General features: G+C 41.0%; 1 protein-coding gene across 2 annotated transcripts; it reads left to right on the top strand.

Annotated features, from left to right (window-relative positions):
- Window positions 1-25,218: 25,218 nt before the first annotated feature.
- Window positions 25,219-125,348, top strand: SLCO4C1 (solute carrier organic anion transporter family member 4C1). Of its 2 annotated transcripts, none has more exons than XM_039545470.1 (13): window positions 25,219-25,577; window positions 31,406-31,669; window positions 73,838-74,032; window positions 78,936-79,032; window positions 80,298-80,419; window positions 81,663-81,778; window positions 92,834-92,978; window positions 96,706-96,901; window positions 107,322-107,475; window positions 112,489-112,676; window positions 118,059-118,123; window positions 120,625-120,762; window positions 123,942-125,348. In XM_039545470.1, exons 1-13 carry the CDS (start codon window positions 25,352-25,354, stop codon window positions 124,064-124,066), a joined length of 2,031 nt encoding a protein of 676 aa, XP_039401404.1. In that variant the 5' UTR covers window positions 25,219-25,351; the 3' UTR covers window positions 124,067-125,348. The 2 variants fall into 2 exon arrangements, with proteins under 2 accessions (XP_039401404.1, XP_039401405.1); XM_039545471.1 differs by lacking the exon at window positions 123,942-125,348 and adding an exon at window positions 122,118-123,911.
- The last annotated feature ends 4,935 nt before the right edge of the window (window positions 125,349-130,283 follow it).

Here is a 130,283-nt window from a genome sequence, read left to right as displayed (position 1 = left end):
TATAACAGAGACTTGGAAAAGACACTCTGAACCCTTTCACTGAGGAGACATCTTGGGAAGCAGGGAGGTTCTCAAGAAAAATTGGATCCTGGTTCATATGAAGCCAGCCAGGTCTGCAACAGGCTCAACTTTCTGGAGAAAACCCACTTTATTAGATAGGAAAGATAAGACCCAGGTTTGCATTTTATGATTTTGTTTGGTATTGTAACCACTTGTTTCCATCATTCTCTCTTATTTCTAGGGAACTCTCTATTCTTTCTTTAATAAACTTGTTTTTCTTTTAGTCTAAGTGCTCACCAGTGCTGTGTGATTTTACAGGAGCAGTAAAACTAGTAAACTGGTGTATATTTCTCCTTTGGGGGCAGATGATCTGGGTTTTCTGTGAGCAGCCAGTGTCAGGGGCTGGATATTACAGGGGAATGATTCAATGGGACTCAGCAATTGGGTGCACCTATTATTACCCTGCAAGGCAAAGACAGGTCTGGCACAGCCCATAGGAGGGTGCTTGACTGACTAACAGGCTGATGGTGTTGTAATAAATAAATAATTTATGTGTTAGGTGTTAGGGAGCTAACACCTACTTACCACAAACAAAACACCCTTATTCTGGAGGCAGGGGATTACAAAGTACCCAATAATCATCACAGTGATAAGAAGGAACCTGGCGATATCCTGCAAGAATAACTTCACAGTACGTCTGTCTCTCAGAAAATGAGCAGTCTCTCTCAAGAGTAGCCCCATCAAACTCTGGCAGAGACATGGAATGGCAAAGGAGAAATTATACTGCAGTGGTATCTGTGGGACGCTCTTCTTTTCCCATCACAAACTGTTTTCTAGTTGCATAAGTTAAATACAAACCAATACTACAAGTAGGACAGCAGAAATGTACTGACAGAGCATGGATGTAACAGATTATGTATTACTGATGTTTAATTCTTAGATTGTGTAAAACTATTCTATTGGCCAATAATATTCATTTCTTTACTGATTACATAGTTAACATTTCCACATTTAGCTTGATTTAAATGAAGTTTTGTAGGAACACTGGCAGGATCTTGACAAGGGCCATCAGAACCAAAGGTCAGAGCAAGGTCAAACCTGAGGCTGGGAATAACAGAGGAGTTTTTAGTCAGGTTCCAGGTCAAGGATGATACCAAGGGTCAGAGTCTAAGTGAGGTTTCAGGGTCTGGGTCAGGAGGTGAAGTCCAGATTAAGCCAAGGTCAAAGCCAGGAAGTCAAGAGCAGGAATGGTCATGGAGATTCATACTGTTGTCTTGACAAATTCTGGAATGCCCCTTGGGTTTATATAGGGCAGGGAGCCAATCATGAGCCAGGAGGCTGTTTTCTGTCAGACCTCTTGAGGAGGGACTTCCCAATGGTCTATGTCCACAGCAAGTCATGGGTAGAAGTGCACAAGCTGGTTACAACTGATGCTGGGTAGCAGCTCTGTAGGCCTGGGTTTGAGACCTGCTGGCCCTTACAAACACAATATCAGCAATCTTTTAAAAGTGAACAAAGTTTAAAAAATATAAACAAATTAGCTACAATTTTATGTTTCTCCTTTTATGTTGAAATGTACAAAATATATTGAGGATACATAGAACTTTATATTTTTTATAGATAGAAAGCACCACATATACTTAATAAAATGTGTATGTTGGTTAAATATGGCTCAGTGAGACTAGGGTCATTGACAGATGACTGGAGATGACTGGATAAGAAACAAGGACAAATACACAGAGGGGCAAAGATGAAAGCATAATAAAGAGTTGGAACATGATGGTGTAGAGAAGAGGGAGCCGGTGGAGAAATTAAAAGAAGGGTGATGTGGTGAGACTGACAGGTAAGTAAGGTGATCCCGGTGACAGAATTTGGTAAGTACTGGAGGTCAGTGGGGTCAGGAGGAGGTTACAATAATTGTAATGGGAATAAAGGCCTGACTGAAAGTTTGAGTTGTAGGGTTAGAGGGATTCAGACTGATCTTGGAAGAAGAACTGAAAGGATTTGGAAACACCCCAGCTATGTTTGTCAAAGAGGAAGGAAGAAACAAAGATGACCTTCTGGTCACAGACCTGAATGACTGGGTGGATGGTGGAGTTATCACTAACCAGAAATGAGAGGAGAAGAGAGGGTTTGGGAAGGAAAGCAAGAAGTTTGATTTTGGTTGAAATGCAGGAATGGAATATTGTTTTTTAATTCTGAAGACAAAATGTTGTTTAAGGTGTAACCTGTTTGGTCCTGTAATGCTTGTTTTTACTGGGGAATAACTTTATTTTACAGTAGATTGAATTGCTTCAGACATAATCCTCCTAGCAAAAACCAAAACCAAGCTGTCTGTGATGTCAAGAAACCTTCCTTGATGAGTCATTAACTATCAAAACATTAATATTTTTCACTTTTTATTTTAATAAAAAACTCTTTAAAAGGAAGTAGCAGCTAGATGGAAGAGTTCAGATTGTGAAATGTGTGAATGTTTTTTCACTGCCTACATTGCTTCTGATTTTACATTCTATTTTCATCTTCCCCCACTCAGTTCCCATTGTAGGAGTTTATGAGTGGAAACTCCAACTTTAGCAAATGTCAGGATAGAAAGTAAGTTTTTCCTAGTTATTTGGCTCTAAGAATCGACATATTTGTTCTTCTGAACTTGTATGATATTACAAATTATAAAGGACAGGTAACATGAAACAGAGAGTTCCACCTCTATGCCAGTGGTTCAGCTCTACCTCAGGTTAGCAGTCTATGTGAAAGAGTTGATGTCTTATTTCAACCATGTACATCAATGGTCACAGCTGGCACTAGTTAATCATCTCAAAGGAGAGGCTAACGACTGAGCAGTCATGGTAACTAATTTGCCCTCTCACCTACAGAAGTGTTTTTTTGAAGTCAGGGTTGAGACATATTGGCAGCTAGCTTTCACTGATTCTACCTCTAGTGCATCTTTTCTGTGGATACAGAATACTGTTCTTTAGAGTTGTCACTGGAATCTTTTGTCAGCAATAAGTTTACTTAAAATAAGAAGGTACAGTAACTCCCCACTTAACGTCCTCTTGCTGTTTCGATCTTACGTCCCTACTCAATTACAGAACATGCTCCATTTAAAGTTGTGCAATGCTTTGCTATATCGTTGTTTGGCTGCCTGCTTTGTCCACAGCTGGGAGCCCCCCTATCAGCTCCCCTATGCCCCCACCACAGCACCTTCCTCTCCACCACCCGTCCTCCTACCCGTGGCAATCAGCTGGCTTGCAGCATTCAGGAGGGAGGGGGGAGGAGCGAGGACTTGGCATGCAGGCTCCCCCTCCCTCCCCTGCCTCCTGAATGCCACAAACCAGCTGATTGCCGTGGGCAGGAGGCAGGGGAGGGAGAGGGGCACCTGTGCGGCGAGTCCTCACTCCTCCCCCCTCCCTCCTGCCCCCTGAATGTCACAAGCCAGCTGATTGCCGCAGACAGGAGGGAGGGGGGAGGAGCGAGGATGTAGCGCACCTCCCCCTTCCCTCCCCTGCCTCCTGCCCGTGGCAATCAGCAGGGGAGGGAGAGGGGAATCTGCACGCTGTGTCCTCACTCCTCCCCCCTCCCTCCTGAACACTGCAAGCTAGCTAATTGCCGCCAGCAGGAGGAATGAGGACACGGCATGCGGAGTAAGGCGGGGGCCCCTCCCGTCCCAACTATTGTATTGTACTGTATGGGCAAAAAAAAATTTCCCTGGAACCTAATCCCCTGTCATAAACATACAGCTAAGGGTAGCATAAAATCCCTCCTTTTCCTGTAACGGGTTAAGAAGCTCAAATAACCTGGTTGGCACCTAACCAAAAGGACCAATGAGGGGAGAAGATACTTTCAAATCTGTGGGGGAAGGTTTTTGTTTTGTCTCTTCGTGTGTTCTCTCCGGGTCAATGAGGAATCAGGGCAGGGAAAATACATCTCCCAAAGCCATACCTGAACTAAGCATCTAAGATTACAAATTGTAAGTAATAGGAAGAAAATGTGTTAGATTATCTTATGTGTTAGCTTGTGAATTGTCCCTATGCTAAGAGGGAGGTTTATTCCTGTTTTTTTTGTTTTTTGTTTGTAACTTTAAAGTTTTGCCTAGAGGGGAATCCTCTGGGTTTTGAATCTGATCACCCTGTAAAATTACCTTCCATCCTGATTTTACAGAGTGCTTCTTTTACTTTTTTTTAATAATAAAGTTCTGCTTTTAAGAACCTGATTGGTTTTTAGTGTCCTAAAAACCCAAGGGCTGGCATGTGCCCACTTTCTTAACCCATTTGATTGGTATATTATTCTCAAGACTCCCCAGGAAAGAGGGTGAAGATGTTTGGGGGGATTTTGGGGGAACAGGAACTCCAAGTGATTCTTTTCCTTGAATCTTTGTCTAACTCACTTGGTGGTGGCAGAAGTACTCATTCATGGACAAGGAAGGATTTGTGCCTTGGGGAAGTTTTTAACCTAAGCTGGTAGAAACATGTGGGTCCCCACATCTGTACCCCAGAGTTCAGAGTGAGGAGGGAACCCTGACACCCCCCCATTTATGTTCATTCTTATGGGGAAATTGGATTCGCTTAACATTTCACTTAAAGTCGCATTTTTCAGGAACATAACTACAACGTTAAGTGAGGAGTTACTGTATGTGGTAGATCACATGGAAATGGTTACATTAAGCTGCTGCACTTTATTCTACTTGTTAAACTAAATTAAGGGTCAAATAAAGTTTATAGGCCAGTTTAATATATTCACAGCAATAACATCATATAATGATAAGCAGTTTCTTGTAGGTTTTAAGCACACCCTTTAAAGAACTCAGTTGATGTAGTACCTAGTTTGTGTATCATTAAGAAAACAGATGTCACAATAAACACACTTTAAAAAAATATATTTTCCAGCCTTGTGAATTTAGGAGTTGGACTTATTGTCTATGTTTTTAGAACACCATGGGACAGATAAACAGCTGATGTAAATATTATGCATTGATTGAACTATGCTGGTTTATGTCAGCTGAGTATCTGGTTCATTACCTTTAAATCTTAAAATAATTATTTTAAGTGGTTACCAATCATTAATAACTTAGTTTTAAAACAGCAGTCCAAACAGTGGTATTGAATTTTTGATATTTACTGGCTCTGTTTCTGGCTGCTATCCAAGTAGGTTCCTGTGAAGTAGCATTGGGTAAATTGGAGCACAGATATACAGCATTACCTGTAGTTTAAAGCCAAAATAAACCAGAAGATATCTCTGAGAGCAGCTGAGGAATTTAGGAGGAGGAGAAGCAAGTGACTTGCTTGGGCTCTAGAGGATTTAATGTGAGCCAAATCCAGAATAATGGGTGAAACATTAGTAAATGCTTCACAGTTTGCTGTTAGAATATTTATTCTATATTTTTGAAATTTACCTATCTTCAAAAAATATAGTATGAAAGATAGTTGTTGAAGATTTCATATTAGGGAAACTGAATTTATATTTTATAGTACCAGTACAAATGTCATTTTTATTTAATAAACCCATGATATTTTCTATAACAAAATGTATTAACATTGAAACTTATAAACACTATTAGAATTACATTACTATGAAAATAAAAATAGCACATTTCAGAGTGTTTCTGAAGAGTTACTAAAAGAACATAGATAAACAACCATAGATGAACGTAGATGTTTATAAAGTAAAAGTTATGGCATTGTGTAAAATTTTGAAGAAATTTGTCTTCAGGTGGCTGCTGTTGCTCTGCTTTACAGTAAACTGTAGTCATTTCCCAAAGCAGCTCTTAAGAGAAAAGTTGCCACCATCCTATCTGAAAACTGACTAAGACCAAGATTCTTTCTGGACCTACCAGGGGATTGAGGAGTGGCAGAATAGTGAAGAAAAGGGTGCAATGAGGCTCCCCTCACAGCACACCTGCACCTGAACCCTGACAAAATGGCCATCCTTGTGTCCCCTAGTCCACAGCTTCTCTTACAGGGCATGGAATGATGGGTCAAGGGTGAGGCCATTGCCCCTACTTTTCCTTATCTACCAGTGCAGCTTGCTAAGCAAACAAGGGAGCAAGATACTGCCTACTTAGAAAGCGGGAATGCAGCAGTCATTTGGGAGTCTATGGACTATGCTTTCAAGAGATGCGATAGAGGCCTATACCAGGAAGTACAGTTGGCTGCATCTGGGTGGGGTGCATGCAACATACTCTAAAATAGCTCCAGTAGAGGGCTGATGAAACGTTGTTGGTTATGTCTCCATGTATGCTTCCTGTGTCCAATACCAAACCAAGGACATTACACTGTATATTCTCCAGAGAAATCTGGGAAACATTGTTATTTCCCAAGGCACAATGTCTTCTGAAACTGTAACTGGACATGGCACCTCTAAGCAGGAAATCTACCAGAAAAAGACAGAGTCAGGAAAGGAGCAGAAGAGGTGTTTCTTTCCTGATAATCAGCTCCTTGAAGGAGTTTAATCTGACACTTCCTTTTCCAAAAGAGCTTCCCATATAAATTGATTTTTCTGGAGATATGCAGCACAGTCTCCTATGTAATATTGCCAGCAGTGAGAAATAAGTTAAAAAAAAATCCATCTTCTGTTACCGAGGGCTTAACATTTTACTTCTGATGGTTGAGAAGCAGAGCTACATTTTACAAATAGAGCAATTTTAATAAATTCACTATTTATACTACTGAACTACGTGTGCTACATTGACAGAGTGGTTAAGCAGAAATTGGCCACAGAGAGTTCCAAATTCCCACCCCTTACCTTGAGGTGAAGATCACTTCTATTGCCTTTGGGAAGAAAGGAATTCACCCAGAAATCATCCCAGCATCATTATCAGTAACACACACCTAGCTTTATTAGCAACAGTTACTTTGACCAGCCAACAAGCAGTGCATCCTCAGCATCACTTGCCAAACATGGCCTCCTTCCTTAATGACATGCTAAACTGTATCATACTGTTCAGGCACTAGGTGGCACTATGCGTAAAATACCTTATTTGAACTAACCTCAGCTATACCTGAGGGAGCATTAAATGATCTTATGATGAACACATCTGGTGTGTATAAGCAAACTCTGTAGCCAGTCCATATCTGGTACAGGACCATCACAACTTCCTTTGGGCTCTGACTGATCTTCATGTACAGTGTGGTGTGAGCTGAACGGGTCCACATGGTTAGGCTTTTTTCTGGGCCCGTGCCCCAAACCCAAGTGTATACTCTTGGCCTGCTATGTCACTACTGCCACACATCCTCTCTTTCTGCCCATGCCATCCCTTCTTTCCAGGAGAGCTTGTAACAGGAAGTTGGTGCTGGATTTTCTGTCATCTCTCAGCCCAACCAGAGATCGGTGGTGGTGTACAAGGCAGTTTCTCTTATTTGCTCATCGCCCTGCCAATCTGGGCTCTGGAGACAGGACCAGCTTTCATAGCACTGCTGATGATCTGTGGCATGGCTGCTCCAACATGGAAAAAGGGGTAAACAGTGAGGTGGCAAAATCTTCAGATGATACAAAACTACTCAATATAGTTAAGTCCCAGGCAGACTGCAGAGAGCTACAAAAGGATCTCTCAAAACAGGGTGACTGGGCAACAAAAAGGCAGATGAAATTCAATGTTGATAAATTCAAAGTAATGTACACTGGAAAACATAATCCTAACTATACATATAAAATAATTGGGTCTAAATTAGCTGTTACCACTCAAGAAAGAGATCTTGGAGTCATTGTGGATAGGTCTCTGAAAATATTCACTCAATGTACAGTGGCAGTCAAAAACGTTAACAGAACGTTGGGCATCATTAAGAAAGGAATATATAATAAGACAGAAAATACCATATTGTCTCTATATAAATCCATAGTACACCCAAATATTGAATACTGTGTGCAGATGCAGTTGCCCCATCTCAAAAAAAGATATATTGGAATTGGAAAAGGTTCAGAAAAGGGCAACAAAATTATTAAGGGTATGGAACAGCTGCCATATGAGGACAGATTAATAAGACTGAGACTTTTCATCTTGGAAAAGAGATGACTAAGGTGGGATATGATAGAGGTCTATAAAATCATTCCTGGTGTGGAGCAGGTAAATAAGGAAGTGTTATTTACTCTTTCTCATAACACAAGAACTAGGGGTCACCAAATGAAATTAATAGGCAGCAGGTTTAAAACAAACAAACAAACAAAAGGAAGTATTTTTTCACACAACACACAGTCAAACTACAGAATGCCTTGCCAGAGGATGTTGTGAAGGCCAAGACAATACCAGGGTTCAAAAAAGAACTAGATAAGTTCATGGAAGACAGGTCCATCAATGGCTATTATCCATGATGGACAGAAATGGTGTCCCTAGCCTCTGTTTGCCAGAAGCTGGGAATGGGCGAAAGGGGATGGATCACTTGATGATTACCTATTCTGTTCATTCCCTCTGGGGCACCTAGCGTTGGCCACTGTCAGAAGACAGGATACTAGGCTAGATGGACCTTTGGTCTGACCCTGTATGGCCATTCTTACGTTCAAAGCTGATTGAACCATAGATACTAAACTAAGCCTTTCATTATTAAGTTATGACATTGCACCTTATATGGCTTAATTCTGCAGTCCTTGATTTCAATTTGAGTTTGCCTGTATAAAAAAAAAGAATGCAGAGTAAGATGTGAAAGCACTGCATTCTTTCTCACCTGCTTTTCCTGGGCCATCTCAAAATAAGAGGAACTCAGTGGCTTAATATAATTTAATCCAGATAGATCTTCTGGTTATCTATTTTACCTGAATCTAATTACTAACTTTTTTAAAAGAAAAACTTGTTGTCACTTATTTCAAGAAGTAAGAGAGAATACATCAGTTTTGAGACAATAAATATTGTGATAAACCCAGGACAGACAGCTGCAAGGGAGGGGTAGAAATTCGTCTCAGAGGGTTAAAAGGCCCTCCTCCCTATCAACTGGGGGGTAACTACAGGTCAATCGGGTTCAGCTGAGAAGGGGTTACCAAAGTATCAATTAGAATCAGCTGAGAGGGAGCTACCTGAGGTTAATTAGGATCAGCTGATTCCAACTAAGGGCTGCCTGAGACCTTTTTAAACCCTCCCCAGGGAAGGAGGAGGGAAGCAGAGAGAGGAGCCCTGCTGTCAGTTGGTTAGGAGCAGCAGGACAATGAGCCTCACCAGGAGGAGAGGCAGTATCCTCTCCCACAAGGGAGAAAAATAGGCTAAAAAGGACTGGTGGAGAGAGGGAACGGACTTCTCCTGTGTCCCAAGGGGGACCATATTACCCAAGCCTGTTTTGCTGGGGCTAAAAGCAGCGGAGGCTGGGGAGACCGAGAAAGTGGCTTGCCACAATATATTGTTTAGAAAAACAGTTTATTAATGATTTTTTGTAACCTCATTTAATTTAGTCCATCTGCCTTCAAGTAGATAATCAAATGGAGTCTTGTAATCAGAAACAAAACACAGCAACAGAGTGTCGGGTCTGTGTTGATAGAATCTTTATAAACATAAACCAAGGTTATATAGAATCAAAAGGAATAAAAAGACTTTTTAAACCTGGGGCTCACCCTAACACTCGGAGCTTGAGTAGGAAGCCCTACCTTCCCACAGCATTTTCCTTTTCCCACCAACCCTTTCTTACAGCCCTTCCCCTGATCCCTTGTATATTAGGAAGAACAAGGGAAGCTGCAGTTAGCCCTTGTGTAATGGGGGCAACATAATGCCCTTGCACTCTGTCAAAATACAGTAGTAAATCAGTGCATTTCACTTTCTTCCTTTATCCTTGCCAACTGTATTTCTATTGTGGTCTCCCATCTCCAGGGCACAGCAATATTCACAACAGGTTACTAAGAAAGGCAGCTAGAAAAAGACCATAGAGGCCCAGTTTTTAAAAAAAACACATTTCTAATCAGACAAAATTGCTTATTAGAGATTTCCTGTTATTTTATATATCCTGACATTTGTGCTTTTAGTGCCAACATTTATCTAAATTTGTTATTTTTCTGCCTGAAATATTTTCATGGACAAAACAGCAGAACAGCCCTCTTTTCAGATTCTCATAATTTCTGATATATTAGAAATGTAATGTATTGCATGGAAATAGATTGTATTGCGATATATGTTTGCATTTTATTAATGAAATGCTTTGTGGTGTTCTTGAAAAAATTGCATGACACCAAATGTTTAAACGGATTGAACCTAAACAGTAACACAGAAATATTGGGCCAGTCCAACTCTCACTAAAGTGAATGGGAGTTGTGCCATTGATTTAGATGGGATCTGAAATAGGCCTATTCCTTTGTTTTTCCTCTCTCTGTTGTGGGAAGGAGTTAAATATGAATAGGTAAATATTTAAGCTTTAAATAGCTTCAAATTCAACATGCAAAAGATTTTAAACTAATAATTTGTTCAGAATTAAACTATTTGTGAATTATTTTGGCTCCTTTTCTGAAACCCTTATACTGAGTGGCATTTACTCATTGAGTGGGACTACTTGAGCAATGGGAGAGTAAGCATTGTAGACCTGGAACAGATTCTCAGGAATATATTTTCTTGGTCATAGTCTCATCCCTATTTCCATTCCCTTTACACTGCAGTGCAATGGCAGATGAAATCTGCAGCAGAGGGGACTTCTCAAGTGGTTTAAAGGTGGTAGAGCTAGCTCCTACACAAACCACTCCCACTCCACGCCATCCCTCCACACACATACTTTCTCCCTGCCATCAGCACAGAAGATGCATCAGGGAAGTTAAAGGGAATATGGAGGTGGAATGGAGCTCACCTTGGTAATTATCAGCTGATGTGCTTCTTTAGGTACCACAGCTAGCTGGATTAAGAGTTATTCTAATTTACCCCAGTGCTAGGGCTACAGCAGCTTGAAAATCAAAGATAGCTCTATTTGGTCAGTTTCACACCAAAATGGTTTCCAAAAATTCATTTGCTGGTGCAGTGTTGTTTAACTCTCTCCAGTAATAGGATATTGGCCCCTCCTACCATCATGGAGAATCATGGAAAATCCCAGGCCTTCACAAAGTTCAGACCTGCTCTGGGGAAACCTTCTCTGATTGGCTGCCTTCCCCATTTTCCTGCCAGCTAGGGAAGAACAGCCACTCCCATTTGTAGCAGGTGGTGGGCAGAGTTCTCTCTCTCCCCTCAAGAGCAGAGGGAGGATTTTGGGTAAGGGAGAGGGAGTATCCCATGCCATTTTCATAGAGAGGAGGAAGCAGAAAGAGCCTATCAGCTCAGAGCAGTCTGTTCCTCTATTGAAAAATGGGTCAACTCCTCTCTGTAACATCAGGTCAATGAAGGAGAAGAGTACCCCCACTAGAATTGCCCCCTCTTGCTAAGTGTGAAAGAGTGCATGGTGAAGAATTCCTGGAGTCCCACCTCACCAGGCCTGGTACAGCAGGGTGAGGAGGCCCTGAACTTACACCCCACAATCCTGGAAGAAGGATGAAGGACCTCCACAACTGCAGCAGGAGCAGAGGTGTGCTAGGAGTCAAGGGGTAGCAGTGGGACTGCAGGAGTGCAGAACTGATGCATGGATTAATGGTCAGTGTTGATATGGAGCTGGAGTGCACAAGATTAATTGGCTTGGAGCTGGGGTACGGAGTTAACATGGGGCTACTAGCATGTTTCATAGATAACTTATGTGGGTCCATGAGACAGGAAGATGTTGGTCTTTGGGGACACATCATTAATTGGCATTTTGGGAGAAACTGAGAGACCTCTGCACCATTAGGGAGCACTTTATGTATATTTTGTGTCACAAGAGGTTGGAAGGTATGGGTTTTGATTTGTGTTCTAATTTTGGAACTCCCACACACAGGGGGAATTCAAAAAGCAGAAGAGAGATCAAAAATGCTGATTTGACCTAATCACACGATTTTTAAAAATTCTTGGCATTCATAATACTGCTGGTGATATGTTAGATTATGACAGTTGACTGACAGAACTTTGCAAATGAAAATGCACTTTTTGCTGCAGATATTTGCATTGGTTCGATATAGGATTTAAATTCTGTCCTTGATGTGCATCAACCAATAGTGCCAACACCTTATTACCTTTTAAAAACGTCACTTGTAGTAGAAGCTTTAGACAGATTAGATAAAGTCATCTGGCAATATTGCTTCATCCCTATCTGCTTTGCTTTCAGATTAAGGGCCTGATCCCAAGAGATTCTGAGCATCTGCAATTTACATTGGCATCAATGTGAGGTGTGGGTGCTCAGCACTTCTCAGAGTCTGGCCTTCAATCAACTTTGTTCAAGCAAGATGTTCATGGTTGGTTTTCTAAATCCTCAGGTTTGTTAGATATACACCATGTATTTTAAGGTCATGCTACCAACTCAGCCCTTACCAGGTAGCAATATTTCTTTCTTTTCTGTACTTTATTTCACTCCCTCACAGCCTGGGTCACTCTGCATCTGACCATTTTGAATGACCAATGTCTTACTAACTAGTTGTATAACAATTCCATGGATTTAATATTGTAGTCTAAATTCATAAGAAAAAGCAGAATTGAGCCTGGGTCTGCCAAATCCCATGTGAGTGACCTAATCACTGAGCTATTGGCTATTCTGGGCTGAAAAGGTGTGTGTCTCTGCTTTTTCATGAAATGTTTTTAAAGGTTTGGGTTCTGTTCCACATCGGAACAGAACAAAATATCAAAACTGATTTTGTTGTGAAACTGAGCCAAATTGAAGGCCATTAGCTATTATTCTTGAACCACAAAACACTTTAATTTCTGAAAAATTAATACCTGGCATTTACCTTATTCTTTGTTTAGACATTTTAAATGGTGATTTTTAAGACTCAGAGACTTTAAGGCCAGAAGGAACCATCATGATCATCTAGTTTGAGTGCCTGCACATTGCAGGCCACAGAACATCACCCACCTACTCCTATAGACTATTCATTAATACATCACTTCCTTCTCATCTTTCAGAACTGTTCTTATTTCCAATCCTCTTGAATAGTTTATAATACAAAGCTTGCTGGAGACTTCCTTGTCTCTATTCCAAGATAACTAGGGTTTTGTAATCTCAGAACTCAACATTATGATTTCAACCCCTTTAAAAAGAATCTTTCTATACTTGCAGTTCATTATGGATGTTTCAGTTCTTATTTGCATTTGGTAAGTTTGTCAGCATGTATTTCTACATCTGTATACATCCTATGGGAAAGTGGTGACAATGTTTCAAAACTATATATATATTTCCAACAGGTTTATACTCCACATTTATGGAATACTTTTTAAATGCAAGAATTTGTACATTCTTGATGGTGACTAGAAATGTCTTGACTAATGTTGTAATTAGGTCTGGAAGGAAAGCAAGAATTCCAGTTTGCAAAAAAATTGCAGTTTTGATATTTGTTTTCAATCCACATCAGAACAAAATTAGAACCTTTCAAAAATTTTCATGAAATCAACCTATTTCAAAATAGCCTCTCACCTTGAAAGTGGGAGACCCAGGTTCCAGTCCCTGTTCTAAATCGGGAAGAGGGACTTGAAGCTGCATCTCCCACATCTCAGGCCCTAACTACTTTGGTATGGGCCCCTCCCTCCCTGGATTTGATGAGAAATTCCATCCTGGACCATCAAAACAAATAGATTTCCACAAAGTTTTGGTTTTGACTTGCTGGATTTTTTGGATGAAAAAATGTCAAAATATTTCCACTGTCTCTATTGTAATCTGTTTCTGTTTCCCTAATCTTCTCTGTATAGTCATCTATATATCTCTCCTGCCTGTTATCGCTTTTCAGGCCTATACTATTGGTGATATTCCTTTTTAGCCAGACCATTGAGCCCTAACCAGGATAGTTCTATTGAAAAGTATGGAACTATCTGAGCTCAGAGTCATTGTGCTCAAAGATTGTTTGTTTAAGAGTGAAAACCTGGCTCAGTAATGTCAGTGGCAGAACTGCCAATAATATCAGTAGGGCTAGGATTTCACCCTAAGCACATTCTAAGCTTTGTTTTAATTCTTTTGTCTTTTAAAATAAGTTCCTTCAATGATATTTAGTTCTGCCTTAATTAAAGTGAGGATCACTGTTCGTAATTGTACCCAAGAACCTAGGTAGCCCCCTTCACCCGCTTGTTTTTGCATATTTGGATTGTCTCATTTCAACCCTGCTCTGGGAGCACAGTATGTCCTAGACTTAAGTAAATATAATTGTACACTTTCACATTCAGGACTCTGACCAGAAGTGGATTTTGATTTTTTTCTTTTTCTTCATATATATGTGGCTTTCCAGACACATCATCTATATGCTGCAGAATTTGATTTAAATTTCTATGATGCCTTCAAAAAGTTGGATGAATGGTCTATGGAAAACTTGTGTTGCCACATTATTCCAAAGGCAGTTGAAGTTGAAATGTATAAACATTTTTGAAATTGTCACTTAATATCAGCGGCCAAATTCATGAGCTCACAGCAAGGAAGCATAAAATAACCCTGGAACATTTGCTAGTAACTTCCTCAGCCAGTCATGTTGTCTTTGCAAAGCAGAAGATTGACCTGTGGGATTTAAACTGACCTTTGCATTTCTTGCATCCCATTAGTGACAAGCGGGTTTGCCCATTTTATGAGTTGTTGTGTATCTTGGATCCCTTTCCAAGCTTCTTCGACTTATTTAGAATGATTTCTGTTCTGTTTAGTTCCTTTTCAAACTTTCCCTTAGAATGACTAGTAATTTTCCATGGGAAATATATTCTGGCTGGAATTGATTTGTCATTTCTTCTGTCTAGGGACCCAATACTGTGGAAAACCTATTCATTTAGGCTTAAATACACCCTTGTTTAGAGGGCTAGGACAAAAGCCTTCTGTCCCAGTCTTAATCTGGACACAACTCTTCCCCTGGACTCTGATCAGTCTTTGGCTTCTCCTTGTTTGCTGGGTAGCTATGTTCCCTCACAGAGAGAAAGTTGAGTCTGTTCAACATCTAGCACCGTATGGGGTTTCTCCCCAGCTCCAAAGCATGCACTGCCATGCCCAGTCTTTACAAGGAGGTTTGTTTCCTTGACTGAGGTAAGAATACAAACAACCAAACATTCTTAACTCATTCCTTAGCCTCAGGCTTCTGGGCCACCGCTCCCAGAATCTCTGGCACTACAGCTCCTAGTCTTAGTCAGCTCTGCTTCCCTTCTTGGAGCAATAGCCCCAGGGCTGCTTCCCTGAGCCCCTTGCTCCAAAGACCCACCACAGGAGCTAGTGCCACTCCTCTATAGTTATCCTTCTCCACGGCACAGCCTATGTCAGCCCCTCCCTCAACTCACATTAGCAGCTCTTTAATTGGCTGGATTGTATTCACCTGCTCTGATCCAGAAGAGCTGGGTTCAGTGTCCCACAGGGACCAATTATCCTGTGACATACTCTCCCCTCACATTTCCAGGAGAAAAAAATATATATATTTTTCCTTCTATGAGGTGCCTCTCAAGGCTACTCTCACCCCCTCTTGGTGTAAAACATAATATCATTTTCCACAAGTCCCACCCAATCACCCAATTCTCTGAGTCCTAGAGACCATAGCCAGGGTTCCCTCAAGTGCAAATTCTTGGTCCCAGTCACCTTTCATTTTATGCAGTGGGGGCCAGGGTCACACACTCAGGAGTCAGGCACAACAGGTACAGTCCCTACTTAGTCTTATTGTCATCTTCTGGACTTCAGGTTCACTGCACACCTATGCTTTTCTGTCACTGCATGCAGAGTCTCTACTTCAGTTTCAAGTTTTTGAACCATGAGGAATAAATTATCTCTTTCCTGGTCCATGAACTGGAGATCTGTGACCAGTTGTTCTTTCTGGAAACTGAGGTTCTGCAATTTGCTTTCTGCTAATTCCAGTGGTTCCATAAATTCATCAGCCCTTGGGTGGGGGAGTGGGAGTATAAAACAGGTCCACGCTATCCCTTTTGCTGCACTGGGTCCTGGTTCCAGCCCTCACCTCCTATTTGGGCCTCTGCTTGCTGGAGGGGTCCTTCCTGAGTCCCCATGCTAGTTTAACAGGTAGTTCCACCTGGGTTCCCATGGTACCCTTTTGAATTTGGGATTCTGTTTGGGTCCCCATCATATTCTGCGGGGCTTGAGATTTCATTTTGGCCTACCCAGTGTCCCGCCAAGTCGGGGACTCCATCTGGGTCTCTGTGGTATGCTGCTGAGGCTGGGACTCCATCTGGCTCTCTATGGTACCCTGTTGAGTTTTCTCTATCTGGGGCTGGGCCAATTCTTCCTGTAGGGCCAAGTATTGTTGCTTTCCCTCCCCCCCTAGTTCTCCCCTGAAACCAGGCCAACTCTTGTTCTACCATGACCAGCTGGTTGATGATTTCCCCCTGGGAAATGGTTATATTGTCCAACTCTTGTTCAACCTTCAGTCCTTGGGAAAGATTGTAATTTCCCTGTTGGCATCCCTTTGCCATCCTTACTTTGGTCTCTACCCCTCTCACGTCCTTTCCTAGTCAGTCCCAGACCATCTCTGGTTTTGGGTTGTTATTCTAGCCCCTTTTGTATGAGGGCTGAGAAACCCACCCAGTTTATGGGCCAAGGCAGACCATTGACCATCCTGACTGCAGTAGAGCTCTTTGACCCTGAACCTCCAGATCAGCTTCTGCAGTGGGTAGACTTGAGTCTTACCTTGGATACAGGAGATGTACTGGAAGATGTTAGTCCAGGCTATTTCCCTCACCTGAGCTTCCCAAATTGGAGTGCACCCACAACTTGAGTCTTACCTTGGATACAGGAGATGTACTGGAAGATGTTAGTCCAGGCTATTTCCCTCACCTGAACTTCCCGAATTGGAGTGCACCCACAACTTGAGACTACAAGAGCCTGAACTATGTTCTGCCCACCCTACTGCTTCTACCAACAACAGGACACACCCAAATTTTGGAGTTGGCCCCAACTGCCTGTTCCCACTGTAGTAACAGATTAGGTAATCACATTCCATAACTTGGCAATTCCTTTTAATATGTCTGGACTGGCCACATCAAAATTATGAAGCAAACCACAAGGCCCTTGATTGCCTTCCACCAGTATCTCCACTGAACTGCAGGACTACCCGGGACCCTTGTAGGTCCTGTGTATCCCCTGAGTTTTGGCCACTCAAGGTCTTTCCTCCTTGAGAGCTTCCCTGGGTTAAGCACTGGGGAGCTCCCCTTTGTTAAATGCACTGCCCCGGCTTCTCATGTCCTTCAGCCTCAAAGAAGTCTGCATCCAATTCCATAGCTTCTCCCACTGAGGCTGTCTAAAAGCAGATTACCTAGCTCTGCACCCCTCTGGGCAGAACCTTCAGGCACTACTCCAGGATGGCTTGATCCAGGACTTTCTCGATTGAACTGGTCTCTGAGCAGAGCCACTGCAAGGCAAAGTCACATAATTTCTGGGCCACTACCCATGCTTGGGCCTCTCACAGGAATGGTTCTACCTGAAATCTGTGTCTATATGACTCAGGAATCAGCCCTAAAAGGCCAGGGTGGTGGCCTTTACACTGGATAAGAGGTGTCTGTTCATTACTTATTTTCTGGTAAGTTGCCTGCGCCTCGCCCATCAGTAACGGTGCTATGTGAACTGTCCAAGTTGACTCCTCTCAGTCTGCTGCCTTTGCCACCCTCTCAAATGTATAGGATCATCTTCTGGTCAAATCTTCACCAGGCCTGGAGCCAACTGGCCTCCAATCTGATCACCAATCACATTACCAGGCACGGCTCAGCTCAACTGCTTCTGTATCCACTCCTGTTGTTTGGAGTGGACTTCATGCTATTTCTGTTGTGCAACAATTGGGCCTCATGATGTTTTTTGTTGATTTTCCATCAACTGGGTCTGGGTCTGGGTCTGCTGCTGGTGCTCTTGTTGGTGCTGCATAGCAGCCACCTGCTGGTGCTGTCCTGCTACTAACAGGCACATCATCTCCTCCATCCTTCCTCTTACTCTGGAAGGCCAGAATCCTACTTCTGGTACTCCATGTCACCAGCATGAGCTTCTCCCCAGCTCCTAAGGATCACTGCTATGACCAGTCTTTTGCATGGAGGTTTATTTTCTTAACAGAGGTTAATAAACAAACAAAAAGAAAACAGCTATTTAACTTGTTCCTTATCCTCAGGTGTCAGGCAACCCGTCCTAGGGTCTCCTGCTCATGGCAATTTCCCAGTCATCTTTGCTTCCTTCCTGGAGCAACAGCCCCAAGGCTGCTTCCATGAGCCCTTTGTTCAAGGAACCCACCATGGGAGCTAGCTCCACTCCAGTGTGGGCCTTTCCTCCCCAGGGCACCACCTGTCTCAGTCCTCCTCTCAACTGCCCATTAGCAGCCCTTTATAGGCCGATGTGCAGCCTAGCCCTCTTTTGTTGGCTGGATTGGGCTAGGGTGACCAGATGTCCTGATTTTTATAGGGACAGTCCTGATTTTTGGGTATTTTTCTTATATAGGCTCCTATTACCCCCCCCCCCAACCTCTGTCCCAATTTTTCACATTTGCTATCTGGTCACCCTAGATTGGGCTCACTTGCAGTGGTCCAGAGGAGCTGGGCTTAGTCTGTTCACAGGGACCAGCTACCCTGTGACAACACCTTACACACATGCTCCTCTTATTTTCTCCACATGGGGTGGTGAGCTAAGTGGCACAAGTGCAGTTGAGCCCCAACATTCTTTAAGGGCCAGGTCCTCATCTGACAGAGCCAAACAGTAAGCCTGTAAAAGTCACTAGCAAAGTTTGGACACATGTATCTAACATCTACTATAATGACATGAAGTTTTGCCACATAGAATTTTTTTTGTAATATTGATAATTATTCAGATCTGTAATATCTTAACTTCACTGTGTGAAAAATATGGATGCAGTGTCCTCTATAGAAGGCCATCAGGTTTGGCTCATTTCTGCTCCATCAGGACCTCTGTTTCCACATTGGAGGCATCTTCCTTAGGTTAACAGGATAATCCCAGTGCTTCGGCCTCCTAAACAAAGCAGAAGTCCATCCCTCCTAGTGCAAAACAAGAATCTAAACAACACAAATCCAAACCATAAATGAAACTACATGACTTTAAAAACATTATTAATGTTGCAAAGTCAATCATTCAAAAAATAAGAAATGCCCATGCAACTTTCTCTTATATCAAGCCCTTTATTTTGTGATATTGTGCATTAAGTAAGAGTGATATAAATTCATACATTCTAGGTCTCCTGCTAGGGTAATTTTCTTCACAGTTTCTTATTAAAGGTAGACTCTAGGTTAAAAACAATCTTTTTCTTTACCTACCTCATAAACAACTCCTTAAACACTAAAGACTCTTCCAAAAAATTCCCATTGTTGCTAACACTAGTTCACCTACACCAGTTTAAGCAATGTTGATAGCTGTACTGCATATGGTTTTCTCCATCTTTGACAGGTTTCTGGAAGCCAAAGTTCTCCCATACAAACAAGGGGTTTCTAACTCATTTTTTTTCACGCACATGCACCACCATGACTCAGCAAGAGCAAAAGTTATCCAAGGAACTTAAGTGGAAGCAAATGATTTTTTTGGACAGGGAGGGTAACAGTTAGTTAAAGTCAGACTTACATCATTTAGACAAATACTAGATTTGCATATATTAGGAAAGCTGGAAAACTCCTCAAAGATCCGTACAATGACAAAAAGTAAGAACTGCTGCGAATTTCATCTTATTAGTTAGCTATGGGGCAACTCTAAAAGTTAACTCTAAAAGCCTGAACGTTTTGAGTGAAAAACATATAATATGGGAATGAAGTTGCAGTTGGAACTGGTCAAACGATACATCTTCTCAAAGAAACCCAGCACAAGCACAGCAATAAATTCAGTTTTTTATATTTTATCAGAATAAATTTCCATGTACAACTAAGCATTCAACATATGACGGCTATAAATGTGAATATATGCAACGATCCAGAACATCCTGGAGCATGCTAAGGAAATAAGAAGCCAGGTAACTTGCAGGATTGGTACAGAAATCACCATATAATCTTTGCATTCTTAGATTTGGTCTACACTTAACATTTACATCAACCTAGCTGCATCATTCAGGAGTATGAAAAATTCACGCTCCTGAATGCCATAGTTAAGCTGACCTAACCGCTGGTGTAGACACAGCAAGGTTGATGGAAGCATGCTTCCATCGATCTCACTACCACCGCTTGGAGAGGTGGATTACCTACAGCAATGGAAAAATCCCTTCTGTTGGTGTAGAAAGTATCTACATGTTGGTGATACAGCTGCACAGCTACAGAGCCGTAGCTGTGCTGCTGTGATGATGATGGGCGATCACTTGTTACCGAGTATGATCATCTTCCATGGGAGTTATGGGTCCTCAGGTGGCTAATAAGGCCCATCCTTGAACCACAAGTTCTATTACAATGAGGGCAGAAGTTTTCAGGCTCAGCAGAAGGAGACAAGAAGTCTCTCCTTCCTCCTGTGCCTCTTGTCCTCTTCAGCTTGTCGGCGAGCAAGTCTAAAATGCAGGGACCATCACATAGGACTTCACTCCATTTTAAGTGATCCTGGGCAAGTGTCTCCCAAGTGTTAATGTCAATATTAATATTATTATTATTGCTTCATGATAACATGAAAGTGACTGTTCTGAGCAGCACTGGCTCCCAGAGTGAACCTTTTAAAGTACAAAAAGGCATCAAATAGGGCTGTATCATTGCTTCAACAGAAAAAAAATGTGCTGCTATAGCATTTATTGTATAGACGTGGCTTTAGTTGAACTGCTTTTCTTCTATTTTGAAATTAATTTTTTTCCAAACTCACCAAGCCAATGCTCTGCTTTGCAGGGCCCAGGTCTGTAAATTAAGAGAAACCTATTCATAGGTCCTGTAATTCTGAAGGTAGCAATTATAATATAGCCACATTCTTAGGTCCATGCATCTGTCTAATGAGGATTGGAATGCTCCAGAGCATAGAATTCTACAGCTGTTTCACAGTCAACCACTAGATGTCAGGTATCTGCAGGTGAAACAAATTACTATTGCCCTCAATCATCAGTTACTGTTTGGTCAGGCTGTGAACAGAAAGTAATAAACAAAATAATAAATACTCCCAACCTCTAGTGAAGAGGGTGAGTGTGTATCGGAGTAACTAGCACCTTCAAGAAGAAGTGAAGGTAATTAGCTCTTCTCTACAGACTTGCTTAATAGATTCACAATCTCAAAGACAAATATGCTGTTAAACTTTTTCTATAAATGAAAAACCAAGGACTATATTAAATAAATTTGGTTCTGTGTAGTTAGCATTGAACTGGCATATAGATCACAGAAAAGACCACCATACTTTACATAAATGAAAACACTGGCAGACTCAGCTGAGAAGTTAAAAGCTAAATGGGCATGGGGCTGTGCTCAAGGTCAAAGTGAGGCACATTTTGTGAGGAAGCTTGTACACCTGCTACTCATGCTGTACCTGTTCTGTGAATAAATGCAATACTTCATTTTAAGGGGTGCCAATGTGGCACCTTTTGTAAGTACTAAATTTCACACATAAAAAGCAAACTAGTAAATGTTGTGGTAGCAGGAAGCAGGGGCGGCTCTAGACATTTCGCCGCCCCGAGTATGGCGTCATGCCCAATGTTTCCTACACAAACAGGAAGAGCACAAAAATAAAAAGAAGAGAGTATTCACTACTACTATCTTGATATAGAAGGATAAACTAGAAATAATTACATTGCTCTGGTTAACCATTGAAAAAACATAACTTTTACCCCGCTGTGCATACAGAGCCAGATTCAGCACCGCTGCTTCGGATCAGCATAGCTAGCACAATTAGGTTGCAGGGCAGTGTAAGGCCCTCACCACCCTGGTGAATAGCATGGGTACAGGAGACCTCTACACTAGACATGAAGCCATCTCTGTGCATCTGGTGCAGGGATTGTTCTGAGGTGGAAGGATAGAGAAGAGAGGAGGCGTGTCTGGGTCTGTCATACCTGGTGATCCCCTGCTGCCACGAGATCCATCTGGTCCCCAGCAGGGCTTAAGAAGGGGAGGCACAAGATACCTGTCCTCAGTCTTTGCCTTAGTGCAGTTTGACTGACAGTTTTTAATTACACAATCACATACTATTTCTCAAATAATAGATTTTTTTCTAGTCTTAGATACACAGATGTAGCATCCTATAATAACTACAGACAGCATCCATTTATATGTAAAGTACACAAACCATTCTGACAACATTCTATCCATTAAGTTTAACATAAAATAAACATGAACACAATAAACTCACCTAAATTTTCAGCTAAGTTAGTTTCATAGGTTTTTAAAAAAAAGTAAATTAACATTTTTTATATTCTAAAACCCAGGAAAAACGTTTGAAAAAACAAGCAACAATTCATTCCTGTGTAGAATTCCTGGAAAACTATCCACAAGAAACTTATTACTCAAAACACAACAGAAAGTCAGTGTTACAAGCTTTGTTGTGTTTCCTCTATGAAAAATTTAAAAGTACATAAATAAATTAAAAGATTTACCAAAAATGTGAAACAATTTAAAATATAAGTAATAAAACAAAACAAACAAAAACAAAACAATGATATGAAGAACTAAGCAGAGGAAAAGAAGGAAGAGAATAATTGTGACAGGATAAGTGGAAGAATATAGGAGTAAAGAGAAGACCTGACTGACGTTACTAAGTTGTATGCAGTGCTGTTGTAGCCCTGTTGGTCCCAGGATAAGAGAAACAAAGTGTGTGAGGTAATATCACTACGTTGCCAGTACTGCAAAGCAATCCAGGCAGACCAATGTCTGCTCCCATGAGGAGTTCCATTGAAACCAATGGGACTCCCCATACATACGAGTGTAGACATGCAGTTCCAGTTGCAAGGTCAGGCAGTACTTTGGAAGAGGCAGCAGTAGCTGTGTAATATCTTGTATGAGATTCCAGGTAAAATAGAATAAATTCAGGGTATCATTTCTAGCTGATGTAACTTTTTCTATTGTAAACATTATGTGATCCAATATTTCCATTCACTGGGGGAAGAGCAGTGACAAAGGAGGATTCTTTTTAAAAGAGGTAGCACTGTTAAAAATGGCTTTGAAAGATAATTTGGAAAGGGCGTATGCACATCTCAATCCAGAAACTGAAAATGATGTAGAGAAATTTACTGAAGTAGAGATAAGATTACATAGAACATCTCTATTCACAGAGAAGCGATTTTATCATAGTGCCAAAGTATGAGATAAATATGTAGAGGAATGTTGACATTTGAAACCCAGCAGAAATTGAAAGCCTGCCTGAAAAGTGTCTTGCAGAAATCCGGTAATATCTTTTCAGGATCTTATTTTGTAGTAGATGGAGAGAGGATGAAGATGGTGTTAACAATAAATTGTGCCAAATGCTTAGTCAGCTTCAGGGCAGAGTGAGATTGAGATCAGTATTCCATTTGACTCTAGAGGGACAAGAGAGTGATATAGAGAAGTGTATTTGCTCAGTCTGACAGGATCTCATCTAAAAAGGGTAGGTGTCTTCCCCAAAATCCTACTTGCTAAAGGCCAATACAAAGTAGTAGTGTAGCTTCTCTGCAGTTGTCTTGTCTTCCTTATCTACTCCCTGTACTATCCAATAGTCAACCAGCTCTCAAGTAGTCACATAGGTTTCAGTCAGTCCAACTGAAATCAGAGGGACTATTCAGTGACTAAGGATAGCAGAATTGGGCCCTACATGATATTTAACAAACAGGCATAAATGCAGAGGGATGTTTAGCTGAGTCTGTGAAGCAGGTGAAGGCATTTACTTTCATAGTATTATACTCTGCCTTGGTCTGGTAATGGTATGGTGACATCATCCACCAACTGTCACTCTCAACTGCTATGGAACAGTTTGACTCCAACGTTCCATCTGACTTCTAAAAACAGTCCTTGCTCTAAAAAAGTATTTTCCTTCTGTTTCACAATCCACTGCTCTAGAATAGTTAGGCTGTCTTTTAAAGCAAAAATAATTATGTTCTTTTACTGCTTTGAATTGTCACAAACCTTCTCTATTTTAAATTGTCTGTCCTCTTGCTATGTGCTTCCTTGAGTTGCTAGGAATACTTGAAACTCCAGGCTCCTTGCTTAAGGGAAAGAAATCCTGGTTGAGGAGTCAGACATATGCCCTGAGACTTAACCAAGGCCTTTTCTAACACCTGCTGACTTGATTTTATTCTTTCCTATGAGTCTAAACTGTTTTGGACTCATGAAAGGGGATGGAGGATCCCTTAGGACAAATTTGTACTGCCCTGTGATGAGCACCTGCTGGTGATATTAAGTCATCCCTGGACTCCTTCCAAAGTGTTCTTGTTCAGAGGGGTAAGATGATTAACTCCTATTCTTTCTAAACAAACTAGTACTACCACTAAACACTCGAACACCCACACTAGATGCCTCCACAAAAGTTGTAATACCGCTTCCTTGTTCTGTGTCAGGAATATATTTATAGGCTTATGAGATGCAAGTATCTATCAGATCCACCACACAACCAGTCTCTGTGAGTCAACACTGGAAAAACTGTTCTCAGAAACAACATTTGGAAAATGTTTTTTGGTCAGAAATTGGATTAGTGATTCAGGATGGGTTTCATCCCATCTAAATTTCTGGGCATGAGGAAGGACAGCACCGGGAATAACTACCCTCTAGCTTTTTCTGTCAGTAGCATTTGATGTTCTGAAAGCTTTAATTCCAGCAAGAGACTTTCAGGAGGGGATTCTTTCAGGTACTTGATTTTTAAAAATGCAATGGGGTTTCTGTCTATCCACCTACAGTCTGATTTCATAGCTCTTTGCAACAATGCCAGTCGCTCACATCTACACCCGCTGGGAGTCCAGGCTAGTCCCATCTCCACCGGCTGTTTTTTTCCTGACTTCATGCACCCTGACAGGCTTAATTACGTAAACCATTATGACTCTAGTAACTAAAGGAGAACTGGGTATTGAGGCATAACCATGAATTTGCAAAACGCTTCCAGTGGCGCTGTCACTTTGCAGGTTTCTTGGGTGATGATGCCTTGGTAGGGCGAGAAGCCCCCGTGCAGAAGAGGGGCAGGGAGGTAGAAGGCAGGCCGAGAAAAGGCGGCTGTACAAAGTTTTCCTTCGAAGGCGAGAGGGCTGCTGGCGAACGGCCCGGCCTGGGGCAGGGGTAGCTCCCGAAGGCTGAGGTGCACGAGGCCCCTCCCCTGTAGCGACCGCCCGCAGCCTCCCCTCAGCCAGGGCTGTGCTGGGCAGAGCGGCAGGTGCCGGGCAGCAGCCGTAGCCGCCCCCGCTCTTCGAAAGCGCCCGAGCCGGCTCTCCCGTCGCGGGCAGGGCAGGGCGGCGCAGCGCGGCGCGGCCCCAAGGGAGGCAGCAGCCACCTACCCCGAGTATTTAGAGGGGCCGGTCCCGGGAGAGACTGCCCCTGGCCGGAGCTGGGTAGGAGCTGAGCGCGGACGGCATCGCTATGAAGCGGGAAGGCATCACGAACCTGGCTTTCGAGCCCTCCAGCCCCGACCTCCGTCTCCAGTCCAGGGTGAGCGTCAGCCGTCCCCGCCCGGCCCCCGGCCGCCCCGCGCCGGAGTGTGAGGAGGGGCCGTGCGGGTGGGGCAGCTTCACCCCTAGGGCTCTGCAGCTGTGCAACAACCCCGAGGGCTACCTGAGCGCCTACAGCCTGCTGGCCGTCTTCCAAGGTAACCCTCCCCTGAGGGGGCGATCCCTGGGGGCAGCCCTACCGTGCCCCTGGGGGGAAGGTGGAGGAGAAGGGTGGGATGAGATCATGGGCTAGGGAGGCTGTGGAGGGGACTTTGACTCTTGGGATAAGAGAGGAACCGGGGGTGTGAGCTCCAGCAGGGTTGGTGTCAGCCTAAAATGTGGCAATCTTGTGACTTCGTCAGGCTCCATGTTATGCATATTCAGGCTCCTAACTAAAGTGATCTAGATAATGCCAGATTCTCAAGTGCTTTCCCATTACCCCTCTCACCCTTTTCTTTACTTATTCTTAAACTTGTCTGAGTACCTCTCTGGTCAATCGGTTTCACACCCTTTCTTGTGCCACTTCACTACTACTTATAATATAGGGAAAATGCTCCCACCTTTTATTTGCCATGGCAAGTAAAAGGGGTACAACTTTTACTTTATATGACTTTACAAAGAAATCAAATGTTAACACAACAATAAGTGTGTGGTGGTTAGGCCATGGATAATGCGACTAGCTGTGTTCCAAGCAAGTCAGCCACTGTTTTTCATCAGATTGGTTAGTTTAGCTACAAAATTAAAGTATATTTTCAGACCCTTGTATCTGGTATTTTAACAATGGCTTAGTACTGAAAACTTCCAGCAGTCAAACCTGAGAGCCCAGTGCATCAGTGGGTGTGCAGTCATGACTGCACACAGGCCCTGATCCTGGAAACTCTTAAGCAGGTACTTACCTTTATGCATGGAAGTTATGCATATGTGTAAATTTCTGCAGAGTTGGGACCATAGTCAGGATAACTTAACTTTAAAAAAAAATTTTTTTTAAACAAATGTTTTCTAGGTGTCTAGCTGACTCCAGTAAAACAATTTTTCCTGGTGCTTGAGACCAGTAATCACTGAGTTCTAGGACTAAATCATAAAACAAAGAAATAGCTGAAAAACTTGCAACATGCAAGGTTATTTTGCTTGTAATGGTCACAATGCAGTTCTAGAGATCAAGAATCACCTTCGGGGGTGGCACCAGCCTCTTCCCAATTGGGGTGAGGAGAGAGAGCCAGGAAATTGCGGTGTGTGCGTGCAATACATCTTGTGGGCACTGGTCACCTTTACTTCTGCAATTCTCTGCCACCAGCAACAGCGCATAAGTAAGGGTGGCAATACCATACCATACCATACCACCCTTACTTCTGTATAATGTTTGACCTTTGGGCTGGGACAGATATTTTCAGTCAGTATTACATTTCCTTAAAACACATTTGTGGAATTAATGATAATTTCGCCTTGATCTTGCACAGAGCCATGCCAGGTGGCTGCCTGAATTAAGCCTCTTTCACTTCATTGGCATGCTTACCAGATTGCACCCTCCTCTGTCCACTAAAAAGAAAGCAGGAGGGGGCACTAGCCTCTTGCCCAGTATTTCAGTGGTTACAGCACTGGTTCTCAACTGGTACGCAGAGGTTTTCCAGGGGATACAGCAACTCATCTAGATATTTGCCTAGTTTTATAACAGGCTACGTGAAAAGCATTGGCAAAGTCAGTACCAACTAAAATTTCATACAGATAATGACATGTTTATACTGCTCTATATACTAAAACAGTGTTTCTCAACCCTGGGGCTCACGACTTATTTTAGACTTGTATAGTAAACATGAGAAAGTAAGCAATTTTTCAGTAATAGTGTCCTGTGACACTTTGTATTTTTACATTTGATTTTGTAAGTAGTTTTTAAGTGAGGTGAAACTTGGGGTTATGCAAGACAAATCAACCTCCTGAAAGGGGTACAATAGTGAAATAGTGTTTCCTAATATCCAACCAAGACCTCCCCCACAGAAACTTGAGACCATTGCTTCTTGTTCTGTCAACTGCCACCACTGAGAACAGCCTAGCTTCATCCTCTTTGGAACCCTCCCTTCAGGTAGTTGAATGCTGCTATCAAATTCCCATTCACTCTTCTCTTCTTCAGACTAAATAACCCCATTTCCCTCAGCCTCTCCTTGTAAGTCATGTTCCCCAGCCTCCTAATCATTTTTGTTGCCCTCTGCTGGACTCTCTCCAATTTGTCTACATCCATTCCATGGTGGGGGGGACGACCAAAACTGAACACAATACTCCAGGTCTGGCCTCACCAGTGCTGAATAGAGGGGAATAATCACTTTCCTCGATCTGCTGACAATGCTCCTACTAATATAGCCCAATATGCCGTTGGCCTTCTTGGCAACAAGGGCACACTGTTGACTCATATCCAGCTTCTCATCCACTGTAATCTCTAGGTCCTTTTCTGCAAAACTGCTGCTTAGCCAGTCAGTCCACAGCCTGTATTGGTGCATAGGATTCTTCCTTCCTAAGTGCAGGACTCTGCACTTGTCCTTGTTGAACCTCATCAGATTTCTTTTGGCCCAATCCTCCAATTTGTCTAGGTCACTCTGGACCCTATAATGCTGCTTACTTCTTGTTTTCAGTGTCACCTGAAAGTGAGAACAGGCATTTGTATAGCACTGTTGTAGCCGGCATTGCAAGATATTTGCATGCCAGATGCACTAAAAATTCATATATCCCTTGATGCTTCAATCACCATTCCAAAGGACAGGTGTCTGTGCAGATTACAGGTTCTGCTCAATAACTACCCAAAGCAGTGTGGACCGACGCATGTTCATTTTCATCATCTGAGTCAGATGCCACCAGCAGAAGATTGGTATGTGTTTTTTTTTTTGTGGTTCGGGTTCTGTAGTTTCAGCATCACTGTTGCTCTTTTAAGACTTCTGAAAGCATGCTCCATACCTCATCCCTGTCAGATTTTGGAAGGCACTTCAGATTCTTAAATCTTGGTTCAAGTGCTGTAGTTATCTTTAGAAATTTTCCATTAGTATATCTTTTCATTTTGTCAAATTTGCAGTGTAAGTGTTCTTAAAACAAACATGTGCTGGGTCAACATCCGAAACTACTATAACATGAAATATATGGCAGAATGTTGGTAAAACAGAGCAGGAAACATAGAATTCTCCCCAAGGAGTTCAGTCACAAATTTAATTAACACTTTTTCTTTAACTAACATCATCAACATGGAATCATGTCATCAGGAATGATGGCCGAAGCATGAAGGGGCATATGAACGTTTAGCAAATCTGGCACATAAATACCTTGCAATGCCAGCTACAGAAGTGCCATGTGAACGCCTGTTCTCACTTTCTGGTGATCTTGTAAATAAGAAGCAGGCAGCATTATCTCCTGTAAATGTAAATAAACTTAGTCTGTTAGTCTATAAGGTGCCACAGGATTCTTTGCTGCTTTTACAGATCCAGACTAACACGGCTACCCCTCTGATATGTAAATAAACTTGTTTCTCTTAGCGATTGGCTGAACAAGAAGTAGGACTGAGTGGATTTGTAGGCTCAAGTTTTGCATTGTTTTGTTTTGGAGTGCTGTTATGTAACAAAACTACATTTGTAAGTTGCACTTTCATGACAGATTGCACTACAGTACTTGTATGAGATGAATTGAAAAATACTATTACTTTGATCATTTTTACAGTGCAAATATTTGTAAAAAATGATATAAACTGAGCACTGTACACTTTGTATTCTGTGTTGTAATTGAAATCAATATATTTGAAAATATAGAAAACATCCAAAAGATGTAATAAATTTCAATTGGTATGCTATTGTTTAACATTGCAATTAATTTTTTTATCATGATTAATTTTTTGAGTTAATTGCATGAGTTATCTTCAATTAATTGACAGTCCTAGTAAAAAGTTAAAATAGTAATGACTAGCTTTAATAAAGTAAGTCAAAGATTAATGACTTGCAACTAACATCCTAGTTCTTTGGTGCAGTACCTCTAGTGGACCACACTGTGGACTAGCCTTCACATACTGCAGAAATGCAAGTAGTTGAAACACTGTTCTTTAGCTAATATTTACTCGAGTGCTAAGAACTCTTGGAGTAAGACCTGGGAGTTGCCAACAGTATAGTGTCTGGATCAACAGGCTGCCATCTCTGCTAAAGCAACTGTGTTGCTCCTTTTGTAAGAAGGAGCCTTTGACCATTATTTTGCCTGCAATTACATTTAGCACTAAATTATAGTTTAAACTCTCATAAATGAATTTGCTTGTTATTTTAGTCAGTGATTGAACATAGGTAACTAAACCAATGACCAGTTACAATAGGAATGTTTAACAGCTTTTTGTAATCAGTTACTGACCTACTTCACTTTTGTGGTGTACAGGTATTTAACTCTTGTGAGCCAGTTTCCCATCTTTAAAATATAAAGATGCTTACCTACTTCATATGAGTGCTCAGGGACCTAAATAGATGTTTGAAGTGCTATACATATGCCAAAAAAAAATGACAAAAGCAGAAAATCAGTTTGATATTTGCTCATTCCTTTAGGTCATTAAGGCCTCTAGTCACCACTGTGTTTGGTGTACTCCTCCTCCCCCCCAAGTAAAAAACAATCCATCATGCCAACAGTTTGTCATAGTGGCCTTGAATACTGGAATTCCTCTCCCCTCCCCCCAGTACTCCAACATATTAATTAAATAGCTTGGATATTACAGTTCATAGGGTGAGCCCTTCTCCAGGCCTTTTATGCTAGGTGTGGCAATTAAGTCGCTCTCCCTGGCCCAATACTGGGCTTTAAGGATTTCCCTCAGTGCAGGAACTATGGAGGCAAGCTGTAAGATTGACTGAGGACCCCTCAGAAGCCTTGCAGTAATGGATATGCTGGGCATGGGGCAAGCAGCAGGAAGGGTATGCTGCAGATGGTCTGAGTAGTGTTTCTGCCTATAGGGCATTCTTGAGAGGCTGCTATAACATAAGTTTGTCTATGCTTACAGCTGTGTGTAAAGTACAGACACTGCATGCCTAGCTAGTATAGTTATAAAATTGCATGTTGATGGTGAAGCACAGTTTAGGCAAGTAGAGTACAAGCACTCCTGAACCTTGTGGGTACATACTGGGTAAATACCATGGGTATATAATCACCGAAGCAGTATCTCCCCACCTATCCTGCTACAGGAGTTTTTCCCTGCCACAGGGAAAGGCTTCTGTAGCTCCTGCAGTGGGGAAAGGCTCTGGCATCTCCCTGCTGCCCAGCCATTCCCTGCTGCCTCTCCCCTGCTAGAGCCTTTCACTGACTTGTGTAGCTACACAAACAGTGTTGATTATGCCTGCTTTTCAAACAATATATGTTGTTACAAGAGGTGTGCAGTATAGATGTAGCCTTAGGACATATACCCTATATGGCTCTCCACACGCCAGAGCAGTACCTCCTCTGTTTATGCTGCTATTTTTAGCAATGTTACTGTCCTGCTGGAGCCCTTCACTGCCATGTGTAGCTTCACAACACACTGGGGATGCAGCCTGCCTTTCACTGAAACATGTAGCTACACATAACTATGCGCTGCTGCAAGCAGAGACAAGACTTTAAGCAGTCCTGAGAGTTTCTGCAGCTCCAGATCAAGAGGACACAAAGGTTCCTTGAACCTGAATCTGGATCTCCCACATCCTGGATGAGTGCCCTAACAACTAGGCTAAACACTAGATGGAGAGTAGCAAAATCTCCTCTTCACTAATAGTTTCAGGTCAATCAAAACCTTTCTGTAAGCTGTTCATCTGGAGAAAAAAAAATTGCCCAGTACTAAGGTCTGAATTAAGTTCTTTGCTGTCATCACTAAACTCTCTCTCAAAAGAGCTGAGTGACTGAATGGCAAGATTGAATTTGAACTTGCACATGATCCAGTGGTAAGATTACACAGTAGTTTTTCAAGAAAATAATACTTATTTGGTTTGTCTAATTGTCTCTCTCTTTCTCTTTTTTTTAATAGGTATTGTGGTGAATGGCCTAATAAATGTTAGTATTTCCACTATTGAAAAACGTTTTGAGCTGAACAGTTCCCTCACTGGTGTCATCTCTGCAAGCTATGACATTGCTTTTTGTGTATTGTCGCTGTTTGTATCTTTCTTTGGAGAAAGAGGGCACAAACCAAGATGGCTTGCCTTCTCATCATTTATGATAGGATTGGGATCACTTGTGTTTGCCTTGCCACACTTTGCTGGTGGAATATACCAATTTGGATCTAAACTTGAAGGTAAGCTCATATTTTAGTATTTTTGGTATTTTTCTAACAAAATGAATAGGATAACTGAATGTGCACAGAGTTGTGTTAAATAGATTCCTATGTATTTGAATATGAAAGTGCATTATCTAGATTAGGGTATCAAGTGCAGAGGAAGATGTGGGATATGTTCCCTTTTTTTGTTTTGTATCCACATAGTATTGCTTACTGAGGCTTTGGGTGTGCTTACAGTTGTACCCATCTCAGGTGTGTGTGGTTTTTTTTTTTTTGGCTTATTAAGGTTTCTAGGCAGACTCTTGGGCTCCCTACTGATATAGATCAATGCCTTCTTTATGTGCTGCAAAGTATGAGGCACGATTAAATTGCTGGTGGTATCTTCTCCATTAAGGTCCCATCTTGATGTTAAACTTCACTAACTGCTACCTTATCTCAATTTTCTGTTTTTAGTAGGGCTGTTGATTAATCACAGTTAACTTGTGCGCTTAATTTAAAAAAAATTATCACTATTAAAAAAGTAATTGCAATTAATTGCACTGTTAAACAATAGAATACCACTTGAAATGTATTAAATATTTTTGTATGTTCTTCTATATTTTCAAATGTGTTGATTTCAGTTACAACACAGAATACAAAGCCTGCACTGCTCACTTTTATATTTTTGATGATAGTATTTTTCAGTTCACCTCAGACAAGTACTATAGTGCAATCTCTTTATTGTGAAAATGCAGCTTACAAGTGTAGATTTATTTATTTTTTTGTTACATAACTGCACTCCAAAACAAAACAATGCAAAACTTGAGCCTACAAGTCCACTCACTCTTACTTTTTGTTTAGCCAGTTGCAAAGAGATACAAGTTTGTTTACATTTATGCAAGATAATGCTGCCTGCCTCTTATTTACAAGATCACCAGAAAGTGAGAACAGGCGTTCACATGGCACTTTTGGAGCTGGCATTGCAAGGTATTTATGTGCCAGATATGGAACACTTATTCGGCCTATTTGGGAGTACTTAAATTGCAATCTCTCTGAGTACTTAAATTGCAGTCTCTCTGCTCTGTTTCTTTACAGCACCTAGCACAACAGGGTCCTGGACCATGGTCAGGTCCTATGTTAATAGCACCAAAGTCTAGGAAAAATTGTCTTCTAACAAAGTATTGGAAATTGACTTCTGGCATGGGTTGTCCTTACAATGTTGAGGAGGTAAAAAGGCAAAGTGTTTGTTTTGTGCATATGTGGATTTGTAATTGGATCTATCTCTGACACTACTGCACTGGAGATGATATTGACCTTTTCTGTGTGTGACTTTATCTCTTCAGCAACTCTGCTCTTTTCTTCTAGCAGGTAATGCTGGGGAAACTTCTTTCAAAGTGTCCATCATTGTTGAAGTTCCTGTTCTGTGTATATGTGATACACTTCTGTCACCTCGTTAAATCAAGATTCTGCACTTGATGCTTTCTCAGTGCTTGCTGGAGTTACACATGACACTTGGTGTCAGAATACCTAGCACTGTGAAGTGTCAGGAAAACCTTCATGTCAGCCTAGAAACATGATATGCATTGTGGCTCTGCCATTTTTTTAATTAAAGTGAACATATCAAACAAAATGATTAAATCTTTCCAACCACCACACCCTATCATATATTCTCCATCATAAAACTGATTTGGCTGAATTCCCACTTCCTTCAATTCTTACGTCTTTTGTAGTAGGGTCTAGTGGGCTTGATGGACTATACTGTTGCTTCTTTTAAAATATGCCGTAGGCCTAATTTTTTCACTTAAAAAAATTCTATACTAAGTTACCATCTATAACTCTGTGCTGTTGTCTAGCATGTCATATCTTGCAAGGTGAAATGGCTGTAGATGCTGTGCACAGGCCATGAAGAATTTCTTAATTCAGGCTAAGCAAATGTTTTGCAAATTCTGTATTTCTATTTCATGATGCATGTGTCCTTAAAAACTCTACCTCCCCCCCCCCAGTTAGTTACAAAGGGCTGAAGTCCCCCATCATTTGCCTAGTACTCTGGAAAGACAGCTTAAGCACATCTAGGCCAATACTTATCAGGCAAAAATGTTCTGTGTAGTAACAAATGATGCTTCTTGCCTTCAAGGCTGAGCATGCTTCTGCCATAGTGTCCCCCACACTTATTGGCTTTGAGAGAGATGTGTGAAGGGACATGTGCAGACATGGCTTTACTCTAAATTATTTGACTCAGGAAAGCGAAGTACTAAGGTAAACATAACAGTGCGATTAACATCAAAGTGTGGTTATGCAAAGTTGTTGAAAAACTTTAATTGATGGTGGCATTCATCATGATTCATGGGTAAGACTAGAAGCTATTGCACATAAGGAAGAAATCTAAGACTGCAATCACACTAGCATGAAATTGTAGACCTATTTTTAAACAACTTGTATTTAGAAGATCTTGTTGCTAAAAATATAAGCACAGCACCTCTCCTCTCTGACTTGACTCTTTTTCCCATGCTACATTTCTAGTAACCCGCCTCCGTCTTTGGTGTGCCCTACTCAAAGCTAGAGAACCTAGAAAAAGAGGACCCTGAAGCCAAAAGTCAACTACCTCTGTGGGTAGATCAGCCCCATAATAGTTGTTCATCATTAGTCTGTGCACACTTACTGCTGACTTATACCATCTCCTACTGATATTCTGGAAGGGAGAAAGATAGTAGAAAAGTACTATTTATTTTTTCTTAAAATCTTTTGTTTTCCATCTTTCTAAGACTTTTTTTCCCTATGCATGCCTTGACTTGTGTGCACCAGAACTGTTGATGTCTTGATGGCCTTTTTGTTTCAAGGAAAAAATTCAGTATTTGTTTCTAATAACTCAGTTGTTATATATTTGTTTTATTAATCATTTGGAATTTTTACTATAGAGTACTGACTTTAATTTGTATATCCATACTACTGCTAATTATTCATTGGTATGTAGACAGCGGATCTGTTACAGGGTCACCAGGTTTTGAAATGCTTTTTAAACCAGTACAATCATCCACCCCCTGGTTAAGGAATTGGGATTAAAAAGTATCCAATGGCTGATATTAAGAGTGATTCTAATTTCACATGCAAGCCAGTGCTCACAGCTTGTTTGCTCAGGAAAATATCTTTTCTCAATGTACCTTGAGCATCTGAGGTTAGAATAGAGTCTGGGTTTAAGCAACATATACAAGACCTGGTTTGAGTTGACTCACTACCATAGTGCTTACATCTTGTTTAGGATTCTACTTAGGCCTCTTCTTTTCTTACTAAAAACATGAACGGAAAAGCAAACATTGATCCAAACAAACAACCCAAATTGATAAATTGGAGGGATTCCAAAGAAGTGTGACTTTAAAAACAAAGGATTGCATGCACATTTACTCAGGAAATCCAACACTTCAAGCTGAGAGAGACCAAATGTGATAGCTGTGTGTAAATTTAGGTAATATATAAAAGTGTTTGGATGCCATCTGAAACTAAAATAGAAAAGGGAAGTAGGCTAGATGTTAAAGCATTGAGTGAAATCAGTTAGACACTAACTAACTTGTCAGAAAATGCTATGATCATGTCTCAGGAAGACATCGCCAAAAACTGGTAAGAAGAAATACGGGGTTAATGTAAGAGCAATCCTGTCCTAATCAAAGGGCCAAATTTATACCCCTAGTGATGGATGTGTAATTCCATTGCCTTCGTTGGGGTTGCTAAATTATAACTAACTAGAATTTATTACAGTAGAGCCTGGAGGACCCAGCTGAGATGGGGGTATTACTGTGCAAGATATTATAATAGTTCCTGCTCCAAAGTGCTTATCATCTAATTAGAAAAGACTGAAGATATGGGAGAAATGACTTGCTAAACATCAGAGCGGGGAATGGAATCCAGTTCTCTTGCTAAACCTCTCTTGGTAAACAGACCTTTGAAACACACGGAATAGAATCTAACGCAGGGGTAGGCAACCTATGGCACGTGTGCCAAAGGTGGCACGCGAGCTGATTTTCAGTGGCACTTATACTACCTGGGTCCTGGCCACCGGTCCGGGAGGCTCTGCATTTTAATTTAATTTTAAATGAAACTTCTTAAACATTTTAAAAACCTTATTTACTTTACATACAACAATAGTTTAGTTATATATTATAGACTTGTAGAAAGAGACCTTCTAAAAATGTTAATGTATTACTGGCACGTGAAACCTTAAATTAGAGTGAATAAATGAAGACTTGGCACACCACTTTTGAAAGGTTGCTGACCCCTTATCTAGCACCTTCCCTCTCTGTTTTGTTAGCACTGCAGAGATCACAGGAGTAAAAGCAGTAAACATCCATTTTGTCAAAGCTGGTAGGATATGAGTGCATACGATCTCTTGTAATAGCTATGTTCCACTGGAAAAAATTGAATGGTTATTAAAAGTGCTTTCTGGCCCATAGCTGGGGAACTTTCCTCTGAAAGAGATGGGAAGGTCTTGATGCTCATGGTCTTTACATCTGTGCCAAGAATCGGGGGTAGCCGTGTTAGTCTGTATCCACAAAAAGAACAAGGAGTCCGGTGGCACCTTAAAGACTAACAGATTTATTTGGGCATAAGTTTTTGTGGGTAAAAAAACACATCTTCAGGTGCCACTGGACTCCTTGTTATCTTTACATCTGGGTTTTGATCAAAAATACTGCCAAAATCACTCTTTGAAAAAGGAACTACCTACAGAATAGTGGAAAGAAAGTGAGTTACTTTCATGTTCATAAATACAACATAACTGGAAATGTGGTCACTGATTTAATAATATCCATATTTGAGAAAAGGGACTAAATTTACAGTTGCTTTTCAAAGTAGAACCATACTTTAAGGAAGCCACTGCATAGTACTATTTTGTCTTTTAAAACCATTACCAGGTTGAGTGAACATTGTTAATGAATTACTTAATGCCCCTCAGAAGTTTCATTAAGTTCCTCTAAAGTTGATTAGAAATGTGGTTTGTATAAAGAGGAAACATAACTTCTTCTTTCTTGGAGCACACAGTGGTAAGAACTCTCAAAGTGAGTATTTAGCTCTGTGTCAGCATTTAACTTGGTGCTCTTCAGTATGAAGCACAAGGCTAACCACTGCGGGGGTGGGGAGGGGGAGGGAGCGTGACAAGTAGGGGCATGCTTCCCAATAATAATTAGGGGCATAGAGCTTCTCTGGCCCTGGGGTCACAGAGGCAGGGAAGGGAAACCTCCTGCTGGGGCAGGGGAGGGGAGGGGGCAGCAAGATCCTTCCCAGGTTAGGTGGGGAGGGGGGGGGGACAGTGAGCTCCATGGGGGAGGGGCCACATTTAAATTCCTGTATATGCCCCTTCTAACCACTATACTTACAGTGAATACTTACAATGTGCAGTGTGATGTGTAATTAGTTGTAAGGCCATGAATACAACTGTCTGTCAAACTGACTGATCGTTTGAGGGCCATCTTAGCTTTTATTACAGTATTTCATTAACCATACATATGTCAGATGTGATGGGTTGGGTCACAGACCCCCCCCCCCCTTGGGACTCTCAAGTGGTGTGCTGAGACTACCTCTGAGCCTGTTTTTTCTCTGTCAGTTTGGGTCTCCAGAACCCTGCATTGTTGAGCCAGACACGCAAGCCTGCTGCAACACAGACCCAGGGCCTGAACCATCCCCCTAAAGCTGCAGACTTAACTGAAAACAGCTTAGCAAGTGTTCCTGTCTCCAGCACCCATACACCTGACTCCCAATGGGATCCAAACCCCAAATAAATCCATTTTACTCTGTATAAAGCTTATACAGGGTAAACTCATAAATTGTCCGCCCTCTGTAACACTGATAGAAAAATATGCATAGCTATTTGCTCTCCCAGGTATTAATCACTTACTCTGGTTCACTAATAAATAAGTGATTTTATTAAGAATAAAAAGTAGGATTTAAGTGGTTCCAAGTAATAACCGACAGAATAAAGTAAGTCACCAAGTGAAAGAAAGCAAAAACACACACGTCTAAGCCTAACACATTAAAAAACTGAATACAGGTAAATCTCACCTTCAGAGATGTTTCACAGCCTAGACTTCTGTCTTGGCCCAATCCTTTCCCCTGGTACAGTTCTTATTAGTTCCAGGTGGTAACTAGGAGATTTCTCATAACTGCAGTCCTCTTTGTTCTGTTCCACCCCTTTTAATAGCTTTGGCACAAGGCAGGAATTCTTTGTCTCTCTCTGGGTTCCCACCCCTCCTTCTAAATGGAAATGCACCAGGTTAAAGATGGATTCCAGTTCAGGTGACATGATCACATGTCCTGTGAGACTTCATTACCCCCTCCCTGGCACACGTATACAGGAAGTCTTACAAGTAAACAGAGCCATTTACAACCAGTTGCCCTGGTTAATGGGAGCCATCAAGATTCCAAACCACCATTAACGGCCCACACTTTGCATAATTACAATGGGACCACAGTTATATTTCATATTCCTAGTTTCAGATACAAGAATGATACATTCATACAACGAGGATGACCACACTCAGTAGATTATAAACTTTGTAATGATACCTTACAAAAGACCTTTTGCATAAAGCATATTCCAGTTACATCATATCCACACTTATAAACATATTTTTTTTAAAATATGGAATGCAATGTCACATCACGTATGCATAAACAGGCTGTTGCCTTAAAGTGAGCATATTAAATGAAGCAGCAAAGAATCCTGTGGCACCTTATAGACTAACAGACGTTTTGCAGCATGAGCTGCCGTGGGTGAATACCCACTTCGGATGCATCCGAAGTGGGTATTCACCCACGAAAGGTCATGCTGCAAAACGTCTGTTAGTCTATAAGGTGCCACAGGATTCTTTGCTGCTTCTACAGAACCAGACTAACACGGCTACCCCTCTGATACATATTAAATGACTTATCTAAAACCAAAATTATTAGCTAAAAGCAGTTTGAAACATTCCTAATCCCCATGGACTCAGTAGGAGCATCTCACAATAGAATGGCTTGCGTTACAATATTGATCATGTTACATTTTTCAAAGCATGGTAGAGACACTGACTAATCCTTAAATGTCTTTGCTAAGATGTTATCCCCACTTACCATGTGGGGAATCTGATACAAGGCCAAAGAGCAAGGCAGGGACAAAGCTTGGACTAGACTATTAATTGCCCCTTGAGCTCACTAGATCATGCTGCTTTTAGAAATATAAGGGAGTGAAGAGGGAGGTCAAGGCGGGAAGATAAAGCATCTGAAAAGCTGAATTTTTAGGAGTGCTTCAGAAATCACTCAGTTAGATCTGACTTGCTGAAAAGCATGAGTACAATTTGCTTTGCAGCTATAGATACACAGCAGCAATTTTTTCCAGCAATTTGTCAGATTTCCTCAAGTGTCCTACTTGGAATAGAAAAAATAAGGTACTGGGGCAGGGAGGAACAGGTGGCATGCTGAGGTACTTTCCACCTCTTCCATAATACTTGAATGTCATTGTCACAACCATGTATACATCTACAATGACCTTACAATGGGGGCACCTGAAAGCACACAGTAGTTAAAGTTGCACACTAAAATGGGGGCAGATACTTGCTTCCCTCCCCATCTCTGTCAGTGTCAGATGACCTGTCAGTGTAAAACTTCATACAGCAACACCTGGATCCAAGTTTTACAGGCAAGTTAAATCTTCTACTTTGTACACTGCTTAACACAGATGGTCCAATGCAGAAGACTAACAAAAATGACTCCTTCAAATATGATACTGTTTTTGTAGTTACTGTGACAAATTTTCAGATTTTCGTTAGTCAATATTTACCTGAAAAAAATTGCTCTTGAAGTTGGGAGTCAGATGGGATGCACAGAAGAATAAACATGTTAACCCTTGCCTCAGTGTTCTAAAGTGTTTATTGCAGAAAAGGGGATAATGGGAATGTCTACAAGAGTTTGAGGATGCTCCAGGCTATTGCTTTGTGACAAGAAGAAATACTACTTAGCCAAAACTGACTTGAAAGAAAGGGCATCACTCTAAGGAAGCAAACTTTGTGTAATATAGGGATAACTTGCATAAGAGGAGTTTTCTGGGTATTATATGTGTGCATAGTGGAGTCATCATTCCTTGGTCAGCAAGTAGCTGTGAAATCATGTGGCAAAGTGTGCCATCCCCCTTCTAGTCTACAGCAAGGCTACTACTGCACTAATTTGCTTTATTACAAGTGCCAGAGGCTAGTGTAGTAGATACAAAAAGTTCCTACACTGCCAATGAACAATGTGAGTGTCAGTATACCACATGATGGAATTTGTTTGCTCCTTTTTAAAAACAGCTAGGAAATCACACACACAAAATGTATCTAAAGAACATTAAGGCAGAAAAGTAAAACACAAAGTTGAAAAATGCTAATATACGCTTGCTTGGGAAACCTAATTCAGTCACCTTGTGCTTAAAGGCTGTTTCATAAGGTATACACATGTGATAACACTGGGGTCCTCCCTCCCGGAACTTTTCAGTATATGGAATGAATGATGTTCACTCCTTGTTTTCTCCTGGTTCAGTGTTTGATCCCATGCCTAATTTATAGCACACTAGTCAAACCCTGCTCTGACTACAATATTAACTTCTTCATGAGGTTTTCTGGGCTCCTTCCTGTAGTACAGACTAACTTTTGTAACATCCTTGTGACATGAGGATATATTACCTCTCTTTTACAGATGGGGAAGTGAGGCTTGAGATTAAAAGCAGAAGTATCAACTAATTCTCACAGTGCCCAATTTGAAATAGCTAGCATTATATACCACTTTATATGTTCAAATCACAACTTCCATTGACTTCAGCTGCAGCTCAGCATGTCTTCAAATGAGACTGTAGGGTATCACAATAGTCACTTAACTTGAAAACGAGGAATGGACGATCTCTTCTGTTCTTCAGAGGTGCATTTATCTGCCCTACTCTTGAAACATTATTTCTTTTCCTGTACTCTAATGCCTATTCACTGAAGACCTTCCACCTTCTGCAACAAATGAGGTGGTGGTCCTTCAGCCAATAGTCTCTTTTATTACACAAGTCTGATTTATCCCTAGAGCAGGATGAGCCTGTGCACTGAATGAAGCAGGGGCTCCTGTGGTGATCATGTTATCAAAGACAATAGCATAATGCATATGGAAAAGGGAGCCAAACTAAAACTGGTCTTGCATGTCCTAACTTTTGAGTGTTTGACTTTGCAACTGTAATGATTTCTTAATGTAGCTTTTTTTGCATGTGTAATTCACATACTACCCAGAGCACATCAGTCTGATATGAAAAAAGAAAATAAAATTGATTAATTAATTTGCATTAATTAAAAGTATTCCTCATGTATGCATACCTATACAAAGACTACTGCTTATTGTGCTATAGTCCTACTTACGTTTACCCTTACAGTTTCAGAGTGATTGTAACTGCACTTTGGGTTTTAATGGACTTGTGGGGACTATGCGCACAAACACTTAGGTGCTGACATAGAATCATAGAAATGTAGGGCTGACAGGGACCTCATGAAGTCATCAAATCCAGCTCCCTGCACTGAGGCAGGACTAAGTAAACTTAGACCATCCCTTACATGCTGTTTGTCTGACCTGTTTTTAAAAACTGCCAGTGATAGGGAGTTGCACAACTTTCCCTGGACCCCTTTTCCAGATCTTAACTACCTTTTCAGTTAGAAAGTTTTTCCTAAACTCCATTGCTGCAGATTAAGCCTCTTACTTTTTGTCCCCCTATCAGCGAGGAGAACAATTGATCACAATCCTCTTTGTAACAGCACTTAATAATTAAGACCACTCTCTACCCGCAGCATTCCACTCCTCCATCCTCACAGTCCAGCAGTCTGGAGTCCCAATACCCACTGCACTCAACTCCCATCCATCTGCAGTTTGGCCCTGCTGAAGTATAGCACCCACTGCATCGTACTCCAAAGGAGAAGGTTGGGTATGATCCCTGGACATACATAAATCTGTAGCCGTCTCGGGACCCCTCCTATTCCATTCCCCCATTCCTTCCATTCCCCCCTCCCCGCTGATGAATTTTTTCATTTGACTCTCTCCTCTGGTTGTTGTTTTTCAATAAAAGAATTGTGTTTCTTTTGAAAGCAATCTTTATTCTATTAAGTGAAAGCAAAAGGAGCACTGCAAAGCAACATACCATTATGTGAAGGCCCCTTCTTGCATCATGTGCACCAGTCACTTCCTAGCATTACAAAGCACTGCAACCATGAGCCTCCTGATCCTTACGGCCTGGCACTGTGCCTCTCTAATAGCCCTGGTTTCTGGCTGTTCAAACTTAGCCTCCAGGTGCTGAGCCTCTCTGATCCAGCCCTGAGTGAAGCTTTCACCCTTCCCTTCACAAATATTATGGAGCGTACAGCACGCGGCTATAAGCATAGGAATATTATCATTGGCCACGTCCAGCTTCCCATAAAGGCATCTCCAGCAGGCTTTTAAATGGCTGAATACACACGCCACAGTCATTCTGCACTTGCTCAGCCTGTTGTTGAACCGCTCCTTGCTGTAGCCAGAAAGAGGCAGGGCAGGCCACGCAATACACAAACTATTGAAAGATGGCGCCAAATGCGGATGGAAGCACAGGGATTGTTGGGATGCGAAGCAATCCATCACGGGGTATTGGGACAGGACCCAGGATGCCCCATGACCTCTTCTGCCTTCCCGCAAGTCTTAGGGCTTGGCTACACTGGAGAGTTGCAGCGCTGGTGGAGGCTTTACAGCGCTGCAACTTAGTCACCGTCCACACTTGCAAGGCACATACAGCGCTGCATCTCCCTGGCTGCAGCGCTGGCTGTACTCCTGCTCTGCCTCGGGTATAACTATTGCAGCGCTGGTGATGCAGCGCTGGAGTGCAAGTGTAAACAGTGATTAATCTTACTACGCTGTAACTGACCTCCGGAATTTTCCCATAACTAAATTACTCTCTTTGTTTTGTTATGATGCCTCTCTTTCTTTTGTTGTGAAGTCAGGGCTCCGGGAGCTGCTTATCTAAAAAACAAACACAGCTCCTGTTTGCTGTGAATGAGGCAGGCAGGGGGATGAATGTCTACAGCTAGTGTTTGCTTGAGGAGAGAAACAGCACGGTGAGGGCGGGAGGGGGAGAAAGGGAGTCCGTCAGAGCAGCTTATTTGCATTTAAGAGTGTATGAGGGGTCTAGGAAATGGTCAGATTTTGCAAGGCAGGGAGCTGACACAGAATTTGCAAGGCAGGCTTTGCAAGGCAGGGAGCTGACACAGTGTCGGCTCCAAAAATCCACTCTCTCTCTCTCTCTCCCCCGCTCCCTGTCACACTCCACCCCCCCTCTTTTGAAAAGCACGTTGCAGCCACTTGAACTCTGGGATAGCTGCCCATAATGCACCACTCCCAACAGCGCTGCAAATGCTGCAAATGTGGCCACACTGCAGCGCTGGTAGCTGTCAGTGTGGCCACACACCAGCGCTTTCCCTACACAGCTGTACGAACACAGCTGTAACTCCCGGCGCTGCACATCTGCAAGTGTAGCCATGGCCTTAGTGGCAAAAGAGAAAGAGGTGCTCTGTGGGATAGCTGCCCAGAGTGCACCGCTCCGAATAGTGCCGCAAGTGTGAATATGCTATTGTGCAGGCAGCTGTCAGTGTGAACACACAACAGCGGGTTTCTTTCGGTGCTCTCTGAGCAGCTCTCTAACTGCGGGTGCTGTAACTTTCCCAGTGTAGATGTGCCCTAAGGGTCCCCTGTCCTGCCCCTTGGTGACTGTGAGGAGCACTCCTGTTATCACTTTACCTCTTCCTCATGGCTGCTGCAGCCCTACTGGGGTTATCAAGGGGTCAGGAGGACGGCAAAGGTCATAATAGAGTGGCAATGGTATCTTCACAGGAATATTCCCTCAATCATGCTCAATCACTACCCCCATATCCTAAAAAACAAAAAATAAACCAAAAAGAAAATGGAAATTCACTATACTGAACTCCATTACTAACAGACATATTGGAGCAAGCTTATGCTCCAATACGTAGCAAAATGCTACACCATGTTTCTGCTTCATACATACCTATTGACCCTCACTGTATCAGAAGAAGCTACAATAATCGTGGGGTTAGCTGCAGCAAGATGCAAGAGCTTGCAATGTCATCTGATGAGAGATGCAGCTTTAAATAGAAGAATTAGAGATCTCTCTGGGCTATAGCAGGCAGGAGCTCCAAGTAGATGATCACAGTGGCCTTCTTGGCTCCAAAATCCAGAAATACGAAAGGCTTTTCAAAATGCCTGTGGAGTTTTAGGCCTGCTAGAAAGCCTCTGGAAATAGCAGCCAGACATTCCACTAGGTATGTCAGGAAGATGGGAAAACACAAGTTTCATCCTCTCCTAACACTTGTATAATCTCAGTGTCCTTCAGAACTCCTCTGCACCAGCATCCACACAGTGCTATGTACCCTCTATCTGCTGGGTTGAACCACTGCCCTGGTGAGTTCTATTAGTGTGGTACCACACATCGCTGTGCAACCAAGGCTAAGTAGGGGCTAACAGAAGATGACACCCCAGAGGAAATTCTTAGGACATGGATGTTAGTACAGGAGTGGGCAAACTTTTTGGGCCAAGGGCCACTTCTGGGTGGAGAAATAGTATGCAGGGCTGGGACAGAGGGTTGGGGTGCGGGAGGGAGTGTGGTGTGTGGGAGGCGATGTGGTGTGCAGGAAGGGGCTCAGGCAAGGGATTGGGGTAGAGGAGGGGTATGGAGTGTATGAGGGGGTTCAGGGAAGGGGGTTGGGGTTCACAAGGGGGCTCAGGGCAGGGATGCAGGAAGGATGCGGACTATGGGAGGGGGTCAGGGCAGGGGGTTGGGGTGCAGGGTACATCGGGGCTCAGGGCAGGGGGTTGGGGTGCAGGAGAGGTGTGGGGTGTACAAGGAGGCTCAGGGCAGGGAGTTGGGGTGCGAGGTGTAGGCAGGGGGCTTAGAGCAGGGAGTTGGGGGGTGGGGTACAGGAGCGGTTTGGGCTGCAGCCCTCAAGAGTCTCTGGGGTGGCAGCTGCGCGCACCAGGGCCAGGGCAGGCTCCTTGCATGCCTGTCCTGTCCCCGGCCCCTTGTGGAGGGCTCTGTGTGCACTGCCCTTGCTGCGCCTCCATGTACCTCCCCTGAAGCTCCCATTGGCCACAGTTCCCCATTCCTGGGCAATGGGAGCTGTGGGGGGTCGTGCTTGGAGGCAAGGGCAATGCACGGACCCCTGTGGCCCCCCCACCCCCCTACCTGGGGGCCACAGGGACATGGTGCTGGCAGTGCCGCGGGCCGGATCCAAAGCCCTGAGGAGTCGGATCCAGCCCACGGGCCGTAGTTTGCCCACCTCTGTGTTAGTATCTAGCAACTCTTTAGCCTGTCTACTGTAGATAAAGTGGTTGTGTGTAGGTTGTGCGTAGCTAAATCCTGTTTGCTATGGCTGATGTCAATTCTACCTTTAGTCTAGTAAAGACAAGGCCTAAGAGTAGTGGATGTGTGTAGGGATTCTTGTACAATTTTCACACTGCCCTCCAATTCCTTGAGGGTACAGATGTCTCTCATGGGCTCAGGGCTTCACTCAGATAAGGCAGAGTTAAGATTTTCTGGGGATGTAGTGTGACATTATCTTAGCTCTATTTCTTAGTTTTCAGAAAATTGAATATAGGTACATTTGAGATTCTGAAGGGATACAAGACACTGACTGTCAACTTTAACTCTATGTTAATGAAGTTTTTGGGTAATGAATTGTATTTGCACTATCCCTGGATTTGGAAGATGAGGTTAGGTTCCAGTTTTTACTGAATCAGTTCCCACACCCATTTGTGGTGAGTTATTTTAACCCCAGGGGGCTCTTATTATACTACAGTAAAATATGTTCTCCATACTACGTGAGTTAGTGCTTGCAGTTAAAGGTACCTGTTCTCTCTGGGGGATGGCATTTAGCTGTCATGAGGAAGTTTATGATTAGTAAACTTTGTGTTCCATGAGCTCTGCTTGAAAGCTTTTGTGAACATTGGTCTCTTAAGGTCAATTTCCTTGTTATGCTGCAATAGTTGTCAAATAACTCTTTCCCCCATCTCAGAAAGTCCTCCCCAAATTCTGCACATGTTGTGGGGAGATAAGAGAAGAGGTGCTCATTCTTTGGGACCTTTAACCATTCCAGCTCCTGCAGTGCATGCAGGTGTTGTATAAATCGGTTTTTGATTTATTGAATTGGCCAGAGCTCTGACACAGAGGCAGGGATTTTTTGTGGCCCTAGTTGTGAAGGATGCAGTCATGTGAAGCCTCATACAAAAGAGGTGTGTGAACATGCCAAATCGAACTGTTAATGAATAACTTTCCCAGTTCCAGTGGGCTTTCAGAGAGTGAAGAAATATAATTAGTTTTGAAATTGTGTATATGCGTTTGGCGGTTACTCCATCTCCATGAAAACCTTTCACCTACTCAGTGTTTCATTTTACAGTAAGGGTTAATGAGGAAATATAGTCAGGAAAGCATTGAAGTATGCAGCCTTATGCAAAATTTTAATTAGATGTTAGCTAAAAATAGTTATCCTTTCATGGGTTTTCTAATTCTGAGAAGTAAATACAAAGCCCAAATTATCAAAAGAATTTTGTTTAGAATACACCCACAATTTTATTTGCAGAACATATATTTGTGTGAACATATCCAGTGGTTAGGTTCAAAATTATTTCAAAGTAGATCTGCTGACTCTAGTCTATAAGAAAATGGGAGAATATACCAACTGTGAAGATGGATCCCTTTAAAAAAGACCATTTTAAAAAAATAGAGACCCTTTAAAAAACCCTTAAGTGACTTGAATGAAATCTCTACATGTTTCTTCCAGAGCTACTGATTTTTGTGACTGTAACTTTCCTGAGAAACTGGCATAGGAAAGGAATGGAAAAGTGAAGACTAAACAATGAAGAGATGGCAGTGCAAAAATTAAGGGAGCATTAAAGATGATCAAACAAAAACTAAGCATATAACCTATTATCTGATATGTTATACTTTTTAAACATTTGTTAGCTTTGAAACCAACCAGAAAGAATGTAACTATGTGTCAAAACACCCACATCCATAAGATGTTATGTCTGACACATCTCTCACCCTTGAATAGGCAATATCCATTCTTACTCATATTCTTAGTCCTATCCAGACCACAACATACACTAACAGTGGGGAAACTAGAATTTCCTACCCTTGTGCTTTCAAAATACTAGTTATGCTGATGTATTTACAATGAACCAAACTTATGTGTTCAAATAAGTATAGAATGTATTTCTTTTTTTTAGTTGCTTGCATGTAAGTGTCAGAATACTATATTGTATGCATTTGCAAAATCTTATGTGTTTCATGAGGCCAATGCTGCCTCATGAAGCAAACCCATACTATGCTCCCTATCCCAAAATAAAGAACAGAGAAATTTTGAATGATGCTAGAGAAATTGTAAGGGGAGTTTTGAGAGGGAGTTCTCCAGACGAAAGAGGAGTCACTACTTGACCCTTCAACTATCCCCATATTGAGTGGTATAAGTCATCTCCGCCTCCTGTTGTGAGGTAAAATTTCTAGACACCATTAATGACTGCTTCTTGGAGCAGCTAGTCCTAGAACCCACTATGGGAGAGGCAATTCTTAGTTTAGTCCTAAGCGATACACAAGTTCTGGCCCAAGAGATAAATATAGCTGAACCACTTGGTAATAGCCGCCATAATGTACCATATATACTCGTTCATAAGCCAAATATTTTTGGTAAAAAAAGTGAAGCATCAAAGAGCAGGGGTCGGCTTATTAACGTGTCTACACCAAAATTTGATGATTTTAAGCTCTATGGAATTATTGAATTGAATATCTAATACAGTGTTTCCCACTTCCAGCAGCTCCCTTTGGCCAGTGGGAGCCACGATTGTCCAAACCTGCGGATGGGGCAGGTAAACAAACCAGGCTGGCCCACCAGGGACTTTCCCTACACAAGCGGTGTCCCAAGTTTGGGAAACACTGATTGAATACATTGTCATTTTGTTTACCTGGAGCGTCCAGAGGCATGGAGCCCCTCAGTTCCCAGTGGCCACCCACGGTTTGCTGTTCCCAGACAACGGGAGCTGCAGGAAGTGGTGGCTAGCATGTCCCTCGGCCTGCGCTGTTTCCTGCAGCTCTCATTGGCTGGGAACGGCAAAATGTCTCAACCCGCCAGCGACTTACCCTGCTAGGCTGGGAGCCAAAGTTTGCTGACCCATTTATTGATGTCAATACTGCAGCCTTTTAAAGTTGCCATGCATTTCACAAAATGCTACACCTTACAAGCCAATCAAAAAAAATACAATGAACAATAGTACTACAGCACTGGCGTCAGTATGCTACTGTGTAATTTGATCTCTTCATGCATTTCTACCAATGGACCTTGTAAATCTCAAGCCAATATGAAAATATAACACGCAGAATCGATGGAATCTCTAATAAAATTTAAATAGCCTGTTATTGCCACAGACATGCCAGTCTACAGGGCTGCTTTGAAATAAACAAAGAACAATAATAATTTGACAGTGATAAAGCAGGTGACATTCCTATATAAAGTCCTACAAAATCTATAACTATAATAATAATCTTTTTTTCTACTAGTATTTAAAATGAATGGTGAAATGAAAAGAAAACAGTCTGCTTATCATGCAGTGTTCAAACTTAAAGTTGTTGAATATGCAGAAACAATAATTGTGACGCTGCTCGTGAATTCTGTATCAATGAGAAGCAAGTAAGAGAATGGCAAAAAAATAAAACACTAAAAGATATGCCAAGAAGCAAGAAAAAATGTCCAACGAGGTGCGCTTCATTTCCTGAGTTGGAGAAAGATCTCAATAATTGGGTTGTTGAATGTTGACAAAATGGGTACATTGTCACTAGAACTGGAATTTGTCCTCATGCACTGCAACTGTAGAAAGATGACAAATACAAGTCAGTAAAGCCATCAATGTTTGTCGCATCAGTGGGTTGGTGTACGCGCTTCATGAACCGTCATGGTCTCTGTCTTCGTCAGCGAACGAAGATAGCGCAAAAGCTGCTGAGAGATTTGGAAGAAAAAATAGAATCTTTCCAAAGGTTTATTACAAAATATCAAAAGGAATATGCATTTGAGCTGTCACAAATAGGAAATATGGATGAAACACCAAAGATATTCAATCTCCCGAGCACAGAATGGTAACCAGTGTGGGTGAAAAAACAGTTTTAATGAAAACCACTGGCCATGAAAATATCCATTTTATGGTGGTTTTATCGTGTTTGGCAAATGGATCAAAGCTCCCTCCTGTCATTATTTTTAAAAGAAAAACCTTGCCTAAAAATGTGAAATTTCCTGCTGGTGTCATCGTATGTGCACATGAAAAGGGATGGATGGATGAAAGTGGGACTATTGAATGGCTGGAAAAAGTGTGGAATAAGAGATCAGGAGCACTTGTCCAAAACAAGCATAGCAGGTTTCTTGAAATGTTCGGGGCACACAAGATGGATGAGGAGAAAAATGTGACCAAAAAAAAAAAAAGAAAACTACTTTGGCTCCAATACCTGGAGGCTTAACTTCAGTTCTACAACTGCTTGATGTCTACTTGAATGAACCCTTTAAAGATAGGCTATGTAAAATGTGGTCTGAATGAATGTGCTCAGGCATGGTGAAGTTGACAGAAGGCGGGAATCTTATGAAGCCCGAAATCAATCTGGTTGCCCAGTGGGTCAAGGACGCATGGGTGTCCATTCCCTTGGAAATGATAGAAAAATCATTTTGGAAATGCTGCATCAGCAATGCACTCGACAGGTCAGAAGATGATGCCATATTTGATGATGACACGGAATCTGAATCTGAAGATGATACTGCCGACATCTATGATGCAGCTGTGTCTGAAGCCGAGTTTAATGAACTGTTTGGTGAATCAGAGACTGATTCGGACTGTAAAGGATTTTAAGACTTTTTAAAGTCTCGTATTGTTCTAAGGTACTTGTTTTAAATCTCCATTTACTGATTTTAAATATTGACTGTAATTTTGAAGGTGAATACATATTTGTTCAGTTATTATAAGAACAACAGGTTTTTTCGGTAGATTACATTAAAATAATTCTAGCAAAACTTTTGAGTGTTTCTTGTGATGCCAACTTTTAAAATATAGCAGGGGTCAGAAAACTTTGGCTCCTGGCCCATCAGGGTAAGCTGCTGGCGGGTCAGGATGTTTTGTTTACTTGGAGCATCTACAGGCACAGAGCCCCTCAGCTCCCAGTGGCCCTGGTTTGCCGTTCCCAGCCAATGGGAGCTGTGGGAAGTGGTGCTGTGCCTGTGAACGTTCCAGATAAACAAAACATCCATGCCCGCTAGCGGTTTACCCTAACAGGCTAGGAGCCAAAGTTTGCCAGCCCCTGAAATATAGGGTTGGCTTATGAAACAGTCATGCAGTTTTTGCTATTTTTACCTATCCATCTTGGGGGATCGGCTTATAAATGAACAGGCTAATTAACGAGTATATACGGTAATTAGATTTAACATCTTTGTGGTGACTGTGTGTGTATGTGGGGAAATACCAAAGGAGCCCACTACTGTAGCATTTAACTTCTAAAAAGGGGGACTACACAAAAATGAGGAAGCTAAGTAAATGGAAATTAAAAGAAACAGTCACAAGAGTGAGAAACTTGCAAACTACATGGAAACTTTTAAAAAACCCATCATAATAGAGGTACAAATTCAATGTCTGCCCCAAATAAGAAAAGTATGATGGATTCAACACACATGTGGAGAAGGGTGATCCATTTGATATAGTGTACTTGGACTTTCAGTAAGCTTTTTGACAAGTTCCTTCACCAAGGGGTCTTATGCAAAGAAAGCAGTCATGAAATAAGAGGGAAGGTTCTCTCATAGATCAGTAAGTGGTTAAAAGATAGGAAGCAAAGGGTAGGAATAAATGGTCAGTTTTCTCAGTGGAGAGAGGTAAACAGGGGGACCCTCGAGGATCTGTATTGGGATCAGTGATGTTCAACATATTCATAAACAATCTGTGAAAAGGGATAAACAAGTGGCAAAGTTTTCAGACAATACAAAATTACTCTCAAAGTCCCTTTAAGTCATATGATTCTATAATTCTACTCAAGATAGTTAAGTCCAAAGCAGACTGTGAAATATTACAAAAGGGTCTCACAAAACTAGATGACTGGGCAACAAAATGGCAAATGAAATTCAGTGTTGATAAATGCAAAGTAATGCACATTGGAAAACATAATTCCAACTGTACATGTAAAATGATGGGGTCTAAAATAGCTCCAATTACTCAAGTAATAGATCTGGGAGTCATTGTGGATAGTTCTCTGAAAACATCCGCTCAATGTTCAGCGGCAGTCAAAAAAGCTAACAGAGTTTAGGAACCATTAGGAAAGAGATAGATAATAAGACAGTAATATCATAATCACACTATATAAATCCATTGTGTGCCTACTCCTTGAATACTGCATGCAGTTCTGGTTGCCTCATCTCAAAAATATATATTGGAATTGGAAAAGGTACAGAGAAGGGCAACAAAAATGATAAGGGTATGGAACAGCTTCCATCTGAGGAGAGATTAAAAAGACTGGAACTGTTCAGCTTGGAAAAAGGATGACTAAATGGGGATATGACAGAGGTCTATATAATTATGAATGGTGTGGAGAAATTGAATAGGGAAGTGTTATTTACCACTTCACATAACACAAGAACTAAGGGTCACCCCAATGAAATTAATAGGCAGCAGGTTTAAAAACAAAAAGAAGTATTTCTTCACACAACACACAGTCAACCTGTGCAACTATAATTGGGTTAAAAAAAGAATTAGATAAGTTCATGGAAGATAGGTCCATTAGTGGCTATTAGCCAAGATGCAACCCCAGGGATGCAACGATGTTCCTAAGCCTCTGACTGCTGGAAACTGGGACTGGACAACAGGGGATGGATCACTAAGCTCTGGTCTACACTAAAGGGTTAGGTTGAATTTAGCCGCATTAGGTCGATTTTATAATGAATGTGTCTACACAAGCAACCCTGTTCCGTCGACCTAAAAGGCTCTTAAAATCGACTTCGGTACTCCTCCCGGCGAGGGGAGTAGTGCTAAAATCCACCTTACTGGGTCAAATTTGGGGTAGTGCGGAGGCAAATTGATTATGTTGGCCTCCAGGAGCTATCCCAGAATGCTCCAATGTGACCGCTCTGGACAGCACTTTCAACTCCCATGTACTAGCCAGGTACACCGGAAAAGCGCCAGGAACTTTTGAATTTCATTTCTTGTTTGGTCAGCATGGTGAGCTCAGCAGCACAGGTGACCATGCAGTCCCCCCAGAACTGCAAACGAGCTCCACCATGGAGCGAACGGGAGACACTGGATCCGATTCCTGTATGGAGAGAAGAATCTGTGCAGGCAGGAATCCAATCAAAAAGAAGAAATGCTAATATATATGCCAAAATCGCACAGGTCATGATGAACAGAGGCTACACCAGGGACACACAGCAGTGCTGCGTGAAAGTCAAGGAGCTCAGGGAAGCCTACCAAAAGACAAGGGAGGCAAATGGTCGCTCCGGGTCAGAGCCCCAGACATGCTGCTTCTGTGATCAGCTGCACGGCATTCTAGGGGAGGACCCTACCACTACCCTACCACTGTCTGTGAACACCTGCAAGGGGGGAGTCTCACACAACACAGAGGAGGATTTTGTGGATGAGGAAGAGGAGGAGGAGGAGAATGCGCAGCAGACAAGTGGTGAATCCGTTCTCCCCAGCAGTCAGGACCTTTTCATCACCCTGGAGCCAATACCCTCCCAAGGCAGGATCCCCAACTCTGAAGGCAGAGAAGGCACCTCTGGTGAGTGCACATTTGTAACTACAGTACACGGTTTAAAAGCAATAGTGTTTAATGTTTGATTTGCCATGAAGACTTGGGATGCATTCACGGCCAGTACAGCTACTGGAAAAGTCTGTGAACGTGTCTGGGGATGGAGCGGGAATCCTCCAGGGACATCTCCATGAAGCTCTCTTGGAGGTACCCTGAAAGCCTTTGCAGAAGGCTTCTGGGGAGGGCTGCCTTATTTCGTCCTCCACAGTAGGACACTTTACCACACCAAGCCAGTAGCAAGTAGTCTGGAATCATTGCAGCACAAAGCATGGCAGCGAATGGTCCTGGGTTTTAGTCGCATTCAAGCAACATTCAGTCTATATCTTTCTGTATTAGCCTCAGGAGAGTGATATCATTCATGGTCACCTGGTTGAAATAGGGGAATTCTTGGAACAATAAAAGGACGCCATTCAAGCTGGGCTGTTTGTGCTTGGCTAAAAGGGATCGTCCCTGAGAATAGCCACATAGCAGGGGGAGGGGTGAAGGGATCATCCCAAATATCCACGCGGCGGGGTATGGGGAGGTGTGTACTGCACATCAACTTGAAAACCACAGCCCCTCCTTTTAAATGGCAAACCCAACCAGCATTGCTTGCTATGGGAAAGGAGGGTGTTGCAGTTTGAAAACATTCCCACATGTTATCAAGGCATTAGAAGCCAAACCTGCATACCTTTTGGCTTACCATGGCTGCCTGGAAACCAAATTCTGTTGCCCAGCCATGTGTGATATGTTACCATACTGGCAGGCACTCAATATAAAAGGCAAAATGCGACCTTGTATCTAAAGCACATGTGCTGTCTGCTGTGAATTGCTTGATTAACTGTGAAAGAGTCTCCCTTTTGTTCTCAGAAACGTATCATCTTAAATTTTACTCTCCCTTTTTATCCCCCCACAGGTGCAAATGTTTCTATGCTCCCCTATCATCTCTGTCCCTGAGCTTATCGCAGATTAGAAGAAAAAATGCACTCACGATGACATGTTTTCCGAGCTCATGCAGTCCTCCCGCACTGATAGGGCACAGCTGAATGCATGGAGGCATTCAGTGGCAGAGTCCAGGAAAGCATTAAGTGAGCATGATGAGAAGAGGCAGGATGCAATACTGAGGCTAATGGGGGAGCAAACGAACATCCTCAGGCATCTGGTGGAGCTGCAGGAAAGACAACAAGAGCACAGACTGCCGCTGCATCCAATGTACAACCGCCTGCCCTCCTCCCCAAGTTCCATATCCTCCTCACCCAGACACCCAAGAATGCAGGTGGGGAGGCTCCAGGCATTCAGCCACTCCACTCCACAGGATGGCTCAAGCAAGAGAAGGCTGTCATTCAAACAGTTTTGATTTCTAGTGTGGCTACAATAAGCAATGTGGTCTTGTCCTTCCCTCCTCCCCTCCTCCCAGGGCCGGTGCAAGGAAGTTTCGCACCCTAGGTGAAACTGCCACCTTGCGCTCCCCTCTCCCCCCAAGCCCTGCGGCAGCTCTGCCCTGAGGCACCCCCCCGTGGCAGCTCCCCCCCTGCCCTGAGGCGCCCCCCTGCGGCAGATCCTCCCCCCACCGGGGAGCCGTCCGGCACCTCTCCACCCCAATTCACCTCTGCTCCAGAAGCCTTGCTGTCGGGAACCCCTGGGCTTGCTGCTGGCAGTGGTGCGCTGACCCAGGGGAACCCCTGGGCAGGGCCGGCTCCAGGATTTTTGCTGCCCCAAGCAGCAAAAAGAAAAAGAAAAAAAAAGCCACAATCGTGATCTGCGGCACTAATGCCACCGGTTCAGTCTTCAGCAATTTGTCGGCTGGTCCTTCACTCCCAGAAGGAGTGAGGGACCCTCTGCCGAAGGGCCGGAGGTGCCGCCCCTCTCTGTTGGCTGCCCCAAGCACCTGCTTGCTGGGCTGGTGCCTGAAGCCAGCCCTGCCCCTGGGCTGGCTGCTGGCGGCGGTGCGCTGACCCAGGGGAACCCCTGGGCTGGCTGCCGGCGGCTCAGACTCCCTCTCCCTCCCAGTGCAGCGGCCGCTGAAAGGCTTTAAAAAAAATTTGGGGTGCCGCTTTTTGGCATCCCCAAATGTTGGCGCCCTAGGCAACCGCCTAGTTGGCCTAAATGGTAGCACAGCCCTACCTCCTTCCCCACCCCACCTGGGCTACCTTATCAGTTATCTCCCTTTTTTTTAATTAATAAAGAAAGAATGGTTTCAAAACAATAGTGACTTTATTTCCTTTGCCAGCTGTGATTGAAGTGGGGAGCGTGCTTGGTTTACAGGGAATTAAAATCAACAAAGGTGGCAGGTTTGCATCAAGGAGAAACGCACACAACTGTCACACTGTAGCCTGGCCAGTCATGAAACTGGTTTTCAAAGCCTCTCTGATGCGCCAGCATACCTACCTGTGCTCTTCTAATTGCCCTGGTGTCTGGCTGCTCAAAATTGACAGCCAGGAGATTTGCCTCAACCTCCTACCCTGCCATAAACATCTCCCCCCTTACTCTCACAGATATTATGGAGCACATAGCAAGCAGCAATAAGAATGGGAATATTGGTTGCGCTGAGGTCTAATCTAGTCAGCAAACAGTGCCAGCGAGCTTTTAAACATCCAAAGGCACATTCTACCACCATTCTGCACTTGCTCAGCCTATAGTTGAACTGCTCCTTACTACTGTCCAGGCTGCCTGTATATGGCTTCATGAGCCATGGGAGAAAGGGGTAGGCTGGGTCTCCAAGGATTACTATTTGCATTTCAACATCCCCAACAGTAATTTTCTGGTCTGGGAAGAAGTCCCTTCTTGCAGCTGCTCAAACAGCCCGGAGTTCCTAAAGATGCGAGCATCATGCACCTTTCCCGGCCATCCCACGTTGATGTCAGTGAAACATCCCTTGTGATCCACCCGTGCTTGCAGCACCATTGAGAACTACCCCTTGAGGTTTATGTACTGGTTGGCAAGGTGGTTCAGTGCCAAGATAGGGATAAGCGTTCCGTCTATCCCCCCACCACAGTTAGGGAAACCCATTGCAGCAAAGCCATCCACTATGACCTGCACATTTCCCAGAGTCACTACCCTTGACAGCAGAATGTCAGTGATTGCATTGGCTACTTGAATCACAGCAGTCCCCACAGTAGATTTGCCCACTCCAAATTGATTCCTGACTGACCAGTAGCAGTCAGGCATTGCAGGCTTCCACAGGGCTATCACTACTTGCTTCTCAACTGTCAGGGCAACTCTCATGTTAATAGTCCTGCACTTCAGGGAGGGGAAAGCAACTCACAGAGTTCCAGGAAAGTGGCCTTACACATGAGAAAGTTTCGCAGCCACTGGGAATCATCCCATACCTGTAACACTAAGCGGTCCCACCAGTCTGTGCTTGTTTGCCGGGCCCAGAATCAGCGTTCCACTGTATCAACCAGCCCCACTGCCTCCATGATGTCCCAATTGTCACATCCCGTGCTTTCAGGAATGTCTGTGTCCATGTCCTCCTCACAATTGTCCTCATGCTGCCGTCTCTTAGCCAGGTTCTGTACATACTGCAGTATAATGCACGAGGTGTTTACAATGCTTGCAACAGCAGCGGTGAGCTGGGTGGGCTCCATGCTTGCTGTGCTATGACGTCTGCATGGAAAACCCAGGAAAAAAGGCACAAAATTATTGTCTGCAATTGCTTTCATGGAGGGAGGGAGGGAGGGAGGGGAGACTGACAACATGTACCCAAAACCACCCGCAACAATGTTTTTGCCCCATCAGGCATTGGGAGCTTAACCCAGAATTCCAATGGGCAGCGGAGACTGCGGGAACTGTGGGATAGCTACCACAGTGCAATGCTTCATGAGTCAATGCTAGCCACGGTAGTGAGGACGCACTCCGCCGACTTAATACGCTTAGTGGGGACATACACAATTGACTGTATAAAATTGATTTCTAAAAATTGACTTGACTTAATTTCATAGTGTAGACATACCCTAAGTAATTGCCCTGTTTTGTTCACTCCTTTTAAGCATCTGGCAGTGGCCATTGTCAGAAGACAGGACACTAGGCTAGATGGACCATTGGTCTTACCCAGTATTCTTATCTTCTTATGAGAAAATAGGATTCTATATAAAATCTTGTAAAGCAGAGGTTACTAAAATGTAATATAATATTGTGCATATCTAATTGCTGACCAAAAAAACAATCAAATCACCTGAAGCTATTTGTGTAAATGAGACTCTCAATTCTATTTTCAAATGCATTGAAATCGTATATGTAGAGTGTGAGATCCAAATAGGGTCTTAAGTATCAGAGGGGTAGCCGTGTTAGTCTGGTTCTGTAGAAGTAGCAAAGAATCCTGTGGCACCTTATAGACTAACAGACATTTTGCAGCATGAGCTTTCATGGGTGAATACCCACTTCTTCGGATGCAAGCAATGGGGTCTTAACTCTCATTCCTTTCTCCAACTGTCAGTTCTTATTAAGTGAAGCTTCTTATTCTTTGTGGTTCTGGAAAAAGCAAATGCAATCCCATGTTTCTTTACCACAAGGAGTTGGGGAGGAAAGAAGGAATAGTACATGTTTACAGTTGTCTCACAGGCTGTTCAAATATGCACCTTACAGATGAATTTTTAATGCCTGCAATCCTGTAACACCTTGGGGATGTTATTTTGGGCTTAGTAACAGGAAACATTGTCATCTAATGTTTAAAGCAAAAGAGTTGGAAGATTTGGACTCTGTTTTCAGCTTGGTCCCAGTCTTTCACTGATCTTGTGCACATAATTTGGGTCTCCATTTTCCCCTACCCCCAAAAAATGATGAGTACTCGCAACTCCAAATAAAGAGAATGGAGCAGCTGGTGCCCAGAATACCTTGGAAGAGAAAACCCTTAGTTTCTCCATCCATGGTTATTTTGACTTGCAAAACAGCGCTATTAACCACAGTATCTCACAGTAGAAATGCAAATTGTTGAGTGGTATATACAGGGTGGTATTTCCACAAGCATTTAGCATTTACCTAATTTTGTTAGTATTAAAATCAATGGGAAAATGCCTATTGACTTTAGTGGGAGCAAAGTTAGGCCAACATGGAATATTCTGGGAAAATCTCTCCCCTGTTTCCTCCCACCAGTGTATTATTCATCCTCTGAGCAAATCCCCCTGGCTGATTCCTGAAGATTCCAAAAATGTGATACCCCCCAACACAGACACACTTTCTCCCATCTTCTGCAAAAGGTGTCTCAATTTAAAAATTATTGGATTATGAAACCCGAACCACAAATTCTTCTGACCATCTAATTGTCTAGACAAATAGCCTAGTCTACCTGCTGCAGCACAGGAGGAGGCAGATGTCTGAAGCAAAAAATCAAACAAATTTTCTGTTCTTTCCAAGTCATGCTAAATAACTGCAGATTTCATATTTTGGATGCATGTTTTCTCCCTTCAAGGCTCTTCTGCCCCAGTCTGAAATCTGCCACCATAAACATATCACATCAGTCTGTTGGTGCTTCCCAACTTCTGAATTTGATATATAATTCACCATTTTATGTAAATAATCAAATGCTGACAAACTCCTCAAATAAAGTACCCCTATAGACAACTAGGCCTCTTTCTTGCCTACCTCTAACACTAAGAAAATAACATCACTGGGAGTTCTTCTGGAATTTTAGGAGGCAGGTAAATGGAGTTCATTTAAACTTTTTCCTCCCCAATCTGATACAGGATCACATCACCAGGCTTCCATTAAAAGCATTCCTTTCTCTTGCTGTAAGCTTATGTTTTATTGCTATCTTCCAGCCAAAATTAGGAACAAACTCCCTTTCAGGAATTGGAAATGGTTTTTACCTACTCTAAATTAGCCAGAAGGGATACCATGGTAGCAACAAAACATTCTCTCAGGTAGGCTGATAACATCACCATTGGGATTCTTCCTACTTCTTTAGGCTAGCAGAGTCAAAAGGTTGATGATCAGTTCAAATTCTGATCTTGATGGGAGTGCAATGAGGTCTTCAAACCACAATTTGAGGACTTCAGTAACTCAGACATAGGTTAGGGGTTTGTTACAGGAGTGGGTGGGTGAGATTCTGTGGCCTGCATTGTGCAGGAGGTCAGACTAGATGTTCATAATGGTCCCTTCTGACCTGTAACACTAAGCGGTCCCACCAGCAAATACGGTTGTATCTTAGAGCTTGGCTGTAGACAATGGATCGTGTGGTGTGTCCGGCATGGAAGCTGGAGGCATGTAAGTAAGTATAGCGGTCATGCCTCCAGCTTCCATCCCGGCCACACGACACGATCCATTGTCTACAGCCAAGCTCTAAGATACAACCGTATTTGCTCCAATCCCTCAGACAGAGATAAACACCTACAAGATGTCTATCAAGCATTCTTAAAACTACAATACCCACCTGCTGAAGTGAAAAAACAGATTGACAGAGCCAGAAGAGTACCAAGAAGCCACCTACTACAGGACAGGCCTAAAAAAGAAAATAACAGAACACCACTAGCCATCACCTATAGCCCCCAACTAAAACCTCTCCAGTGCATCATCAAAGATTTACAACCTATCCTTAAAGATGATCCTTCACTCTCACAGATCTTGGGAGACAGGCCAGTCCTCGCTTATAGACAGCCTCCCAACCTGAAGCAAATACTCACCAGCAACCGCACACCATACAACATAAACACTAACCCAGGAACCTATCCTTGCAACAAAGCCCGATGCCAGCTCTGTCCACATATCCATTCAAGTGACACCATCATAGGACCTAATCACATCAGACACGCCATCAGGGGCTCGTACACCTGCACATCTACCAACGTGATATATGCCATCATGTGCCAGCAATGCCCTTCTGCCATGTACATTGGCCAAACCGGACAGTCTCTACGCAAAAGATTAAATGGACACAAATCTGACATCAGGAATCATAACATTCAAAAACCAGTGGGAGAACACTTCAACCTCTCTAACCACTCAGTGACAGACTTGAAGGTGGCAATTTTGCAACAAAAAAACTTCAAAAACAGACTCCAAAGAGAAACTGCGGTACTCGAATTAATATGCAAACTAGATACAATTAACTGTGGCCTAGGAGACTGGGAATGGTTGGGTCATTACACTAATTGAATCTATTTCCCTATGTTAAGTTCTCCTCACACCTTCTATGGGCCATCTTAATTATCACTTCAAAAAGTTTTTTTTTTCCTCCTGCTGATGATAGCTCATCTCAATTGATTAGACTCTTCCTGTTGGTATGCATACTTCCACCTTTTCATGTTCTCTGTATGTATAAATATCTCCTGTCTGTGTGTTCCATTCTATGCATCCGAAGAAGTGAGCTGCAGCTCACGAAAGCTCATGCTAAAATAAATTTGTTAGTCTTTAAGGTGCCACAAGTACTCCTGTTCTTTTTGCAGATACAGACTAACACGGCTGCTACTCTGAAACCTCTGAGTCTAATGTATACGCTGACTTGAAATCATAAGTCAAAACATCATAACTCATAACTGTAATCCACTTCATTGCGGTATCAAGCATCATAAAGTCTAAACTAATTATCCTAAGTTGAATCAGGGTGTCAATTCAGAAATGTCATAAGTGCCGTTCGTCATAAGTTGAACATCGTAAAGTCAACGATTGCCTGTATTTTCAAGTAAAAAATTATATGTATTCTATGTAATGAGACTTTGCACAAATGTAAAAGCATGGGGGCAGCTAAAATAAAAAATGCTGCAAAATGAGAATAATCATTGTTAATACAGCTTGGATCCCTGAGAATATTCACTTCATCTCAAATCCCATGGTTTGCAATAAAGGAAGTGTGCTTATGCAGCCTTCCTGAAATTGGGCTCTTCAGCACTTGCTGAGTATGTGAAGATCTATTGTTTGGGACAAAGGGTCCAAAAATGTTTGGATTTTTCCCTATATGTGAGTATTTCAATTTTATCTGATTCAAAAATGAAAGACAGCTCTTTAATTTCAGAAAGCTGGAGATCCACTGTTCTAATAAAACACTTCTCCTCCTCCTGGTTGGTGGTGGAACATTTTGTTGGACTTCTTCAGTTTCCTTTGGTGAAGACCTGATGCAAAGCTCATTGGGGCTGAGTGTATTTCCATCAATTTCAGTGAATTTTGGATCTGAGAGCTATACAAGCCCGACGAGGCACTTCTTCAAACTTATATCCCCAGACAATGTGAGGTTTTATTTATTTAAAAAGACTTCTAATACTTACAGCAAATTTTTTATTTATTTCTTTAAATGTCTGTATATCATATTTGCATATGTATGCTGAATTAATCTTCACACTGAAATTAAATCTGGGCATATTTTAACCAACTGCAGAACACATTAGAGGACTTTTCAAGGTAATATGTTGTTACTGTAGCAAAACACAGGCTCCTCTAGTTGGCTTATAAATAATTCTTATGAATTCTTTTGCAATAGCAATAATGTTTATACTACTTATATAAAGCTAAAGAGAAATAAAATACATAATATACTTTACATGAGTAAACACTTGATACAGTTTAAGTGGAATTCTAGGAAGCAGGAAATAATCTATTTAGAAAAGTAACTAAAAAAAGAATCCAACACCCAGTCTAAAACTCCTGTTGCTAAGTTTGCAAACTACCTCAGATTTGATATTAGACAATCAGAAGTTTGAGTGCTCCTTGCCTGTGTGTTTAACAGGGGGAATATGTGTGTGTCTGAGAGAAAGAGAGTGAGAGAGCAAGAGAGAGAGAATATAAAGCTAATATGATCTATTAGATAGTCTGTCCTTCATACTTACATATTGTATATGGAAATGGATTAAAACAATTTCTTAACTCAAAGTGAAACTAAAATTATAAATTTCAGCTTTCTATAAATAGGCACAAGAAAAGAATTTCTAGATAAAATCCAGAATCTGTGACCTTGTTTAGAAGTTTTCAAACAAGTAAGCTTTAAAATGATCTAGAGTAATCGGTTTTTTTTACTGGAATAGCTGGTTTAAGTTACCTGGGTCTGAAGCATGCCCCCCCCCCCCAAAAAAAGAGGGTGGGGACGATGGGGGATAGAGCGGAAGTACCTGGAACAATGTTACAGGTATTGATAGACTAAGTTAGGAGCTCCCTCTAGTGGCTTGTCTTCTTATTATAAGTTGTTTCATTTTATAGTTAAATAGATTCCAGTGATTTGCATCATGTCATTCCCTGATTAATGTAAACATTGCAATATAAGCTATACACAAATTTAAATACAGGATTAAATATATTTCTAAAACTCCATGTCAGATGTCTCCCTTGTCATCTGAGAAATTTAAAATATTGGAATTTTAGATATAATGTATTTAATGGTCTGTTCTGGTCAGTTAGTTAAAAAATAATCACTGATGCCAATCTTCCCAATCTCTAGCCTTCCCAATTAATTATGTGTGCACTTAGTGTGATGAAGGGGTTCAACGGTGAGGGTACTAGCTAGGACCATGGGAGATGAGGGGTCAGGTTCCAGCTGTGCCACAGACTTCTTCTGTGACCATGGGCAAGTCACTTAGCCTCTTTATGCATTAGTTCTCCATCTGTAAAATGGACAATAATGCTCCCCTACTTCATTGGAGTGTTGTGATGATAGCTAAACTTAAAAAAAATTGAGATACTCAAACACTGTGGTGATAGGGGCAGTATAAGTACTTTAGAACTGTGGTTCTCAAACTTGGGCCTCTGCTTGTGCAGGGAAAGCCCCTGGTGGGCCGGGCCAGTTTGTTTACCTGCCACATCTGCAGGTTCAGCCGATCGCAGCTCCCAGTGGCCGTGGTTCGTTGCTCCAGGCCAATGGGGGCTGCAGGAACCGGCGCGGGCCGAGGGATGTACTGGCCACTGCTTCCTGCAGCCCTCATTGGCCTGTGGATGCAGCAGGTAAAGAAATTGGCCCAGCCCACCAGGGCCTTTCCCTAGTTTGAGAACCACTGCTTTAAAATGCCTATAACTGAAACTAGGAAATTCTAGGTTAGCTTTTCTTGTCTTCGTTATTAAATATGTGCATGTTGAATCAAAGAGTATAACTTCAAATGAACTAAGTTATCCATCTTCAGCATGGCCAAGTATTTAAAATAGTATTTAATTAATATTAATATTGTATGTGGCTTAAGTCAAATTTCTCAGATCTCTTCCTAGTGGACAAATGTCTTCATGCCAAAAACTACTTCCAAAACTGGCATCGAATGATTACCTTTTTAGAATACTCAACAAGGACACCAAGAACTGAAGGGGAATAGAGAATGAACTATTCTCTTGCTCCTCATCTTTTCTTACCCCAGATACTGTGTTGGCTGCAGTTTACAGCTGGGATACTTTGGAGTGGTGTATCTTTTCTATGGGGGTATGTCTACACTACGGGATTATTCCGATTTTACAGAAACCGGTATTTGGAAACAGATTGTATAAAGTCGAGTACACACGGCCACACTAAGCACATTAATTCGGCAGTGTGCGTCCATGTACCGAGGCTAGCGTCGATTTCCAGAGCGTTGCACTGTGGGTAGCAATCCCATAGCTATCCTATAGTTCCTGCAGTCTCCCCCGCCCATTGGAATTCTGGGTTGAGATCACAATGCATGATGGGAAAAAACAGTGTCGCGGGTGATTCTGGGTAAATGCCGTCAGTCAATCCTCCCTCCGTGAAAGCAAGGGCAGACAATCATTTTGCGCCCTTTTCCCTGGATTGCCCTGGCAGACGCCATAGCACGGCAACCATGGAGCCCGTTCAGCCTTTTTTTCACTGTCACCATATGTCTACTGGATGCTGCTGTCAGACGCGGTACTGCAGTGCTACACAGCAGTATCCCCTTGCCTTTGCAAGTTAGCAGAGACGGTTACCAGTCCTATTGTACTGTCTGCTGCTTTGCAAGTTGGCAATGATGGTTACCAGTCATATTGTACCATCTGCTGTTGTCATGGGTGCTCCTGGCTGGCCTCGGTGAGGTCGGCCAGGGGCGCATGGACAAAAATGGGAATGACTCCCCAGGTCATTCCCTTCTTTATGTTTTGTCTAAAGGTAAAATCAGTCCTGCCTAGAATATCAGGCAAGCCTACTAAAGACCCAGAGAGGCAAATGGCTGCTCCAGGTCAGAGCCCCAGACATCCTGCAAAAATGATGAGCTGCATGCCATTCTAGGGCGTGCCCCTGCAACAACCCCACCCATTGCTTCCCTCCTCCCACACCCCTCCTGGGCTACCATGGCAGTTATCCTCCCATTTGTGTGATGAAGTAATAAAGAATGCATGAATAAGACACAACACTGACTTTATTGAGATAAAACGGGGGGGAGGCAGCCTCCATCTGCTATGATCTTCCAGGCAGGACTGAATCTCCATTAGACATTAAAGGGGGAGGGAGCGCAGCCTCCAGCTGCTATGATAGACTCATAGACTTTAAGGTCAGAAGGGACCATTATGATCATCTTGTCTGACCTCCTACACATTGCAGGCCACAGAATCTCACCCATCCACTTCAATAACAACCCCCTAACCTATGTCTGAGTTATTGCAGTCCTCAAATTGTGGTTTGAAGAGCTCAAGCTGCAGAGAATCCTCCAGCAAGTGACCCGTGCCCCATGCTGCAGAGGAAGGCAAAAAACCTCCAGGGCCTCTGATATTCCAGGCAGGACTAAATCTCCAGGAGACAAAGCTTAAAGAAGGGAATGACCGGGAGTCATTCCCATTTTTGCCCAGGTTCCCCCGGCCGACCTCACCGAGGCCGGCCAGGAGCACTCACGGGATGATGATGACGGATACCAGTCCTATTGTACCATCTGCCATCAGGAAGGGAAGGCAATGGGATGCTGCTGTGTAACACTGCAGCACCACGTCTGCCAGCAGCATCCAGTAGACATATGATGGCATTGAAAAACGGTGAGAAACGATTTTTTCCCCTTTTCTTTCATGGGGTGGGGATGTGGATTGACGACATATACCCTGAACCACCCGCGACAATGTTTTTGACCCTTGAGGCATTGGGAGCTCAGCCAAGAATGCAAATGGTTTTTGGAGGCTGCGGGAACTGTGGGATTGCTAGAGTCCTCAGTCCCCCCTCCCTCCATGAGCATCCATTTGATTCTTTGGCTTTCCGTTACGCTTGTCATTCAGCACTGTGTTGAGTCTCTGCTGTGGCCTCTGTCTATCATAGCCTTGGAAATTTTTTCAAATGCCTTGCCATTTCGTCTATTGGAACAGAGTTCTGATAGAACAGATTCGCGGGGCTTTTCCTGTCTACCTGGCCAGTGCATCTGAGTTCAGATTGCTGTCCAGAGCGGTCACAATGGTGCACTGTGGGATAGCTCCCAGAGGCCAATACCATTGAATTGCGGCCACACTAACCCTAATCCAAAATGGCAATACCGATTTCAGCGCTACTCCCCTCGTCGGGGAGGATTACAGATACCGGTATTAAGAGCCCTTTATAGCGATATAAAGGGCTTCGTTGTGTGGACGGATGCAGCGTTAATTCGGTTTAACGCTGCTAAATTCGATATAAACTTGTAGTGTAGACCAGGCCCAGCTGTGGGACTTCAAATTTCTGTGCTCTATATTATAAATACCTTTCAAAAGCACTAAATTCACAGATGTGTAAAAAGAAAAACCTAACAAATCTACCAAATAAAATAAAAGATGGGACTGAGGAGGAATGATTTCAACTCTTTTTTCTAATCAGTGTTTTATATATAAGAAATTACTTGGAACATATTGTGGCAGGTGCTCTGTAGTTTTAATTGTTTTTTTAATTTTTGTTTTGTTTTGTAATGAAATGCTATGATAGCTCTGTTATCAGACATTGCATTTTGCATCTGTAAGTAATTTAGAACTCTGGATGACATTCCAAGGGGATTTCATGGGTTTAAACATAAAGAAAGTGTATATTGAACTATTCCATGGGGCAGCACTGTAACCTCAAGAGTCTCTTTGCCTTTTCAAGATGTAGGTTTAGTGCACTGATGATGGTGCTGCTTTTGAATTATGAGGGAGAAAAAGAGATTTTATGGAGAAAAGGCAGTAAAAACTGGCAAGTAAAACTAGCGGTAGGATTTTCACAAAGGTTGGCTGATTACTTTAAAATAAGTAATTTATCTTGGTTTAGTCTCAATTTTAAATTCTCTCTTCCAAATACAATCTATAATCTGTACTCATTATTAACTATTCAAGGTGTGTATGTTAACTCAGTGATTTACTGATAAGGAGTGCCATGTGACATTCCTGACTGAATAAATATACAAGCACTTCCAGCACACATACCTTCTTGCAGATTTTTAGTACAGACCTTGCCAGCGAGCTGAGTGAAACTTTGATGGTTGAGTCACAAATAACTCCTATTAGAAATGCTGATAACCTTAACTATGAAGGTGTAAATAATATCATTATAACGTAGTCTACTCCTGTGGTTCTGAAGATACAAAACTGGAGCACTGAGACCAACAGTCAAGATAAAGCATCCTGGGGGCATTCAAGTTCAGAAGAGCCAACCGACTGTGAAGGAGATATGTTCCTAGTGAATTCACAATCAATGAAACAGACCATATGTCATTAGATGCAGCATTTTTACTTATCAAAGATGAAGATGGAAAAAGAAACTTACATGCAGAACTCAGTCCTATGAAGAGCTCAGAACCACAATTTAAAATACAATCCTTGGTTATTATACAATAATGGATGCATTCTGTAATTATGTAGGTGATTCAGTGAGCTTTGTTAAAGGATGAAGGCTACTAAAAAAATTGCTAGCAATAGCTTGTCATATAGTGGCAAAATACTTATTGATGTTGTTTACATTAAGTACCTTCCAGCCATCCACACTGTTTGAATATCTCCTGATCTCTACTCATCCTCTCAGCTGATGGACTTTTTTGTGTCCTACTGTGCTTCATCAGCTTCCTACTAAGGAATCATTTGAAGCTGAAGGCCATGGGTTTAAAGATGTGAGCTTTACTTCTAAGCACTAGAAAAAAAGTATATAGAGTAGTACTTGATTGAACATGGTTGGTTGAACATCTATCCATAGCCTTAAATATTGTATAGCCTTAAATATTGTATAGCTTTTTCATATTATGAGGCAACAGAATTACTTGGGACAAAATATACAGAGCATCCACGATTTATTCTAGTTAAAACCAGCAAGTGGCCCGTTTATGCCATGTCCCATGCTGCAGAAAAAGATAACCCCCCCTAAAGGTCCCTGCCAATCTGACCTGGGTGAAAATTCATTTTTGGATTGTTTAGTGGCCTATGTGAAATCAGTTTAGTAAGGTTTTAAAATCATAAACAAAACTGGTACCACATTGTTTTAAACCCCTTCCTTCATTTCTGCCTCCTCTCCATTTCTCAGCAGTGGGCTTGGCTACACTTGAGAGTTGCAGCGCTGGGAGTTTACAGCGCTGGTCATCCAGCTGTGTAGGAACAGCGCTGGTGTGTGGCCACACTCACAGCTACCAGCGCTGGTGTGTGGCCACATATGCAGCGCTGTTGGGAGTGATGCATTATGGGCAGCTATCCCAGCGTTTAAGTGGCAACAACGTGCTTTTCAAAAGAGAGGGGTGGGGTGGGGTGTAGTGTGACAGGGAGCGGGGGAGAGAGAGAGAGTGGATTTTTGGAGCCAACACTGTGTGTTAGCTTCCTGCCTAGCAAAATCAGAAAATATTCCCGACCCCTTACTCTTAACTCTTAACTGCAAACAGCCTGCATCCAACGGACTCCCTTTCTCCCCACCCGCCCCCCACAGTTTCTCTCCTCAAGCAAACACTCACTCCCTGCCTGCCTCATTCACAGGGGTTATCTCATTTGATTGGTCACAGTCAGGTACAGATTGATCACAGCAAACAGGAGCTGTTTGTTTTTTAGATAAGCAGCTCCCGGAGCACCGGAGCTCCGAGTTCACAACAAAACAAAGAGAGTAATTTAGTTAAAAGCATTCTGGGATATCTGCTAATACCCTGGAGGCCAATAACAGCGCTGGTGTGTGTCCACACTTGATGAGCAGCGCTGGATCACCAGCGCTGCACTCGCTACACCCCAAGCAGACCAGGTGTTCAGCCAGCGCTGCAGCCAGGGAGTTGCAGCGCTGGATGTGCCTTGCAGGTGTGGACAGTTACTAAGTTACTAACTCTCAAGTGTAGCCAAGCCTACTCAAAGGTGTGTGTGAAAGGGAGGGCTTCATTCTCTAGGTCTCTCAATGTTGACAATCATTAAGTTTTTTACAAAAAGAAAGAAAACAAAACCAAATGTTAGTGAAAATGACTCCTTGCTTTACTCCCAATCACACCCCTCTTTTTCCTAGTCTTCATTCTCCCTCAATAGGAATGGCACAGTCCTGCTCCTAATGACAAGTTTCTAAATGCAATTAGATTTAGTGTCAAATTGCTAAACATTATGTAAGCCTGATTGTGTGAAATAAGTGTAGGAGTTAGTCACCCATGAAAATGGTTAATGTGCCTTAAGATATTAAAAAAGCTGCAACTTTTCTGTAAAATAGTTCCATTTTAAAAAAAAGTGACTTCAGGGTAAATTTATTTAAAACCAAATAACTACAGTTAATTCATTTGGGTGAATTTTCAGGACATGCTAGACACAAAACTATAATTTTTTTTAGCAGTATCCCATAAATAAAAAATGTGTGTCATTGTATGGCAGATGGTTGCAAATAAAAACACAGGTTTTGATATGAGCAGAGTAATCCAAATATTTTCCTAAAAAAACCCAGGACCTTGGCTCCCCTTTTGTAAATGTTTTAATAAATATCAATTTAGGTTTTACTGATAGATTAAATATTTTGATTGCAATGGTTAATTGGATATATTTAGAGGCAATTATTGTGGATAACCAAGTAGTGAAATGTATATATTGCTTAAGCTATTGGAATCTTGGGTATTCAAATGGAAATTGTTCATACTGTAATGAAGATCACAGCTTATGATAATGTTCTTTAAAGACTTGACCACAAAACAGCATCTGTAATGGACAAACAGAACAGTGTACTTAAGACAGAAAATTGCATTTAGATATCCCTGTTTGGCTGGGTTTTGGCTAAACTGACTACATAGACAGTTCTCCCAAAAGTAAAGAAAGCAAAGAACAGATGTGGTGTACATTCCTTTGTCCTGTTCACATAGAAGTATTCTGATGTTAGGAACTTTAGGCATGTGAATCTTCGAAAGGGGAGAACTTGTCTCCAATTGCTAGTTCATGGTGTAATAAAAGTTCTGTTTAACTTTTTTTGGCCAAAATGCATGTGCACGTAATGGGAAACCGCATATGATCTGCAGTCTTTCAGTTATCTCTTTTGTGCACAGCTATAAATATTGTGCACTCTAATGTGCCTTCTAAAAATCTAAATTTAATGATTTTTGTATCCTCTCTTTTGTGTTACTTTTTTGATGTTAATATAACTATATCCAACAATGATACCAACATCCCTTTGTGTCCTTTGCCCACTCCTTTCTTTGTGGTTTTCTCCTATCTTGCCTTTGTGTGTGGAATGATCTAGTCTGTCTCAGGCCCCATTTTTTTCATTAGTCTTCCATAAGAAGCTACTTCTCCATGACATTCACACATGGATGGTGGAGGTTGGGGAAAGAAGGAGTGAAAAATAGGCCAATTTTTTTTTAATGTATCTTAAGTAGTTTGTTCTTTTGGATCTCTGAGGACATCTCGTGTCTCTTAGGTCTGTCTTCTAGATTATTAGCTCTCTCTGAGTCAACGACTTTTGATTATTGGTCTTGAGTAATGCCAGACACTATCTGCTGTTCATATATATAAAATAATTCAATTGGCATACTAGTGAGATTATCTTTTAATTCGCTAGAACTTGGATAAACTTTATCTATTTGCTGTGTTTAGCATTAATGCATAACTACAAATATATTCTGGGTCATCATGTATGAGGAGATATTGCAGTACTTATGAGCTGTTAATGCATACTGTAAAAGTAAAATCTTTACAATGTATCATGCCATAAAAACAATACTTCATGTACTACAAAATAAAGTTTTAGAGACATTGTATGTATTCATTTTGTCTAAGTTAGCCTGATGTCAATTGGACTTTAGATAGAAAAGCTACATACACTTCCATAAAAAAGGCTTTGAAACATATTGAATTTTATTCATGTGCTGTTTCTAATATCTTTTCAAATGCCAAAAGAACACAAGATTTATTGCTTAAAAACCTGGGTTATTTTGGGTTAATTAAAAGGGCTAAAAATGTTTCTAATGCTCTACTCCTGTTCAAAAATACTACTGGAGGAGAACAATAACATAAAATATGTATTTCAGAGTAGTAGCCGTGTTAGTCTGTTTCAGCAAAAGAACAGGAGTACTTGTGGCACCTTAGAGACTAACAAATGTGTTTGAGTATAAGCTTTCATGGGCTAAAACCAACTTCACTGGATGCATGCAGTAGAAAATAAAGTAGGAAGATTTTATATATATATATACTTAGAGAACATGAAACAATGGGTGTTGCCATACACACTATAACGAGAGTGATCTGTTAAGGTGAGCTATTACCAGTAGGAGAGAAAAAAAACTTTTTGTAGTGGTGTAGTGAGGTGGTGTGGCTCCCCGCCTCCCCAGAGGGGGAAGAGCCCATCTGGAGGCCGGAATGGGTGGAGCTAGGGAGCTCTAAGCCTGCCCCTCAGATGGTCAGGCAGTGACTCGGAAGTATAAAGGCTCACCCTCAGAGTTCAGTAAAGGCCCAGCTGTCGGAGAGACCAGATGCCTCTAGCCCAGCCTGCGACTGGGAAACCCCCGTGGCCCAAGGCGGCCACCCAGACTTACCAGGCCTGCCCTGCGCCCGCTATCCGGAGGAGTTGCTGGACCTGCCCTGCGCTCGTTACCCAGAGGAGTTGCCTGGCCTGCCGATCAACCCCTACCCCGAATAACCCATGACCCTGGATCCCCCAGAGGCCAACACCAAGACCCCGGTAGGCCCCGAGGCGGAGTGTGGAAGTAGCCTGGGGGCAGCCGACCCCAGTCTGGCTGCAGCACTGCCAGCGCCTAGGTTGGTGTGTTGCGGCCAGGATCCTCGCTGATAGTAGCAGGTCTTCTGCTGCTGCTAGGGCCCTGGGCTGGAACACAGTGGAGTGGGAGGGGCTGCATCCCCCCTGCCACCCAACTCGTGGGTGGCAGACTCCCCCTCTCCCTGGCCTGAGGAGGCTGGGACCTATTGTTGTTGCTCAGCCCTGCCCAAGGGCCTGAGCTCCTGACTCAGCATTTGTTGCCCTGCCCTGACCTAGGGCCTGGGCTAGCTACAGTTTGTCCCACGATTGTTCAACCCTGACTGTGGGCCAGAGCCCTGACTTAGCATTGTTGCCCGCCCTGAGCCAGGGCCAGGCTTACCGTGTTTCTTCCGGTTACAGCAAGGGCTGCTGAGGGAGACCCCATGGCTGGACTAATTCCCCAAGATCAACTGTGGGTAGTGAGCCGGTGTAGCTCTCTGCCGCCCCGGAGAGGGTCGAGCCTCAGCAAACCCTTGTACAAGTGGTAATCAAAATGGCCCATTTCCAGCAGTTGACAAGAAGGTGTGAGGAGCAGTAGGGGGGGGAAAATAAACATGGGGAAATAGTTTTACTTTGTGTAATGATCCATCCACTCCCAGTCTTTATTCAAGCCTAATTTAATGGTGTCCAATTTAATTCCAATTCAGCAGTCTCTCATTGGAGTCTGTTTTTGGCCAAACTGGACAGTCTCTATGTAAAAGAATAAATGGACACAAATCAGATGTCAAGAATTATAACATTCAAAAACCAGTTGGAGAACACTTCAGTCTCCCTGGTCACTTGATTACAGACCTAAAAGTCGCAATATTACAACAAAAAAACTTCAAAAACAGAAAGCTTATGCTCAAATACATTTGTTAGTCTCTAAGGTGCCACAAGTACTCCTGGTTTTTTTGCTAAAATATGGATGCTCACTGAGGCCTGATCTACACTATGGGGGGAGATCAGTCTAAGTTATGCAATGTCAGCTTTGTGAATAATGTAGCTGAAGTCAACGTACTTAGATCTATTTACCGCGGGGGTCCACACTATGCTACGTTGATGGGAGATACTATCCTGTCGACTCCCCTTGCGCTTCTCATTCAGGTGGAGCACAGGAGTCGATGGGAGAGCAATCTGCAGTCGATTTAGTGGGTCTTTACTAGACTCACTAAATTGACTGCCAATGCATTGATTGCCATGCATTGATCTCCCGGTCAGTGTAGACAAGCCTTTAGAGGAATTGGTGCTGAATTTTTCCCTGCAAGCACAAGGATTTGCCACTTCAAAGAGGGAAGAGCCAGTTATTCCCAGCTGCCCCTGAGGTTTGCTTCCTTTCTACAGCATGTTTTGAGGGACTGCTCCCCAAAGCAGCTTCCTTAAGAGCCTTACTGCCATTGAGTACTCTACATCCTTCCACCATGCCTCTGCAGCTCTAGCCTAAGGAGATAGGGATGGTAACACCCATGGCATTTTTTTTAATGTTAACTTCTGCATGGCTTTCTGCTCAGAAACCTGCCATGCCCCAAGAGCTCCTGCCCCTCTTCTACAGTGTGAATTGAAAGGAACATGGCACACAAAGTCTGTGTAGGTTTTTTTTAGTAACAAATTCTTTAAAAACTGAAAAATTGCCTCACCTGACTTAATGGAAAATTTAGTAGGAAAATACTGCTCATTGACCAGACTGAAACTTCATACACTAGTCTGAAGTGAATTTATATGGCATCTTAAACTCTTTTTTTTTTTAAAGAAAGGAGTTTATAATGGAAAGGATGACAGACTTCATTGTAGTAGCTTTTTCTGCCTAACTCTTCAAGAATTCATGTTAGGTTCTGAATGATCACTAGATAATTTCTATTCTCTTCTGATACTGAATATATGGCTTGCTTGTTAGAGAAACACTGTGACAGCTACATTGCTCCTTTGCTAGCACTGGTAGGGTCAAAAAGTATTGTTTGGCTTAATTCATAAAACACTACTGTAGAAATTGGTATTTAGTCATGCTTCTGGAGGGATGATTCTCAATGTTTGTTCTGTATTCTGTGGATAAACATAACCTACTTATATCACTTTCTCTTTACTGTAAGTGTTCTAAAACATTTTTTACAATAGCTGAGAATTACCCAGTACAGCCATTCTGTCAAATGAGTGGGATTTTTCATCTTCAGCATTGCACATGTGTATATACAGACATTTGCAAAGAATGCTGCACGTACTTTTGTTCTATTCTGTCAAATAAGATTGAGGCTGTTTGATGTCGGTGGAAAAGCAGTAATACTCCAGAGGGAAGGAAAAGGGGAGAGAATTCATTTAAGCAAGGAAAAGCTAACTATTACATGTAACTAACTTTTAGGTACCAGAAAAAAGTTGTGCATTAACACAATTCCTTCTTCTGCCCTGTGTGCGTGTGTAAGAGAAATACCAGTAATGTTGTTTCCTCATTCTAGGAGTTAAATCCATGACATTTGTTGTCATAGGGAGATTGCTAGGGTGTAACATATTAAATAGGAACACTTTCTTACAAACCTAATTCTTTTTTTTTCCAGGGGAGGAATAGTGGGTAGTTGAATCTTTTAAAACAGATTTTTCTTCTATCTCCTACCCTTAATCTCTAAGATTTTTAGTTAAGCAGTGGAGGGCTTGAGGGTGTCTTAGTGCCTATCAGTATTGCTCCATATCAGCTGGAGCACTGATTAATAAACAATAATCTCTGTTTTAAACTAAAAGAACAGGAGTACTTGTGGCACCTTAGAGACTAACAAATTTATTTCAGCATGAGCTTTCGTGAGCTACAGCTCACTTCTTTGGATGCATAGAATGGAACACACAGACAGGAGATATTTATACATACAGAGAACATGAAAAGGTGGAAGTATGCATAACAAAAGGTGCCACAAGTACTCCTGTTCTTTTTGCGGATACAGACTAACACGGCTGCTACTCTGAAACCTGTTTTAAACTATAAATTTCTCTATATTTTGTTCTTTAATTTGAAGTATTGTAGGTTACAAGGGTATCAGAGAATTCTGTCTGATATCTTGTTGCATACAGAACTCGTCCTCTAAACAAGAGTTTTAATTCAGGGTATTTGGGCAATCAAAAATTAAAAAGCCACTCATTTTTATGAGGAATTTTCCCACTCTCCCGTGTCTGGTAGAGAAATATCCTCATTTTTCACATGGGAATATTGTGGCACAGCGATGCTCAGTGACATGTCTGATGTCTCACAGGAAATCTGTATGAGAGCTGGGATTAGAAGACTAGGAGTCGAGCACTCCTGTGCTATTAACTACAGAATGCATTATATACAAGGTGCTTCCTTACCTTTATAAGCACAAACTATATGATGAACCAGTCAACTGTATTTTATTAATGTCTCTATAAATGTGTTTTTTAGATACCTGTCAAGTATCAGGAACTAGCAGTGCTAACTTCACTTGCAATACCAGCAAAGAGTCTTCACTCTCCAACTACCTCTATGTCTTCATCCTGGCGCAGCTGCTACTGGGAGTCGGAGGAACTCCCCTGTACACTTTGGGCACAGCCTTCATTGATGATAGTGTCCCAAAACACAAATCTTCTCTCTACATAGGTAATATTGTTTTAAAATTTAAATTGGTAGCAAATGATTGCTCAATTAACACTTTATAAATATTGTAATTAAAAAAATCTGCTAGTAGGAAGAGATCATAAATGTTGTAAACACAACACTTGTCATTAAGTAGCTGAAGTAACAGATTTGCTTGCTGACAACTTTTTTATATAGAAATCATTTCTGCAGTGGTTGCTGTAATGGTTGGCATGTAGATGTTTTGGAAACAGACAAGGCTATGCTTATTGTCTCAGCAGGTTGGAAATTTGCTGACTGGCTATTTTATTTGTTTAATAGGGTGGGTCAGGATGAACCCCACAGTATCTTGAACACTTCACCCAGACTCTTATTTTCATATGTTACTGTAGCGGGGCGAACACCTGCTCCAGCCCGGAAGGGGTTGGAAAAGCCCTGCAGAGGGCTGGGGCTGGGCAAGGGAGTAAAACTCCGGCTGATTGGGGGAAGTGGCTGCAGCTGGGGCCACGCCCCAATCTAAGCAACTGGGCCTTCTAAGAAGGCCAGGGAAGTCAGAGGGAGCAGTCTCTCTCTGACTTGAGAGGGAGACAGGCCTGGCTGCTGGGGAACTCACCCAGGGGGCAGGGGGCAAGGGGCAAGTGCAAGGCCTTAGGAGCTGGGAAGCCCTAGGCCAGCAACTCCCCAGGCTGCAGGGCCTAGTTTTAGGCCTTCTAGGTAGTGGGCTTGTAGGGGGGCACCCAGAGGTGGGTAAAGGCAGCCAGTCCAAACCCCTTGTTGTCTGTGATGATCGGCTGATAGACTGCAGGGCGCGGGGGCTAAACAGAGACTGGCAGTAGCCACAACTGAGGCGATGTGGGGATGAGGGTGGGGATTCCCCTGGGATGGGGAAACTCAATAAGACTGTGGGGTACTGCAGGAGGCAGAACCCTGAAATAAGGGCACTGGAGTCCTGGGAGGAACACGGGGGGCCAATGGCAAGTGGATCACTGGCCTGCAGAGGGCGCTCCTGGGTTGAAGAGCTAATTCCCAAGGACGACCTGCTTATGCTGGTGAGCTGCATGCCAGAGGTTGCCGAGCCCTCATCTAGACTTCAGATAAACATGTGAACTTGTAGAAGAAAAAAGTAGTGTCATCTTAAAAAGCAGCCTATTTTAATAACACAACAAAACTAGAATGGAAATATAACAAATGGCTAAGTAACTAGGTTAATCCTTCCATGTTTGAGCTGATAATTTATTACTGTACACAAGGATGCATTAATGTATTACAAGATATCTACAGGATATTTTTGCTTTTCCTGACAGATTTAGTGTATGTTTTATTATGCATTGTGTGTGTTTTTGAATTAAGGCACCTGTTTTTAGTTAAACCTTTGTTAGGCACAAAAAGGCACTCAAGCATGATTTTTCTTTTTTAGGTATTTACCAAATTTATTTTAAGAGTTAAATTACATTCTTTCTTTTCTATTTGCACATTTAAGTGCATTCTAAAACAGGAAAACCAAAGTTCTATCTGGTATGAAAAGGAAAGTAACTTGATGACAGCTGATATTTTAGGATGTAGTCCAGCAGTTATTAGGCAGGTAAAACTCCCCACTCAACATGCTCAGAGTTTAGAGTGAGTTCCCATTCATGATCATAGGTCTTTAAAATCTTATCCTAAATCTCCTGGATCCAAGGGTCCTACAAACTTGGGGAGAAATCCTGATCCAACTGAAGTCAATGGAAGTTTTGCAACTGACTTCAGCAGGGCCAATATTTCACCCTTGTTATCTAAGGAGATACTCAGATAGTGTTGAATAGGTAAGAAATCCAGACCTATCCCTAACAAATTCAGTCCAGAAATTTCAGCCTACAAGGAAGTTGCACAGCTGGGCCAGATAACTGATGCAGCAAAATTGAAAACATTATACAGAATTTTAGCAAAAATCCTTTCTATGTAATCAGTCATGAATATTTGGTTGAAAGTTAGTGTGTGTGTCTGTACTCACCAGTGGCTATGATTCTCTGATATTGTGGCTATTAGGCCTAAAAAGACTAAGGGTTTGCTTATACTGAGTAGAAGAAAAAGTGTGTTAACTCAGATTAGCTAACTTTGGTTAAAATATCAGTGAAGACATAGTAACTTGGAGACATCATAACAGCTCAAGTTAAAGTATATAGGGATAAACTAAGCTGCTGATACAAGTTAAAAGAAGAGTTGTTGTGTCTTCACTACTATTTTAATCAAGTTGACTAACATGGGTTAGCTAACCTGAGTTAAGAAAGCATCTCTTTACAGTGTAGACCTGCCCTAAGGCAAAATCAAGAAAGCATGCTGCTTGTTGTTCTCCTCTCTAGCTTTGCAGGGAAAGAACTGTCTGTGTTGCTTCTCTGGGTGGACAAAAGAGCTCTTTTCAGTGAGACTAGCTACCCCTGCCTCTGCTTCCTCTCATTCCAATGACTTAGCAAGATGTGTTGAAAGCATACAGTGCCATTGCTCTTGAATCAATCAGACCTAAAGGAAACAGGGAGCTGTAGTCTTTACTAGTATCGGAGGGGTAGCCGTGTTAGTCTGGATCTGTAAAAGCAGCAAAGAGTCTTGTGGCACATTATAGACTAACAGACGTTTTGGAGCATGAGCTTTCGTGGGTGAATACCCACTTCACCCACGAAAGCTCATGCTCCAAAACATCTGTTAGTCTATAAGGTGCCACAAGACTCTTCGCTGCTTTTGTAGTCTTTACTATGCTTCAAGTGTTAGGGATATTACGGCTGACAGAGCTGCTAACACAGACACCTGACTTCTGGTCATAGTAGATTTAAAAAAATAAAGTACATTTTCATTTTACTTCTATAATGCTTTTATTTAGAATTTCCAGGCTACAGGTGTGTTCTCTTAATAATTTAAGCACTCAAACAGACTGGTATTTTTTTTACTTTAAAACATTTACATTTAAGGCTAAAAATAGTAGACATGCTACCTAACATAGCAAGGTTCAAGTGCTTTGAAACACACAGAGAGAAGTAGCCATATAATTCAAGCACTTAGCTATTTGTTGTGCAATTCTTTCACACAGTGGGGATGCAAGCTTTCTATTCCATAGAATACAAATCTCTTTGTAGGCAAAATGCATGCAGTAATATAAAGCTGGTATTGTGTAAAGGCAAAACTACTTTTACAGATTTGAAACTATTTTGAGGAAGAAGAAAGCCTTAAATAATAGGTGTGTGCAGTGTAGTGTAGTTGTAGCTGTATCAGTCCCAGGATTTTAGAGAGACAAGGTGGATGAGGAAATATCTTTTACTGGATCAACTTCTGTTGGTCAGAGAGACAAGCTTTCGAGCCACACAGAGCTCTTTAGGTCTGGGAAAGATACCCTGAACATCACAGCAAAAGGCAAGGTGGAACAGATTGTTTAGCATAAATAACTAGCACATATTGTAAGAGACAATTCAAGGTAGAATGGCCCATTAACACTTCTGCAGTTATAGAACAAAAAGAGAAATTTAGTAAGTTACAATGGGGTCCTCATTGTAGTCCTCAGCAGTGATGACTACATTAATGAGGCCAAAAGACTACTCTTTGATACTACCTACTCTAAAGAACTCAAAGATGACTCCCACACCACTATTTACCCAGGAACTTAAGAATATCATCAACTCCTTCCCCAACCAACTCCAAGAGAAACTATACAAACTCATCTCCTATGACCCACCCTAGGGACCTTCTACATGCTTCCCAGCATACACAAACAAGAGAACCCAGGCAGACCCATCATATCTGGCAGTGGCACTCTTACTGAAGGAATATTGGGACTCCTAGAAACCATTCGCAAACTACTCATCACACGAGGGCCAGTTTCCTCCAGGACACAACTGTCTTCCTCCACAAACTGAAATATTAACAGCCTCCCTCAGAACATCATCCTCGCCAGCATGGTTGCCACTTCCCTTTACACCAACATGTCTCTCAGTGTTGGCATAGCTGTCTGGCTCAAATATTTACAAGACAATGGACAACCCTCAGATATCACCCCAAACACATCACCAAAGTCATCCATTTCATCCTCACTCCTAACCATTTAACATTCACTAACAAATACTTTACCCAAACCATGGGAAAAGCCATGGATACAGGATGGCTCCCCAATATGTCAACCTCTTCATGGACCACCTTCAAGAAGAATTTCTGGATATGAAACCAGTGATCTACCTGAGAGATATCAATGATATTTTTATCTTCTGGACAGATGGTTTAAATTCCCCTGTAGATTTCCACCACAACTTCAACTACCACCATCCATTCATCAAACTTTCTCTAGAACACTCCCACACTAGCATCAACTTCCTGGACACAACGATCAGTTTTAACAGTCGAACCTTACTGACTATCACATACAATAATCCCACAGGTCACCAAACCTATCTTCATTGATCCAATAACCACCCCAAACACAGAAAAATATCTGTTATTTACAGCCAAGCACAGAATATGCTCTGAGGAAAAAGTCTGGGATATACACCTTAACACACGTAAAACCGCCTTCACCAAACAAGGACACTCCACCAGAGAAGTATATTGCATCATGGAACGGGCCACCCAAATACCCAGAAGTTGATCCAATAAAAGCTATTACTTCACCCACCTTGTCTCATAAATAATAGTTGTAAAAGATCATGTTAAAGATATTAATAGTATAATGGACAAGTGTATATTTTGATTTTTACAAGTCTTTGATTTCTATAAATCATTACACTGAATGTGTAAATGTGATTGTTCCCTCCCCTGAAAATGCCATGGAATTTATTTTTTGTATTTTATTGTGTGTCTATGAACTTTTACTGTTATCTACATGCTTAATTTTTTCTTTAACCTTACATTTTAGAACTGTATGTCCTGCTGAGACATGACATGGAAAACATTTCTTCTTTTTCTTTCCCTTTAGGAATTGGCTATGCCATGTCATTGCTGGGTCCTGCCCTTGGCTATGTATTGGGAGGGCAGCTGCTTAATATCTATATTGATGCCCCTCTTCAAACAAGGCAAGGCAATGTTCTGATTTTCTTCTGTTCAGCCAACAGAGTGCTATTTTTATTGCTCCCTGGTTCCTAATGGTAATCTACTAAAATATTCAGGTACTTCCTATGGCTTCATTGAGGATTATGGCTTTTGCCATGAGAGGGGAAATAGCTGAGCTCCACTCCATATAATAGCTCTTTCCTTCAGAGAACATAAGATTGTTCCTGTGGACTTTTTTCAAAAACCCTCTGACCTGTTAGGCAACAATCTAGTCTTCCCTAATGACTTCCAAGAAAAGCGACCTAAACTCTAACCTTTTCTATAGAGAAAAGTTACTCCTTGATAATCAGGAGCATGAGTTTAGTTCCAGCTTTTGGAGATGGTGGTTACTACTTCTTTTGTTTGTCAACCTTAAAATAAGACCAAACCTGCATTCTCAGCACATGAACATTTTCTGTCCAGAGACTTCCTTTACTGGTGATATGAGGAGTGGGATCTCACTTCTTTCATTTCAGGGGTTATGTTGCAGGATTCCCACAGTAATATTAGATTTTAAAAAATCTGTATGGGTTATCATTCCTCAATGATTTAGGACATAAACCACTAACTTCTTGGGATTAGGAAGAAACCTCTCCCATGGGCATGTAATTGCATAATTTTCCATTACGGGGGAGAGGGGGGTTCTTTGAAGAATCTATTATGGAAATGCAGTAGGATACAAGACTAGATGATCTTTGGGCTGATCCAATATAGCAATTCCTACAATCCTGATTTGGCTGAGTTATAGTTGCTGTTTGCTTTTGCATTTTCCTGACTTTTGTGACTTCAGTTATGCAACTTCAACGTGTTGGGACTAGTATCTAATTCACATTTGCCTTGTGTAAAAATCCACTGATGGTAAAGATGTTCAGAATTGTTTTGAATAGTATTAAACATATATTTAGTGATCAGTGATGTGGTGGTGACATTGCACCTTACCAAGACCTGTTTTTTCATTGCTCCCTTATTAGTCAGTCTGGTACATTCTGGTTCAACGGTCTCCATTTTGACTTGATTATATTTATAATGTGCTGAATGCTTATTATACACAAAAGTAAAACAATAGAATTCAATAAGTCCCAAAAACTATGAGGAAAAAGCATGGTACTGGGAGGCTTTCTCCTAGTGCCATGGGAGAAACTGAGTGCATAGCTTTTAAAGCCATAATAATTTGGGGCAATATTCTGTGTGACTAGTAAGATGTTTATGTCATTATTAAATCTGCATTTTCCAAATTAATCTTTTCTAGCACAGAGATTGAGCCAGATGACCCCCGGTGGCTTGGGGCATGGTGGATAGCATTTCTCTTGTGCTGTTTTGGAACATGGCTTCTGATAGTACCTTTTTCGTGTTTTCCAAAGCACTTACCAGGTAAATGTTAATTATTAATCAACCAACTATTAGGGGGGAGATTGGGCTTGTGGCTAGAGCAATGGACTGGGAATGGGAACTCTGAGGTTCTGTTCCATTCACTTGGCTTACTGTGTGATGTTGAACAAATAATTTAATTGCTCTGTGCTTTCAGTGTACCGTTTGTAAAAACAGGCATAATGCCTTGTAGTTAGGGTATTAATTAAGCTTTGTGTAACAGGTAAGCAGTGAAATTCTAGAAAGCTTGTTGGGCAGGAGGAAGACAATTGACTGTGGGAGGGTTTTTGAAAGGTTTAATGGGAAATAGGACTGGGGGAGGATTGAGGGTCTAGCTGAAATAGGCTGAGGGCAAGGGGAAATAGGGGATGTAGTTATATGGAAATATACATATCTCATAGAACTGGAAGGGACCTTGAAAGGTCAGAGAGTCCAGTTCCCTGCCTTCACAGCAGGACCAAGTACCATCCCTGACAGATTTTTGCCCCAGATCCCTAAATGGCCCCCTCAAGGATTGAACTCACAACTCTGGGTTTAGCAGGCTAATGATCAATGATGTGGTGGCTAAAGTTTTCAAAAGAAAATGTGCCTCACATTAGACTCCCAAGTCCATATTAGGTGTTTAAATAAATGACCTGAGCACCCAACATCTCCTACTGACTTAATTAGTCTTGCATTGCAGCCTTTGATTCAGATTCAGCCTCCTGCCTTGCTGTATAGGCGGAGCAGAGAGGCATGTCCGAGTATCCTAGGACAGGGTTATAGACCTCAGGAGCTTTATAAAACCTTTTCTGTTAGTACAGCTAGTATTACAAAGAGGACAGGCTCTTCCCAAAATATTTTTTAAAAAACATTCTGTGAGGGGAATGACAGAAAAAAGGAGAGAAGGAAGAGGAGAGTTATAAGTATGGGTGCAGAAAGGTGATATGGATAGGGTAAAATGACCAGGACAGGGTTCAATGAATCTGAAATTTCTTTTGTTGGGCCTGATAACACCAACAACTCTCATGCTTGCCGTTGACATTTTTACTGTGATACACTCAGCAGAGCTCTACTTTCCATAGGAATGGATTATAGATCTGCTTTTCATTCTGCATTGTTGCAGTGTCTAGCAAAATCTACATGTCTCCTTTTTTGGGAAATGGCGCATTTGTTGTAATACTGCACTTTAATTAAAGATAAATTTGTTACAAGCACTACGTTACTCCTTATTTTCATCGTGTAAAATAAACTTGTTTTTCTGTAGGTACAGCAAAAGTACAATCTGAAAAAATTTCTGAAACTCATGATGATGGAAGTGAGGCATTTGTTGAAGACAGGAATATTGGGAAAAATTTTAAAGATTTTCCAGTGGCTCTTTTGGTAAGGTAAACAATAAAGTCAATGCAAGATTTTTAGCTGTTCTTTGCATATTACGGTAGTTTACATAATTTTGAGATACTTTGACCCACTTAAATGAGCTTCATAGACATGTAGAAAACTCACTTCTGTTTACAGAGGGGCTTGCATGGGAAATATTCCAGTTCTGTTTTGGGACAAGACTGTAGGAATAGATACTGGATAGTGGCAAAAGTATACATGTTACATTGTGATCTTCTATTTGTAGCATAGAGTATAATTTTAACCACAGTGAAGTGGTGTTCAGGGAACTTCCACCCCTTCAAAACATGGAGTCTTGAATGAACTTCCAACTCTGTCACTGAGCCATGTAATCAAAGTATCTTGTTTACTCTGGGAGAAGATTGGAATCTTTGAATCATGTTTAGAAAACCTCACCCTGAAAACTTTCTTCCAGTCAAAATAATTTTTCAGGAAGAAGGGGCAGTCAACAGTTTAGAAGAAAACCAGACTTCAGATGTTAGCTACAACAGAGCTTGTATGAACTATAAAATACCTCCTTCTCATGGGAGAATCGGATGCCTGGTGATAAACCATGCAAAGACTTTCACAACACATACAGATAGCAAACTGCTTCTGTAGTGCAAAGGCTCTTTTATCTAAAGTGGGTTAAAAATAGTATTTTATTTTCCATCAGTAGTCAGGCTTATATGAACCATCCATGTATATCTCTGGTTACTTCAGGAGACTAATTTTAACATGACGTGACTCTAAGGTTAGACTGACTATACTTTTTCAAAGCATTACTCTTCCATCATACATTGGGCATGAATCCAGGTTTGACCTTTCTGTTACAGATGTACAGCAACCTATATACCTTAAATTATAGGATCTCTCTCTAAATACAACATATGTATTTTGGATGTACTATGCTTTGGAGTTGCCAAAAGAGTGTTGTTACTGTTCAGTTCTGTTACTACTGTATCATGAGGAATCTTTGCATTTAACTGACCTTTGGCTAGAGACTCATACCTGAATCTTTTGTCCTCAAGAGTGAAGACTGCAACTGGTCTGTTTTTAGAAACAGACAACTATTAACTTGTTCTCTGAGGATGAAAGGTGTAATGGATCCACACTCTACCACCCACTTTCAGTGCAGAGGTGTGGGTACAGCTTTAAAATGTTTTTAATGCTTTCCCCCTTTTGCTCAGAATAGGAACTGATAGAGTAGAGCAAGGATAGTGTGTGGTAAGAGTGGGATTTAAGCATCTTGTAAAAATGTTATCTGAGTTCTCACTGCCCTTGAGCCAAACATAATCCCAAATCTGTAATTCTTTTGCAGATTAGACAACATTAGATATGTAATAAATCATTAGACAACAACATCAGATATGTAATTTCTCCTTCCTGAGACTACTACCTATGTTTTACAATCTCATTCTTGCAGCCTGGGAGGGGAAACATGTTAATGAGTTCTAAGAGGTTAAATAAGAAATGGAACTAGTTAGACACCTTTTCTGTAATTCAAAAATGAATTTTTAAAGACAATTTCATAGACCATCTCTCAATATTGCATTATTTGACAAGATGGTGGATTTAAAAAAACCCCATAGATAATGCTGTTGTCTAGTTATCTTTAGTGATGTGTTTTCTTTAACAAAAAAGGTATGCCTTAGAGGGGGTTTCATTAAAAAGTTCATTTAAAAAATTCATTTAGTGAAAGAACTTGAGTTGTTCTTTGAGTTACTGCACATGTGGATCCCACTTATTGTGTCCATTGTGCCCAGCACAGCAGTTCAGAATGTTGACTCTAGCTGTATCTAGTAGGGCTTGCACATGCTTATGCTTCCGCTGCATGTTCCCCTGCTTTCCCCCATTTTAAGTCATAAAGGGCACAGTGACCCCAACCATCATTCAGTTCTTTTGAACTACCATAGGAAGTGAGTTGGAACAACATAGTGTTAGTTTGTAGGAACCTTGTTATTTAGTGATTAAACTGATTGTTGATTCTTTTTTTTTTATAAATAGGAGTAAGTGTTCTGGTTACTGTTTCTTTTAGCTTGTAGGTAGTAGATTAAAAATAGAGAGAGAGAAGCGCACAGTTTATAGCAGAACATATATTTCTGGGTTTCAAGCCATATCCCTCCTCCGGGGGGATTTTTCTTCTAATAGCCACAACAAATACCTTTACTGCCTTGGTAAGGAATATATCATTGCTAAGTGTGCTATTTGGAAGTCCTTCAAGAAGCACAAACCAAAGGAGAAGCAGCCTGAACTGACACTTTTTCTTATAGAAAGGTCCATGATAACAGAGGCTTCTTTTTTCATAACTCATCCTTCCAGCTCTCCTGTGACCAGAGATGTGACATCTGATTCAGGAGCAGTTAAGAAGACAAAAGGAATTCAGAAAAACCCATCAAAGCAGTCAGGGATCTTTGCTGCCTTAGGACTGAGTGGCTCTGACTTTATGCAGAGTTGTTGTAGCTGTGTTGGTCCCAGGATATTAGAGAGACAGGGTGGGTGAGGTAATACTTTTTATTGAACCAACTTATTTTGGTGAGTGACACCTGAAAGCTTGTGGCTCTGACTCTGTACTTTTCCTGGTACTGAGTCCTGTCTCTGGGGCCAGGACTCAGGAATACAGAGGAGGTCTTCTGAGGAGCCCTTGCAGCCATTGAAAGGGAAAAAAGCAGGACTTGGGCAGGTGGTGCCACACTGTAACAGAAAACCAGTGCAGACACCTTCTCTGTCTTTGGCAAGGAGATCAAGAAGATCATCTACCTTATTTAGTAGTACTGGAGCACTCAGGATGGTCTTCATCAGTGACTCCTTTGTTGGCACCAATTACTTTTATCAAAGCCTGCACTGAGTTTCAGCCACAGGACAAGCTTCAAAGCAGAGAGAGGTAGCTACAGCGTCCTCAGTGATGGGAACTTTTACAATTAAATTTGAGCTCTAAAAGGTTTTTTGTGCCTTTGCCAGATATCAGCATCACTCCAGAACCTGAGTCAGCTTTCCTGAAGGTTTCCCCAATTTTGGTGCCAGACAGATTCCCTCCCTGAAAAGATGTGAGGATACTTGTAATGAAAATCTCTTTGAATCAACATACAAATACAATTAAGGATATGAGTACCATCCAGGTCCTTCAGTCTTCTGTCATGTCTTTGGTGTTAGAAACTTTTTCATCCAAAGACTTTGACTCCTCTTCAGATTGATAAGAGTTATCCACAAAAAAACCCAAAATCCGATTGATGGAAACAAAATAATCTAAGGAGGCATATGGGGAAGGACCTCTTAATAGATTTGAGGATGTTAATTCTCACCATGCTCCTTGGTTTCCTCCATATTGGCCAAATGTTCCTTTCCCAAATGGTCTGTAACCATGGTCTTATTGGCCTTCATGGATCACAGTTTTTGTGAAACATTGTCTCATAATATACGGGATCTATACTTAAGTCACCTGTGGCAAATTCTCATGGTTTTATCATTCTCCTTGTCATGTTCAAGAAATGAAGGAGCAACAAATTGTTAGTGATGGTGAAATATCTGGTCATCAAGAGAGTCTTCCCAATTCACTTGGTCTTTCTCCCTTGCCTGATACACAATTTTCAGCTGATGATTTAAACCCTGTCAGGAATTATTGAAGCATATTGCAAAAATACTGGAAGTTCCTTTGGAGACCATTCAGGAGAAAGTGTATAAATTGTTTGATATCCTACAACCAACATCCCAAAGCAGCGTTGAACTACCAATAATGAAGGGATGTTGCACCCATCAAAAGATCTTTGGGTTACCACTGCTGTGAGGCAAACCTTCAGCCAAACCACGGCTGCTCGCTCAGCTACCCCTCCAACAGAGCTGAGGTGAGTAACCACTCAGGCATACAGGAACAATCCAGCTTCACTGACTTACCCTTCCAACAGAGCCTGCAGTGACTTAGCCCTCTAGCATGAGGCAGCAACCTATCCCTGAGCCAAGACGGGGTCAGATGACCCCCAGGCTCAGGTATTTCCCCAACCCTACTAGAGCTGCAGATCAATCTGTGCAACAGCACTACCTGGCCAGGAATCCTCCTGTTGCCTCGCACTGTATCATACTCTCGAGATTCCCAGCCTGCTCTTGATCCTGTTCCTGCCCCAGCCTTGCTTGAGTCCTGTTCCAGTCTAGTCCATGCCCTACTCGGACCTTGCTGCAGCCCTGTTACTGACTCTCTTTAGCCTTGCCTCTGCTTCCTGACCCTTCCTGGAGCCTGGATTTGACCTGGACCTTGGCTTTGACCCTCTTTGTAACTGGACCCTGTCTACAATACTGACTTGGTTTGTCTCTGGATCCTGACTACCCAGCTTTGATCCCTGGCTTAAACCTCAACTCCAGCTACAGTACTGATTCTGGCTTGTCTACAGACTCTGACGTTGGTTCTGACCTTGGCCTGTCCCCAGATTTTGATTCCGGTGCTACCCTTGGCCCAGTCCAGACCCTTCCTCTGGCTTTGACCTCTACCCCAAATACTAGGCCTGATTAGTGGGAGGTGGTGCCTGACACCTTCTTCCATTTCAGCTACTTCAAAACACACTGATTGTTGATACCAGGTACCATCCAAGTGTTATGAACATTCTTCTACCCATCTGGCTTTATCATTATTGGTTATTGCTGCTGCCAATGAGAGAACTAAGCAATTAAGAAATTTTACTCATAAGGAGAAAGCATCCTAGAGACTGGATCTCTTTGGGAAGAAAAGCTACATTTCAGCTTCCTATCAAGCTATTCTATCCAAATATGATTACCTACAGTGGGATAGATTTTAAGGATAAGTTACCATCAGCATCTAGAGATGAATTTAAAGCTCTTTGTGAAGAGAGTCAACTGATTGCTAAAACCTCTCTTCAAGCTGCATTACATGCTGCGGATTGTGGTGTTTTGAGCAGTAGCTACAGGTATTGTGATGAGATGCTCATCTTGGTTATTTGCATCAGGTTAACCAAGAGATGTACAAGCAACCACTGAAGATTTACCATTTTTGGGCCACAGTCTATTTAGTACTAAAACTGATGAGTCTTTGCATTCATTACAAGACTCAAGATCCACATTCAGATCACTTGGTTTATATACTACTATGTTTAAAAAGAAACAGTTTCATCTTCAGTCTTCATTCTCTAGATGTAAAAACATGTAGAATCATCTCCTCCTCATCATCATCAGAGGCCTTCTGAGCAACTCAGAAGGAAACACAGATATCAGAAAAAGAAATTAGTTCCACTTTCTTCTCCTATAACTGATCAGTCGAGTCAGGCACATCAAACATCAGATTTGATGCATTGGTTAAGGATCTTGGACTAGTCTACAAGGATCTTTACCCTTTTACTCCAGCATTTGGTTTCCATCCTTCTGATTACCAGGAGCCTTGGGTGATGGTCATCACAGATCAATGGGTCCTTCAAGTCATCAGTGATGGTTATATCATTCATTTTCAATCCTTTCATCCCACCCATTCTAGTCCCCTTTCAGGGCCACTCTCATGAGAGTTTTGTTCCAGGAGATAGATGAACTAATTCAATGGCACTGTCACTCTTTACTGAGCATGGTATATGCACCAACGAGTTCTTTGATGGCTGCTGAGTCTGATGCACAAGTGACAGTCTACAGGTAGGGCACACCCATGAACTAGCACTAGCAATGCTCTGAATCCAAGCAGCAGATTCTTTCCTCCTCTGATGCCAGTCATCACAAAGCTTGATCCAGTACACCTCTATTTACAAGTTGACTCTGCCAACCAGAGTAGCATTCTGCCCTTCTTTCCCAATCATCAACAGAGATTCCAAAGGGTTCTAAATCATCTTTGTAAGCATCCTGAAGTCTGCGCAGTAGTCTGCCTGTCTTTCCTAGACCCTTTGTGAGTGTGAGAGTACAGCACTAATTAAGTTGGGGCAATAGAGTTAGTGCCTCAGGAATATATCGAGATATACTTCTATTCTCTTTATTTCCTCATACTGAAAAAGAAAGGAAGTTTGTGCCTGATTCTAGATCTCAGGATTCTCAATTAATACATTCAATGTGCCAAATTCCATATGGTAACTTTCATTTCTTGTTATCCCTGCTGTAGATCCCATGAATTGGTTCATTACCCTCAACTTACAGGATGCTTATTTTCATGTGTAAATATACCCCCCACACAGAAAGCACCTAGATTTTCTGGCTCTGGAGAGTCATTACCAACTGAGAGTGTTGGGGTTTTATTGGCACTGAGGGTATTCACAAAGCATCTATCAGTAGTACCAGCCCATCTACTCAGCCAAGGAATCCACATTTACCCATACATAGATGTTTAGGGGAATTCATGAACACAAGCGTACTTTCAGGAAAGAAAATGATTCATTTAATTTCATCCATGGGTTTGAGGATCAATTTTAAAAAGTCAACTCTGATTCTATCCCAATCTACAGAGTTCATCAGAGCTCTCCTGGACTTAGTAGCAGCAAGAGCATTCCTCCATCAGACAGATTTCAAAAAATAAAAACAAATATGATTTCTGTACTTACCCTCAAACAACAATAAGAAAATGCCTCAAATTTCTAGGCCATATGGCTGCATGTACATTTGTAATCCTATTCACCAGATTACATCTGAGACCATTTAAACATGGAACAAGTCAGTTTATAGACCAACAATCCACTGTATGTCACTGAAGGAACTGATTCCAGATCAAATTTTATCCTCAATGGAATGGTGGATGATATAGGGAACAGTATGTGTGGGAATTCAATTCGCCCTTCCAGTCCCTTCCAAAAGCACGTCAACTCCAGCTACAGTACTGATTCTGGCTTGTCTACAGACTCTGATGTTGGTTCTGACCTTGCCCATTCCCCAGATCTTGATTCCAGTGCTACCCTTGGCCCAGTCCGGACCCTACCTCTGGCTTCGACCTCTACCCCAAATACTAGGCCTGACTAGTGGGAGGTGGTGCCTGAGACCTTCTTCCATTTTCAGACTTGTGGCCTCTGATCTCATCTAGAATCCATGTTTCACATACATGCTCTAGAACTAAGAGCATTGAGATTAGCTTGCAAAGTGTTTCCATCTAGTGTTAAGAATTCTTCAATCCATATACTCATGGATAATTCCATGGCTGCTTATCATCTAAAAACTAAAGACAGGGAGGTGTGAGATCAGACCTTTTTTGCCAAGAAGCTATAAAAGTGAAGGAATGGAGCATTCAGAATCACATCAGTCTGACAGCAGGAAAATGTCTTTGTCCCCTGAGTGAGAATTAAAAAATGTACTAGTAAACCAAATTTTTCAGCTGTGGGGACTTCTCCAAATAGACTTATTTGTGTCAGTTCAAAACAGGAAAAATCTGATATTTTTTTCTCAAACAGGAAAGAGTTTGGGATCCCTAGCAGGTGCCTTCATGATTTCTTGGTCATGTCATTTGATGTATGCTTTCCCCCCATTTCCCCTAATCCTAGAGGTGTTACAGAAAATAAGGCAATTGAAGGCTCAAGTTATAATGGTGTCTCCCCCTTTGCCTTACCAATTTTGGTTCTCAGATCTAATGCTACTGTCAAATCATCAATTTATCACACTCCCCGTTCGGAAACATTGTTCTCACAGTGTCACAGTCTGATCCTCCACCCAAACCCAGCCTCTTTACATCACATGGCCTGGATAATATCTGTATGCTCTCAGTAGACAAAGAGTGTTCTTCAGAGATACAGAACATTCTTCTTCAGAGTAGAAAATTATCCCCTAGGACTACATACACTGCCAAATGGAAATATTTTTCTAAACATTTTCTTTTTAAGCAAAGTCTAAAAGTTGCTCCATGTCAATGTTCTATTACAATTATATATTCCCTATTATCTTTAAAGCATTCAGGACTATCTTTTGCTTCAATTAAAGTCCATTTGGCAGTGATAACTGCATTTCATCCTCCACTAGAGGGAGGTACAGTTTTTTTCTCATCAGTCAGTGAAAAGACTTATCACAGGGATGGTTCATATTTTTCCTCCAGTGAGAAAGATCATTACAACATGGAAATTAAGTAAAGTGCTTTATTTGCTCATGGACCCCCTTGCTGAACTTCTGCCGAATTGGTCAATTCATCTACTATCAAGGAAAGTGGAATCCTGGGTGGCAATTACATCAGCTCATAGACAGGACCTGTCAAAAAATCTCCAGGGGTTATAGGCTTAGGCCTTCCACTCCTATAGCTTCAACTCCAGCTCTGGGCCCTTCAGGACACCTGGGAAGCCATTCTGAGGGGCTGGTCAAGTTGGTATACCAGTGTCCATCTCTCAAGACCCAAACTCCCTCACCTTTGCAAACCATCTGTCCCACTTCTGCGGTGCTTGGTCGCAAATTACTTCAGACCCATGGGTCTTGAGCACTGTGGAGGTGGAATATACTCTCCAGTTTGCTTTTACACCTCCCTTCGCGCTCTCTCTGTCCCTCTTCAGGGACCACTCTCATGAGAAACTCCTTATCCAGGAAGTACAATTGAAGCTTTGTTTGGGAGCCAAAGAGGAGGTTCCATGTGGTCTGAGAGTGAAGGGGTTTTATTCCTGCTGTTACCTAATCCCAGAAACAAAGGGGGAGAGGGTCTCGGACCAATTTTAGACCTGCATCAGCTCAACAAATTCTTAAAACAGAGAAAGTTTCACATTGTCACCTAGCTTCCCGAAGGCTCTCTCTGGGTCCTGGGGAGCGGTATACTGCCTTCTACTTAAAAGATGCCTACTTCCATGTGGCAATCAACCAAGTTTACAGGAAGTATCTCCGATTTCTGGTAAATTAAAATAATTACCAGTTCAATATACTACCTTTTGGCCTGCCAACAGCTTCCATGGTCTTTACAAAAGTTATGGCAGTAGTAGCTGCATTCCCCATAAATTGGGATTTCAATTTTATCCCTACCTGGACAACTGGCTCATTAAGTGGCAGTCTGGACTGCAAGTTCAGAGCAGTGTTGCCCTGATCTAGTCAACATTCAAAACTCTGGAACTGTTAGTCAACACAGAAAAGTCTCTCCTCTCCCAGATCCAGAGGATAGAGTTTATAGGGGCTTTATTGGACTCATCTCAAGCCAAGGCCTTTGCCTAGAACCTGGAGTCCAGAAGAATCTGATCAATTGTTATAGGTTTGAAGACTAACCTGGTCACAACAGCACAAAACTGTTTGAGACTTTTGGGACATATGGCCTCTTGCACTTAGGTGGTTCAGTATGTCACACTGAGCCTCAGATCTCTGCAGGAATGGCTGGCATCAGTCAACTTCCCAAGCTACCATGAGCTTGACTTGGTGGTGTAGGTGTTCCGTTTACCTGTCTGCAACTGACACTCATGCTGGTGGCAGATGTATCTGCTCTGGAATGGGGAACCAACCTATCCTCTAATAATGCAGGGTGTATGGTCCTCAAAAGACTTAGCTTTACACATTAGTGACAGAGAACTGAAAGCTGCCAGAGTGGCATGCCAAGTATTGCTATTACAGATCAGGGGAAACAGTCTATTAGTCCTTACAGACAACAAGGCAGCAGTGTTCTAACTCAGCAAGCAGGGGGAGCCCACTCTTCTTCACTCTGTCAAGAAGCAATGTTGGGAGCTCTGTATTGACAGCTCAATAGAACTATAAGAATCTTATCAGCTGGGTGCACAAAACAACCTAGCAGACCACCTGAGCTGATTGTTTATGAGTTACCATGAGTGGTTTTTTCAACCAGATGTGGCCAGATACATCTTCCAGCTGTGGCGGTTTCCCCAAGGAGACATATTTATGACAAAGTCCAACAGAAACTGTCAGCAGTTCTGCTATCTATGGGGTTACAGCCTGTGTTCTGTGATAATTGCCTTTTTAACAGCTGTGGTCAGGCAGACTCACCTACAGTTTGTCACCAATCCTGCTCATTCACAGGTTATTACTAAAGATGAGAGAGGACTAGGCCAGAGTCATACTTATAGCCCCAGCATAGTCCTGTCAACACTGATTCTCCATTCTATTGTCAAGACTTATGGGTTCCCCATTTGAACTGCTGGCTACCTGCTCTCTACTGCATCTGTCAATGAAGGTGGCATTTTTGATGGCCATTACCTTAACAAAAGAGTAGGGAACCTGCATGCCTTAATGCTGGGGCCTTCATATACAATCTTTTTTTAAGGAAAAGATTTACCTGTGTCTTCATCCAAAGTTCGTCCTAAAGGTGGTTTCATCTCACCATATAAACCACCCAATTTATTTGCTTGTATTCCATTGGAAGCTTCATATAAGCAGGGAGGAAGAACATTTGCATAACTTGGATGTCAGAAGAACTCTAATGTTCTACCTCGACAGACCCAGGCGCTTCTGTAAATATTCCCAGCTGTTCGTAGCAGTGGCAGACAGAATAGGAGGACAATCAGTTTCCAGCCAGATAATTTCTTCCTGGATGGCATCCTGTATATGCCAGAGTTCTCTTGCCAGCAAAATAAAACTACCCCCAATGAGGAGAGGTAGCTTTGTTGGTAGGAGAATGTCTCCTGCCAGCAAAGTGCTGTCCACACCAATGCTTTTTGTTGTTAAAACTTTTGTCGGTTAGGGGTGTTTGTTTTTTCACACCCTGACCAACAAAAGTTTTAATGACAAAAGCGCAGAGTACATATAGCCTATCTCCTTGCTTCTCCCTAATCACTCATAAACTTTTAGCCCCCAAATCCCTCCCCAAGAGAATATAGTTAGAAATAAGAGGATGCAAAATAAAGGTGAAAATTTGCTTTCTCTTGTTATTTAGCCTTCCTGGCAATATGATCTCTTCCTTTGGGAGGCTTTAGCACAGTCTAATAGATGGAAATCGTATCGCTCAAACATCTAAAACTAGAATCGACAATTCATGTGTACTGGAGAAAATAATCCTTTGAGACTAATTTATGATAAATCTATTTCAGTTGTGGAAGAGTAGAAAATCATATTCAGAATTTCAGGGTTTGTAATACTTTGGTTTAAAAGTCTTGGGTATCAGCACATTTAAAATGTTATTTTTAAACACATTCAGTAATAATAATACTATAGTGAAGGAATGTACAGAATACTAAATAAGCTTTTCCCTCCCAGATACTGCTGAAGAATCCTGTGTTGATGTGTTTAATAATAGCTGCTTCTACAGAAGCTTTAGTTGCCACGGGCTTTGCCACATTTCTGCCAAAATTTATAGAAAATCAGTTTGGACAGTCATCCAGTTATTCAGCTACACTAGGAGGTAAAGTGGCTTTTCAATTTTTTAATCTCTTTAAATAAAAATATCTTGTGGTATATATATTGTATTGCCTATGTTAATTAGCTGGTAGAGGAGAGAAATTAATTTGGGATTGGTACGTACTTGCAATTGTAGAGTTTCTCTAACCTTTAATATATACATATTTTTAGCAAAAAATTGTCTTTTTAATACAAAATGCCAACTTCAGAGCAGCAGTGGACTCTTTCCAACACCGTTCCACTTAGTGCCCTTGCCTACACTAGGACATCTATCACCTGTAATTCACTAGTGGTGCAACTCTACCAGAAGAAGCTGTAGCATCAACAGAACTCCAGGCATTTTTATCACTCGTAGGGATAGACAGTGTTGTGATAATTTGGCCTACAAATTTACCCTAATTGTGAGCTCAACTGTAAAAAATGAGTGTAAATTCATAAATGTCACAATAACCTGTAACAACAAACGTTGAAGGGAAATGGTGCAAAACAGAGACAGACTGAATTAGTCAAAACAAAAAGGCCTGCTGATCCTCAAGTACCGTGTTAAGATCATGCTTGATGAACAAGAAAAGTGTGGAACCAGAAATCAGTGAATCAAAACTGGTATGTTGGAAATTAAGCCTTTTGGTGGCCAAAATAATGGGGGGATTGTCTATTCTAACCACCACTCCATTTCTGGGTCCTTCGTGGAAGACTTTGGGAAGAAAAATTGGCCACTGGCATGAACTTCACCAGCTTAGTTTCCACCCCCACCATCTCCAGTGACCCTGGATCATCTTCACCCTAATGCTGAATGATGTCCTGAGCAGATCAGGCTGGAGGGAGGGAGTAAGATGACATGGCTATCTCCAGCAGCTCTGGCTGAATCCTAAACACCACCTGGGATGTGAGACTTTGTCTCTTCCACTTCCCCCGAAATGTATTCTTTTTCCTTTAATACCTTATTTCTTCTCTTTCTAGTTTCGCTCCTTTTTACTTCTGTCTAATTAGAATTACTCCTTTTTACTTCTGTCTAATCTGGCTTAGCTGGCCAACACTGCATATTTGGCAACACTGCAGCAAGCCTGTGACCAGAAAGAGGCAGCTAAAAGTTAAAAGAGGGGTGGCTCCAGGCACCAGCGCTCCAAGCGCGTGCCTGGGGCGGCAAGCCTTTGGGGGCGCTCTGCCGGTCGCCGCTAGGGTGGTGGTAGACAGGGTGCCTTCGGTGACTTGCCTGTGGAGGGTCTGCTGGTCCCGCGGCTTCAGCGGACCTCCCGCAGGCACGCCTGCACGCGGCCCGCCGAAGCCGCGGGACCAGCGGACCCTCCATGCTTGGGGTGGCAAAATGTCTAGAGCCGCCCCTGGCTAAAATTAATAGATTAACAACTTGATGCTGGTACAAATTTGACAGGTCTTGGAATAGCTGATAAAACTATGTACCTTGCCTGTGTTTTTCCAACTGTGAGTTGCAAGTGAAAGATAATCAGATTTTCTATCTTTACTATTCTGTTCTCTCCCTTTCTGTGTGAGTGTTTGTCTTATTTTGTCATCTAGGAACTGGGACCAGACTTTAACAACATGAGCAAGAACAACAGTTCCAGCCCATCTCAACTAACTGTATCTCTTTTCTCTAAAAAGGGCAGTTGTTATAATCTTTAATACCATCAAAGTCACTGTCAGACAAGGTTTTTTTTTTCTTCCTAAAGGCCTCAGTTGGCACACGACCAGGATTTATCTCCAAATTTGGTCCACTGGTTAGATCATTAGCTTCCCTGGCCCATTCCGGGTAGTGATGGGAAGTGTGATGTGAACGCTGGTTCATACCCCTCCATATTAAGTAGGATGAAGTCTCCATATATCAAACCCTGAACCTTGTTTAAAATTAATGTTGAACAGTGACTGGGTTATATTAACACCTTTGATTCTTTGGCCCCATATATTCCATCTAAATTAATTCAACAGACAATATATGAATAAAAATGTCTTCAGTCATGTTCACAAAACAGTTTCCACCTTTGCTACCTCTGGTGAATGCCATTTATGGTTTTCTTGGGATAGATTCAGCTAAAGTGTTAATCCATAGGAAATTAGATAATCTGAATGTCACTTGAAGTTTGTTTAACGCCAAAGTTATTTTAAGGTAGAGGGGAAGAAATGGCAATTGGGGATTTTGTTTGCAGTGATTACCACTTTTGTTCCCCTTCCAACTGCCCTTCACCCTATATCCCCTGGCCTGGCTGCTCCCTGACTACTGTTATTGGCTCTCTTTTTCCATGGGACCCTCATCTTCTGTGCTCCCAGCAGTTATGGGGTGTAGAATTCATTTGTGATAGAAAAGAGAAGTGGAATTATTGTGGGGCTTATTTTATGCCACCACAATTATCTGTGTTAAATCTGATCTTTAATACCAATATGTTCATTTATGGCCTAGAAAAGGGATTAAACAGCATCTTAATGAAATAATGATATCAAAGTGGGAGGACTGAAACAATACAGAAGAACTTGGGTATACAGATTAGAGAGGGATGGAAAATAACAATGAATGAACATGTTGAGAAAAATACAAGTTAAAATACCATGCAAGAAATTAATTCAAATCAGATATTCAATTGCATGGAGCAATCTGAAAAGCAGTGTGGTTAAAAAAGACAATTAGCCTTCTGGTGCGCTGAGTCCACTGCCTAATTGTTAAGATTTTGTGGGCATTACGGAAAAACAGAGTTTTAAGGAGGTTAATAAAATAGTTTTTGCAGATGTTGATGGGAAGCTCTTATAAAATATGAGGGGCAGAATGGGAGAAGCACAAAGGTGCTTGTTTGAAAATGTAACAAGTGTGTGATCGTGGCTGGCATCATTGGCTGAGCAGAGGGGAATTGGACCCTCTTGGTTATCAGTGAGCTACCCCACACCACAATTACTGCCCTTGGAACCTTTCAATCTGTTGCTTCTTTGACCAGAGTGAAGGAGTTCCCTGCAAGAGTTGTTACCTCAGTTGTTGCTGTGATTCCACTTATCCCATTTAGCTATCTCTGCTGAAGGTACTTACTTCTACTGCTTCCTTGCCTTCCTGGCAGGTCTCATCCTTTTATTTCTTCTTGTTTGTTTTTTTAACCCCAGAAATTCCTCAGAAAATGGGGTGGGGAAATTGACAAGGGGTTTGGAGGACCAAAAAGCCCAATATCTGCACATCCTTGGAACTCATTATGGAAAATCTTGTGCTTAAAATAGCAGTAAATTGTGTGGAGGAAGGTTCCAGCTAGGGTGACCAGATAGCAAGTGTGAAAAATCAGAACAGGGTGGGAGGTAATAGGAGCCTATATAAAAAAAAGACCCAAAAATCAGAACTGTCCCTATAAAATCGGGACATCTGGTCACCCTAGTTCCAGCTGACTGAAGGGTGCACTAAAAAGGTGCAGACTTTGAGTGTGTGAGGAAGTGCTATATTAATCTGATGTGTCTACCACAAAATCTAAGATTGGGCCGTGCCTTTGGCAATAAGAAGTTTGAAACAACAGCTAAATAATGAGAGGCCACAGATGCATGCATATAAATCTAAAGAGAATAATTCATGTTATTTTTGTGAGAACTGTTATAAAAGTTTAATCATGCCTTTTGAAATTCCAGTAATATAGTTTGAAAATGACAAAAACTCAGGATAAATAAATTTTGATTTTTCAAATATGAAATTATCCTAAATTGCTTAATTATGTCTTACATTTTTGTGTAATTGCTGGTGTCTAATTTTCCTCTAGGGATTGTATTAATTCCAGGAGCAGCACTAGGCCAAATCATAAGTGGCATCTTGGTTTCCAAGTACAAACTGGATTGCAAAAACATAATCAAGTTCATGTTAGGCACTTGCTCAGTGGCTCTACTATTGAACACAGTGTTTCTGTTTTCTAAATGTGGGAATGAACCATTCGCAGGTGTCTCTGAAACATATAATGGGTAAATATATTTTAATGTACTCTTGGGCTTGGTAACATTGTTCAAAATGAGTAAACTATTTTATATTGCATAAATATACTTTTCAAATGGTCTTGTTTAATTTTTTTTAATGTATAAAAAACATACTTTGAGAAAGTTGAGAATCCTCTCCATGCCTGAGTCCTGCTAGAAGTAGATGAAAACAGGAAAAATTCAAAGTTCTTGTAATGTTATATGTCCAGTAAAAGGGTCTGGCAGGCTGACTCTGCTCAGCAATTATTTCTCTGTCTCTTGCAGATGTGGGCAGCTGTTGTAGTTTCTTAGGTTAGATGTCTGTGTTTCTTTGGAGAATGTTTTCCCTCAGCCCTCTTCTGTTTCTGTCAGAGGTTGGTTAATTTATGCAGGTTTCTTTCTTGAGAGAGATTCCCATCCCCTGCTCTTTCACTGAAGTACATTGAAGGATGGCACAGAGGTTGAAATCCTAACTTTGCTGCTTTGACAGCGAATGGTCTGCAACCAGTGGCCCTCCAGTTCTGTTGTGTACCATTCTTTCTTAAAGGCTGGTAGGCTTCAGGTCTCAGAGTAGAGAGAGACTTAGCCCTGTAGTTTAACATTTCCACGCACACCTGCTTCTTAGCTGAAAGGCATTTTGAGCCCAGCAACTTAACTGGTAAATTGATCTTGTTTTAGGTGGAGTGAGGTAGGCCTCATTTGAGATCAGGTAACATTGTGTCAGTCATTTATGCCAGTCATGCAAAGGGCCAGGGCTCTGGCCTTCCTGGATAAAGAACATGAGCTTCATCGGTCTTGCCTTTTTTGGCCAGCAGGACAACCCTAGCTGCTGAAATCTAGACAAGGGGTGGTTTTGCTCACTTGGGGTATATCTACACAGCCCACAGGAGCAAGCCTTCTAACCTGGGTTGACAGACTTAGGGTAACATGTCTCACGTTACTGCTCTAAAAATATGTGTGTAGACAGCACTTTGAACTTGTGGCTTGGGCTCCAAAGTCCATCCCCCCTTCCTTAGCTTCAGAGCCTGAGTGTCAGCCTGAACTGCAACTTTAAAAGTGTTGTCTTCACAGCTATATTTAGAATGCTAGTATAAACCCTGCTAGCCCAACTCTGTTAACCCTGGCAGGTAGTCTTGCTCATAGGAGTTGTGTAGATGGTGTCACTCCCTCTGTGTATCTCCCTTAGTTGTCTGGACTGCTTTCTGGAGACAGAGCTTGATTAAGCCTTCCTGGCCCTGATTTAGGAATTCTTTCATTTTTCTGAAGTGTCCATATCTCCTGTGCTGCTAACATTTTACTTCTAATTTTATCAACTGTTTTTCTTTAGTTTGGGATGGGTGCATAAGTGAAATATGGTCTCTTGGGTCAGATGCTCCTCTTGACTTATTCTTCCCCTCTTTTATTCTTGCATATCTTCTAATGGATACTGTCCTGTGGTATGGTCAATGAAAAATCCAGGTACTAGAATGCTAAATTCTATTCAAATCAAATGAGAGCTACCTTTCTCCTACCCAAATTAGGCAAAAATCTCACCTACATGGGATAGAATTCTAGTTTTAATGTGGCTTCTTCTGAAAAAAAATATGGAGGAAAAAGGATCAGTGAGAACAGTGTTAAACACTAAAAAATACATAAAGTTATATTTTAACCTTACTTTCAGAACAACGGGTTCCAGAGAGTGTACTTATAAGAATTGTTTTAAATTCCAGTGGGTAAGTAAATCTACATAGGTAGACAGTAGTAGCAGTATTTTAGTACACTTTTTAATTGTGCTTGGGGAGTGTGTTCACAAATAGGTAGAGAATTTTTGTTACTTATTTTTACAGTAGTGCTTAGATACTGCAGCTGGGATGGGGTCCCATTATACTACAAACACAATAGGAACTGATAGCTCCTGACCCAAAGAACTTTCATACTGGGTAGACCAGACTGACTCTGTATGTGTGGGGTTGGGGTCGGGGAGTGGAACAGAGGTGGAGTGACTTGTCTAAATAGAGTCCCACTCAAGTGTCCTATCTACTGCACTACACTAGCTGTATTTGAAACTTTAAATTAGTCTGATTCTATGCTTGTATCTGTAAGGATTCTGGTCTCTTTCTGTAAATGGATTTTGACTTCTTGAGCAACTTCAGCATTTCCATTTGACACCCAGTCTCCATGAGGCCCTTCTATAAAGACAATCATCTTGCCCTTAATGTATAAGAAATTTTGTTTCATTCCCGAATACCTCTCTCTCTCTCTCTGTGTGTGTGTGTGTGTGTGTGTGTGTGTGTACATATACACACACATTATTATGTGCAGGTGGCTGCATGAAGTGAAGAGAAAGCAAGTGGTGTGTCCTAGTGTGCTGGACTACTTCGGTGCTAAGCAAAACACCTCAAAATGATAATTGTTGATGATATCTACATTATCCATCTTGTCACTGATGCATTTGAATGTGAACAAGTTTTATATAAATATATATATATATATATATATATATATACACACACACACACACACACACACACACACATATATATATATATATATATATATATATACACACACACACACACACACACACACACACACACACATTATTATGTGCAGGTGGCTGCATGAAGTGAAGAGAAAGCAAGTGGTGTGTCCTAGTGTGCTGGACTACTTCGGTGCTAAGCAAAACACCTCAAAATGATAATTGTTGATGATATCTACATTATCCATCTTGTCACTGATGCATTTGAATGTGAACAAGTTTAATAAATTCTAACATAGGATAAGGGAGACAAAAGTTACAGTTTATGTTGCTGTACTTGAAAATTACTCGGTGTTTCAATAGCCTTCTAACTTTATATTCTAACTCTGTTGGTCTTTATAAAAGTATAATGTATGATGCTTCAGAAGAATACTTTTAGTATTGTTACTATTTTAATTTTCCATTCAGAAAGCCCCTTTAAAATGCAGTTATTAGATCAAAAATCTATCCATTTAATGAGAGATTTTCAAAGGCACAAATAGGAGATGAGAATGGCCATACTGGGTCAGACCAGTGGTCCATCTACCCCAGTATCCTGTCTTCTGACAGTGGCTGGTGCCAAATGCTTCAGATGGAATGAACAGAACAGGGCAATTATTGAGTGATCCATCTCTTGTCATCCAGTCCCATCTTCTGGCATTGAGATTTAGGGACATTTAGAGCACCGGTTATGTCCTTGAACATTTTTGCTAATAGCCGTTGACTGATCTGTCCTCCATGAACTTATTATTTTGTGAACCCAGCTATAATTTGGGCCTTCACAACATCCCCTATGAGTGTATATTGTGCAAATAAATACTTTGTTTTTAAATTGTTGACTATTAATTTCATTGGGTGACCCCGGGTTCTTATGTGAAGGAGTAAATAACACTTCCTTATTCACTTTTACCACACCATTCATGAATGTATAGACCTCTATCATATCCCGCCCCCTTCGTCATCTCTTTTCTAAACTGAACAGTGCCAGTCTTTTAAATCTCTCCTCAGATGGAAGCTGTTCCATACCCCTCATAATTTCTGTTGTCCATCTCTGTACTCTTCCCAATTCTAATATATCTTTTTTGGGATGAGATGACCAGAACTTCACACAGTATTCCAGATGTGGTTGTGTCGTGGATTTATATAGTGGCATTATAATATTTACTATCTTATTATCTATCCCTTTCCTAATCATTCCTACATTCCATTAGCTTTTTTGACTGCCACTGCACGTTGAGCAGATGATTTCAGAGAACTATCCATGATGAGTCCAAGATCTCTTTCTTGAGTAACAGCTAATTTTGTAAGTATAGTTGGGATTATGTTTTCCAGTGTACATCCATAGAATCATAGAATATCAGGGTTGGAAGGGACCTCAGGAGGTCATCTAGTCCAACCCCCTGCTCAAAGCAGGACCTAGTCCCCAACTAAATCATCCCAGCCAGGGCTTTGTCAAGCCTCTAAGGAAGGAGATTCCACCACCTCCCTAGGTAACCCATTCTAGTGCTTCACCACCCTCCTAGTGAAAAAGTTTTCCCTAATATCCAACCTAAACCTCCCCCACTGCAGCTTGAGACCATTACTCTTTGTTCTATCATCTGGTACCACTGAGAATAGTCTAGAGCCATCCTCTTTGGAATTCCCTTTCAGGTAGTTGAAAGCAGCTATCAAATCCCCCCTCATTCTTCTCTTCTGCAGACTAAATAATCCCAGTTCCCTCAGCCTCTCCTCATAAGTCATGTTCTCTAGCCCCCTAATCATTTTTGTTGCCCTCCACTGGACTCATTCCAATTTTTCGACATTCTTCTTGTAGTGTGGGGCCCAAAACTGGACACAGTACTCCAGATGAGGCTTCACCAATGCCGAACAGACAGGAATGATCACATCTCTCGATCTGCTGGCAATACTCCTACTTATACAGCCCAAAATGCCATTAGTCTTCTTGGCAACAAGGGCACACTGTTGACTCATATCCAGCTTCTCTTCCACCATAACCCCTAGGTCCTTCTCTGCAGAACCGCTGCCTAGCCACTTGGTCCCTAGTCTGTAGCAGTGCATGGGATTCTTCCGTCCTAAGTGCAGGACTTGGCAATTGTCCTTGTTGAACCTCATCAGATTTCTTTTGGCCCAACCCTCTAATTTGTCTAGGTCCCTCTGTATCCTATCCCTATCCTCCAGCTTATTTACCACTCCTCCAAGTTTAGTGTCATCTGCAAACTTGCTGAGGGTGCAATCCACGCCATCCTCCAGATCATTAATGAAGATATTGAACAAAACCGGCTCCAGGACTGACCCTTGTGGCACTCCGCTTGATACTGACTGCTAACTAGACATGGAGCCATTGATCTCTACATGTTGAGCCTGACGATCTAGCCAGTTTTCTATCCACCTTATAGTCCATTCATCCAGCCCATACTTTAACTTGTTGGCAAGAATACTGTGGGAGACCATATCAAAAGCTTTGCTAAAGTCAAGGAATAACATGTCCACTGCTTTTCCCTCATCCACAGAGCCAGTTATCTCATCATAAAAGGCAATTAGGTTAGTCAGGCATGACTTGCCCTTGGTCAATCCATGCTGACAGTTCCTGATCACTTTCCTCTCCTCAAAGTGCTTCGAAATTGATTATTTGAGGACATGCTCCGTGGTTTTTCCAGGGACTGAGGTGAGGCTCACTGGCCTGTAGTTACTCGGATCCTCCTGCTTCCCTTTTTTAAAGATGGGGACTACATTAGCCTTTTTCCAGTCATTCAGGGCCTCACGCAATTGCCATGAGTTTTCAAAGATAATGGCCAATGGCTCTGCAATCACATCCGCCAACTCCTTTAGCACCCTTGGATGCAGCGCATCCGGCCCCATGGACTTGTGCTCGTCTAGCTTTTCTAAATAGTCCTGAACCTCTTCTTTTTCCACAGAGAGCTGGTCACCTCCTCCCCATACTGTGCTGCCCAGTGCATTATTTTGCACTTGTCAACATTCAGATATTCAATGTTCGATGTTAGTGTTTAATTATGATAAACATATTCTATGTTTGAAATGCTGCTTTGAACATAAATACTCTTTACAATTTTTTTTGCTAATTCTTAAAATATTTGGAATTGATACATGTTTTAAGAGAGCAGTTGAAGACCCACTGTAGGAAGAAACAGCTTGTACAAATGTTTGTGGCAATCTGCATATTGTACTGATGATTAGCCAAAAAAAAATCCAAATTTGATTAAAGACGGTACCAGCAAAGGGACCTGTTAAATGTGTAGGCTTTCACAGAAAGCTCAAGTGGTAGAAAAGCACTCATTTCTGTCACACAGAGTTTCTGAAGAGATTTAAATTACTCCTGTTTCATAAACAGATAAAAGGACACACATTGCTGTGAATCAAGCAGAATAAAAAAAGAAAATATCAGCTATCCTGAAACTCAGACAACTCATCAGCAGCCAGTTATTCTATCATGGAGTGACAGAGCTAGAGGCAACTCCAATTGTTTGAGGGTCTGCCAAAAAGCCAGATGGTGTTGTGGAAAATAAATTCCATGCTATAGTACCTAGGGATTCTAGCTTCCATTTAAAGATAAGCATAAACATCAGTTATATGCAATGCAACTGGGTAAATGACTTCTCAATATTTTGTTCCCATTCCCCATCTTTAATTTTAGAAAAGGGCTTAATATGTTGTCAGAACAATATGGTGACAAAAATAGGACCTTTAATTTAATAATTAAGAAAGTGCTGTTCTAACTTTTCTGCCTTTTGCTCTTTCTGCCATAAATTGAACTGTGGTGGCCCCAAGTGGCTCTAAACCAAGTACATGCAAGTGAACCCATGCACTCCCTACAATGTGCATGAAAGAGGTGTTTGTGTCCTACATGGTCTGGGTGAGCCACGATCCTAAATATCAGATTTAGCCTCTTCTGATGTGCTGAGGAATACCCAGGAACAATGTCATGTAACTGCAAAAAGTGGACAGTGAAGAACATCAAAAATTGTAGCATAAATTGGAAACAGAGAAATTGAGATACATTAATGTAGGACAAATATGCCTCATTCACTTTATGTGAATTATCAGATGGAGTTCACTTTATGTGAATTATTTTGGGGCAGTTCTTTGGCCTCTGGTATACATGAAGTCAGACCTGATGATCATAATGGTCCCTTCTGGCCTTGGAATCTATGAATCTGTCTGTATTAGTATTCATGAATTAAAGTCAAAACTCTTTCTTTCACACATATAATAGGAAAATGACACAAAACATAGAGTTTCACCTGTAGGCTTATACAACTTATAATAGAAACAATTACTAGATTCATAACTGAATATATCAGATACTTTCAGGATACAGTAGTCTAGTGAAATATTCTTACAGTTTTTTAATCTATTAAAACATGAAATAAGACACACACATCATGAAATGGTGACTGTCCACAAACTACTAAAGAAGAATGTGAGAATAAGAGCAAAACATTTTCGTGTGTCTTACATGGTTAAATGCAAAAACACAATAATGCAAATTTAAGGTTACACACTTAAGGCCATGGGCTAGGATTTTCAAAGGAGCTGAAGGGAGTTAGTTGCCCAGTTGCTAATGAAATTCAAAAGAGTTGGACACCCAACTCCATCTTACTGCATTGAAAATCACTGGCTTAAAAGCCATGAAGTGTCTTTTAGGGTTTTAAGGTTAAACAACCTTAAATTTCACACAACCTTGCTTCCTTGCACATATCACCATAGTATCTTAGTACCCCACAATATTTAATCCTCAACACCCTGTTAGGTAGAGAAGTCCTACTATCCCCATTTTACAGGTAGGAAACTGAGGCAGAGAGAGATTTGCCCAAGAACACACAGGAAGTCTGTGAAGGAGCAAGGGATTGAAGCTAGCTCTCCCAAGCCCCAGACTAGTGTCCTGTCCACTGCAAGGCTGTTCTAAAAACTCTAACTCACATGTTCTGACTTTTCGATTCCTAATTATAGAATCTTAATGCTGCATCAATTTACAGTAGATTTGAAGTTAATAGTTCTTTTGAATATTCATTTTTAAATCTTTTTATATTCACATAGATTTAAAGTAAAGAAAACCACTTCAGTGAGCCAACTTTAAACTTTTTCTTCAAACAAGGCATTTTGCTAGTCTTGCTAAGATCTAAAGTGAAGCCAACTTCAAGGAATATTAGTACAGAAGTTTTAAATTTTTGAACATCTAACATAAGAAACCTGGATTTGGAAAGTGCACACTTAACTATGGGAAGAGATTATACATGGAAAACTCTAGTCCAAAAGGAAAAGAGAATTTTCTTGAAAACTCTGAATGCATGAAACAGAACTATACTGCAAAATCTTTTGTATCCATAACTCTACAGTATCTTTGCACTAAAATAGTGAACTGCTGTGGACAACAGGTGCAGCTGAACCACTGCCGATGATGATTAGCAGCAGGTCTGTAAAAAGTCATGCTCTCTTCAGCATCATTTCAGCAACCGTGGTTGAATCCTGCATAGTTGTTGCAATGATGTTGAAGACTTCTTGTCTGTCTCAACCCTCACAGCTAAACTTATCAGCACCATTTCAGCTGCACTCTTTTCTGGTATCCATTGGCAACAGTTCATTTTTATGTTGTCAATCATGTTACCTGTCAGAGGTCTTGGTCTGACAAATGACATACAAAATGACTGGGAAAGAAAAGGGGATTTAATAAAATAGCACTTCTTCACAGGTTCTTTGGGAAACTTTAGAACAATACACAGCTAAATCTGTAGACATGGTAACTGGTAGAGATTCTATGAGCTTGTGGGAATTTAATCACATGACTGACACCCACTTTGAATGTGGTGTGGCTAAATCCCTAGGTACTGAACTGATGACTCATTCCTCTGAGAATCTCTCTTTGCAAGAATGTTTTGACTGATGCTTGAGTTAAAATTGAATATAGTCCCATGAAGTTGGGAAGTAGGTGGGTGTTTATTGTTTTGTTTGGAAATTTTGAAGGCAACCATCATAACAAACACTACCTCTTTGTAGAAAATAAAGATACTTTTATGCCCTTTGCCTTTGTATCAGTGTAGTACCAATCTTTCTGCACCTATTAATGCTGAAAATATTTCATTGTAAAATTTTTGAGTTAAGACACATAGAAACAATCCTTGACATGGTGCTGATATCATTTTGTGCTCTGATTCTCACCAAGAAAACTTAATTGGCAGTAGTGGTGATTTTGTACAGTTGAAATGTCAGAATGGTTCACTTGAGACCATGGATGGAACTAATGCATTATGCATTCTTGACTCTATTATGATAATATCTCAGGAGAAAAACCTGCCCCACCAACATCCCCTTCACCTCCTTGAGCTCTTGAAGAGAATGAATGTGGTGAAATCCCTGCTGTTCTGATGGCACGCTGGATGCCAGTCTCTGTTTTGCAAAACTACACATTCCCTATGAGGATTGTTAGGGTCAATCAGCTGGTTCCACCAGTCAAGATTCCCTGGAAAAGTAGTGGAGTAAAAGCTTCTCCCACTTGCTTCAGTTGCATTAGAGTCCATGTGCACCAAATAAACACAATAGTCTTTTCCCTATGTGCCTGGATTTGCTCTTTGATAGGAGCATTGCTAACTCAGTTTTCAGTATATTTTTGAAAAATTTAAGATGTCTGCAGAAAATTCTTTTTGTATAACTATAAAGAACAAAGACATGTTACCATTCAGTAAAATGACTGAATGCTTCTAGACATAGAACTTTGATGTAGCATTCCACATGCAGTTTGACTGCTGTGCATAATAACTTAGTTTTATAGCTAACTGAACAGTCACTGGCAGGAGAAGTGAATTTCCCTTTTAAAGATATTCATTTATATTTTTAAGAGCCTACTTCTAGGAGCACATAATAAAAATAGAAGTTTATAAACTGACCCAAATTTCTCCCAATTGAAATTGGAGGGTGTTTAAGTGATAGTTTACAATATAGCTTGATTTGTAAACTACTGACATTGCAGCATTCCCTAGTTTCAGTAGAACTAGCTGTGAAACAGCTTATAATGCAAAGTTGTTTAATGTGCTGTTACCCTCAGGAAATTCAAAATCATTGTCATCCTGTCCCATCCTTGTGCATTGGGGGAAAGTCTTTCTAATTTGCTTCTCATATAACTTTAACAGTTTAATGTTATAAGACTGTGCATGAAGTTTACTTCAGCTATAGATCTATAGTAACTTTGCCACTCTGGAGGTGAGAGGACTAAACCTAGAATATGCAGCTGTAGTACACAGGAGTTAAAGAACTCCTTTATCTGTGTTACCAATTCCCAGAGCAGCTGTGCAGCTCTGGGACAGAGCTTAGGTGTTGTCTTGCCACTATGCAATTAGCACATGTAGCCTTCTTGGTGTTTGAACAATCCAGATGTCATCTGGCTAAGGGACTAATGAAACAGCAGATATCTGAGAGATGGATCATGAGTCAGACTGAGTTAAAGGAATAAAATCAACATGATACTTGATCAATAAAAGCAGTTAAAATGGCTTATATTTTACAATATAATTTTCTACTTTATCTTTAAAATGTGTTTTTTCTCTTGTCTGTAGCTTTGTTAATGATCCAAAAAACAGCTAGGGAAGCTGAATATACAGAGTATATAATAAAAATCACTAGACAAGTGCTGTCAGATGCACTGAGTATACAAACTAGAATTTTTCCATTAATATTTCAGTATAGTAATTTTAGGTATTACAATAAGTATAAAAATTTCACAGAGAAGTGTGATCTTTACTTTGTAATTAGTTTGAATGTTATTATGGTAGTAATGTATGTTTGTGTAGAACTGTAGATTAGTGAGCATATGAGCATTCTATTACTGATTCGTGTTTCTCTATTCTCTATTGTAAATTATTCTTAAACTGAGTTAATGAAATATATTGTTTACTCATTGCCTGTCTAATCTTTACCTTACAGAACAGGCAAGTTACAGAACTTGACTGCACCATGTAATGCTAACTGCAACTGCTTACGCTCCTTTTATTACCCAGTTTGTGGCAGAGATGAAGTCCAGTATTTTTCTCCCTGTTTTGCAGGATGTACATCTTTTACTGTTCAAAAAAGGAAAAAGGTATTTTTTATGCTATGTCTTTAACAGGAAAAAAAATGCACAGTTTATTCTGTATCTTGTTTCTTAGGAAAATTTGTATGCCATTTTCAATTATTATTAAATGTAAGATAATTGTTTCCATTACAACAAAACAGTGAATCAACATTAGCTTTATAATACATAATTGTTAACTAAAATAAGAAAAAGAAAAGAAAACCCAAACAAAACCCCCTCTCTGAACCTAGAAGTGAATGAGGGGTCTAGTGTCTCATAGTTGTTACATGTCTGCAGTGTTTTGTTGCAAATGTAGTTCTCTCTGACAATTCCAGCATTGTACTCATTCCGTAAAACAATAGATGGACTAAACAGAAGATGCTACTATTGGTAATTTTTAGTGTCCAAAACAGCCAGTGGCTTTAAATCAACACCTGGATTTTGGGATTTACTTTTGTATCTAGACATTATTTAGAATTTTCTTTGCTGACTTGTCAGAAAATTATTATTATTATTATTATTATTATTATTGTCTCTGAATCAGGCTGTAAATGCCATCACTGAGAGATGAATTCCAGCACAGGATTACTTGATATTGACCCATATACCTTAATATAAATTACTGCTGTTTTAACAAACTTCATCCCTGTAATATAGTCCAATAAAATAAAATTGTGACCTTTGAACAGGATGGATTAATTTATCTGAAATTATCTAAACTCCTTTATTTGGGGCTCAGATGATGATAGGACTCAGATGCTTGGCTAAAAAATCATGTGCCTCCAGTCAGTGTTAAATTGATAAATGGATCCTTATCCATTATTATACAATAACGCCCCAAATGCATTATCAGTTCATGCAGGTTTGTTAGGATCAAAATAATTCCAAAAGCTGCTGTCTTTCTGTGCAAGGGTGCCAGAGCAGTCTGGGAAGGTTGGGGCAAAAACATTTTGCTTGTGCTGGAGTCTTAAGAGTAATTATTTTGGGATCCCCTAGAGAATAGCCTTTCAAATGTCAAGGTGAGATGAGAGGAAGGAACTTGGGATTTCAGCAGAGGTGGCATTAAAGTTATTTCCTTTAATAGGCAGTGTTGCAGAAGTGCTAGTGAGCAAGTTTACAGACATGCAAGTAGAGGAGAATTCGGAGGCAAGGATAATGCTATGGTTACAGCCAGAAAAGGTGGATTTTAGGGGAGAGGGAGTTGTGCTAGCGCATGCTGCTCTTGCTCCAAAGCAGTTCTGGTTCTGAGAGTTAAGTCCTGCTCTGATGAATTTCTTTCACTAAATTCATGCAGGACTTAGTTCTATAGGTGCATGCAGCTTGGGGAACAGGGAGAATACAGTGCTTCAGTACCAAAAGGATGCCTGCAGAAGATGGCAGCTACACTTAGCCATGTAGAAGTATAAGAACTGCACCACAAGAGAAGGAAGGAAGCTGCTGTGTGGAACTTTTAAGACCAATACATATGAAGACCTGCTCATGTTTGGTTTATAAAATCTGGTTGCTTCCTCCTGATCTGAAGCAGGTCATTCTTGTCCATGCTGTCCTGAATTGAGAAGTATCATCATCTTTCCATGTCCTCAGGCACAGTAAACTCTTAGATTCCCCTGCTGTGGAAAATGCTGAAAAATGCACAGTGGGAGAAGGCAGGCAGAATAGCAGCCAGTCAAGGTAAGCTAGAAGATGGCAAGAAAATGGCCTCTTTCATGGCTTTACCTACCACAGAGAGACCATGTAGAATCTGAGTAAAAAGGTAAATTAGACAGGAATTTGCACAGCCATACAACCTCATTATACACAGGGATCTGTGTGAGGTTGTGGCTATTCCTTGTTGAAGGAATATTAAGCTCTCTCTCTCTTTTTGTTTTTTTAGAAAGACTTTGAAAAAAAATCTGGAGGCTCTATTAAACTAAAATACATGTAAAAACACTCCATGTGTTCACTTGATTCTAAAAGCCTCTGATAGTTTACTGTTAATTACATCTCATTCTCCCATTACTTCATTAAACATTAGAATATGCTTACCAATGCAGGAAGGTTGATGTGGATAGTTATCTGACTTCAAAGTGAATGAGTTAATTGAGCCCATGTGAAAGTTAATCATATTACCTCTTTGATACCAGTTCAAGGTTATTTGATTCTCTTTTCAGGGTATTATGCCTGACTTGGAGTGCTGTCAGACATGAACAAAACAGTTTGTCATAGCATCACTAAAGTAGCAGTGTGGGATATATGTAATTCTTCTTAGTTAGGCAGTACTGGGACACATTGTCTTCATCTGTTTTTATGGTTTTTTTTTGCAGGGAGGTAGGAAGGAAGGTTGAAATCTTGTACCTCTTCCTGCAAATGGTGCTACTCCATTGGAGATAACAATGGTGTGTGTGCTAGCATAGGCAAAGGATGCTATTGTGATACTGACAGTCATCTAGCCCTGCTCACCAGTACCTTACATACAGTAGGGCTAACAATGATGAAGCTGCTCTAGTGGTAGTGGAAAGGTTGGCTAATGTAGTGATAACTTCTATAGTAGGGCAGTCTTCCAGCTTTTCATTTGATATTGTAGTAGTGATATACTCATTCTAGCTAATATTGGAAAGCTGCGTGAGTGTTTTTACTGGAGGGTATGCCTTCAAGTTATTATTTTTTACTTTTGTATAAAGCAAGTAGACAAGAACTGTCACGAGGGAAAAGAGCGTTATGTTTCTATTAAAGTTTATATGACAGATGAAGCACTTGTTAGACATGTTTGGCTGGAAAGGTTAATTCAAACTGCTCTTTGGGCCAGAGTAAGTGGCAAGCCTTGAGGCTGGAAGACCATGATGATGACAAGGCTGGATCTAATCTCATCTTCATAAAGTACAAATTTTCTTTTCTTTTCTATATCTGTTCTCCATTTTGTTCCAAAAGAAGAGTGTACAATTCTTTGTACATTATATGTTTTCTGTGTTTTAGAGTTATGCAGTTATCACAGTGTTTTATTATAATTTTCAAATTCTGTCAACTACTTCTTTCATCTCTAGGCTGCTGTAACTTAGGCTGGAGCAAATGCAGCTTGTGAGCCAGGAAGTCATAACTGTATCTTCTAGTAGCTCCACCCATTTCTGTGCCAAGGGCATCACTAATTCCCCTGCTTCCCTCAGATCCTTCAATTTTCGGGGAAGGATAGCTCAGTGGTTTGAGCATTGGCCTGCTAAACTCAGGGTTGTGAGTTCAATCCTTGAGGGGGCCATTTAGGGATCTGGGGCAAAAAATCTGTCTGGGGATTGGTCCTGCTTAGAGCAGGGGGTTGGACTAGATGACCTCCTCAGGTCCCTTCCAACCCTGATATTCTATTAATTTAGCTTGTATTTGCAATATAAACATATTTAAAACAAACACCACTCACCCCACCCTCCTCTGAAGGGGAAATGCCTTAATATAGTGTGTGCCAAACACAAGTGCCCAGTACCTTTGCTTCTGTATCTTACCTTTTCCTCACTATCCTGCCCCCCCCAACACACACACACTTTGTGTATTTAGATTGCAAGTTTTTCAGAGGCTTTGCCTTCCTTCGTTTAAGTCATACACTATGCCCAATAATAGTGCTTTATAAATAAGGTATAATACATGATTGACCTCACTGGAATGTACCAACAACCTTCTGAGGAATAGGAAGCTATATTAGAAAGAGCATTCTACAGTTTCTAGCCCTTTCCGTTGCTAATGAGTGGAGAATATGGAAGTCGAGACTGAGAAATATGAAAGTAATCCAGTGAGTATTGTACTTGAACAAGGACAAGATATTTAGATTAAGTTGAAACAGGACAAAAGCTGAATAGGCACAACAGGGGCAGGGTAGCCACTGCAATAATGCTGTCCTTCAAGTGCCATATGTGATATTATCATTATCTTTAAAATACAGCCTGGAGGTGCCAACTGAGATTAGTGTTTCATTGCCCTAGCCACTATATAAACAGATGATGAGACAGTTTTTGATTTACAGTCCAAACAGAAAATACAAATGAGAGGGAAGTTTTTGGCAGACCTGAGTCCCAGTGCAGTGCCTTAACTATAAAAGGCCATCCTTCTTCTCTAATCTACCTTTGGGAATTATATTAGTGGAAGTGGAGAGGTTTGACCAGAAATTTTATTGAAAATATTAATACTAAATCAGCCAATGCTGACAGAACAAGTGGATCTTTAGAATCTTGCTGGATAAAGTGTGTGTATGTGGGAAACCTTCCAGGTTATAGACAGACAATTGTAATTTAGGAATAAGGGTTTGTTAAGGCAACTGTTAATTTTATTAGCCTATGATGAAAAAGGGTTATTTAGAAATTAGAACTAGCACATGAAAGGTATCCAGACAAAAAAGCATTCATACTTTCAGAATTTTGAATAGCTTCATATTGCTAATTTGTAACAAGAGGGTATATTTATGGGAGTAGAGCACTGTCCTGTTTTGAGTTGTTTATTCTCAGGTTTACTTTTTTCTATAAAGTGCTTGAAACTATCCACTGACAAATTGAGGGGACACCAGCAGAATATTCAACTTTTCGTGTTCTCAGTTTACTTATTCTCACCCTGAGGTTATGTTTAGTGCAAAATGAAGTAATGCCTAATTAATAATAAAGGGGAAGATTTAAATTAAAATTCATCTAATAAATAATTAGTCTGGCAAAAAGGTTTAATGTCTAAATACAAAATATCCCAAACAGCGTTCAGGAGTAACTATTGTTTGGGTAATAGGAGACCTCTTGTGGTAGCTTGCCAGCCCAGGAGGAAAGCAAAGTAATAAGTGGAGGAGAGAGTTAGTCTTTACAGTTGGAGGCATGTAAGTGAGTATAGTTATTGTCAAAATTAGGTGGAATAACCAGGATAGTGTGGCTAAAAATATCACAGAATAAATTAAGGGTTCACTAAGTCAAGCACTGTCCTTGAAATAAGTAAGTATATGTTAATGTGTGGATGTCTGATCACTACTTAATCTCTATCAATTACTATAATTTACAATTTTACATATTTTGAAATAATACTGTTTGCTGTGTGCATTACTTGTAGACTTACCAAAAATGTTCCTGTATTGGGCTGCCAAAAAAATTACCTGACACAGAAGAGGTCCCTTTTGAGGCTCTGGCTGGGAAATGCCGAACACAATGCACATTCTTGCCTCTATTCCTGGGCTTTTTCTTTTTTGCTGTTGTTTTCACTTTTATGGCTGTTACTCCAACTACTGTGGCCATCCTCAGGTATTTGGTTTTTATACTTTTCAATAACATATTCCTGGCTTCACAGCAGAGTATAAACTTAGCATGGCATGCTTCCTTCCCCAGACCTGAAGAAGAGCTCTGTGTAGCTCAAAAGGTTGTACCTTCCACCAACAGAAGTTGAGCCAATAAAAGATATTACCTCACCTACACTGTCGCTCTCAGTGGCAAGGAATGTAACTATTCTGACAACTTGCAAAATAAATATTTTAAATAGTTTTTATTCTTTTTATACAGGATCAGCTCTATAATCAAAATGTGTAAGGAGGGCTTTGCACCTGTCTGCTACTCCCTAAACTCTAATAATCACCATGTAGTGTATAACCAATTTTAAGCAGGTTAAGCCCGTTGAACATTAGATGAAGAGATTACTGTCATCTGTAGATTATCTACTGTTTCACAACCACTTTTTCTCTTATAAAAATAGAAATCGTTTCCTTTCCACTTGGTGGCACTACTTGTAGCACAAGATTCCTTTTTAAAGAGGCAGATCACACTCTATCAATAAGAGAGAGGAAAGCTAGTCTGTTTATCCTTACACCATACATAATCTCATTTTTGATGAAGCAACTGGCTTTGCCTGCATCACTGAGACATGGTTCAGTGCCACCTCCAACCCTATCTTAACACAGCTAATCTTCTCATGTGTATGTTACAAGCCAAGACAGTATCCAGAATGCACCAGATAAGAGAAAGTGGAGTAACAATCCTGTTCCTCTCCAGCCTCTGATACTGAAGACATTCCATACCCAGAAACAAAAAGTGCATTCATGTGGTCTGTGAGGCAAAAGGACAAAAGGAATTTAGGAATTATATTGGTTTACAGACCTCCAGGTGAAAACTTCAACAACTTCCTGGATGAACTCTCTAATACATGGCCCAGGATGGTATTGGAATCCCCAGATTACTTGTCTTCTATTATCTCAACCTTCACATGGACAATCTCAATTATATGGTAGTACCTTGATCTCATGACCTATACAGAACCCATCAGATTCTTTCAGGTAGTCTCTGACCTATATATGTCACCATATGTGGTATGTATGTTGAATCCTGTCTTCCAGCTAGGACTGCATATTGGAGATATCACCAACATACCACTCTCCTGAGCTGATCATGACCTCTTCCAGGTAGAGATCAAAGCCTGCCTGCCTTCCTTTCTTCCCATCAGGATAGAGAGCAATCAAAACTGATTTGCCCCCAAAGACTCCTGAACTCCCTAAGTTTTCAAATCTCCTTAGAACAAGTAACACAAATACAAAGCCAAGGTGCTGATGAGTTGGTACAACAGTACGATCACCTGTTGTCCTTTACCATCAATGCTTTGGCCTCTCCTCCACCTTCCCACACTGACCAAGAAGAATACTCTGCTTCATAGGAGAACTACTGCCAGTGAAGTGCATAGGCGGAAAGTTAGAGTACCAGTGGTACAAAAGACACTCTGAATCCCTCTGCTAGCACACAAACTGTACCGAATATCACCACTGACATAAAGGAGGCAAAATGAACCTTCTCCTCTTCAATCAGCATGGCAGAACTGGGGCCAGAAGAACTATTTCTCATATTGAATCAGCTAATCAACCCAGATTGCATAACTCAGACACCAGACCAAAGTGGTTGATGCTTCGAACAGCTGCCAACATACTTCATTGATAAGATGGAGTGGAAGATGATGATATTCATGCTGTCCACCCTGTTAAGTGAGAAACCATGACTAATGTCATCAAATTGGTGACCAAACATTGATTGTCAATCTCCCAGTCAAAAGACCAACACAATACACCTACCGCTTCAGGGGCAATGTACTAGGCAGATTGAACCTGGGGTAGAGATCGGCCCATTGAATGTTGAAGGCCTTTTACAGTCCACGTGCAGCTTCCTGGAGAAAGCGCTGAAGATGATTAACACCAACATCCTTGCCCTCCAGGAGACCCATGTTGCAAATGAAGAAAAAGGTCCATTGCTATAACATTAACAGCTATAAACTTATAGCCAGCAATTACCACCCAAAATATGGGTTGGCAATCTACATAAATTAGGAGATCAATGAATATTTGGTCCTACCTCCTACAGAGTACAAAGAAACAACTAGAATCTGTGTGTACATTGGCAAGCTTACTGTCCCTAACATGAGTACTTGTGGCACCTTAGAGACTAACAAATTTATTTCAGGATAAGCTTTCATGAGCTACAGCTCACTTCTTCGGGTTGAAGTGTTCTCCGACTGGTTTTTGAATGTTATGATTCCTGATGTCAGATTTATGTCCATTTATTCTTTTGCATAGAGACTGTCCGGCTTGGCCAATGTACATGGGAAAACACTTCAACCTCTCTAACCACTCAGTGACCGACCTGAAGGTGGCAATTTTGCAACAAAAAAACTTCAAAAACAGACTCCAAAGAGAAACTGCTGAACTCAAATTAATATGCTAATTAGATACAATTAACTTAGGTTTAAACAGAGACTGGGAATGGTTGGGTCATTACACTAATTGAATCTATTTCCCTACGTTAAGTTCTCCTCACACCTTCTATGGGTCATCTCAATTATCACTTCAAAAGTTTTTTTTCTCCTGCTGATGATAGCTCATCTCAATTGATTAGACTCTTCCTGTTGGTATGCATACTTCCACCTTTTCATGTTCTCTGTATGTATAAATATCTCCTGTCTGTGTGTTCCATTCTATGCATCCGAAGAAGTGAGCTGCAGCTCACGAAAGCTTATGCTGAAATAAATGTGTTAGTCTCTAAGGTGCCACAAGTACTCCTGTTCTTTTTGCGGATACAGACTAACATGGCTGCTACTCTGAAACCTGTCCTTAACATATATACATCAGCTCTGCCAACTGCACAGGATCTATGCAGCAAACAAAGCAAGCAAAGAACTGACACACTGGGCATTGGCAAATGATATGCTCCACCTTTTTGATGCGAGATAGTATTCTCTTTCCACTCTGCAAGATGGGGCAGAGAATACTGCCCTGCCCTGATGTTCATCTCTAAAGATGATCCATGCCCCCAAAGCTGAAGACTTTTGACCATTTTACTATGCACCTAATCACCCCTGCAAAGAAGAATAACTCCCATGGACACAGGTCATTATACACTAATGTTTCTCACCAACTGGTCCATGGATTGGTGCTGGTCCCCGAGATGACCCTGATATAGTTTAGGAAGTCAGCAAGCTAGTTCCTGGTATCAAAAAGGCTGAGAAACACTTTCATACACTCCTTGCTGGACTGCAGAGATCCAAGATCTCTTCTGCAACTGTGATGAGTGTAGGGACCTAGAAATTAGAAAATCTCTTCTGGTATTACTGGATGTAGCAAGATGGAAACTGTGGCTCAAGCAGACATGCCTGGAATCTGCTGACACCCCTAAGGGGTGCAAATCCCACACATGTCACTAGGTCGCAGTTGAAAGTCAATGCCATTGCTGCTAAACTTTTGTGGACATCAAAACAGCCAGTGGATAAACAGTATCGCAGACAACTCTGGCATCAACTATAGCAGGTGTTGTTCACATGTGCTTCACTGTCCCAGTGGTCTGGACTATTCACAAGTAAGGAGATTGATCCAGTCATTTCAACCATGAAACTGGGAAAAGCAGTGGGAAAAGATGGCATCTGCCACAAGTTCCTATGTAACCTGAGTTCAGTGGCATGGAATTGGCTGATGCAGCATTTCACCAACATCCTAGAGACAGGTGAAATTTGCTGCTTGTGGAGAGAAGCACTCCTAAAGCCTGGAAAATCTGCAGATGACCCTTCTAGTTATAGGCCAATTTCCCTCTTGAGCACCAGCTACAAGGTGATGGAGCATATGATTTTGAACTAAACTGGGCCCATATTTCAAAGCCTTCCTCTTTTGAGAAATCCTCCCACCATAAGTAACACTCACAATTTGAACATCCCTCTTGTTCCCAAATCCCTGCCATACACACATTCTTCCTCCCTTACTCCAAGCAGACTCCCGATCCCATAAAAGGAGATGTGCTAAAGACTCCTAGAAATCTTCTGAGGATTTTGCTGTTGCTATTGATTTTTATGTTGAAGGTGCTCTGATTCTGATGATGATGAGTGGCAGTATAAAATTCTAAGAAAGGCAGGCGCATGTTAACCACAACTTGGTTGTCTTGCCAGTGTCTGAAACTCAGATGGTCTTTGATCCTGAACACACTCTGCTAGAGACTCACTAGATTCCAAATTAATATGTAGACCTATAAATGTGTGGGGCTTACCTTCCCATTGAAATGAGACTTCATTAATACCATGTTAAAGCAGCTGTTCACCCATGCAGAGCTACAATATGGATGTTAATAAGTGTCATAACATTCAGAGCATGATAATTGCATCCCTGTTATACAACTTGTAAAGTCTCATGGCCAAATTTAGAAACAGTGCATTAACATTTTTACTATTTAAAGCTTACAAGTTACTTGAAAAGCACATCAATTTATAGAATAACTTTATATACCAGAAAAAGTACTATTGTAAAACTAAGATAGTGGTTTAACATACTGCACTGTACTGTATTATCATGCTTCATTGCACTGACCTTCTGTTCTTGGTGCTCCAGCGTGAGTCCACATGGGAGTTGCATTGACAATTCGATTGAGTTAGTCTGGAGGCAGAGAAAGAGCAGCTATGTTTGGATTGGGGAGGATAAGGGGAAAGCAATATTTTGTGTTTGTGTCATCATACTTCTCAAAAATTACTTGAGATTGCTCAAAGCCTATCCCTTTCAATTATCAGTAGCATAGATTTTACTGGGATGCTGGACTGTTAGCAGTAAGGTTCAACCAAAATCGTTTATTTATTATGCTTGCTGCTGCTTGTTGTATTGCCTTATGTAATGCAATATGCTGATGCAAGACAAAAATCTACAAATAAGTGCAAGATCTACTGATTATACATTTGGTCCAAAGCATTAAAAAAACCCATCTCTACTATGTACTTAAGCATAGTCCCCTGCCACATCTCCACTTCATAATGATTAACCAAGACATAAGTAATGTGCGTGATCTAGAACTGAATCCCTTGCTTTGAATATCTTGTGAAAACACATTGGGAAAAAGACTATGATGATTTCTCCTGCCAAAGCTGTCTGTGCTTTATTGCAGAAAAGTAGTATAGTATATAATGCATAATGATATATTATGGAAGTTGATTTTTGTCTCTTTTGTGAAGTAAATTCCATTTAAAGTTTTTAGGTTGCTTTGACTCCATATACAGACCAAAGTATTAACAGATAATGTAATTTTTCAAAAGCCCAAGTGTAACTTACCAAAAAAACAAGATGAAAAACATCAGTTTAAGTTAAATTTACATTTGATAAAACCCTTAAACTGCAATTTTGTTTGCAGGTGTGTGCCAGATAAACAGCGTTCATTTGCTCTGGGAGTGCAGTCAGTATTTCTACGATTAGTAGGTATGACATTTATTATCTTTTGCTTAAATACCTGTCCCAGCATAAAATGTCTAATTGGAAGACTTCCTTTTCAAATACCCAGACCGACTAATTTTAAAGAAAATGTGTATGAATGAATTTGCTGCAGTCTCTCTGTCTGAAAGATTAGGCCAAACTGAATCTCGAAATAGCTTCGAATTCATCATAGGAATTCAAATGTGGTACTTTACTTATTTTTTAGCATTAATGCTGTCTTCTCTATAAATAGTTGTGCAAAGAGGCTAAATGGGTATGCCAAAGGAAACAAATCCCAACTGCAGAAGAATAATGTTTAAACTTGCATCCTCTTAACAAAAGCAACCCCCCTCCTCCCAAAAAAATGCAATTCCATTCTTTGAAAACTTTCAGGACTTTTAAGACTCCACCAATCAAAAATTCTGTGGTTCTGTAACACTTCACTTGATGATATTGAGTTCCTTTAGCCACATTTTTATTATATAATTTAACACTGATGAAAATGACAGCACTTTAGATGTTACAAGTAAAATGGTAAAGAATATATGAAACCTGCTGCAGTGTTTTGTGTCCTTACTTTTAATGGGTACATATATACATTTTAGAAGGCTGGCGGACAGATAATCTGCATAATTTAGTCATTCATTTCCAAACCCCTTTTAAATGGTTTGTGCTGTCTTTCTATTTTCTTTATTAAATTATTTTTTTGGGGTAACTGATGTGGATGCAGAAACAGTGAGACACGCATGCCAGAGTATGGTTAAATGTGAAGGACGCAACATTTAAAAACTATTACACAGCAAAGAACTTCTCCAAGTACTAGCAAGGCCATTCCAGTATGGAAGTTAACTAATGGCCTCAAGTTCTACAAACCTGAGGGTGGGTATGAGCGCATTGCTCCCCTACACTCCAGGCTTGCATGGGGACCCTGGCAGGAAGCTAATGTCCCAACCCATTTACCTCATCCACACTGGAGGTAGGAGAGATAACATGAGGGGAGCCCTACCCTGCACAAGACATGGAGCCATAGTCTCTTACCATGCGATGTTGTACTCAGGGCCTGTTGTAATAATTGAGCCTACAAATTTACCTTAATTATATGTTCAATTGTAAAAAGTAAGTGAAAGTTCATAAAGTGTCGCAGCCTTTCAAATTAATATTGATGGGAAAAGTTGCAAAAGGGAAATGGAAAAAATAAATTAGTGCAAACAAAAAGACCTAGTAATATAATTCAAGGACTGTGTTAAAATCATGCCAAGTAAACAAGACAATGTGGGACTGGGAATTAATGAACCAAAAATTGGAAACTAGTTCTAATTGATGGATAAAATAATGAGGGACTGGACTATTCCACCCACCACTCTTTTTTGGAGTCCTTTAAAAAAAAGAGAGAGAGATTCTAGAGAGAAAAACTGGCTACTCGAGCAAGCTTCATCATCAGGCTGCCACCCCCAATGTCTCCTAGGATCCAGGGCCTTCATCATTCTGGTCCCAAGACATGTCCTGACCAGACTAGCCCCTTCCAAAACACCCTCCAGATCACATCACTACTGCTACCAGCACTAGCTAAAGGCTAAATAGTACCTAGAATAAGACAAAATAAGAATTTAACAGCCACAACAGCTCCAGCCCAGATCAGCTAACTTTTCTTTTCCCCCCCATCCTCCCAAAAAGACAGTTATTATTATCTCTAATACCATCTAACTTATTAGCCAAGGAAGTTTTTTCCCCCCAAAAAATCTGTGCCTCTCAGAGAATAGGGGAGTGAAAAGATGTGGTAGAACTGAGATGGCTGGTAAAAATAGCACCAAGGAATTGAGAGCTTTTCCCTTCTTAGCCAACAGATAACTGTTTACTAAGCTGCATTTCTTAAGATCAGTACACCAGGTCCTTTGGAACTGGAGTGACAGTGCATGTGTGACACAGTGTTCAGTTATATATTGTACTGTTTGTCATCACTTAGGAAAATCTATTCCAAAATCCCTGTCCATGTCTATCATGTTTAAGGGGATAGCTTATGTTTTTACATGAGCACTGTCAGGATTTATTATATAATTTAAATACTAATTTACATAATGACTGAAATACCTGAAAGGGCTTAAAAATTGTACATATTGGATCCCTAACGTATAGCCACCTCTTGGGTAGGAGGTGACAACAAATGAGCACACAATACTGCAATGGGAAAGAGAGTAAATATTGATCCAGGACACTAGGGCAAACTCCCGTTCCTATAAAAAGTACTATAGTATCTTTAGCGTTCACACGGAGCGGATGGTACCTTAGTTTTTAAAGTATTCTTTGCAAGAACGTACAGCAAGTTGCATGGTCCTCTATCTCAGAAGGACAAAGGGCTAAAATAAGATGATGAGATTTGAATGTCTGGTTCTATAATCTAGCTACACAAAACTTGATGCTTCAATCACCAACCTGGCCTCCACTCTATGAATTCTGTTGATTCAGTTAAGACTTTTTCAATTATCTTTGTACACTTGTATCTCTTCTAGGCACTATTCCTGGACCAATTTTGTTTGGTGTGGCAATAGACAGTACTTGTACTCTGTGGGATATTAATAAATGTGACATTAAAGGAGCCTGCTGGGTCTACGACAACTCAAAAATGGCCTACATGCTGATTGGTATAAGTAAGTGACTGCATATTTGATATGTACATAACACAAATGAGTGTTAAAATCTTTAATAGCAAAAGGCATAGCTATTTTGAATTTCACTGCCAGGTGACAATTGAGGAGTAAGAAAATAGCCTAATAAGACTAGGTAATAAGTTTACATAGAACTCAGCACTTTGCAAAGAGATAAGACAAGTTCCCTCTTCTGAAGGAACTACTATTTACATAAGACATGACAGTCAAAAACCAGGCAAGACACAGGTCCACAGTTTGGTAGAAAGGCTGTGGGGACTCTTGACAATTGAAAGAAACAAGGAGGGATTGTTTGAAGAGTTAGGTATTTAAATATAACCTAAAATGTTTTTTTTTCCTTAGGTGGCTTGTGCCCTTTATAGCTTCCTTATAGATGAACAAGAGCCTGAAATATAGTGGGATTTGTGTGGTTGCCCTCCACCTTCCCCCCCCCCCTGTTTTTTGAGGCAGGAGGGGAGTTCCTCTTGCTGACTTCCCTAGTGTGGCTGGAAGATTATTAGAGGTCTCACATAAATATTGACATTTTCTCACCCTGTAGTTATAATTAAACTTTGAACAAATACATATTTTCTCCCCAGTGTTAGTTTAGCATTGCAGTTGAATGAGAGTTCCAAAGAAGAACAAAAATAGACCTTCAAAGATTCTGACTAAAAATTAATGAGTTTTTCATCTGATTTTTTAAAGGTACTCAGGTACCTTTTGACTTCAAAGATAGACGCAAGTGACCATCCCCTTTGGCAATGAGGCTACCTATTTAGATGTTTAAGTTTAGCTACCAATGTTTGAAAATTAAACAAACAACCCCCCAAACAAACAAAAAACAAACAAATCCTCCCCACCAGCTTTAACAAATACCTTTTAAGCATTATCTTTTTAAGCTATTGATTTTATTTAGGAAGTTTATCAAGTTTACAAATCCATGCCATATAAATAACAAAAACAAAACAATAATTACAACAGCTAGGTCTTGTCTTTATAATGTCTATTTAAACATCAGATCTTTCTATTTAACAAGGTATTGCCATCATTATGACATTTAGATCAGGCATATCTATCAAGTGTTAAGTAAAAAAAAAAAGGGTATGTGGGTTTTTTGAGGCAGGTGAATATACTTTGAATAGTGAATAAAAAGTAACCAAATATCTAAGTATCTATCAGTTCTCTGCTATTTTGCTGGGTATATGACTAGTGTGTTAATGTATGTGTTTCCGTGACTTCCACCTCCCATTTTTTTAAACCATTCCTCTATGGTTTGGCTGTTTTTCTTTTCCAATAAGATGCTACCAATAGCCAACCAGCTACCAACAGATGACAGAATAATTTTTCATTTCTTCTAGTGTGACCATTCCCACAGATCATTTGGTAATAAATATCCAACGTTTGATATTTGATTACGGATTGTATACCAGGACTCTCCAATGAATGGACATGCCCACCATAGATGCATAAAATCTCTTTCGCCACAATTTCTTAGACATTTATCCCCATTCAGTCTATCTATATTTTTTAACCTGACTGGTGTGAGGTACCATTGAAACAGTATCTTAAAGACAATTTTTTTATTGTGCTACAAACTGAGGTTGCTGGTCCTCTTTTCCAGATCAAACCTCATTCCTTTGGGATAATTTCCCTATCCAGGTGCTTTTTTCCAATGTGTCATATATGGACTTTTTTTTTGTTAGAAAAGTTGTCTGCAAAGGTTAATATAAATTAATTTTTGTTTTTTCCCTAATTGATCAGTTGCCATTGCTTCTAAAGTTAGCTTTCTGTATAAAACAGGTTTTCTAAAAAGTAGAGAAACATAAAGCCTGACTTGACAGTAATGATACCAGGGGAGAGTGGGCCAGTTTAAGTTAGTTTTGATCTCCAAACAAGTTAGAAAGTTCCTCTACTGAATAGCTGGCCAACTTTGTGTGACCCATAGCTCTCCTAATATTTGAAGCTCTCTGCTTCATGATTTGGACTGAGATCTGGATTACATTGTACATCAGGAGGAGTGAGGAAAGAAAAAGAACACAGACTCAATAGTTTTCCCTTTGCACATCACCTTTAAGGAGGGAATTGAGGAAGGATATAGAGGACTTTTGATGAATGAGGACATGAAGCTAAGAATTGGACAACAGGGTGAGCAGGAAGTCAAAAGAACTGTGAAGAGTGTACTTGAGAGGAGGATGTGTATTCAGGAAGATTATTCAGAACATCTTAAGTGAGGATGAGGAGTTTCAGCACAGTGCAGCAGGTGACAGGAAGCCAATGAATGGACATAATCTGGGGCACTGTAGGTAAAGCAAAAAGGGAAGATTATTTTATTGTCTTGAACAGCCCGGAGTGGAGGAGAAGAACAGAATTCTAATGAGTATTATAGTTCTCACAGCAAGTGAGAACCAGAGGGCAGATGAGGGACCTGATCCAAAGCTCCTGGAAGTCAATGGAAAGACTCCTGTTGTTTTTAGGGGACTTTTGATTAGCTTTATGGATAAGCATGCTTTCTGCCATTAATGGGTACCATAGTATGGAGCTAAAGTATTGAGCCAAGTTTACACTAAGACTTTCAACTTAGAAGTAAATATTTTTAGTTCTTTGCTTTATACCTTTGTGGCACTCTTACGAACTATGGGGTCACATATTTATAGCTTCTGTGGGCCAAACTCATTGCACTCATCAAGAGATCATTACATCCCTGCATTTCCCCTTACATTCCTCTGTGTCAGAGGCTTTGTATGCCACTCAACCCCCCTTATTATTTGTTTGGGAGATAAGTCATTCAAGTGTCAACATGTTAAACTCTATTGGGAGGATGAACCGTGATGAGACAGGTATTATAGGAATTAATGGGTGCTGTGGACCAGGTGTTTGATCTGTAGACAGTTGCAGAGGTGTTTGAAGCTGGGGCTGTGCTAAACAGATGACAGGATCTCCATATGTCCCCCCATTTTCCCCCTTTTGGTTGTCTGATTTACCCCCCAAATCAATAGTTTTGTCATAGATGTCTAGATAATTTTGAAATTGATCAAATGGGATGTTTAAAAGTTATGGCATGACAGACAGAGAGATGCCATCAAGTTGAATGTAAGGCTTTCACAAGCTCTGTCAATTAACTAACTATATGTATTGACAGTTGATCTTCAACAATAAACAAGTTCACTTTTCTTCATATAAAGGTGCAGCTTGTAAAGTCATCACTATCATTTTTATTGTCACTGCATTTTGCTTATATAAACCGCCACCGGACGATTCTGCAACTTTGCAAAAGGATGCTGAAATGGTGTCTGCTGTTCACATGTAAAACTGTTATGAGAAAACCAGGAACTTTAAAAGAAACCAAGAAGAATATACACAGCTACTGAAAGATAAGCTGTGTGACAGCTTTAAGTGCAGCATTATCTGAACATGATTTAGTTCTTAAACAGCTTAAAATGATTTTAAATATTTGTGGATATTTTGTGTAACATTAATTCAAACTCAGGAAATTTTATATTTCAACAGTGTACCTTTAAATATCACAGGAAAGAAATTGGGTTATTAACACTTTTATTTTTAACTTTCCGTATACCCAATCAAAAATACTGTAAATATAGGAAATGTCTTATAATTCATTGAGTTAAGCAAATTGCAATATTATCAGTAGAACACAAGAAGGATGAAATAAAAGCTGAACTGGAATACCCCAAAAAAGCATGAATAAACATGAATAATTGTTACTGCCTATAAAGGCAACATTACACCCTAAGAAGACAGACTTTAGGACAACAAAATAGTAAATGGGTGTATTAAAGGGAGCTGTCAATGTTTACTTTAAACTGGCAGGAATAACTTGTATCAATGTTTTGGGCTACTAAATAACATTTAAGATTTGATTGATGTAAATTTATTTATACCATAGTTTCTTGAGTAGGAAGAAATAGAAAAAAACAAGCACTTCTGTTTTCTCAATCTATTTTGAATAAGTTAGGTTAAAAGTTTAAATTGTGATAACTTTTTGTAATCTTAAATATATTTGTAGGAAAAGAAAGTAAAGAGTAGTTTTCTTTATAGGAAAACTAACAAACTTATAAATAATAAATGTTTGTTCAACTGGGTGCCTTAGCATTTGAATTCGGACAATATCCAAAAGGATGATGTCATATATTCTTGTTATATATTTTTTAGAAAGCTTCATTTCTCATGATATACACTCTGGAATTTTGAAAATAAAATCTCTTTTCTTAAAATGTTTTACTTGTTAGATGTGTGCTAGCTCATTATTTTGAGGTTACTCCTAAGTGCTTCTGCACTAATGATTTTCTAAAAAAGGGATTTAATTATGTTTGCTGAATACAAATACACAATGAAAGACTATGCAAACACATTGATAGAAAAAAGTACATCCAGTTGGGACCTTGCAACCTTGAGTAAATCTTTAAAATAATAGGGTGTGTATCTGTAGAAAACTTAAAATAAGGTGTACATGTCTTAGTAAACACTATTTTTTAGCATTAAACATTTTATTACATGAAAATCTATTTGATTTAAATATTGTTTACTATGGTGAAATAAATCTATTTTTAAATCTGGTATATAATGCTGTTTTTGTTTTTAATGTATATGAGATGTTATTTGCTTTGTGGGTTGGCTTCAAAGTTTCTGCTTAACTTTGAAGTACCAATAATGAATTACATCTTCACCTTCTACCTAACCCATTTGTGTCTGTGTGCATTCTGTGTCTTGGTACTCTGATGGGTACACTGACTGAGCCTTTGGGATTCAGAAGAGGAACCTTTTGTGTCATCAGCCCCTGCCACCCTGTGCTGGATCCTGGGGAAAGAAACCCACTTACCCTTTCTTATAGGCCTTTATCAAGGACCACTCATTGCACTCATGAAGAGATCCCCTGGGTTTAGCTGTCCTTTCCACTTTGATCTTGGCTTTCCTGGCCAGGCTCTCTTTACACTGACCCACTTACATAGTTACAGCTCCACACTTCTCGAGGTGACTGTAAAGTTAGCACTCAAATGCTAAGACCTCCTGTTCTGTGTGTTTTTGTGAGGCGGGGAGGGAAGGATGATCCATTGTTTGAGCTGATTCATTCTTTTATGTCTTGCTGTAACTCCCATCTACCCTTTCCCCATTTTTTCCACTGTGATTTTATGTGTTGTATCTAAATGTAGATTGTAAATTCTTTGGATTACCCTATGTCTTGCTATCTGTGCTACAAGTCACCTAGCATACATTTTAGATGAATGAACATGAAATTTCAATTTTAACACATCACAGATCTTACTAAGCGTCCCCTCCTGGTAACTCACTAGAATTGCTATGAAGGGAATGCAAACCTCTGTGCTCTGGACCCCAGGGTGTTTCAAGCTCCTGGTGCCTGAACAGAGTCCAGGCACTGCCCTAATTTCAGGGACCCTCGGCACATACTCATGGCATAGACCTTTTTTCTGGCACCCCCATCCTCCAAGTGTTGGAGCCTGCTGTCAAACTGCGCAGCCCCACTGGGCGCAGTGCTAACCCTTCAGATTCCCCAGTACACAAACACACCCCTCTCCCAGAACACTGTCCCAAAAGTGTGAGACTTCTGGCTTACAGTTTAGCTCCCTGAAGCATGCAGTAGTTCTGAAGCAACCAACACCCATGCACTTTTCCCATCTGTTGTATTTAATCATGTAAAGCACAGGAAATTAAAGATTACACAAAGCTATACAAAACATCCTAAGTATAAAGGTCCTCACCAGCTCACCCTTCACTTGGGAGTCCTTGGGGGAACCCTCTGTATTCTATTAGCCAGGCAGGCAGAGTCCTCCACCCCCTTTCCTACCCTGCTACTGCAGCAACCTCCCTCATCATAATCTGGTGCAAAAGACTCTCTTCCTCAGTTCCTCCCTATGAGTCCCTTTATAGAGTCTGCTGGGGTCACCTGCTTCATTTCTTCCGCTCTAGGTAACTTTCCATTACTCCTCTCCCCACCTTCAGACAAGAGGAGAAAGTGTCTTCTCCCATCTAGACTGAACCCATTGTCCCCAGGTGTTATACTTTGAATGGAGAGAGGGTCAATAAGTACTGTTCACTCATCCTTGTCTATGGCCTGGCAGAGACATGACACAACCCTGCAAATGCATGGTGGATCTACATACATATATGCTTTCCATGACAGTAATTTCATGATTCAGTTTAATCACAACATCCACAATTTTGAAGTGTTACAGCCAGAACTTCCTAATCATACCATATGTCATATCGCAATTGACACACTTTTTTGGCTTGTAAAAGCTGCTTGAGGTATAGTGCATTTTGTTAAACTGGTTTGATTCCTGAGAAAGGTGAAATCTGCTAAAAACTACTACTTTTTTTTGGTATCTGGAACTCTCAAAGGCCCGTAATTTTTGATATATGGGTTTTTGACATAAGATTGATTAATAAAATAAAAATCTATACTATCTGTAGATATATTTTTGGTTTTAGGGACTCTCAAAAATTGTCCAAAATTTGCTTAAAAAATCTGTGATTATAATTTCTCCAAGCTGATATCTTAAAATTCTGCACAGACCGTCTGAAATAGTTCTTGATGCATATAGTATTTTCCGGTGAAGTAAGCACTGTCTTGTTTTTCCTTTCCCTAAAGCAGAAAATAAATTTGTACTTCACAGTGTACAATTCTGCATTCTTAGCTCAAGAAAAAACCTCATTACAATCAGTGGAGATTTTACCTGTTATGGGTCCTTATCACTTAAAAAAACCCTTTCAGTTTTGCAAAAGCCAATCTGAACTGTTTTGTAGAATAGATAGAACTTAATCTATTGCAGAAATGCAAGTTGTTATCTGCTGAAATTACTTATCATTGTGGACACCAGCTGGATATTTTTTTAAATATTATGTTCCATTTTTATGGTGTTTGTTTGGCATCCAAAGTGACACTTGAAAGGACAGTAAAACTGAGAAATAAACTTGGAAGTACTTGTAAAGTCTCTTGTTCAATTTGTGGGATAGGGCACCACCATCAGGAATTTTAAATGGTTGTGATATCTACAGAATGGGAAAAAATTCTTACATTTTAATTATTTGCGAAAAAAATCAAACAGAAAAAGCCCACACAATACAAAGTTCTGTAGCATTGTACCTTGGAAAGTGGTCTTCTGACTCAGACCTCTGAATACACACAAGTAGAAATTTAGCTGTGTTGGCTCTTCAGAGCTAATGGAAATGCTAGCTACTCCTGCTTCAGTTGCAGTAAACAGTCATGCACTTGGTTGAATTCCCAGAGGGATTTTTGGGCAGTATAGGCTTGGGGTGTTTGAGAGGTATTGAGTGTTCATAGAGGGATATTGATAAATTGGAGAGGTTTCAGAGAAGACCCACAAGAATGATTAAAGGATTAGAAAACATGCCTTATGTTGAATAGATTGAGCTCCTTGAGTGTATCTTAACAAAGAGAAGATTAAGGGTGACTTGATTACAGTCTAAATATCTACATGAGGAACAAATATTTAGTAATGGGCTCTTCAATCTAGTAGAGAAAAGGTACAACAATCCAATGGCTGGACATTCAAGCTAGACAAATTCAGACTGGAAATAAGGCATACTTTTTTAACAGTGAGTAATTAACCATTGGAACAATTTACCAAGTGTTACGGTGGATTCTCTATCACTAGCCATTTTTAAATCAAGCTTGGACATTTTCCTAAAAGATATGCCCTAGGAATAGTTTTGGGGAAGTTCTGTGGCTGTTATACAGAATGTCGCACTAGATGATCACAGTGGTCCCTTCTGACCTTGGATCAGAATAGTGACTCTTTCAGCAGTTTTAACTTCATGAGTTTATACAGGTCAAAAACCTGGGCAGGATCAGCCCCTTTAGCATTGATGCGGATGCTAAAAATCCATAATTAGTGACTGACAAAGCATTAGTAAGGAAGCAAATTGTGACAGGGTGTACAAACCCCACACCAGTGAAAAAGGAGTAAAACAGCAGCTTTGAGCTCAAGTAGACCCATGCTGCCACACCTGTGAGGCATGCCAATCTTGGAAGAAGAGATTTAAAAAGGAGAAGGCAAGATTTGAGGGGCCCAGATACTTAGGGCTAGCAGGGTTGGGGTAGATGGAGGATTTTTTGATCCCAAGTAAAATCATTCTGGAAGAAAATGAGTCTATTAGAGTGGAAGAATGGATACAAAACAGGAAAAGAAAAGAGTAGAAGCACAGTCAGCAAAAAAGCAAAGCTGAGAAAGAAAATAAACCAAAATGTTATAATTGTAAGCCACAGAAATAAGATTAGGAAACATTAACCCTGTGAAAAGTGGCTGACGATTAAAACAAGCATAGAGGTATTGTAAGAGCCAAGAGGCTGCAAGCTGGGGATCTTTTAGTTGAATGTAAAAATGAAGAGCAACCTGATAAAGTGCTAAAAACCAAAATGCTGGAGAAATATAAGATAAGTTGCCAGCTATCAAAGGACTTGATCTGAACTGAAGGGGTTAATATATGGAGTGCTCTTAGAATTGACCAATGATGGGATAATCACAAGCACAGGAGAAGGTAAAGTGTTAGCAGGTAAGCTATTAATTAGTAAATGAGGAGAGAAAGCAAGCATTTAACAGCACTGCTAATTACAGTTAAGGGAGGGACTCTACCTGAGAAAGTAACACTAGGGTTTCAGATATTCAAAACCAAGCCATATATTCTCCCCCCTAAGGTGTAAAGTGCCAACACTGTGGGCACATAGCAACTGTTTATAAAGGGAAAACAAGACATTGTAAATGTTGGGGAGAGGATTCCTATGAAAATTGTATTGAAGAGACAAAGGTCAAATGCACTCACTGCAGTGGTAATCTCAGTCTGGCACAGGGGGGATGTTTGGCAAGACAAGCTGAAGAGATACAAAAGACAAAAATTGTTAATGTATCTTATGTGGAAGCTGTAAGGAGACTCAAGGCATCAGGTGGAGAAGGAAGAGACAATCAGCACAGGAAAAGGGGAACAGTGGGCACAGCCTCATTCTATACAAACTATGATAAACACTGGGAGGAATAGGTGGTGATAAAATGAAAAAAGTTTTAATGCATTTATTATAGAAGTGACAAATCATACAGAACAAATGAAAAAATCAGAAAATTAAAATTTACAGTGGAAAATATTTGTTAATAATTTGTCAATGGCCTGTATTCATGCAATTTTGAATGAGGTTAATGTTGAAATATGACTAGTATGGGGAACACAATCTTTTGTTGGAATGCTCAATGTTTGATAGCACATAGACAAGAACTAAAAGAAAATATCCTGGAAATGAAAACTAAACCAGATATCGTGTATATTCAGGAAACATCACTGGTTGAAAAGCCTGTCTTTAAAATTCCAGAGTTTGTGTCCTTTAGGAAAGTCTAAAAACTGGGAAGAGAAGGAGTCATTTTTACTTTCACAAGGGAAAGATTAAAAAACAATGCAGTAGAGAATGAAGAAGTAAGCCTAGAGTATAATGCCGTTGAGATCCCAGTGCAGAAGAGAAATATTTCTTGAACGGATTTATA

The sequence above is a fragment of the Mauremys reevesii genome, linkage group 6 (assembly GCF_016161935.1).
Source record: "Mauremys reevesii isolate NIE-2019 linkage group 6, ASM1616193v1, whole genome shotgun sequence".
Lineage (NCBI taxonomy): Eukaryota > Metazoa > Chordata > Testudines > Geoemydidae > Mauremys > Mauremys reevesii.
Note: the sequence above shows the minus strand (reverse complement) of the source record. Positions and strands in the feature narration are given on the sequence as shown.

Coding starts and splice junctions, on each gene's coding strand:
- SLCO4C1 (XM_039545470.1), top strand. CDS start 25,352: ATGAAGCGGGAAGGCATCACGAACCTGGCTTTCGAGCCCTCCAGCCCC. Junction 81,779..92,833: donor ATTTTCCAGTGGCTCTTTTG/GTAAGGTAAACA, acceptor TTTCCCTCCCAG/ATACTGCTGAAGAATCCTGT. Junction 118,124..120,624: donor AGTATTTCTACGATTAGTAG/GTATGACATTTA, acceptor TATCTCTTCTAG/GCACTATTCCTGGACCAATT.